The following is a 144,179-nucleotide window of genomic DNA, read 5'->3' as shown; positions in this document are numbered from 1 at the left end:
CCCCCATATAGCATAGATAGGAAGACTTAGCTATAAACTCTCCTGAGGGTGTGAGTTTCCACACCAAGGAGTCCTTAACTAGATCAAGGGGGATCATATAGGTATGAAGAAGTTCTTATAGCTCCTAAGAAATCCAAAAATCCATAGACTCGAAGTTTTAGAAAGTAACCCATTATCTTTTAGGGGTGATGAAGTTTCAATTCTGAGGGCCATACAATCTGGTGCACTTCTCCTGTAGAGATAAGAACTTAGTGTGCATCAGATGGCTATCATGAACCTATTGATCCTCTGAGAAATCAATAGAATTACCATTCCTCATTATCCAATGACACCCCTTTTTCAGGATCTTTCTAGTATTAACCACATTGTTCTAGATCCTAGAACCCTCAGGGAGATCACGTGCCCAAGGGAATTGGTGAGGAGACAATCCCCCGAGATATTTAGCCTTGATAATATTACACTAGATGCCTTGAGAGCTCACCAATTTCCAACCTATTTTGGTTAACAGGGCCTTGTTTAAGTGTCCTATTCCTCTTAATTTCAAAGAACCAAGTGCATTTGGTTGAAAGACTTTCTCCTAACTAAACAAATTCATTCTTGATATATACAAATTTACTTGTTATATACAAATCCAATACTATTACATGTGCAATTCTATCATAGGACCATTTTTTCTAAACAAAAGACTTCTATAATAACTAACATATTTTAATATTAGTGTTTTACTACAAAATAGACAAACCAACCAAAATTCATTAACAAGATAATAATACTATGCCAACAATTTAAACATCCAAGATTGATTTGACCATATAATAATATTATCCCAAAATTTTAAACATCATTGATGCTACATTTTATAAGATCCTTTTATTTATGTATGCCACTATTTTACCCTTGAATTGATTCATATATCTCATCATTTTAGTTTTTATTATTCTTTGGCCAAAATCTTAACAAATTCTTTGGTTAAGTGCATAGACTTGATTGATATTGTAACTAAATATAGGTAAGCTTAATCTACTTTGTAGAGCTTTGAATATATTTGCCTTGGCATTTTAACTTGAATAATTTTTAACACCTCCCAACTTCAACAACAACAACAAATTTGCATTCACATGGTGCAAAAAGATTCATAGAAGGAGGTTCTCATCTTATTAATATGTTTTGTGCTCCATGTGGATAAATTTTTAAAGCCTCACTATTTCTTCTTCTAGTTCCAGTAGTATGAATCCATCCAAATCCAAGTTTTCATAGAAAGTAACATAGGAGTAAGAAAAAATAGAGAGAGGAAAAACATAAAAGAAAAATGTTGCTTTGATAGGTGACACGAGACAAAAATAAAATTTTCATAGAAATGAGTTCATCAAATGTATCATGGGAGAATTGGGCAGGAGACAACAATTTTAAGTTCAAATTCAAACATAACCTTGAACCTGCATAAATGTCGAACAAATGACCATAGCTAAAACATCAAATCTTACTGTCAAATCTAGACATAGTACATAAAGGATGGCAAAGCAAGTTGTAGACATGTATGAGTATGGGACATGCATGACAATTGCATTCTCCCTTAGGTTTTAGTTTGGGTTTTAGCCATTGGCATATGAGGCATCCAATTGGCTTGACTTAACTAGCACACTCGAAGCTTTAACCACTTCAAATGGCTATCATTGTTACTCTTTCAAATTCAAACAACTCCTACCCAAAGGTACAGTGAATGCCCATGACATTTTGTTCTCCATTGAATATTTTATACTTCAAAATAAAATTGATATTCTTAAATATATCATGAAAGGTATTTACAGTCTTTCATGTTCAATAGATGAAAAAATAGAATTTTAATATGTATGAATATTGATAATTATAATGGACTGAAAAAGTTTGTGGAGGGAAATTTTTCAAATTTTATATGGTTAAAAATAAAATGGGCACAAAAATGACTATTATATTAAAGAATTTAATCCCCCAACAAATCATAAAGAAAAAAATACAACCTAAAGAAGAATGAGAGGAGAGAATACGTTTATTTTGTAACATAGGAGTGGTATAGGGAGCAACCTTTTTATGATAGTGTCAACATGATATCTACTTCATTTAAAAGGATATTTTAGAAGCAAACAATTGAAATATTCTTTTTGAAAAAAAACAACTAAACATGTGAACAAACTTCGTGACCAAAACTCACCTTAAAGAGATATTTTTTAAAATAGCTAGAAAAGATCCAATATTTTGACAATGTTTTTTTTTTTTTTTTTTGTTCCTAGGTAAGCACTACTTCTTGGTATACATAATTAAAATTTCTCATTCATTCCCACATTTTCTTAATTTAATAGAAATAGACATTAACAATCTCTTTTCAAAATACAACTAAAATTAAAATTATTAAATAAATCACCACCAACCTCAAACTGCCTTTTAAATTTCCCAAATATAGATGGATGGATAGTACGCTCATATGCTGACTACTCAAACTATCTATGCTCCCTAACCATGAAAGAGTAATCTTGCAACTTGATTCAGGGCTTCCTTCGAGATTTAAATTTGAAATGCTAGAAACATCATTTCATATAGTAGGTGTTTTTTTTTTGCACAAGAGCAACTCATGATTTTTGTTTATGTGAATGATTTATGCGGTTGGAACAATGGGAGCTTCAGAAAAGGGTGTGAACATCCATTCATTAATAATGGAAATGTCCTATTTATGTAAAATATGGGCACCAAGGCATGAGAGCTATTTATGTAAAATTATTTTTGTGAATATAAAATTCAGATTTCTTAATGTATGTACTTTTATTTCTATATTCATATGACTATCTTTACTTTACTTCTTTCTCTTATAATAATACATATAATTTTATTATTGCATTGATTGTACCAGATGTAAGTGTTTGATTCTTTAGTTCTCTTGTAGTCGTTAATAATGAGAGGAATTGTGTACTATAGAATATTAATGAATGCTTTTAAATGTTAGTTTGAAATAGCCAAAATCATAATTTAAAATAGCATTTAAAAGTCTATATTTAATCACTTCAAATTGAAAGACTAAAGGGAATCAATTAGCCAAATTTGAATTTTATATTTTACAAAGGCAAAAGTCATGTTTGTGACTACAAATACAAATTTGTGGGGTAAACTTCAATGAATAATGGATAGAAGAATGAAAGTATACATATTTGTACAAATAATATGAGGTGTGCAATGATGTATAAGGATAAGATTGGGGCCAAGTATGAAGAATTTGTATGTATTCTGATACATAAAGGCTAGGGAGTCAAGTTTAAATTTTTACAAACACAGAACTGAGTGCAATATCAAGATGAAAAAAATACTAGTAACAATAAAAAAATATTTGAAAAGAAAGTGCTAATAATGTGGATGAAAATTTATAGAAATTTATAGCTAAAATTTGGATTCCTCACACAAATATTTTTGAGTCCTATATAATTTACGTGTGTGAGAATCCCAAATACTATCAAAAATATGTAAAATCACATATTTAATATTAAAAAATCATTACTTCATCTTGAAAGTTGGCCTTTTCCCCAAAATTAAATATAATTAAAAATATTATTTGTTGATAAAATTCTAATAAGAATACAAATGTAAGTTGTTCTTCATTTGCACATTAATACCAAATTATTATTCTTACATGTAGTATATCTATACTCTTAAATATAATCATCAAGTCTTACTCCAAACTTGGTTCACATCATTCGTTATGATGTCATTATTTTAAAAAATATTAATTGTTTCATAAAGTTAAGTTATCTAAAAGATTAAAAATTATTTTTAAAATAGTCATTTGTATGATTTTTTTTTCTTAAATGTGTTTGAGATGTGTCCCTACATTATTATTTTGGTTGATCTAACATTATTTTGCTGCATACATGGTCTAATAAAATAATATTTTAATATTAAATTAGGTTTAATTATGTTCTTACAAATTTTTTTTTTGAATATGCAATTGACTTTTCTTAATGTGAACATATATTTCTATATTCATATGACTATGTTTTGGTTGAGTTGTCCCTACTATAATATGTGTACTTTTATTTTTTATTCATATGACTCTACCAATCACCTACTTTTGAATTTCTCCATTACTTATTGTATTGATTAGTTTATGAGGACAAGAGTGATAATTAGGGGAGAGGAACCCATAGTTGAGCACCCTAACTTTTCGCTTCTCAAAATCCTATGTGAAAATTTCAAATTACTCCCATTTTTTTCCAACAACTTACTTGGCAAGTCCCCTACTTATAACTAAGTTTTAAAAGCCACATCATCAAATATGATGCCACATTATCATGCCTTTTACCAATTTGTCCAAAACAACCCAAAATAAGTGAGACCAGTTGTAGTGCATTACGTACCCCCATACTTGTGATGTTGATGTGGCATCATATTTGACTAGGAACAATATTAGACTTTGGTATAGCATGAGGTCCCTCAAAATCATAGCATTCTATAGAGTTGTAGATTCTAAAACATGTAGTTGGAGTTTTAAGTACCATTGTCATTTTACATTTCACTCATCCATATCCATGTCTATCATCACAGGCTAGATGTTGTTCTGTCGATTCTTCAGTTTCCATGTAGCCTACTTGTTGAAAGTTTTAATTTATTACATGTCGTCACTGGCTAGACATTGTTCCATCTATTATTTCAACAGTGACATTAAGCTACAATCTAACTTAAGAGGATAAGATTAATGTTTTTGAATTATTTTTAATTGCAATTGTTGCTAATTTTGGACAGAATTTGTTTAACAGTAAAAGTTATTTCAATTTATTAAAGTGTATCTAAACTTTTTAAAACAAATTAGGATAGAAAATTAATTTTATAAAGTTTTAAAAGAGTAATAATTTAACTTTATTTGCTTATAAATCATGTGCACAAATTTTTTAAATAGATTTGTAGTTAAGTTTTATTTGCGACAATTTTTTTTAAATACTATGTAATCTTTGTTTAAAGTGTTTTCTAATATTATATAATCTATTTATTTTACTTTGTTAAATTAATAATTTTTAATACTTCATAATTTTTATTTTTTTGAGTATATTTCATAATATAAATATTTAAAATAAAAGTAAATTATTATATATAATAAAATAAGTAATTTGATTTATATAAAAGTATATACTCAATATTATTTAAATTTAATTAAATAATATTTTATTTTTTTTATTTTTTTTAAATGAAATATTAAATAAACTAAAGTTCTTATATAATTTTTTTAATAAAAGTGTAAAAAATGAAAATGAAAGGAAAAATTCATAATCTTATGTACTTATATTTAACTTCTACTATGAAAATTGTGCACACCTTTCATAAGAAAGATCTAGTATAATAAAAAATGTTTTAATTAATATTTCTTTTAAAACTTCATAAAATTTATTCTATCCTAAATTTTTATAAACTTTAAATATGTTTAGATTTGAAATATTTTTATATGCTAATGAATTATTTTTGGAAAAACTTGAAATAACTAAAATAACTTCAAAATAATATTAGTCAGATTGCATACAAAATTTAAGGAAGACAAAATTAATAACAATTCAACAACATAAAACCAATTCTTAGAAATTAAAATATTATTAAATTGAAATTTTTTAATAAATTTAACAAATTGAATATATATATATATATATATATAAAAACTTAATGAATTAAATTGAATAAAGCTATTGTATTATTTTTCCTATAAAATTTTAAGAAAGTAGATTGAAAAAGAAATATTCTAGAACACATATCTTATATTTCATTGTTTCCACATTTCAAAAGATAGGGTGAAATTAATGTGCCTTTTCATTGCATTGCATGGTAATACAAATTTTATTAGTATAGTACAACTCAGTGCAAACAGGCTAACGGGGGTAAATGACATTGACTATTAACCATTGCAAATTTTTAGCTATTTAGCTAGTGCCCATGGGAAATACATAATTCTCCTTCCAAGCTTAGAAGTGCTCTACATATACTATATTGTGTGTGTGTACTAATATATTCCATTTTTTTAACATATTAACTATCAATTGCACCTTTGGGTGCAAGGGTGCCTCGAAGAGTACTATTATTTTATAGATTAAAAATGGAAGCAATTTGTGGTTTCATTTAGCTGTGAAAATTTTATTATTGTCTATTAGGTGGCACCATTGAAATCATAGATAAATATGCATGGGGAAATGTATAGTATATTTATAAAAATACATAATAAGTTGTTGAGATACAATTTATATATAAAAATAAATAATAAGTTGTAGATGTGTTGTGCCTTTTACAATATTTGCATTTGTTTTTGTTCATTTACTTTGTGTTGTCTAGAGGAGTGGTGGGTTTAGGTTGGGTGTTTTTTAGTGGTGAATATTCATAATTTTGCAAATTTTAGATTTTTTTTGTTAGTAATTTGGCTAATAATTTAAGATTCTATGCAACCTAAATTGCCATGTTTTGATTAAATTTAGTTATAAAATATTTAAAATTGTTCAAGAATTTATTTTATTAAAAAATTAAACTCAAAGATTTGCCACAACATTCAATACATGATTTGGTTTGATTTACCTAAATATATATATTATCAAAGAAATTAAAATTAATTCACCAATAATTATCATAATTATTAGTGATTTTAGGGATATATTACCAATATTTAGTTTTCACTATTGATTTAAAATATAAAGAAGTTATCATCATAATTTCCATGAGATAAAACATGTTCAATTTTAATTTCTAATATTCCATGACGATTAGCGAACCTCCTATTATTATTGAGATTCACCAATATTTTCTACTCAAAAGTTATGATTCCAAAATAATCGACAACATAAATAATATTTTAAATTAAAAAATTGAGATTCATTGGTAAAAATAATTTGGTTTTTCAAAATAATGAAAGATTTGCCAATAATTTATATCTTGTTCTGGAGGTGGGATTCTTAAAGTTTACCCTAGGTTCAAGCATTTTGAACTAATAAAAGGCCTATTACAAGATTTGTATTTGGTGGAATGTACAATTGGTTTGGGTCCATGTTGATACTTGGTCTTCAACAATTATGTTGAGTCATTAGAAAGAAGGCTAAATATGTGCCTTGTGGGACCCATCTTCATACAACCTATTGGTTCCATAGGGTGTTGGAGTAGACTACAAACTGTGGTTCCATAGGGTGTTGGAGTAGGCTGCAAACTGTAGATGGTAGATACATTTGTGGTAGTGTAGGTCTTATAGACCAATAGTATTGCCTATGGCATGTGAAGCATCTTTTCAAGCCACAACTATCTTGTTCCTTGTACAAAACTAGTGTTGATATTGACATTGGTTGGAACCATATTTCACTTGGTATATGGTGTATTTCCAATTGAGTGCACATTGTAGAGGTTCATATTTGTGGGTTTTTATATGTTATTAGTTTTTTTTGTATAAGGAGCATTTGGGTTAAATTATATGTTATTAGTCTTTTTTTTTGGTATAAGGAGCATTTTTCTACTATTCCAAAAAGCATTTCTTCTTGCTAGAGGTCCATGTGTTCGAAGACGTCATTGGTCAGAAGTGTCCTTACATGTTTGAAGAAGTCACTAGTCACAAGTGTCCTTATGTGTTACATATATTTGTATAGCAAAGAAAGTAAAGCAGTTAGTTGTAGTAGAGGAAAACTGTAGCAAAATATAGTAGTATAAAAATAGAAATGTAGATTTTCATTAAAAGGGAGTATCATTGCAAAAAAATTGTGGTTGTTAGTACTCTCTATTGGTGCCCAAATTAGCAGATTGGGTTTCCTTGGAATGATGATCCAATTATGGGAGCTCTAATAACAATTTTCCAATTGACAAGTTCCACTCCAAATGAATGTGAACCTCACACCCTAGAGGCTTTTTGTAATGCCACACAAAGAAAAACCAATAAATATGAAACAAAGAACAAGAACAATAAATGCAATAATTTTTTTTTATTAAATCAACTTATTACAAGTACAAATACACATATTGAATCACTCTCAATATGAAAACCTCAAAATGAAAGATGATATCATCAAAGTACATATCCATTATAATGTGAATACATATAGAGTTCAGTACAATAATAAAGTACAATAACATTTCTAAACACCTATGTCCAACATAGGGACCCTAAATGATGTTTTCAAGAAGTAACTGCAACAATCATCTTTAGCTACTTGCTAAATGACTTGGAACACTTGGAAAACACACAGAAATACAACACAACACAAAAAGAGGGCTCAATACATACTGATTTGAAAAGCGTAATCCAACTGCATACATGTTAGAACAAACATATACATAACCATAATGCAGATATCTAATTCACTTTAACATAGTGCAGCTCCATAATTACTATGCAAGAAGTAAACATTTACTTAACAATGCAAAATTAAACTCGCACTAAGAATAACTCGTAAATGAATCATATATATACTGAGGTGTCATTGTTATGGCACTAAGATTCTGCATCCATGTATGGTATGCTCATAGTCAACACATAACGGTATTCTCTATTATACTTGTCAATGATAGAATAGAGATATGCCTTGTTCTCCATACTTAACCATATAGGTATAAGTCATAGGTAAGGCCAATTATCTCTTATATGTAATTAACCCACCCCATTCATTTTAAAGTTATTAACTGAATAGGATAAACCAAATTCAGCCACCCCAATATATGTTCATCATAGCTATTCTTAAAATACGCATCAAATAGATTTACAAAAGAATGTACATGCAACAGATCTAACATAGGTATACAACATGATACTACATCCTTTAATCCATTTGTAACACATCTTATTCTGCCAAGTTTAAAGGTAAATATAGATAATTTTAACATCAGAAATAAAACCTATAATATCAAGATCACGCAAATATAATTGAACTATTGTCTCAGCTCAACGATACTTACAGAATCTTCATACTATACATTAATTTCCTACTGACCAAACCATCTATACGTAAGTTCGAAATGACCAAGATACAAATCAAAATGCTTATGATATTCTTGTTCAATATGAAATTCTTATCAAACATATATCATTAAGAACATTCTCCAATTCAATAATGGAAAGAAAAACATCATTATAAAAATAATTTCAATTCACATTCAAATAATTTCCCATGATTGATATCTCAATCCCATTGAGCACAGTATATAATGGTATTTATTACAACCCCTGTCAACCTAAATTCATTAATAAAATATCACATTTTGCACCTTATAATAGTTTCCCACAGCATTCATTTGAACAACTGTTCAATTTAATAAAAATGTTTTCAAACAAATAAAACTGGATTATTAATGCTAAACAGTCATTTATCTTAATACCAAACTCCAAATTTTAAGTTCTACTTATTTAAATGCATAAGATATCTACAATCTCGACAACAAACAAAAATCAAAATGTAAATTCAAATCAAAGTATCCGTTCACACAGAACCTCGGCTATTCCATTGGTACAATTCAATTTGTCATTAACTATGATAGATGTAAGTTAACAAAAAGAAATTTAACTATGTATTAAGATTGTAAAAAAACTATTTAACTGAATATCTATTTTGCCAAAGAAGTAATCATCAACTATCTTATTTATAGCTATCATATAGTTTGAAATGAAACCAGATCACATGTTTAATAATTAAATGTCAGCTAATATAACTTGATCCCTTTTACCAGTTTCCATATGATAATAAGTAACTATGCTATCGTAGAGATATTACTACTTGTTTCAAGTTTCCACATAACTGTTTGACAAAATGTCATGACTGATATTACTAACAACAAATTACTAAATTTCAAATTTTCATATGATCTCTTAATACTGATGATATGTAGTTCGAACACAAAATATTTCCATGGCATTGACTATTGACAGTCATAACGAACTTGCAATAACACTACGTTGACAACTACAAATATAGCTTAATTCAAGTTTCATGCTAACTATTTTTGACAACTATTTGATCAAATGTCTATTCTCAAATTAATGTAGTTGTTCGATAGTTAAACTACATTTTAGGTTTCAACTAACTCAAATGCCATAAAAGCCACAAAATATCATTCTCGCTGCGTTCGGATTTTACTGAAGCCCACACCCAAAATATAATCACATTACCACAATACAGAACACATCTAGGCACAACACAATAATCCATAAATTCCAACATCCTCACACCCAATTCTAAATACAAACAAAACTTAACAACGAATTTCCCAAGCTTTGCATATACTTTAAAGTTTGATGTCGATGTTAACCATATATCTACTAATACACATACGAAAAACTTAAACACCCTAAACTCAGCTCTATGGAAGCTACAACCTCATAACATTACACATTTCCACAACATGAAACCAACACTCTACTACAAACTATGTTTTCAAATACCCACATCCAAGTATGGAAATATGCACAACTCGACAATTTCATTGTCAAACTCTACATACACCCACACTTGGGTGTTGATATAAATCTTCATACAAACCAAATTTTAACATTCATAAACTACAATTCCAAACACAAAAAAATTAAGGTAAGGTTTAAGAGAGGCCCCCTACCTCAAAAACTCAGTAGATGGAAAAACACTCAACTCAAAGCTCTGAAATACAGCTCGACTCCAAAGCCCCAAACTGACCACAATCTCCACAATGAAGGATAGCAATAGAATCCAAATGTCCAACCGCAATATAACTCCCAATGAGTTTTCCCTTTGCTCAATTTCATATGCAAGAATTTCCTTGCAACTGAAACCCCTCATATTTCTAAAACTCTAGCAACAACACACAAGTGTAAATTGAAATAGAGGAAAATGGCTCAATTTCTGGCCATGCACAGCAAAAATCTCATTCACACCAAATTGGCCAACCAAGGCCTTTAATGCAATAAAAGCCACATAAAGATGAAATGAATAAACCTACATCTCTCAGAATGTCATGCATATGGTTATCTCATAGCCACCACCACAATATTGGCCATGTTTTAAAACAAAAATGAACATATTACCTTAAGCATAATGTATGAGAAACCCTTTAGGGTTTTAGGTTAATAAAACTTTGTTTTTGCAAATATGATATGCTAAACACATCCATAATAACCACCATAGGTTTTTAAACCCCATTTTAAATTAGCAATTGATTTAAAACATAAAATTAATGTATATATATAGACCCTTTAACATAACAACACACACACACACACACACACACACACACACACATATAACATGCCAAAAGAGGATTAGGAAAATACCTAAAACAAGAACTCATAACTTAAACATCATTATTAAATTAATCTCAACACAAACCAATGAATAAATCAGTATTAACTCATACCTAAGTTCTGCAATTATCCTCTATACAATGTATTATCATTAATACTATTACACCAAATATAAAACATGATAATCATAAACAATATGCTGATATTCAACAAAATATGAAAGCAATAACCATAAAATCTAAGCTTAATTTAAAAGCTTTTTCAGTATTGTTTTTCAGTCATATTCTACCTAAAGACAATATACAGCAATATCATTTAAAACTAGAAACATCAGAGATTAATTCTAAATACATCATAAGTTTGTCAGATTCATAAATGTCTCTATCAAAGCTTAAAATAGAGTAATTCTGAAATAGAAAGGTTTTATCCAGCAATAGTCACATGTCCCAAAGACATTAATAAACCCAAGCTCTACAAAAATAGAAACATAATCATCCAAAAAGAACTTATAACCAAAAATTCTTAAAATGCAGTAAAACTGAAGTAGTGGGCAGGCATGACACTTTTTAGAGCAGATAACTTGGGGGACTTGGGTGTTTAGGAAATTGATTAAGAAGTTGATAAATTATATTTGTTGAACAAAGTATGAATGTGAATGTATGATGGATCAATTATCTTCATTACTTGGACATGTGTCCTTTCTACAATCAACATGAAAACTCTTAAAACATTAATCAAAAGACCAGTGCCTTAACTAGCAAGGTCTTTACCATTATTCAATAAATCATTCAAAATGTTTAAAGTAATCCTCAAAGACAGACAATAAATTCCTTAAAGACAAACCATTATCAACTTAATGATTTATGAATTGTTGAATACTTAAGTTCTTTTCAATACTAAGTCTTATTGAATTTAACTCTCCTCAAGAGCCCAACAAGATAACAATACAAATCAACTAATCAATATAATACTACTATTTTAAAAGTATTGAAATAACTTACTACATTCAATCAATTGAACATTCAACTAAAGAAAACTTAAAATTTTATCTAAGGAAACAAAATTTAGGATACATAAATGATATCACCAAGAGATCAATCAAGCACATGAAACCCTTGTATTAAACTTGAAATCTTTGACCACAAATACATGTGTTGTTATTGCATACAAATAACACAATCTAAAGGTAAAAGGATCAATCTTCCATATATATATATATATATATATATATGATGATTATTATTATTATGATATTTCATAATTTAGTCCTTATAATTATAGATAGTGAATTGGTTACAAAATGAAAAGGTGTATCCCTTTGTTTACAAAATTTATCATAATTGACCAACTAATAACTAATTGTTATTTGTCAATCAATCAAAACAAGTCTATAAGAGAAAAATATTCATTAAGATGAATTTGATGTAGATTCCTCAATAAAATCATTGCATTATCTTATATGCTCACGATACTTATCATCCTCAAGAAAGTATGCATCATTGATCACTTCACGAGCCTTAATCTCAATCTTAATCATCCGCTCAATCTACTCACAGGTTTTAGTCATTCCTTGATGCTTCCACAACTTGTCCCTACATCACATGGAAAATCCCCATGCATGTTTCCCAATCAATAGTCTTTCCATCTGCGTCATGCCAGGATAGAACTCCATGCTCTATTACGAAATCTTAAAATAACTTGAAAGTAGAAATGATTTCCTACATGTATACATTATGATCATGGATTAATTTATCTACCCCTTCAATGTCTTCCTATTGTACAAGATCATCCTTTTCTTTGACAATCTTTCTATACATCTCATTATGTTGGAATGCCAAGGGTTTGTATGCATTGTATAAATCCCAAACCTACCCTAGTTTGGTCAACAACATCCTGAAATAATTTTTTAGTATGGACCCAAATATTTCCCTTCTAATCAAGGATACATCCTATAGCATTTCATTTTCTCCTTGTAGTCTCTTCAATTCACTCTTCAAAGCATCATCATGTGATTAACTAATAGACTGGGTTGATGGCCTTTCTATTTTCAGCAAGCTCTCATACATTGCTTTCCAATTGTCTCTCTCAAATGTCACTTGCTTCATTTGTGATTGGTTAAATAGGCCCATGTCTACTTGTATAGTTGTTGATTTATTAGGGTATGTTATCCCTACTTTCAAATTCATTAGATGTCCAAAAGCTTGATCAATATCAATAATGTGTGGCCTCTTATGTGGAGGATAGAGGACCCATAATAGCATAGAGCTTTCATCTTCCACAAAACTAGAACTAATTATCACATCCTTCACACCCTACACATCCAATCTCATATCCTTCTTTCCAGATTTAATTAAGCTATCAAAGATATAGGATGCACTCAAATTCTATCTCGGAAAAACCATGACTAATGCTTGATTAATTAATTGTATGCCACTTGTTGGAGTCATTTTCTCCACTTCCCTCTTCATATCCTCCTTCAAATTGACCATCAACTCATTTTCATTTTCTGGAGTGATGTTTTGAATACTCTACCTCATCATCTTGCCTCCATAATTATACAAATAAATAAATAAAAATATTTAGATTTGACAAAGTCATCATCACTTAAAAACTTGCTAGATTCAAAGATTCTTTCATCCTTTTCAGCATCTACTCTGTAAAGTATCCAAACATCATATTTCAATGCTTGATGTGCCAGCTTGTCTAAAGTTCTAGTCAATGGAACAAGGAATCTGTAAAATTCTATATGTCATTGTTTAATTTCTCCAATTGTTGATGTCTCTTCTCTTCAAGCTCTTTTTTTTGTTCCTACAACTTCTGTTGAACTTGCAACCATTCCATATTCTTGAAATTTTCTTCATCTTCAATGCTCAGATGGACATAATCTCCCAATTTTTTTGACTTTCTATAGGTATGGATATATCCTTAAGGATCATAATAGGTCCATGCATCCATAGTGTACATATCATATTCATTTTGTAATATTCCCCCAATTTTATCTTATGACTTGGTGACACAAATTATGAAATTTCCAAAGGACAAAGTGGCAGGGAGAAAGGTTTGCTTCCTTTTCTTCCCTCTGAAATGTTGTTTTCTTGATTCTGACATTTGTGTTACAATCTTCAAATAATCAATTCTATCTGGTACTAAGATTGGTAGTCTATATGGTTTACCCTCAAGTTTGTAAACTCTAAAACATGTGAAATAATCATAAGCATACTAATCACCCCATTTTTTCTCCCAAACCATTATCCTTAGGTCTCATAAATCTTTTTATGTTAGGGCTAATGGAAGGGAAAGCTTGATGTCCAAATAGAGTATACAGGGGTTGGAAAAAATGATCTTCAAAAGTGAGATATCAAGATTCATTGTATCTATAATCCCATATTGAAGTCCACATTTGAATTGGCCTGTCCTCACCTTTTTCTTGCTCCACATTTAATTTCAAATTTTCATGCCATAAACTTCTCAATTGACCATAATACAAAACCATATGCAAGAGCAAAGAATAATTTCTAAAATTAGGGCATCTAACATCACTAAAACTAATAAAAGAAGAATGAATATTGTCGACAACATACTCAACATAAACATAGGGCCTAGGCTCAAGCATTTGAATATTACATGCTAACACAATTGGTCCAATCTCCACTAGGTCTGGAACTCCCATTCCTCCTACCTGCCTACATGATTGATATGTCATGCTGAGGTATGTCTTGAACATGTTAATATTAAATGGAGGTCCATCTATTGTAGTCAATGATTCCCTAACAACCTTTTGCAATATTAGCTTCCACTCCATGTAGGATATATCTAACCTCTTTTATTCATTTTTTAACTTAGTAAATGAAAATTTCTTTTTGAGACCATCTATGAATCTAAAAACCTTATTTAAGGAATCAATTGAAATATCCACAAATTTCTTCCCTGTATTATTATAGATACACTTATCATCAATATTATACTTACTGATAATAACCCTAAGAAATTCAACATTTACGAATACATTGGTGATAGTTAGTTTCCCTCAATTCATCTTCCATGGATGAAAAATAGGTGTTTTGTGATTTCTCATAACATAGTTGTATAGGAAGACTTCATAACCCCTTGTTCTATTCTAGACACGTCCTACCTCATTGTATTTATCTTCTAATTTGTGCAGAGAAGAAAACCTACTCCTTCTGGATTTGGTCCCAACAAAATCCATCTATTTTATCAAGTCCTCATGTAGCTTTCTTAGTAGAATTACTTTTTTTTTTTTGTGTTTCTTCTTAGGTTTACCTTTCTTCACCTTCTCAACCTTCCTTTTCTATGCCAAACTAGAACTCTCCATAGTTTTTTGAAAAAATCTTTTTGAATCAGACCACTACAAACTCAAAGTACTAACAGAAAACCTTACAACTCTATGAAATTCTCTAAATTCAAAATGGAAAATGATTATTATTTTTGTACAATTTTCCAAGTACACACACACACACACACACATACACACACACACACATATATGTATGTGTGTGTGTATATATATATATATATATATATATATATATATATGCATTTATTTCCTAGCATGAATCAATTCCATAAAGATTTTGATCATTTCAATACAACATAGACTTTCAACGATCATTTATTCTCATTACTTCCCTACCTTATAAAATATATTAAAATATTTGATCGCTAAAGGTTCTAGTGAAAAACATACATACACCTTTGATCGCTATGTCTCAAACAATGGCAATAACCCTATCACTCATCACTGTATGGGAAGTCCACTATTTGTGACCTCTAATGGATGATCTTGCTATAGGGTACAATGATCAGAAGCTTTAGTCTTCATTATGGGTTCTCATACTACTGCTATAGTACATATAAATATGTAGATGTTCATCGCTTATTGCCATGTTCATATTTCTCCATGTGTGATATGTGATCAACTTCAATCTATTGCTATAGGCAATATAGATCACTTTTGATCCAATCATATTGCTTTATCATTGTAGAACATAGCGATTAACCAATCTTATCACTAATTGCTAAAATCAAAACCTTATTTCTTTGGTTCCCAATGATTGTTAAAGCTCATAGCAATATATATCTCTTTATTGCTCTTCACTTTGTTAACAATGTGTCCTCTTCACATAGCGATAGATTTGATTGATATATGTTATAGAGATATCTCACCCAACTTTTGAAAATGACCCCTCTACCATCACTAAAGCATACAATGATACTTGATGCTTCATTGTTGTAGCTATAGAGATATATGAAAAATCACATATGTCACATAATTTCAAAAAAATCAAAACTAGGATCCATTAATAGGGATTTCCATGCGATGAGTAAGCCCTAGGAATACATTCTGGGACAAGCACCTTTGGTTTAGATGGTATATTATGATTCCCTACAAACACAAAGAAATGCAGTAAGTGATTCTTTTAGTTGATCACAATCATACAATCAACTTAGGCTATGAACAAATTTCTTCAAATGATACATAACTTGCAACATGAAAATAAATCTAACACCCTACCAAGGGACCCAAAAGAAATGACCTAAAGTTTTACTAAGTTTGTGAAAAAAAATTTTTAGGAAATGAGAAAGATAGAAACATACACATCAAACACATAGTTGTAGAAGCAATAGCATATAATCATCTGAAGCATACATAATAGGTTACATTCCTTAAGGATCCCATGATGTTGAATTACATTTAAATTTAATCTAATACTAAGTCCATCAACTATCACATCCATATGAAAGAATAATGAAAAGTCTAAAGTGCATAGTATACATTTGTTCTAAATGCCTCTTAGAAAATTAATTTAGAATGCTCAATCATCCACTGTACATGTCATAGGGTATGAAAGGCTAAAAGAATATACATATGAAGAAATAGAAATACAACATCCTCCTCAGATCCATGATACAAGTACAATAAAATAAATGAAACCAACCACCATACATTATACATCCATACATCATAAAAGATATAACATCCAACATGAAATACAACTATCCATCATAATACACATCTAACTAAGTGCACGGTTCCTCCCTACCATCAATAGAATCATTAGACCATTGTGGGCCCTAGCCATCCCTTGCACATAACATCCTAAGTCATCGATAAGATCATTAGTACTATAGTAATAGGGACATCACTACTAAACATACTACAACATAAACATAAGGAAATCTAACATGCTAATCATCAATATAAGAAAATGCATCAGTAAATAACATCACCTAAACATGATAAACAAGCATCCCAAGAAACTCTAGCCACAGTGACTATGGACAGATCTCAATGGTAAGAGTAAAAAGCACTACCACCCAACCACATGAAACCTAAATGGTCCACTACCACTACACTGAAGAGATAGTCTCAAGTCCCAAACAGGATATCAAACATAAAACATTCCTAGACCAGGAATTCCTAATAGCCAAAACTACCTCAAAGGTAACACATGCTACTCAAGAAGATAAGATAATCCAAAAAGAAAGAACACTCAATCCAATATCAACACCACATAACCAAACATCATACATGAACCAAGTATAAATCAAATACCAAGATTGAAACATATTCACCTCAAGTTGACAACCACATGTCAAAGTACATCAACCATGAATCACCAATCATCATCAATGAAAGTAAATAACCACAATAAACACATCCAACAATAGGTATACCACCAGAGGTACAAAAATTCTATAGAGAAAACTTGGGCTACATACTAGGGAGTGTCAGCACATGGTCAAACTACTTAATTTACCCTAGACTAGTCTCTCAATAGACCCCGAACCCTCAAGCGTTGAGTTACCCTAGACTGGTTACTCTGAACTCTAGTCCCTCAATGTGACACATGCAGAATTAGAAAACCCTCTCAAAAAGATGAGGCAAACCAGTTATACTATCATCCCATTCCAATCCTTAGTCTATACAAGCACTCAAGGCATGTGCGGGTCAAATATCTCTAACTTATCTGTTTAGTGTGTTTCCCCGAAAAATATTAATTACTAGATTATGGCTATGTGCAGGATCATGGTCAACCAAACTATGCTCTTAAGTGGCAATAAAAAATTAGAAAATTAAGGTTATGTCAATTTGATGTGCAATTTTATACTTGTTATTAACTTTATATCAAAAAGTTGAGAGAAAAGAATCTCTAGCAAATTGAATCTAGTTTCTAAACTACTAGGACTTATCTTTAAAAAAAAAAAAATTGGTCAAAATTTTTAATTTTAATGCAATATTACAAAAATAAGAAGTAGACATATGTTTGACTCCCTTAATCAAAATCAAATGATAATATTTTTAAATAATATTCTAGATACAAGTAGTAGACTCATGCCTAGATGTGACACATATTTTTGGGTATTTTTATTCTAAATAAATAATAAATAATTAATTTTTGACTTTAGTATTTTTCCAATAAAAACTCTTGTGTCTGACCACCTTAACTAATTCAAAACTCTGCAAAATTCAATTTTCCATATTTTTCCCTTAAAGTAGAAGAAACATAGAATGAGATGCATCTTTTGGATTTTAAAAATGTTGTACCATTTGAAAGTTATAGTTTTTTTTCAAGTAATGTTCCAGTCATCACTTTATATGTGACTCCATTAGAAAATAAGTAATAATTACTTACTAAACTCGTAATATGAAAAATCTTACATTTATGGAAAGATAAAAACATTCTTAAGAAACCCTTTTCATTTCATCAAGTTTTGGTGAAAAAAAGTCATTGGCTACATATTTGAAGTCAAAATCACATAAAAATAGGCGAAAAGCACGTTTTTAGGATTTTTTTAAGCTAACCATATAGGTTTGGTATCAAAAGATATAGTAGACCTTATAAAGATATTAATTTTTTTCATTTAGTATCAGGGTGGGTGGGGAAAAAATTACAATAGATTTTGAAATGGTTTGAGATATTTTAGAACTACAGATTTTTTAGATCACCACTCTTTGGCACACCATGATCCTACACATGCCCTTATCACTTATTACATAACTTTCAATAGGTTACCCTGGCACTGAAAACTTTAGGTCCTGGACCCCTATTACAAGCCACTCCCAAAGACATGTACCTAGACAACCTCTCCTAAGAACATAAAACATAGTTGTGTCCCATACCACAACACCCATAATGATCAAGCTTAGTTCCTTAATAGGAAACCTAAAAATAAGTTGGTTTTCCATCCAAGTACACATAAATGCTCCACAAAGTAAACCTCATAAATATAATTTTCAATTTGAATCCCAAGACACATCATGACATCCAGCCACCTAAATGATATAAAAGAAATCCCACAAAGCCTCTAGTGTACATCATAGACTGGCTAACATCTAATCAACCCCAAAAATAAATATCACACAAAAGAAAAGATAATTAATAGTATGTTTTGTTTGTAAACACATGCAGTTAAGCTATTCAGTAAAGTTTTCAGTTTCCATTTTCAGTATAAGTTTTCAAGTAGATAAGAATCCCAATTTTACCCTACATGTTAACCCTTTTGTTTCTTCGAATAAAATATTAAAAGATTTACGCTCCCATAATATTTTAAACAATTTCACCAAAATAATTAAAGGATGGTTATTTATTAAGATTATTAGAATAATACTTATTGATCTTTGAATAAAAAGCTTATAATTCTATTAAAATTAACATTATTAAAATTAAATAAATTTTAGGACTTACTTGAATGCCTTTCATGATTAATTAATCTTAATTAAATCGCATTTAATTAAATTAATTAATATTCATATTAACACCCAATTTAGGATTCTAATTTCTTTTAATAATAATCTAAATTAAAATAATAATAATATTTTAATATTATTAACAACTACATCACTTAATCATTATTTATATTAAATTATTACCGAATAATTATTAATATAATCATTAATATTAATATAATACTATTATCAACATTCAATATATTAAAATTTATTAATAATTAATAGATTCAATAACATTTAAATAAATTAATATTAATTAATTATTAATATTATAATAATCAAAATTAATTAAAAATATATATTAAAAAAATGCTAACCTTACCTCACAGCTAGTCGCTTGCATAATTAGTTGTGGACTGGACGTAGCAACCACGGATTGCTCAAGTAGACATGGTCTGCGTTAGGCAGCCACTGACTGCTTAGCAGCCGCAATCTACTTAAGTTGCAAGGCACCAATGTTAAGAGGTAAGTGAGGGGGGGGAGCTGGGGGGCGGTGGGTAAAAACTCCTCCCCATCATATATATATATATATATATATATATATATATATATATATATATATATATATATATATATATATTTTTTTTTTTTTTTTTTTTTTTTTAAATTTCTTTTTTTATTAAAAACTTTAAAGTAAACTTTCCCTAGAGTTACAAAATATATCATTTTCAAAAAAATCGATTTTTGTTAAATGAATAAACAATCCAACCCTCATTTAATTAAATCTCTACTTTATTTCAAATTCCCTTTATTATTATTATTTACATAAACGAATAATTTTTTAAATTTTTAATTAATTTTTTAAAAAAAATTTACAAATATAATCTGATAGAGAATAACATTAACCAATTGAATTTTTTTTTAAATTTCCTTTTAAATTCCAAAACCCTTTGTGGTTAATTTTTATCTTTGACTTTCAACCTTTCCTATCTAAATTTTGATTCTCCAAAAACTACAAAATGGCATTTTTCCTTTACTATATTTTGAATCTCCATGAACACACAGAGATATTAACATACATTCAGTAACCTACAATATTGAAATATTCACAAGTTCACCACAAAGAAATTTGAATCTCCAATCCACAGTCATGAAGAAGACAGGAAAGGAAAATTGCATAATTAATTAGTGATCAAAACATAAGACCCTACCTAAACCTGATGCTAATACGCAACCACTGAAAGGTTGTGGGAGAATCCGCTTCCACCAAAAACTAGATTTTCTCTCCAAAATTTGCATCCCAAATTCCTCTCTCTCAAAAATGAACCCTCTAATTGTGACAAAGAGTTCTCTCCTTAAATCAAGGCACTAATTGTGTGTTCACCTAGGAGAACTGCTTGCTCACAAACTTTAACTCACAATCAACTTTTATTAATCTTTTTTTTAATCTTTTCATGCACATCAAATGAATTATTAAATAACTTTATTTAATTTTCCACTTGACATTGTTTTTTAATTAATTTATTAACTTTAATCTCATGTGCACTTTATGCAATTAAAATATCTTTATTAAATATACTTGTTTTATCTTTTAATTAATTTCTCATATTTTAACCTTATGCATACATCATGCAAACTTGAAACTTTTAATAAATTATTATATTTTCACTTTTAAATTTATTTTTGAAACTTAATTAATAAAATATTTATTAACTTAAATAATAATAATATTTAGCATTTATTTAAAAATTAACTCTAAATATATTATTATTAAATTAACTAAATATTATCATGTTCTAAATTTAAACTTGCAACTTTTATCTTCAAATTTAATTCTTTTATTTAATTAATTTCTCAATTAATCAAGTATATTTATATATTAAAATATCACAATAATTTTATGTCAAATTAAATCATTAATTTAATCTTTTAATTAGACTTAATTAACATGAAAATCCACCAAGGACTCATAAAATCACATACAAAAACCTATCATAGCAAAACACCTACCAAATCAAACTAACGGGTTATAATCATGAATTAACATCATCTGACACATTTGAAGGGTACTTGACTCAGATACTTGTCCTAATTTTCAATTAGGATAAATGACTTGGAGGATTAGGATTTGGACTTAAGAATTTATCTCCCTTGTCTTACCATTAAGATAATGTGATAGGGTACACTCATCCTAAAAATTTAGGGAAGTCGATACCTAGTACCTACAACCTGCATAAAATCCACACATGTACAAACACAATATTCTGAGTTAAATAGGCAATGGCAAGAAGTGGTGCATCATGTAGATCTCAACTAGTAGGTGACTATGACTCCCTTCCTTAACCACATTAGAAATGCCATACATAAATAAAACAAACACACACACCATACACATACAAGTATGGGGCAAGTATCCATAAGAAAATGCATACAATAAACCATCTAACTAATCATCATCAATAACTGAAAACATTGTAATAATAATCATGCACACATGAAGTATAGAGTACCAAGTAATTTCATCATATAATCAACTAAATGTAAAACAATATCTGATAATCTTAAAACAATGCTCCTAATCATAAGCACAAAACTAGCCTAAAAGAGTTCAGTAATGAGAACAAAAATGCAAACTAGGGGTAGGCACCACAATAAATCAATGAGATCAGCTATAATCAAGGAAAATAAAAGGTGGAAAATATTTATAAAATATTGAACTCCATCACTCTTGAGTCAAGAAATTTTTACATTTTAATTGAAGTAATTTAGGCATAAAGTAGTATTCTCTAATTGAAAGAAACCTTGTCTTGTATTTTAAGTATCTTGGTTGGTGGCTTTCTTATTTTAATTAAGCATAGTCCTTTGAATTATTTGAGTTTTGTAATAATGAAGGAGATGTTTATTATCTAACTTGGTTCATTTTAGAGTTGAAAGAATATGTAGTTGGACATGTAAGTTATCTCTTGTCTTATTTTTCATTTAGTAATTAATAGTGACAAGAATTTGGATTTGAGTTTTGTTTGGAGAAATGGTGATCATCAATTTGTTTGGTTTACTCTTCTTTAATGGAAACATAGGAGGTTCCTTGATATCTTTCTATTATTCAATCTGAAGTAATTGGGGAACCTATTAGAATAAGTTATAAGAGGTATTACACTATTGTTTTATGGAGGTCTTCCACAAAGTCATTTTAGCTATTTGATGTGAGAGCACAATTCTTACAATTGAATCTCTTTGGCTAAGAGCCAAAGACTAAGAGGTATCTATTTTGTCAAATTAGGTAGGGGCACAATCCTAACAGTTTCCCCTTTTGATGTTGGAACCTTACAGTCAACAAGACATGATCTCTAGTACCTTTCAACTTCACCAATAGATGAAGATCCCATTAACATATATTATAGTATATATTTTTATAATATTTTTATATTATTACATATTTAATATAGGATTTAACATATCCTCTATATGAAGTATGACTGATATACTTGATATGTCTTGACGCATATTCATATTTTGTGTACGATGTATATTGATGTGAGAGAGAAGACAGACATGCACGTGTTTGAATTAAATAAACACGACTTCATAAAAAAAGAAAATTAGCAATTGGAAAAGTGGCACGTTTAAGCCTCGATTGGTTGCTTGGGTTGGCATTATCAAATTGACCCAAGTCTTGAAGTCCTCAGACTACTCGAGTCAATATGATGTGAGTAGAAGGAATGACAAGTGACGTATATATAGGCGGCCATAATGAGTCTTCAAGTCATTGTGTTTGAGTGTAAAAAAATAAATTATAGTGGGAAAAAGACACAACATGCACTAATTATTTCAATATAATATATATCTAGATGTTGATCCAATCACATATATAACAGAGCTAGATTATGCCCTTATTATTAAAACTTTATAGTTTCAAAAAGTAATTGAATAATAAATTGTTATGATTGGACAAACATATGGAAAAGTTTTGCTCCCTACTCTAGCAGAAAATAACCATTAAAATGTCAATAAATATGTTGTGTTGAATTATTTTTAATGGATTAAATATGAAAAATTTATAGTTCAAAAGTATTTGAATAATAAATTATTCCAATTGGATAAAAAAATTAAAAAGTTGAAGTGCATTGAATGCTATAGTTGAACTCATAATTAAGAGGCCAAAACTAATAATTAAGAAGCTAGCAATGCCAATCCTTTCCTGTAAACTAAAATATTGCATCAAAGTACATAATGTATTATATAGAGGGGGTATAGTTTCAAGTATGGTGGCAACAGCTAAAACCCAAACTAAAACGTAAGGGAGAATGTCATTTCCATGCACGTCCCATACCCATACATGTCTGTGACCTACTATGTTGTCCTTTCTATACTATGTCTAGATTTGACATTTTAGTCATGGTCATTTTTTTGGTATTTGTGCAAGTTCAAGGTTATATTTGAATTTGAACTTGAAATCATTGTCTCTCACTCGGTCTGCCCATGATACATTTGACAAGCTCAGTTCTATGAAATATTTATTTCTGTCTCATGCCACCTACCAAAGCAGTGTTCTACTTTGATGTTATTTCTCTCTCCATTATTTCTTACCATGGAAGAATACAAATAGAGAGATGCACTTGCTTCAAAAGTCATTTGAGGCTACGATAATGCTAATATAAAAAGCATTGGATATCATCACTAAAATTGCACTTCTTCAAAGAGTGAAAATGCATATTAGAAGCATACATTACATTTGGATTAATGACAGTTCTAGACTTTTTAGGAACCTTGTGCTCAAATTCCTCACAATTTTTGTATAATCAATAATTATTGAATGACTTAAAATAGTCAACTATCTCGATCATCTATTTGTAGCCTTTGTAAAGAGGCCTAGTTTATATGGATTATATATACCATCTTCATCTAGGTTCATTGTCTTCTATTAACATTTCTTTTATTTCTACTAAGTTTTTTATTTGTAATGTAAACAACTTTCTTTGTAAAATAACTCTCTCTAGCAATAATACAACTCTCTTTGTAAAATAACTCTCTCCAACAATACAACCTTCTTTGTAAAATAACCCTCTCTAGCAATAATATGAGGGATTAATGATAATTTAAATCATATCAAGCTTTTGGCTCTAGGCATTCTCTTTTTCCTAAAAGGTTTTGTTAAGTTTAACAATAATACAAATATTGGTTAAGATAGCAACCATACAAAAGAAAGTGTTTCTCTTTGAAAAAAGAGATCTTAAATTCAAGGAAGTGGGTCCTATGAATTTTAAAATAAAATCAACTTAATTTTTTAAATTTATGATACTCTTATTTTATTACAATCATAACTAAATTTTTAATTTTATAATATGCTAGTATGCATGTATATGAGTTTTTTTAGAATACTGATAATCTATTTTAAAAAAATATTTATGTTATTTGAAAGATATATTTATTTCACTTTTATCATTTTTTGTGTATTTCTTTTTGTAGCTATTTATTATATTATACATCATTAAAAAACTATATCAATTTGAAACACATTTAACTTAACAAAAACTAATATTAAATTTTACAAAACAGATTCAAATTACAATTAAATTTTAATTTCTTAATAGTTCTACATGCTTACATTATCAATATCACCATTTACAAAAGCCCTTAATGCTTCTTGAGCAACCATTGCAACTAGATCCAATGACTCATTAGTTGGCCTATTTGTCTTACTTTTTTCAAAAACATAATTACATGTGTCATCTTAATCTACCACATTTAATGTCATATTATGCAATATACAACAACAAAAAATAGTTTTTGGAAGTACTTCCAAATTTGAATACAACATTTTTAATTCTAAAATTTGCCACATTTATTTTGAGCTTGTCAAATGCACTTCTACCACAATACATATTGATGACAACTTAAAATTGAATTCTCTTTCACCAGTTGTAAGATCTCTATTGAAAGGTGTAATTAACTATGTCAACAATGGATATCCTCCATCACCAATAATGTACTCTCTCATATTCAATGAGCTAATTGACACTAGATGTCCATTTAATCTATCCCACCTTCACACATTCTATAGAAACCTAAGTTTCATAAAAGTCTGGAATCATTTATAGAGCTAAGTCCTCCTATAAAAATATTCATGAAACACATATTATTGTTGATAATTACTTTTAAAGACATGCTATAATTATGATCATGGTCAAACCAATAAGAAGAGCTCTCATTAGGTGGAAGATGAAATTGAATATGAGTTACATTTATTACTTCACAACAATTTGGAAATCCTCATTTCTGATAAAAACCTTCTTTTACATTATCAAGTGAGATTTGGTTACTAGGCCATTGGATATGATTGTGAGGCCTCGCCCCGACCCATCGTAGCATAGTGATACATTACTATTATTTTGATATTCATGACTTGAGATGTCGAGACATTATTTGATGCTTAGAACATACTTTATTATTTCATGATTGTGTGATGTTACTTTCAGATATATTTGATGATTGCCATTTAATGTTCATGTATATGTATGTTGATGAAACCAGTAAATGTAGGATTGAGACTTTGATTTAAGAGATTTAAATGGTTAAGAATTTAGTAGGATGAAGAAACGCTTATTGATGTGTGTTTTAATTTATTTGATTTCTGATATGTATACAATTATGTACATGTGATTTTTTGGGACTACTGATGTGTGCAATGAGTGTGTAGATATTTAGCCGAGAAACCCTATGGAGGAACAGAACTGATCTCCTTGTGCTAATTTTGGAAACCTTGTTGTTCATAATTCGCGTATTGTATTGTGAGATATATGTATGCATCTTCTTTGTTCAATGAATGTTAATGTTCGTAATTATTTTTGTTCAGTGTCGCTTGACACTCATAAAATGTTTATGTACTTCAGTCTGCTGTTTAGGGTTAGTTGTTTAACCTTTGGACCCAAGTTGGCTTATTTGGTGTTAGTTTGCTAATTAGGTTCTTAATTGAGGTTAGTCATCCCTAATCTGGATTAGTGCTTAATTTGCATGTTAAAGTAGTTAGAATGTCCTATTTTATTCCTAGATTTTGTTTGGCTCTAAAACCTTTTTCCTAAGACTTAAAACATGAAATTTTTATACCCAAAGGGTATGGGTATGGGTATGGGTTAGGGGTCTTTTCCAACCACTAAGCCCCTTTTTTTGGCTTTTGAGGTCACTCAAAAAGTCTCTTTTTGCCTTTGTGCAAAATTTGACCATGGTTATCTTGTGTTACCTCACCTCATCTCCATATAGGGTTTAACCATAGTGTAGGTTGAGTTAGGAGTTTCTAGAATTGCTAGTGGATGGAAATAGTTATTATTCCTTTTGGGTGGTTGAGTTGGAGGCTTATTTAGAGGCCCATCTTGGACTTGTGGAGGTGGTTACCCAATCTCTACATTTGGAGAGGAATTCTTGAAGATTGAAGGAAGGAAGTGGAAACTCAAATTTGTTCATTGCCATTACCTCTTTGTGAAGGTAGGAAATTCTCATCTCCCTTATTCATTGTTCATGGTTGTTTCATGCTCATGCTACCTTGTTGTTGTTTCAATGTTTGTATGTTTGTGGGTATGTTGGGAAGATTTGAAAACCCTGTTATTTTGTTTTTTTTCCTTTCATGTTTTTTGTTTGTAATTTTGAGTTTTTCCTTGCATGGGTGTTTTGGTATTACTCACCCTTGGAGAGGGTAGAAGTGACCAATTTTGGGAAAGGTCTATTTAGTAGGACTCCAACCAGTGTAGAGTCTCTTCTCAGGATGAGAAGAGGGAGAAAGGGTAGGGTGGAATGGGCCCCTACTCGTCAGCACAAACCTGGTATGAGTATGGCATGTTTAAATGACAGAACAGAAGTTCTTGGTTAATAGCTCTGATTGGGCATCTGATTTAGTGTTGTGCTTGACTTCTCCTAGTTGAAAGAATCCACCTTTCCCTAGTGTTGATTTATTGTAGACCTTGTTGTGAAAACCTTGTTTAAATATGCATGTTTTGAATTGTTCTTGTTCATGCTTTTGGTCACTTTATCAGATTCTGTTCCCTCCAAGGTACTAGAAATATGATGCAGAAATTGATATGAATCCCTTGATTAGGGTCATGAAGAAAATTTGATTAAATTGTTGAAATTTGGGATTGAGATCCTATTGTAAATTGTATTTTTAAACCTTGTTGTAATTGGCAACGAACCCGGGTTTTCTTCCTGATTCTTTCCCAGCTGAGCCTTTGAATGAGGTTGGAAAATAAAATTTGTGTTGAGTATAATTGTTGTCATATGATGTAGTTGTAAATTTTAAATTTAGATGGATGAATTTTAAAATTTGGATGGAATTGATGATGTTTAAATTGGTAAAAATTTCAAGGTTTTCCTTTATGTTAAAAAAATGAAAATTATACCATGGAAGTAGATTCAGTTGATTTGAGCAAAATTTTCAAATTCTTTATATGTTCATTATATGATTAAAATGAAATTCATGTTAAAGAAAGAAAAGAGGATTATAGTTAATAGTTCTATTCAGAATGTTTAGGAGATAAAATTTAATCAAGTATTTATAAGACACAAAATATTGTAGTAATGTTTAAAAGCTATTCAAAAATATATATACACACCTTAATTATATAAATTTATGCTTGCCTTGAAATTCTATACTTAGATTAAAAAAAAATTTAAAAATGAGTTGCAAGAGAGTAAAACTCTCTGCCCTTTGTATGGGAGAGGCAATCAAATAGTTTTGTGCAACAGAGAATATTCTCTATGATTCTTTATTTTTGTTATTAAATTGGAAATTATATATTAAAAGAAAGGATTATGCATGATTAAATAAACACTATGCAATATCTTAAAATATCCTAACCCAACAACAAAACTTTGTCATTAACTCAAGCTAGGAGGCAAAGCTTAAAAACATAAATTAATAATAAAATTGTAAGTCGAATCCCCAACCACCTGCCATGGCAAGTATGCATGTCAAATCGACATGGGCATTTAGGGGGGGTTGGTGTTGCATTTGTTTTAAGATTTTTGCTTACCTTTTTAACTTGCATTTTTTTACCCTCATTCCCTTTATCCTAGCACTGACCCTCATTCCCTTTATCCTAGCACTAACCCTTCTTAAATTTTCCCCACTCATGCTTTTTGGATTGGGGCAGGCCTGCGCTGACAGGCTTAGGCCAGCGATCGGCCCTTGTTGGGCAGCGCACAGGTTAAAGCGCTTTGAGAAGCGCATGTCATGGGGGTGGTAGTGTTAGGGTGTAGGGTAGTGTTAGGGTGTAGGTGTGTAGGGGGGAAAATGGTAGAGTTAGTAGGTTAGTTAGTTAGGTTAGCTTGTATGATAGTTAGTTTTGTGTTATAAATTTATTTATTAATAATTTTTAATTGTGAGTTGTTTTGAGTAGTTAGTTTAATTAGTTTAATTTTAAGTTATTTTATTTTTAGCATGTTAGTTTAGTCTAGTTTCTTTTTTTATATTGTTATTTATTAAGAGTTTTAAATTGTTAGCTTAAAATAAAGTTTTAATTTGTTATAGTGTAATTAGTTTAATTTAAATAAAGTATTAATTTGTTAAAGTGCAATTAGTTTAATTTAATAAAGTTTTAAGTTAGTATTATGTTGAAATTAATTTATAATCATTTTGTTATTTAGTTAGTTAATAATTATGTTTGTTTAATTGTGATTTATTTTTAGGTTATTTGTTTTAATTTTTTTTTTTTAATATTTATTAGTAATTGTTAGACAAATAGAAAATGTTGAATTGTTTTCTTTATCATCTAGTCAAAAGTTAAGTGTAACTTATATTGTTAATATATTTTGATATGTTTAATTCTTAAATAGCATTATGAGGTTAAATAAAAATTGAGATTTGCATAAAGTTAATTTTAGTATATACATATGAACGGGTAGACATGATATTTCTTGTAATTAGACCTTGATTAGATATTTCAATTAATTTTAACTCAAAATTATTTACATTGTTATTTAAATAACTTTAGTATTTTATTGTGAAGTTAATGTATTAATGTAACTTAAGATTGATAGCAATCTAATAACGAAAGTTTCAAAACCTTAGCGATGCAACCGTCTTCATATTTATAATCTTAAGATGTAATGTAGAGAACCTGTATTTTAATTGTTATCACAATCTTTTCAACTTAGAGCACTTTAAGTAATAATTATAATTTTTTAAAAAAAATTATGTATTTTTGCCCTGATAGTTTGGGCATGACAATGATTCCAATATCATCTTTAAAATACATTTATGAAGTTATTTACAACTCTTTCCATAGTGGACTTACTAAAACCAAATAGTTCACTAATCTTTAAAAGCATTTTCATTCTAGATGACAAACATAAAACTATACAACAGCTTGTTTCTTAACTAAAAGTACTCTACTTTTATGCTAGTAGCTAATGAACATAGATTACATCTTTCTTCAAGTCATAATTCAAATTTTGACAAAGCTTGTTAAATAAGGAAACCTAAAAATGTTGTAAAAATGTTCATCATCGCATTTAACTTGAGCAATATAGTGATTCCATAAATGTAAAGAGTGTGGCTTGACATAACACTCACCTTGAATTCTTCCTTCCCACTAAGAAATAGATAAATCACTTCCAATAATCTCACCTTCAAGCTCATAATTGATTGCATGGAAGACTATTTCAATGTCATCTAATTCCATGTTTGACAATTCTATCATTTTAGAAAAATATGCTTTATATTTTTTAAGAAACCAAAATTGGGTTTGACCCAAACTAGAAAGGAACAACTATCCAAAGATTAGTTGGCTTTACCTACCACAAGATCATCCTACCCTCTTTCAATTTTTCAAAAAAATACGCATTCCCATAAGAAAAGTAAATAGTACCATAAACATTGAAAGTTTTAACAATATACAATGTCATGGCCATCATATGAATATTGACCCTACTAATAGTCTAGAGATTAAAACTAAAAGGAGCCCAAGGGCTCAGAGTATACCTAAATATCATAATATCAAAACAAAATCTAACCACACCAAAAAAAGAGTTATCAGGGATTCCTTAGATTTCCCAGTATGAGTCAGAGCCAGTCATGCCATAACGATCATGGTTTGTTTGCATTTAGGTAAAGCATAGTGGACACTAAGTGCATGATGTGAACTAAGAAATTTTCCACCGTATTAAATCAACTTTATGTTTCTTACAATTTTTTTGTATGATTTTTGAATTCTAAGTATCATTCCAAATTTTTAATGCCAACTAGATAACATTTAATACAAAAACAAAAAGTATTTTTTTTGCTGAATTAGAATTCCTTATGTAGTATTTTACTCCATCCTACCATCAAACAAAATACAAAAAAAAGATGTTTTTAAGACTTTAAAAATCGCATAAAAAGAGTAATAACTACAATTCTAATTTGAACATAACAACAACATAATATAAATTAACCTTTTTAACAAAGATAAAGAATCCACTATAATAATAATAATACTTTTCAATTAAAACTTCAATTGTACTGCACAATCATGGATACACATTAACACAACTTTTAACTAGAAGTAGACAAATATATGATTGACTTATTAGAAGTTATTGTTGCTAAAAATATACTTCAGATTTCTCATGCCTTTCTAAAATTAATTAAAGTTCTAAGTTTAATTTAGATAATAAAATTAATGTATATCCATTCTATTTTTTATAACTAAATCACAAAATACACACCAACAGAGGTTTTATAGTTTGTCTTTATGATATATTTTCAAGAATGGTTGGCTTTTTTCATAAAATACAATTTATAATTGTCGACAGTTGTAATTATATTTTAAATATCATGTCTATGTGTAGTATATTTTTTAATGATTTTAATTTAGGCTTCCCATATTTTAAAGACCATAATTTTTTTATCCAAGACGGTGTTCAAAATATTGATCTCAAACATATCTAAACAATAAGATGTCGCAAAGGAAAATATTAATATATTTTTCCACAAAAAGAAGTGTTCATGTTTCATATAATTTGAAATGTATATTATTCATATGCTTAAAACTAGGATAAATGTAAGGCGATTTGTGTTTGACCAATTAGAATAATTGGCTAAACTATTTAGTCTACATGAAATGAAAATCATTTCATAAGGACCTTCTAGAAACAAATTGGAGATCTTCATCAAGGATGTGAGAACATTTGTAAGATGATAACACAACACACAAATGTTATATGCAAATAAGTCTCATACCAATACTCTTTTTTTAAAGAGTGAAAAGTATTTCACAGACCAAAATTTATATGTAATAAAAATACAAGAATGCAAGTGAATTTTTGGAATAATTAAATTGATGAAGATAGCAAAAGGAAACAAAAAAATATTCGTAAGATACAATAAATGATGCCCCATTACAACCAATGTCCTTCATCATTAGTGCACACTAAATACCAAAAAAAAATGTTGGAAGTCACTATGTTTAGATTCTTTTCTAGGAGCTCCTAAACTCCCATTTTGGTGTTTACATCCCCATGAATAAGGTAAAAAAAAATTGTACAACAAACAGATAACAAAAAAAAATTATACATCACTATAACTATATTGAAGTCTAAACAAAATTGTCAAGTACATCTCCTTTAAAATGATAAGAGAATTTCCAAAATGAGGGAGAAAACTAATCTCTAAGGGCTCGATTGGCAGTGGGAATACTTTTGGAATAGACATATGTTTATTCTTAAAATGTTTAAATCCTTTGTTTGGGTCCATTAGTTAGGAATTGTGAATAGTAATACAATAAGAATACCTATTCCATTTTTTCCCAAAAAAATGAGTATGTCAATTCTACTTCAATAGGTGGAATTGGAATACTTATTCCTATTCCAATTTTTCCTTTGTTAAAAACACAAAATTTTGGGTCTGTGAAAATTGTCCCGCTCATTTTTGTCAATATTGACACTCAACTTTCCGTGATGGTTGTGCAAGAGCACCTAGAAAAACGGACATAAAGATTACATATCTCATTAATGTTTGTTCTAAAATGTCAAGTTAATGTTTGTCAATATATTTGAGTCTACATGTAAGGCTATGTTAAGCCTTGGAATAAATTTGTAATAGATTGTCAAAGTTGTCTCTAAGTATTGTCAAATTATGTAAATAAACCCATGGAAGGGTAAAATATAATAAAATTTCATATATAGTCTATTTTTATATATTATTAGGAATTTCATAAAGTTAAAATTTCATTTATGAGAAAATGTAAAAGTTTTCAAATATGTAATAAAATATTGTCACAAAAATTTGGCAATATGAAAAGTTGATGTAAAGAGGAAGGTCAAGAGTCATAGGATGTATCCAATAGCTATGGAAATTGAAAAGATAATAAAATATCATGTAATGGTCATGATTTATAGATCGGAGTGGTTGGAAATCCTTTTGAGAAGACTAGAAATGAAAGGAGTTTTGTTTTTGCTAGTTTTATGTGAATTTTTTGTGTAATTTTCTAGAAACCCGACTATTGCTTCTATTGGTATAAATTCATATGAATAGATACAGACCTAAAACTCATATTTTAAAAAATTTATTTGAGTTACCTTTCTTTTTTCTTTAGTTTGGTCGAATTTCATTGTGATTTGAAGAAATTATGAGCATTTGAGTGCAGACTAGTCTGAACCTGATTTTTATGTGAGTAATTTGCAAGAAGAGTAATAACTTTTATTTTAGTTATCATTTTGAGCTATAACTTTGGAAAAATGTGTTTAACTAATATGTATGCTCTCTCATAAAAGGAATTAGTTTTATCTCTTCATTTTTAGAAGAACTTTGTCAAATGGATCATTTTCTCTTAAATTTCATTCAGCAGTTCCTAAGTCTACTGATTAGACCCATAAGAGGAGTGCTTGCTCTTCTTCTAATTCACATCGCTTGAGAAACACTTTAGGAAATTTCTATTTGTCACCTTTTGCTACTGGAACTGCATAATGAAGAGTGGTTCAGCCATCACAGTCGTGTTCTCTAAGAGGATGGGCACCACATCTTCATTTGCGAGTGGCTCAAGGAAGAACATGAATAATATTTTCTGAATGCTTTCCAAAAAATTTAATAGATAATACAAGTGTGTAGTTCTAGCTAATATAGAGCACTTAAATCTCCAAATTTTTGGAAATCCTACTATGTTCCATTACTTTTGGACATTACAAAAGGTGTACGCATTTTTTATCGCCCCTAATTCTTCTTTCAACTAATTTCTTAGATTGACTCTTAACTATCCAACTTGCAAATAAAAAAACTAGCTGAAATAAAATCTAGAATCAATTTTTCTGATATACAGGCTTCAAAACTAGTTTATGTTTATAAAATAAAATTCCAAATATAATCAGAATGTCTATAAGAAACCTCATTGCTATGTTCCCTCTAATTCTCAGTGAAGGTAGTTTTCCCAACTACAATGGCTTCCTTTATAGCACATTAAAGCTAGGCAGATCAACTAGAGCATTGAAATTATGAGCGGACTATAATTATGTGTTTGACATTATGAGTAGACTATAATCACATTGTTGAAAAAATCTGCTTCCTCAAAATAAACTTACTAGTTTGTATCGGGTGGTAATAAGGGAAAAAAATATTTAATTTAATTTTTTTTTTAAAAAGAAATAATCTTATTCCAATTCCAATTTTACACAACCAAACATGGAATAAACATATTCCCCATCAAAATCTGTGTGAACCAAACAAAGAATAGGAATACGTATTCTCGTTTTCTATTCTTAGGTTAACAAATCTAGAATGTGTATTCCTATTACTGTATTCCTATTCCTACAACCAAATGGGCCTTGAGTTAAATAAGCCTTTTTTGGATATCTAAATGATAAGTGAGTAAATATTGGAGCCAAAATTGGAAGAAAATAAATAATGACAGGTTGGTATATTGGTGTTAATGTTTAAGGAGTGTAGAAAATGCAACGCTAATCCAGAGAGAGCTTTACACATAGTTGTTGCAAAGATAAACCGTGAATAGAGGAAATCTATGCATATATGAATCCATGCTAGGTGCAAAAAGGATTTTTGCCAATCTACAAATATTTAATAAAATATTTCAATTTATAAAAAATCTATGTGATACTCATAACAAATTATTTATTTACTTATTTATGATCAATTTAAGGGTATATCTATTATGATTATATTTTAATCTCTTGAATCTAATTATTCATAATTTATGAACACCTCATGTTGTATTATTTCCAATATTTATTTATAATGGTAATGGCTAGAACAAGTAGTGATTTCATCAATAATAATATTCTATTTATCTTGTTTGTTAAACACTTGCACCAATTTCATGTTTAGAATCACTCTCTTGAGTTTTGTAAGTATATGATTGGAGTGTTTTATCTCATGATTTAGTTTTTAAGTCACCTTTTTACTCCATTTTGCCTCAAGTCTAACAAATATCCCTAGAAATCTCAAGAAAATTCTTCAATTACCTCAAATTCATTATTCTCTAGAAAGGAAAACTCAAATACATGCCACGATTCTTCTTAGTATTATAATTTGGGCTAATTATAGTGCAATTATGAGTCATTTTTAACCAATATTCTTTGTAAATGAACTATTCAATTCATAATTCAAACTTTTCCCTTTATTGGTGATTGAGTATGAGTTATTTAGTGATTTGTGTACTTACTATTATGTCATTAAAATTACATTAGATCTTGTTTTAGAGACACTCTTGCAAAAGGCTTCAATTTTACAAGTATATTATAAACATTGAATTATTTTGGATTAGGAGTATTTCCACCCAAAATTATTTTCTACATATAGATTACTATGTTATAATAGATTATTTTATGTTTATTTTCTTGTAACTATATAATTTGCTCATTTTTTATTCATATCTCCTCTCACAAATAAGTTTAGAAAGTGTATTACACATCTATACACTTTTTGTAAATTGTTTATGCTTAGAAACTATTTCAAGGCCAGGACTATGACATGCCAACTCATATGCATATAAATAATACAACCTTAATTAGTAATATTTTTAAAATTTATTTTTTCATTATCATGATGATATATTGTTGTAAGTTTTGAGTCAAAATGTGGAGAAATGATCCTATTAAAATCTCAAATATTATTATATTTCATGATTCATTCTTATTTCTTTGTATTTTTCCAAAAGCATGTATGTTTGATTATATATCTATAGGTATATTCTAAATGTTATCACACATTCTTTAAATGTATTGATAAAAGATGGTTTTATTCACAACCCTAACCCATATACGTAGAGTTATTGGTGGATGTCTATATGTGCTATATTTATGATGCATCTAATTTGACCAATTCAAAGATATTGTTTATGTTATATACTTCAACTATGAGAAACTCTTGAATATTTTAAGTTTTATGGTTTTTTATGTGAGACATGCATAATATTGTTCCCTATGCAATAGTATTTAAAATATTTATTTATGTATTAATGCCAGCTATTTCTTGTATTGCTTGTTGCTTTCTTATTTGAACTTATCTTAATTTTTATTTATTTTTAAATCTAATCTTAAAATTTCAAAAAATATACTAAAAATGATTATGCCTATCTTTAATAATTTGATTAATTTTCTATTTAATAAATTGCAAAGAAATACTCATTATTACATAAACAAAACTCTCATTTTTTTAATAAATGAATTATTTTTCTTATCTTAAAATTTTGAAAAATATAATAAACATGATTTTGACCCACTTTAATAATTTTGATTAATTTTCTAATTAACAAATTCTAAAGAAATACTCGCCATTATAGAAACAAAACTCTCACTTTATTTATAAATAAAGACCAAAATCTCTTATTGTACTTGCTATAAGCAAATACTATTGCATTCAGTTTCTTGAAAACTTAATTAATTTCTATCATTTCAACCAATAACATGCAACTAATTCTTAATAATTTAAATATGTCTAAAGTTAGATTGTTTACATTTGAGTTTTTTTATTAAACAAATTATATGATTGGTTGAGCCATTTTTGCCTTATAGAAGCCCTTTACCTGGGCTAAATTTCGAGGCTAGTATTTATTTTTATTGATTTTAATTAATGTTTATTTTACTACAAGATTACTTTTATAATTTTCCTATCATGGACATGATTTTTTTAAAATTTTATCTTTAATGAAAATCTATGCTTGATCTTTCTAAAAACTTTAATAAATTGAACAAATAAATTGATGATAATTAGAGTAATTAAAAAGTATATATTTGTAAATCTAAATTTAAAATTTAAATTCAAGTACATCAATTATGTCATAGCTTTAAAAAAATATTTTAAATTACATGACAAATATTATACTTCAAATAAAATTTTAATTTTAAAATTAAAATAAACAATTATTATCTCAAATTTTAGCTACTAACAAACAAAAATAATAATCTTATAATAAAAACTATTACTATACTTATACATTTCTATTTGTATTACAATTCACTAAAACAACAAGTAACACCACTACATGACACTTCTTATAGTATTGAATGTAAAATGTTTTTTCTACATCAAAACTTCAATCCTAGTTTATAACCAAATCCAAAGAGTCCTCTACATGTCATTTTTAAAACCATGATACTTATTTTTGAGATAATTTTATCAAATTTGTACTTAATTTATCTTCTACAAATTTACTTAATATTAGTATTTTACTACAAAATAGATAAAACAACAAAGATTCATTTAACAATACAATAATATTTTGCCAAAAATGTAAACATCCAAGATTCATTTGACCATACAATAATATTATCCCAACATTTTAAACATCATTGATGCTACATTTTATAAGATCATTTTATTTATATATGCCACTATTTTACCCTTGAATTGGTTAATATATCTCATCATTTTAGTTTTTATTATTCTTTGGCCGATCTCTTAACAATTTCTTTGGTTGAGTGCATAGATTTGATTGGTATTGTAGCTAAATATAGGTAAGCCAAAGCTTTGAATATTTTCTCCTTGGTGATTTAAATTCAATAATTTTTAAACACCTCTCAACTTTGATGAAAACAACAAAACTGCATTTACATGATGCAAAAAGATCTGCAGAAGGAGGTCCTCCATGTGGATAAGTCTATAGAGCCTCACTATTTCTTCTTGTAGTGTCGATAGTATGAATCCATCCAAATCTAGGTTTCCATATGAAGTAACATTAGATTCAACAATAGTAGAAAGAGAAAAAACATCAAAGTAGAACGATGCTTTGGCAAGTGACATGAGACAGAAATAAATATTTCATAGAACTAAGCTTGTCAAACCAAGTGGGAGACAATGACTTGAAGTTGAAATTCAAATATAACCTTGAACCTGTACAAACACCAAACAAATGACCACAACTAAAATGTCAAATCTCACTGTCAAATCTAGACATAGTACAAAAAGGATGGCAAAGAAGGGTGTAGGCATGTAGGGGTAGGTAGTGGCTATGGTGCAACTTATATCCACCTAGACTAATATTAAATAGTCTTAATTCTTTAATATACAAATTAAATATATTCAAAAGAGGTGCATATAAGTTGTACTATAGATAGTGTCATATGGGTATGGGATATGCATGGTAATGGCATTCTCCCTTATGTTTTAGTTTGAGTTTTACCCGTTGCCATATGGGGCATCTAGCCAGCCCAGCTTAACTAGCACACTCAAATCTTTGACCACTACGATGGTTGGTGTGAGCCTAGTTCCTTTCCACGTTTTTCATCATTCAAATGGCTATCATTGTTACTTGTTCAAATTCAATCAACTCCCACCTAAAGGTACAGTGAATGCCCATGAAATTTTGTTCTCCATTGGATTTGATATTTACCTTACATACATGTCTATGTTCCCTAGCCATGAAAGAGTAATCTTGCAACTCAATTTAGGGCTTCCTTGGAGATTTGATTGTGAACAAGGGTAACTCATAAATTTTGTTTACATGAATGGGTTATGTAGTTGGAACAATGGGAGCTTCAGAAAAGGGTGTGAACATCCATTAATTAATAATGGAAATACCATGTTTATGTAAAATTTGGGCACCAAGGCATAATAGTTGTTTAAAAAAATTCCCCACTGGAAATGTCATCTGGTCCAACTCGATAGTTGGATGATATGCAGGTAGAGGATTCATAAATTTTCAATCAAATTTAAATGAAAGGTTATGCAATATTTCACATCATCATTCCATCTGTGCCAAAATGTGAGCTTTAGAGCAATTCGTGGATTTACCTATAGGTTATTAAAGCAACAAAGATGAAAATTACCAATTTGAAGATATCAAGATGGAAATCTCTAGGTGCGCCTACTTTCCTGGTAGACATGTATAAAAGAATTAAGGACAAAATTAAAAAGTATATCTTACTTTCTAATTTTAATTTTTAATGTTTCTTATACATTTTAAATATATAATATTATTTCTTTTAGATTAATCAAATGAAATATGAGTATGCACTACCTTAGAAATTTATGAGTATGCTTTAGAATGCTTAAATGAAATAATAATGGATACCTCTCAAATAAGTAGCTTTAATTTTATATTTGAAGTTTTAATTATTTATGATAGTTATGATTATTGAATGTCAACTAAAAATAAAGATATTGTATTTATTAGATATATATATTACATTTAAATTCAATAATTTAATTGAATTTTTTACTTACAAAATCATTTTTATAAATACACAATTGACCTTTTTTAATGTGTACTTTTATTTATGTATTCATATGGCTATCTTTACTTTACTTCTTTCTCTTATAATAATACATATAATTTTATTATTCCATTGATTGTACCAACAGTAAGTGTTTCATTCTTTAGATCTCTTGTAGTTGTTAAGAATGAGAGGAATTGTGAACTATAGAATATTAATGAATGCTTTTAAATGTTAGTCTGAAATAGCCAAAATCATAATTCAAAAAAACCTTAAAAAGTTTGTAATTAATCACTTCAAATTGAAAAAGTAAAGGGAGTCAATTAACCAAATTTAAATTTTATATTTTAGAAAGACACCAGTCATGTGTGTGCCTACAAATACAAATTTGTGGGGCAACCTTCAATGAATAATGGATAGAAGAATGAAAGTGTACTTATTTGTACAAATAATATGAGGTGTGTGATGATGTATAGGGATAAGATTGGGGCCATGTATCAACAATTTGTATGTATTCTGATACATAAAGGTTAGGTAGTCAAGTTAAAAAATTTACAAACTTACAACTGACTGCAAGATCATGATGAAAACAAGACTAGTAATAACAAAAAATATTTGAAAAGAGAGTGTTAATAATGTGGATGAAAAATTATAGAAGTTTGTAGCTAAAATTTGGATTCCCTACACAAAAATATATTTTGAATCACATATAATTTAAGTGAGTGAGAATCCCAAATATTACCAAAAACATGAGAAATCACATATTTAATATTATCCTTAAAAAAATCATTTCTGATAAAATTCTAATAAGAATACAAATGTAAGTTTTTCTTCACTTGCACATTAATACCAAATTATTATTTAGACTCTCAGCAAGTTTTTTTTTAGAAAGATATTTAAAATTCAAACCATTTTATCATCAAGTCTTACTCCAAACTTTTTTCACATCATGAGTTATTGTCATGGACAAAATATAGGGTAAAACACACACAATTTTTTTTTTAATAATTAAAAATTAATTTTCTAGAGTTTGATATGTTTAAAATTCAAATAAGACTAGGGTACATTACAAGACGGATATAAGATCTCCTAACAATACTGTGAGACTACCACTCAGATAAAATCACCATGTAGCATAAGGTTGCTAAACTTAAAAGTTTGTTTGATAAAATCAATTAATTAATTTAAATAAATTAAATTAAATTAATTAAGAGGCCTATCACATGATTATTTATAATTAATTTAAATTATATTAACATTAATCATTAAAACTTTGATTAAGCAAATTATCAGTTAACCTATAAGATTAATTAATTCGAATGTCCATTTAAATAATATAAATCTAATCTAAACAATATTCTTTAAATCAAGGCTAATATTAAATAATTTATAGTTAATTAAAACATAATCAACAAATTCTCCATTTATTTAAATTGATTTCCTTTATCCTTATATTTAGACAAGAAAATAATAATAAAAATAATAATGCCATAAAATATAATATGTTATCCTTAATGATATTACTTAATAAATAATGCATTTAACTAAAAACTAATTCATACTCTAAGACATACAAATTAAATTTATTAACAGCTAAACTAACTAATATTCTTTCAATACCTAAACTAACTAAATTTAAACCAACATAAATTTAACTATTCTTAAATTATAACTACTTTAATTTTAAAAAAACTTATAAATAATAATAAAAACAACTAACTTAAGACACTAACTAAACATTTTAATAAAATAAAATAAAAACTAATATAAATTTAAAAACATTTACATAATAAATAGATCAAACAACAAACTAAACTAACATTAACTTAAAACTAACCTAATTTAATCCCACCCCCAAACCTAACTCTCTGATCTCCCTTTCCTTATTCTTTTTCTCCCCCATGTTGACATGTGATCCAAGGTCTGACCATGTGCAGACCTGTCCCCCCCCTTCTACCTTTACTTAAAGCAAGCTAACTAGACACTAAGGTAAGGGGGGTAATCATATTGAAAGGAAAGTTTTTAAACCATTCTCCAAGCCTGGGCACCACCTAAGGTAGCTCAGGTAGCCCAAGCAACAAGGACATAGGTTTTAAGGGATTGGGAAAGAAGGTACGCAGGTCTAAAATGAAGACATAAGGTTCTATTCAAATCACATTACAAACACTTATTTCAACCAAACTGTGTGCTGATCCCAAACTTTGACATGACTCCATGATAGTCTGGCCATGACACGTGGTCCAAAGGTTTGTTTGGTAGAGGATTTCACATGGCAAGGAACAATATTTTTAAAACAAAAATAAGAGAAACTTCATATTACCATTTATTGCTAGATGACTTCAAATTCATTAAGTTTTAAAAACAAGTGTATTTCAACCTACCCCCACATGACATTCGCATGTACCTCTGACACAAAGGATTCAGGCATGAGGGAGGCTTGATTTTCTTGGAGTAATGAAGGAAGCCCTGTCCACACTTGGGTAGGATGAGTGGGGTGTAGTAAGAACAAAGTAAAGGGTGGAGAAATAATGATTTAAAGTTTATTAGGTGAGTTCATAGAAAAAGGGGTCATTCTTAAAATATAAATATTGCTTGAAACCCAACTTTATTTATTTCTAGAAATGAGGAACTTGAATAAAGATTTTTAAAAGGGGATCAAGAGGGGAATATGCTATATTGACAATGGGATTAAATTTTGCGTCCCCATACAAACTCTAGAGAGCAAATTGCTCCTGGGGGTGAACATTTTTTTTTCTCTCAATCTTTTCTCTCTATTAATCAACCTTGTTCAAGGCTCCATTAGGAAAGAACGAGTAAAAAAATCGGACATCCTTGCCAATACATCAAAATTTAAATACATTTTTACATAATGTTACAATTCAAATGAATTCTCTTCTAGGTCCTTCACAAGAGATCCTTTCTAATATCTTCAATGCATCAAGGGGGGATCATGGAGAAGACGAGAACTAACCTGAAGGTAAAACAACATAATATGAAGAACAATACAAGCATGCATCCCCACCCCAATTTTGTACAATATGTAACACTACCAAAAACAAGCCCATACAAAAGAATCAAAGAACGAGAACAAAGAACGCAATATTTTTTTTTATTAAACAAATACCACTTAATGCAAGTACAAGTACACAGATTAATTACTCTTAATTGAAAAACCTCATAATACAAATAGACATCATCCAAATACGATTTCATAAAGATTCTAATACATAATGAGTTCAATACAATAAAGAAGTACAATATCATTCTAGAACAACTATGTCCAACATTCAGACCCTACTAGTAATTGAATACTAGTTCAAGATGATCTTCAATAAACATCCTTAGCTACTAGAAATCTTGAAGCACCTGAAAACCACACAAAATGCAACAACACACAAAAAAAAGGGGGCTCAGTATACACTGAGTTGAAAAGTGTAATCCATCTGCATACATGTTAGATTAAGCATATGCATAATCTTAATGTAGATATCTGATTCACTTAACATAGTGCAATTTCAAAATTAATATGCAAGAAGTAGACATTTACTTAACAATGCAAAATTAAACTCGCACTAAGAATAACCCACAAATGAACCATATATATACTAAGGTGCAATCGTTATGGCACTAAGATTTTGCATCCATGTATGGTAACCTCATAGTCTCACATAATGGTAAACTCTATTTTACTTGTCAATGACAGAATATAGTTATGCCTTGTTCTCCATACTTAACCATATAGGTTTAAGTCATAGGTAAGTCCAATTATCTTTTATAAGTAATTAACCCACCCAATAGATTTTATAGTTATCACTGAATTAATTTACTAAATAGGATAAACCAAATTCAGCCACCTCGATATATGTTCATCACAGCTATTCATAAAATACACATCATACAGATTTACAAAAGAACGTTCATGCAACAGATATAAATCAGTATTCAACATGATACTACATCCTTTAAACTATTTGAACCACATCTTATTCTGTCAATTGCAAAAGTAATCTAGGTTACTATAACAACAGGAACCAAACTATAGCATTAAGATCTCGTAAATATAATTTATTTAAACATATCACAATAATGACATTTTCCAAATCTTAATATTACACAATCGTACCCTACTGTCTTAATAAACTAGATTCATCTTTTACAAATGACTATGATAATAGAATAACAGTAAATATGATATTTCTATTTTATTGACTTTCATTAAACTAATATTATAAATCTAACTTTTGATTACAATAACCATTTAATACTGAATAGAATAGCATATAAGAAAATAATTCCAATGTTCATACATATGTGTTTCACAAAGAAAATATCTCTATCCCATTCCATTCTAGATTACAATAATATTCAATACAATACCCTACTAACTACAATCATCAATTTAACACAAACCAACATAAACATTTTTCTACAATATTAATTAAACTACAGTTCGATCATTTCCAATGTCCTCATATAAACATTTCTTAATCAATAATGCCAAACTATTGTTTTACCTTAAATCTAAATTCTGAATAGCAATTCTATTATAATCAGCATACAGATTGAGTGAAAAGCCTTAAAATTCAATAATACACATGATACAAATAGGACTGTAACTATGTTTTTCCCAATATCTAAAACATAGTCAAGTATTTATATTAAATGATTTCCCATTTAAATAACAAAAATACATTTTTATGCCTCCTTGTTACTCTAGTGTCTCAGGTTGTAACAGTAAAACATCATAACTATGTCGTAACCTGAAACTATTAATAGCACAGTATAAATTGGTTCCATCACAGCCTGGTATATCTTTAGATTCAGAAAAACTATACTATGCTTACGTTTCCAATCATCATGAAACAATAGTTTATAATAATTCTGATTTATAGACTTCAATAATTCCTATGTTTACAAATAGGATTCAAACTCCCATCACAAAACATTCCAACTTTTGGATAAGTCAAAACATACCTTCCAATATGACAACAATGTTTTAAAGACCATATTGTCACAAAAGAAAATTATCGAGCCATAATCATGTTTCAAGTTAAACCTATATCAAAATGTCTAAGTTTCCCATTTATCCTAATTGCAACCTGAATGAAATTGTTATTTATTCACTTAGTCATGTCGACTGCAGAATAAGAAATTTAACAATAAAAAATACACAATGCCTCAAATTATAGAAGTAAGCTTCCAACATTTCCGTCTACCACTGCATACCATCTTCCAAAACAAATGTCAATATCTACAAACATAAACAAAAAATTGATACGGCTCTATTGAGTAGTTCCTTTTTCCCATGGTTGAAACAATACATCTATAGAACACCAAATTCCATAAAAACATCAGACCACCATCGAAAACAACAAATATCTTTGTGTCATCATACAACCCACAGCTGTCGACTTTGATCTATGACAGTGTCTACAATTTTTTTAAAATTTCACTAAAAACATTCCTCATAAACTAACTCGACCACCGTTTAACAAAATGCCAATAACTCTAATATTGATGTTTAATAAATTGTTGCAATTTAAATACAAATACCCTTGTTAGAGTAACCATCGTGCCCTAACAAAACATGCAATTTAAATACTATAACGCCCAACCCAAATTCATTCAAGCATCGCGGTATTGTCTTAGAGTTGTATTATTGATAAAACATCACATAAAAATTGTATAACTAAATCACATACCCAGTAACATAAAATGCACATAACATTACACAATTCCACCACACTCAACAAAAACTAGTCTGCAAACTTAGATATCATAGCAAGTACCTAATACCCACATCCAAACTTGGGAATATACAGACCTTGACAATTTTATTGCCAAACCCTATGTACGCCCCAACCTTGGAGATCAATATGTGATACTTTCATTAAGAAAATTTAACATTCAAGATTTACAATTCAAAATAACACAAACATAATAGTAAAAGGATAGGGTTTAAGGAAGGCCCCCTACCTCTATTCACTGAAAGAGGTAGAACCCAATAAAACTTGATGCCAAAAGCTCGAAATGCCCAACTCGACAACTTGAGATAAACCTCAAACACCAAGAATAATAGAGGCTATGTGAAATTCAACCTTCTCGGCCTCATAAAATAGAGCTTTTTCCCCAAACATGTTTCCTATGCAATAGCAATGTCTCACAAATGTATTACATCACAATGCAAGCGGCCCAAAACCCAGCCAAAACTAAAAAAACATAAAACCAAATGAAATGGCCGACCCAGTCCTTGGGTACCATTAATTCCCTTATAAAAGAGCATTAATTTCAACTGCAGTGTCGAGTACAGAAGGCAGTCCAAATCCACCGCCAAACTTGGCTTACAAACAATTAACATAATTCCACATAAAAACATTCGAAACGCTCTAGGATTTTAGGGAGAATAAACCTTCATAGATATTAAGACTATGAATTCATCAAACATATGCAAAGTTAACTTGAATATCTCCCACATTAATTTATGTGAATCAATATATATGAGTGATTATTTCACATTAAAACTTATATGAATTGTGTGTGAATTTTCATTAAATATTCACATATATATACATATATATATATATACATATATATATATACATACATATATATATATATATATATATGTATGTATGTATGTATATATATATGTATATATATAGATGTATATATATATGTATATATATATATGTGTATATATATATATATATATATATATATATATATATATATATATATATATATATATGTATATATATATTCACACAGGTCTAATACATAAAAGTGAACTGAATTTCTCAAAAGTTATAAAAACATCATTATAAAGGAGAAATTCCCAATAACACCTGAATGAATATTTCATATGCACGTTTAGTTTGATTAATTTCCAGAACTCAATAAAACATCTAAGCTCATCTTAAAAGAATAAAATTAATTCTTAACATTAATCGAATTAGAAGTACTATGTTGAATACATATTATTTCAGTGCTTAAGTCAAGCAATTAATCATCAAATTAAATTCACTACCATCTAACTCAAACTTTAGTATCAGATCCGAGTTCAAACATGAACTAGGAATCAACGTACTCAAATAGATCAAAACAGCTGAATCCTCAAAACAATAAACTGACATAAACAGATAATGATCACTATAACTGTATCAGCACAGACCACATTTCAGCTAACTAAATTAACCAATAGATAAATAAAGTTTGATAGTGTCATAACAATGAAATTTGAAACCCAGCAACAACTGAAGCAATGAAGAGAAACAAGAAGAAGTAAGGTCGGGCATGACATCCTCCCCCACTAGGTCTTGACTTTCTCCTAGAAGTTAGCAAATAAGCATGGATGACCTGCTCTCATCATTTTAGTGTCTTCCTAGGTAGTAGATGTTTCATCATTGGGGTCCCATAGGACCTTTACCTACCTTATTTCTCTTCCTCTTAAACTCATAGTTCAGCCTTGCATGATCTGCACTGGTTCCAGCATGATCTGTCCATCCAAAATCTGCAAATTTTTCCAATCAAGAACGTGAGCAATATCAGGTATATACTTATGTAGGACTGAAACATGAAAAACATTATGAATGCGTGAAAGACTCAGTGGCAAGGCAAGTTTGTAGGCAATAGGTCCAATCCATCCCAGAATTTCAAACAGACCAACAAATCATGGTGCTAACTTGGACCCCTTTCCATAATGAATCAGACTCTTACACGGCCTAACCCAGAGAAACACTTTATCACCAACCAAGAATTGACGATTGATTCTATGTTTATCAACATATTTCTTCTACTTATCCTAAATAGTAATAAGATGCTCTTTGATCCTCTTAACCTGCTATTCCAAATCTTGCAACATATTAGGTCCTAACAGAGTCTTGTCTTCCAAATTATCCCAGCTAAGCGAAGTCCTACAAGGTCGACCATACAATGCCTGAAATGGTGCCATACCTATGGAACTGTGATATCCATTTTTATATGAAAACTCTACCAAATGTAGATACTCCTCCCATTTATTCTGTCTATCCATAACGTACATCCTAAGCATGTCTTCCAGAATCTGGTTGACACGTTTAGTTTTTACGTCTGTCTCTGGGTGATAAGTTGAACTGAAATTCAGCTAAGTACCTAACTCTCGCTTCATGGTTCACAAAAAGATGAAGTAAACACTGGATCCCTATCAGAAATAATCTTTTTAGGAATTCTGTGTAACTTAACTATCTGCTCCATAAAAATCTTGGCCACCGTTACTGCATTATAGGATGATCTGACAGGAATAAAGTGAGCAACCTTGGAGAATTGGTCCACTAACACCATTATAGCATCATGCCTACGAGCTGTCATAGCCAATCCAGTAATGAAATCTATCGAAATGGTGTCCCATTTCCATTTTGGAATACTATGCGGCTGTAACAATCCTGTAGGGTGCTGATGTTCAGCCTTAACTCGCTGACATTCCAAGCATCGAGCCACAAAATTAGCTATGTAACTCTTCATTCCAGGCCAATAATAATGCTGCCTGAGATCAGCATGCATTTTATTAACACCTAGATGAGCCGAATATGGTGCTCTATGGGCCTCAACCATAATCAGATTCCCCAAGTCTTCCATCTCAGGAACGTACACGCTCCCTTTATACAACAGAAAACCTTTAGAATTCACTGAATACCCCTCAAATCATCCTTCCAAGACACTGCCACTGTCGATAATAGCCTTAACATCCTGAAACCAATGATCTGCAGAAAGATTTTACAAAATCTTATCCTTAAGATCCATTGTTAGGGTCAAAGAAGATAGTTCATGTCACCTTCTGCTAAGAGCATGAGAAACTATGTTCTCTTTCCCCTGCACATATTTAATCTCGAATTCATATTCACACAAGAATTCCATCCATCTTCATTGCCTAGCATTGAGGTATGGTTGTGTGAAAAGATACTGAAGACTTTGATGATCCGAATGTAACTCAAAACGTTGACCTAGAAGAAAATGCTGCCACTTGGTCAAAGCATGCATAATTGTAGCAAGTTTGAGATCATGAGTAGGGTAATTCACCTCATGACTCTTGAGGTTTTTGGACTCATAAGCTATAACACATCCCTCTTGCATCAAAATTGCCCCTATGCCATCCAATGATGCATCAGTACAAACCACGAACTCCTTAGTTGAATTAGGAACTACTAGAATTGGTGCACTGGTCAAACATTCCTTAAGTTTCTGAAATGTTGCCTTGCACTCATCTGTCAACACAAATTTCTTCCATTTTCTCTGAAGAGATGTGATAGGATGTGCTATTTTGGAGAAATTTGACACAAATTTGCAGTAATAGCTTGTTAAACCCATGGAAATTCAAATCTCATAAACATTCGTAGGTGCTGGCCAATCAACAATAGCCTGAATTTTGGAAGGATCCATAGAAATTCCCTCACCTAAAATGATATTTCCTAAGTAACAAATTTTTGATTTGAAGAAATTGCACTTTCCAGGATTGGCATACAATCTATTCCTATGGAGGCATTCCAAAATGTGCTCTAAATGCTACTCATGCTCCTCAATAGAGTTGGAATATACCAAAATGTCAGCCAGAAATATCACCACAAACTTATCTAGGTAAGTTCTAAATACACCATTCATTAAGCTCATGAGCATCGAAGGTTCATTTGTTAACCCAACTGGTACCACTGTTAATTTGTAGTGTCCATATTTGGTGTGAAATCTATCTTATAAATATCAGCTTCCTGGATTCTAAGTTGATGATACCTAGATTTCAGATTAATCTTTGAAAAGATTCGGGCACCCTTGACCTAGTCAAACAAGTCATCAATTCGAAGCAAAGGATACCTGTTCTTAATAGTGACTTTGTTTAAGTGTCTATAATCAATACAAAGTCTTAAGGAACCATCTTTCTTCTTGACGAAGATCACTGGAGCACCCCATGGTGAAAAAATAGGACAAACCAAACCTTTCTCCAAAAACTCCTCCAATTGAGATTTCAGTTCAACCAACTTTTGAGCTATCATTCTGTATGGAGTCTTGGAAATTGGTTCCATTCCTGGCACCAAATCAATTCGAAAGTCAATTTCTCTTCTCAGAGGTATTCCAGGAATCTCTTCAACAAAGACATCTGAAAACCTCTACAAGACTGGATGATCGAGAGATGGACCCCTAACTGTGGAATCTTCTAAGTCATTTACCAAAATGGAAAATAAACTGCAACCTTTTCGAACACACCTAGCCAATTGTTTGGCAGAAATTGCCCACAAAGAGATAGGTCTCTTGATTCCCACAATAACTCTAGCTGATCCAAAATCATCCACATGTTTGATTGTCTTATTCTTGCAATCCATTATAGCTAGATGTTGAGCTAGCCAATCCATACCTAAAACTAAGTCATATGATCCTAGAGGTATGACCCTAAGGTTTTCTGAATTTTTGAAAGATTTCATATGAATCTTACAGTTAGGAGCAATAATATCAGTGTTCACCTTAGACCCTAATGCTAACTCCACTTGCCATCTATCCCTTGCCTTAACCACAGGAATACCACTATGTGCAACTAAAGCAGAAGAAATAAATGAGTCTGTAGCTCCTAAGTCAAATAAAATAGATACTTTCATACCTTGAGTATTACCTTGAGCTTCAATAACCATGTTTCGATGCTCGGCTTGCTTCTAATCCAAGGTTACAAAGATGCGATGGTTCCTGGCAGAATCACCAACTACCGCTTCAGACCTAGCTGGCTTAGGTCCAACCTTCGGCTTATCCCAATTAGGACACTAAGAGTGATAGTACCCTAACTGTCCGCAATGAAAACAATTAATAGATTTCTTGAATCCCAAGTTCTAACTCATAGGATTAGGAAATGGCTTATTACTCTGCACACTCTGAGGTGGTTGAGATGGTTTAGGTTGTTCTAAAACTTTGAAATTCTTATCAAACTTCCTCTTCTTGAATTTCCCACCTGAAAATCCTAATTTTGCACTACTCTATGGAGGCTTCTGATTCTTATTGACATCAGGAGTAGGTGGATTCATGCAAGTTTTGTAAGCAGCCCCATGATAACCAGACTTCATCTCAATTAACTTTGCTCACTCTGAGGCTTCCTACATAGAAAAAGGTCAAAAAGTTCTCACTTCCTCCCCAATTTTAGGCATAAGCCCCCTGATGAAATGTTGTATCATGGCCTTATCATTTTTATCCCACCCAAAAAGCTTCTTAAGCTCAAAGAACCTACGTTCGTAAGCTTTCACTGTAGAGTCGGACTGCATAATCTAAAAGAACTCCTCTACACGAGCCTGACGCCAATACTCAGACATAAATCTCTCCTTGAAGCGCTCAACAAAGAGCTCCCAAGTAACTATAGAGATATCAATGCCAAGCTTCTCCAACTCCTGTTCCCACCACAAGGAACTGAATCCTCTCAAATGCATCACTGTCCATCTTACCTTCACGTTACTCATGTAACAGTGTATGACAAAACATCGCTTAATATTTAGCAGCCAAGCTTCTGCTACTATACCTTGTTCTGTACCATAAAATAATGGTGCTTTCATCTTGGAAAGATCCTTGAGCTGAGCTCTTGCCACTGGATCTTCTTCTACAGGAAGGTTAACACCCTGTACAAGAGGTCTGCTATCATTCGCTCCCCCACTAGGAATCTGGTTGTTAGCCTCAATATTATCAAGACGTTCCAAAATTCTCTAAAGTACCAAAGCCTGGTCAGCTTGGTTATCCTGGTTGTTTCCAACCCCATCATTCTGATCAAATTGATCATTCCCATCATCATTCTGGTACCTAGGACCTCTACCACGGCCCTTGCCCCTACCTCTGCCTCTGCCTCTGCCAGCAAGGTTATCCTCAGGAATGCCGCATCCTCAAATTTATCTAGTAACGAGAGGCATGATAGAAACCTAAAAACAAAAACCTATTAATATGCATTGATGACGGGTTAAACCCTATAACCCAAGAGTCCTAGTTATTCTAAACCTGGCTCTGATACCAAATGTGACACTACCAAAAACAAGTGCATACAAAAGAATCAAATAACAAGAACAAAGAATGCAATATTTTTTTTATTAAACAAATACCACTTAATGCAAGTACACGTACACAGTTTGATTACTCTTAATCAAAAAACCTCATAATACAAATAGACATCATCCAAATATGATTCCATAAAGATTCTAATACATAATGAGTTTAGTACAATAAAGAAGTACAATATCATTCTAGAACAGCTATGTCCAACATTCAAACCCTACTAGTAATTGAATACTAGTTCAAGATGATCTTCAATAAACATCCTTAGCTACTAGAAATCTCAAAGCACCTGAAAACCACACAGAATGCAACAACACACAAAAAAAAGGGGTGTCAGTATACACTGAGTTGAAAAGCGTAATCCATCTGCGTACATGTTAGATTAAGCATATGCATAATCTTAATGTAGATATCTGATTCAGTTAACATAGTCCAATTTCAAAATTAATATGCAAGAAGTAGACATTTACTTAACAATGCAAAATTAAACTCGCACTAAGAATAACCCACAAATGAACAATATATATACAGAGGTGTCATCATTATGGCACTAAGATTTTGCATCCATGTATGGTATGCTCATAGTCTCACATAACGGTAAACTCTATTTTACTTGTCAATGACAGAATAGAGTTATGCCTTGTTCTTCGTACTTAACCATATAGGTTTAAGTCATAGGTAAGGCCAATTATCTTTTATAAGTAATTAACCCACCCAATAGATTTTATAGTTATCACTGAATTAATTTACTGAATAGGATAAACCAAATTCAGCCACCTCGATATATGTTCATCACAGCTATTCATAAAATACACATCATATAGATTTACAAAAGAACGTTCATGCAATAGATATAAATCAGTATTCAACATGATACTACATCCTTTAAACTATTTGAACCACATTTTATTCTGTCAATTGCAAAAGTAATCTAGGTTACTATAACAATAGGAACCAAACTATAGCATTAAGATCCCGTAAATATAATTTATTTAAACATATCACAATAATGACATTTTCCAAATCTTAATATTACACAATCGTACACTGCTATCTTAATAAACTAGATTCATCTTTTACAAATGACTATGATAATAGAATAATAGTAAATATGATATTTCTATTTTATTGACTTTCATTAAACTAATATCATAAATCTAACTTTTGATTACAATAACCATTTAATACTGAACAGAATAGCATATAAGAAAATAATTCCAATGTTCATACATATTTGTTTCACAAAGAAAATATCTCTATCCCATTCCATTCCAGATTATAATAATATTCAATACAATACCCTGCTGACTACAATCATCAATTTGACACAAACCAACATAAACAGTTTTCTACAATATTAATTAAACTACAGTTCGATCATTTCCAATGTCCTCATATAAAAATTTCTTAATCAATAATGCCAAACTATTGTTTTACCTTAAATCTAAATTATGAATAGCAATTCTATTATAATCAGCATACAGATTGAGTGAAAAGCCTTAAAATTCAATAATACACATGATACAAATAGGATTGTAACTATGTTTTTCCCAATATCTAAAACACAGTCAAGTATTTATATTAAATGATTGCCCATTTAAATAACAGAAATACCTTTTTATGCCTCCTTGTTACTTTAGTGTCTTGGGTTGTAACTGTAAAACATCATAAATATGTTGTAACCCGACACTATTAACAACACAGTATAAATTGGTTCCATCACAACCTAGTATATCTTTAGATTCAGAAAAACTATACTATACTTATGTTTCCAATCATCATTAAACAATAGTTTATAATAATTCTGATTTATAGACTTCAATAATTCCTATGTTTACAAACAGGATTCAAACTCCCATCACAAAACATTCCAACTTTTGGATAAGTCAAAACATACCTTCCAATACAACAACAATGTTTTAAAGACCATATTGTCACAAAAGAAAATTATTGAACCATAACCATGTTTCAAGTTAAACCTATATCAAAATGTCTAAGTTTCCTGTTTATCCTAACTACAACCTGAATGAAATCATTATTTATTCACTTAGTCATGTTGACTACAGAATAAGAAATTTAACAATAAACATGCACAATTCCTCAAGTTACAGAAGTAAGCTTCCAACATTTCCGTCTACCACTGCTTACCATCTTCCAAAACAAATGTCAATATCTACAAACATAAATAGAAAATTGATACGACTCTATTAACTAGTTCATTTTTCCCATGGTTGAAACAATACGTCAATAGAACACCGAATTCTATAAAAACATCAAACCACTATCGAAAACAACAAATAACTTTGTGTCGTCATACAACCTGTAGGTGTCAACTTTAATCTATGACAGTGTCTACAACTTTTTTTAAAATTTCACTAAAAACATTCCTCATAAACTAACCCGACCACCATTTAACAAAATGTCAATAACTCTAGTATTGTTGTTTAATACATTGTTGCAATTTAAATATGAATACCCTTGCTAGAGTAACCATCATGCCCTAACAAAACATGCAATTCAAATACTATAATGCCCAACCCAGATTCATTCAAGCATCGTAGTAATGTCTTAGAGCTATATGACTAATAAAACATCACATAAAAAAAGTATAACTAAATCACATACCTAGTAACATAAAACACACATAACATTACACAATTCCACCACACTCAACAAAAACTCGTCTGCAAACTTAGATATCATAGCAAGTACCCAATATCCACATCCAAACTTGGGAATATACAGACCTTGGCAATTTTATTGCCAAACCCTGCATACGCCCCAACCTTGGATATTAATATGTGATACTTTCATTAAGAAAATTTAACATTCGAGATTTACAATTCAAAATAACACAAATATAACAGTAAAAGGATAGGGTTTAAGGAAAGCCCTCTACCTTTGTTCACTAAAAGAGGTAGAACACAATAAAACTTGATGCCAAAAGCCCGAAATGCCCAAGTTGACAACTTGAGAGAAACCTTGAACACCAAGAATAACAGAGGTTGTGTGAAATTCAACCTTCTCGGCCTCATAAAACAGAGCTTTTTCCCCAAACATGTTGCCTATGCAATAGCAACGTCTCACAGATGTATTACATCACAATGCAAGCGGCCCAAAACTTGACCAAAACCAAACAAACACAAAATCAAATGAAATGGCCGACCCAGTCCTTGGGTACCATTAATTCCCTCATAAAAGAGCATTAATTTCAACTACAGTGTCGAGTACAGAAGGCAGTCCAAATCCACCGCCAAACTTGGCTTACAAACAATTAACATAATTTTACATAAAAACATTTGAAACCCTCTAGGGTTTTAGGGAGAATAAACCTTCATAGATATTAAGACTACAAATTAATCAAACATATGCAAAGTTAACTTGAATATCTCCCACATTAATTTATGTGAATCAATATATATGAGTGATTATTTCACATTAAAACTTATATGAATTGTGTGTGAATTTTCATTAAATATTCACACACACACACACACACACACACACACACACACACACACACACACACACACACACACACACACACACACACACACACACATATATCTATATTCACATAGGTCTAATACATATAAGTGAACTGAATTTCTCAAAAGTTATAAAAACATCATTAAGTGTGATTTATTTTCAGAACTCAATAAAACATCTAAGCTCATCTTAAAAGAATAAAATTAATTCTTAACATTATTCAAATTAGAAGTACTATGCTGAATACATATTATTTCAATGCTTAAGTCAAGAAATTAATCATCAAATTAAATTCACTACCATCTAACTCAAACTTTAGTATCAGATCTGAGTTCAAACATGAACTAGGAATCAACGTACTTAGACATATCAAAACAATTTGAATCCTCAAAACAATAAACTAACATAAACAGATAATGATCACTATAACTGTATTAGCATAGACCACATTTCAGCTAACTAAATTAACCAATAGATAAATAATGTTTGATAGTGTCATAACAATGAACTTTGAAACACAGCAACAACTGAAGCAACGAAGAGAAACAGGAAGAAGTAAGGTCAGGCATGACACAATAGGTTCAAAAATTGAACCAGACTAGGGGGGAGGTGGATTTTCTCAATAGGAGACGTCAATCACCATACCATAACATAGCCCTTTCAATGCAAAAAACTCAAGAACTTCAGTTCTTCCACAAGTGCCCTTTCAAGGCCAATACAATAGGGATTCTCATTTCTTCTCTTCTTCAAGAATTAAAATTTTCAAAACGTGGCATGTAATGACAAGTAGGGGCCCATAACACCCTACCCTCTTTCCCTCTTCTCATCGTGAGAAGAGACTCTACACTATTGAGGTCCAACTAAGGCCCTTCCCTCATACATGGCCACTTCTTCCCTATCCAAGGGTGAGTAATGCCAAAAAATTCTCATAAAATTCCCTCAAAATTCAAAGAAAAGCATAAGAAAGACATCTAAGAACAAGTTTAGATCCCTCCCAAGAAAACTCAACACACATACAAGCAATACAATGAACAACACAATGCCTTATGCATGAATCAAAGCATGAACAATATGAAGGACATGAACAAAAGAGTGAAGAACTCCTACTTCACAATAAGGTTATGTTAAAATGAACAAGTTGAGAAGAGCTTTTCCTTCCTTTCCGTCAATCTTGAAAAATTTCTTTCTAAAACTAAAGATTGGGTAACAACCAAAACTTCTCCAAAAATGCATCTAAATATGATCCTAACTCAACTAGACATTAGGTAAACCTCAAGGTGAGGTTTAAGTCACCAACTCATGAAGGAGACAATCAATTTTCGCAATCAACTAAAAGTAGGGTTTTTGAGTGACCCTAAAAGTCAACCAAAGAGGCTAGGGGGGTCGAAACTACTCCTAATCCGTACCCTTACCCCTAGGGTACTTAAATTTAATGTTTTTAGGCCTTAAAGACTTAATAGGAACCAATCAAAAGCTAGGAGAAAATGGTAAAACCATCTAACAACCTTTAAAAAAATAATGCAAATTAGCAAGGGGTTTAGTTCCATCTTTCCGTTAGGTTTCCTGGCTAAATATCTTGCACACTCATTACACACATCAGTAGTTCAAGAAATCACATGCATATATGTAAATTACATATTAGAAAAATCATATAAATTTAAAACATCCATCTTTCTAATAATCAGTTGTTTATCTCATTCTACTCATATTTTGACCATCAAAAATTGCATAATCAAAGTGTTAGTTCTGTATTCATTTACTTCATCATTATACATGTTCATAAAGCATTAAATGACAAAATAAAATATCTAAAAGTAAAGCATCACACATCATAAAATAGCATAATAATGTTCAGTGCATCAAATAGAGTCCCGACATATCGAGTCATGAGTATCAAAATGATAAGGTATCAACTATGCTATGATGGGTCAGGGCGAGGCCTCACAGTTATGGTGTCATTAATTTGTGATGTGAATATCAAGATTTAACTATGTGATATTCACATCAGTTAAATCCTGATATTCACATCACAATTTGACTTGCTATGGAAATTATCTCCTACTTATCAATTGATGAGCTTAAGGGGCTTTCTAATGAATGGTTCATAAGGCACAACACTTGGTGAAGGTTTTGCAAATGGGGTTGCAAAACTGTGGAGGAAACTCTGTAGTTAAGCGCGCTCAGGATGGAGTAGTACTGGTATGGGTGACCTCCCGAGAAGTCTCAGTGCTTCAACCCTGTGAGCATCACCTAGATCCAATGAGTGCTAAATTTTTGATTTATTCTCATGAGAGATGGATTCATGTTGAATCACTGCTCATGAAACATGGGTCATCGAGTTTGACTCAATATCACACAGTTAAATCCTGATATTCACATCACAATTTGACTTGCTGTGGAAATTATCTCCTACTTATCAATGTCATTAATTTTTTTTTTTAATTATTGTTTCATAAAGTTAGGTTATCTCAAAGAATAAAAATTATTTTAAAATAATCATTTGTATGATTTTTTTTTAAAATGTGTTTTAGATGTGTCCCTACATTATTCTTTTGATTGATCTAACATTATTTTGCTACATACTTGATCTAATAAAATAATATTTTTAATATTATATTATGTTTAATTTTGTACTTACAAAATCATTTTTTTGAATATACAATTGACCTTTCTTAATGTGTACTTTTATTTCTGTCTTAATGTGTACTTTTATTTTTGTATTCATATGGCTATCTTTCAGTTGAATTGTCCCTTTTTTAGAATTTGTCGAAAGGCTACATACTATTGTAATGAGTTTATCTTAACTCATTTTTAAAACTTTTTATTTCCACCAATTACTATTTCTTATTTTTCTTTTCTAATTTAAAAAAAAAATTCTAAAGTTAACATGCTTCTTTTTTAAATTATCAAATGATCAAAATCATTTATCTGAGCAATGGTTGGCTAATAAATTTCACATCTTAAACACGAATTTGACGAAACAAGCCAATATTTTAGGAGGGAGTACCCACATTAATAGAAACATATCATTTATAAAAATTATTAATATTAACAATCCATGCTATTGTATACAAATATATTTTATATTTTGGGGTTTCATCATTACTAAAGTTTTAATAAATATTTCTTAATTTTAAATTTGATATAATTGATTTTATTCACTTCTAATTGGCTCAATGAATTTTCTCTTATAGGAACCCTTTTTTCAGACAGGCCTCCATATTCATAATCTTCGACGAGATTTTAGGATTCATTAAATATTTTATTTCTCCTTAAGATTAAACATTACTATGATAATATTTTATTCATGATATCCTCAAAAACTTATTTAATTAAATTTGAAAACATATCATATTATAACTTAAAATATTTTCAAATTTATTTAAAAAATATTTTTGTAATACAATATATAATAATTTACATATTTTTTATTCTTGACATGATAATGCAGGTAGGGCTTATGGTATGGAAATCATCATAGGGAATATACAATATGAAATGGAAGTTCCAAAAAGTATATTTTACAAAAATTAATAAAAACTAAAAAAATCTCTCTATTTGATGCATGATGACTCCACGCATTAAATTTCAACATTATAACTTTCTTGTTAATTGGTAGGCATGATATGTCAATGTAAACAGGGTATGTGCAGGATCATGGTGTGCCAAAAAGTGGCGATGTGAAAAAAAAAGAGTTTGAAGACACCTAAAAGCACTTCAAAATCCGCTCTGACTTTTTTTTACCTATCTAGGAACCAAACCTGGAAGGTTAAGCCGAGCCTTATAGGATATCTGATATCGTATCGGATATCCAATTTTAAATCCAATATCCAACTAATAATTAAAATAATATAATAGTATGATATATTATTTAATATTATTAATATTGATATAAAATAATAATATTATTATTAAATAATATATCATACTATTATATTATAATAATATAATATAATATTTCATATATTATAATATATAGTAAATTAATATAATAAATATAAAATATAATATACAAATATATAAAATGTAATATATATGTTATATTATATATATTGTCATATCAGATATCCGATACCTATGCATTGGATTAAACACAAAATCACAGACCCGCAGCCCTTTTTTTACGCGAATTTGGGCCAATCAGATCATATATCAGATAGCAAATCAGATATCAGATATTAGGTATGTTCCCCCCCCCCCCCCCCCCCTGACTCGTTTTTAACCTAAATTTAATAGATTTTAACATTATTTTGTTTATTTTAGTTGAATCTACGGTTTTTTTGACAAAAATGGTTAAAATTTAGATTTTTTTTAATATATATTATGTTTTGCAATTCAATAGGAATGGCTAATCAAAATGATGACACTGAGACAGGGAATAATATTCCTCGCAACCCACCACCAAACGATCCAGTATCCCCTCAAAATTGTCCACCAAATGATCCTCTACCTCCTCAAAACCCTCCTCAAATTGAGGATTTGATAAATGAAAATCTCACTAAGTTGAGAGGTTTGCATAGAACATGCAATAATGTACCTGCACTGGCTCCTATGTTATCCACGTTAAACACCATAGTGGATAACATTGAAACCCTTACAAACCAACAAAATGTTGCTCTTTGTTGGCATGATGAAATGCACTAGATGTTTGATGATGGTTTGGATTATGATGAGGTTGCAGCCCTCAACATAACCAAAGATGATTTGGCAAGCCTTTTTGCTAACCCAAAAATGGGTATACCAATTGACCCAAAAAAAACCAAACTATCGATTAAATGGTGCACAAATGACGCCATACGTGCAAATTTTTGGGACCGTTGGTGGATGGTCTTTGATATCCCTCCACATGGCAATTTAGACATACCATTTTATTTCCTTAGAAAATTATATGCAGAATTTGTGTTGAAACATAAAGTGAACTATTGGAGCATGAAGCTCAACATGGGCTTAGGACTAGGAGCTCCTCAGGATAGACCCTCTTCCCAATGGAAGAAACTTGGCACTTTTGTCCCCCCCTAATATCTCCCCCTATCCTCGAGTGCAGCATCTAGATATTATGGTAGAGGCTAGCTCTTAGACCATTAGAGCCATTCATAGGCTGAGTAGCCTAATGATATCTCAGGCTAGGTCAAACTTGCCTCCTCGTATTGATGATGTTGGTGCCAGTTCATCATCGGCTAGCTCATCACACGTTTGTGTGCCTCACACTTGCATTACATTCAAGAATATTTTCCTGGGTCCCATAGGTGATCTTCCTGAGTATCATTTTGTATTAGACGAGGATACACCAACGCACGTGCAGAGGCTACAAACCCTGATGCGAGAGAGAAGGGGAATGCAGAGGCATGGACTCCTTCGGTGTCGGTATGTGTATACATTTTTTTGTCATGACTATGTGATTTAAAGTTAATTTTTATAATAGAGTAATTTTAATTTTTAATACATACTGACTTTTACATGGATGTGATCTTCATTCATGTTTAGTTGATGATCGAGGAGGAGCTCAGATAGATAGATGATGCTACACTCTCAGCCATTTCATTTTGCCTTGAGAAATCTACGATACATTATGTTGTGTTCACATTTATTTTTTCTATTTGATATTGTAGCATATATGGTTGCTAATCTTTCTTTTATCTTGCAAATACCACCTACCTCGGGGGGACAAAGTGCGGGGGGTGAGCCAGCATGCATTGACAAAGGAAAGGTAATTAGATGTTTTCTAATTGATTAAATATTGATGCATTCTTGTAAAATGTTTGTGGTAATCTCATTTAATTACATTATTTATTGTATATAGGAGTGGCTAATAGAGATGAGCCTATACAGATTCGGCATCCTAGATCATCAGGGATTTTCATTCGCACAGAGAGCCCCATTGTATGTATAAGTATCATTTATTTTTTATTTTTTTAATTGATGCAGAGGAAAGTATGATTGTTGTTCTATACAATTTTTTTGATTTTTTCATACCAATAATGATTCATGTCTTGCATATGTTCATTACAACTTAAATAGGCTTATATGCACCTGTCCAACCGACCAAGTTGGTTACAAAGGTTTATTTAATAAAACAAATGCCAAATTACTACTTTCCCTCCAAAACTAATATGACCATTTGAATTTGAAATTCAAATTTGAAACTATAGTTTTTATGCATTCCCTAACTTTCTAAACTATTCCATTGACTCAAAATTGGTCATATGGATTTATTAAATGCAACTAAGTAAATTTCTAGAAAATTAAAGTTTTTATTATTTTTTCTCCAAACCACCGTACACTCTGATCCCCCCCTTTCAACTGAGATCACATATGACATATATAAAGGTCTACATGATCGTTGGAACAACCATATAGGCGTTCCCAACCATAAAACAAACAAACAACCACTTTTTGCTAATACTGTTTAGACTCTAAATACCCTATTCTAAGGCCTTTTGATCCCATGGAGTCACTTGGTTTATAACCACACCAAAATGCTTGTGGGCCTTACATGTGCCTTTATTAAAAAACATAGACCAACTTGTAAAATATGGACCAAACCTTTATTCCAACTTCCTAATCTACTTGAATCCTCGCTTTCATGGAGTGGCAAGGTGTCCGGCAATAGAGATACTTGTTCCCCCCTACCACATAGGTTAGGTGCCCTGCACCACCTTTCCTCTCTCTCATTCTAAACACTAGTCCACCAAGTGAGTGATGTTCCTCTCATTCTTGCTGTTGCTACTTTTACCTTCTTATCTACCTCTATGTCTTCAAGATCAAAGTAGCTCTCAAGGGCCTCTATCCACCCTAGCACTTCTTCACTATCCATTTTAACCTGGTATATTGGAAAATCAATATGGTTCTTCCCACCATTACCTTGTACTACCTTAATGATTCTCATAAATCTCCTTTCTTCGGGATCATCTATTGTCTGATGCTCTTGCCTTGCATTACCAACCTCTTCTTCTTCATGGTTCTCTCCATGATTTCTTCCTCTAACCTCTTCTCCTCTAGGTTCTTGCCTTTCCTTCTCTAAGGATTCTATCCTTGCAATAAGCTTCAGCCTCTCTCTTCTCATCTGTCTTTCTTCCCTCACTCTAGATGCTTCAAGTTCTCTCCTCTCTCTTTTCTCTTTTGCCAACTCTTCTCTCAATTCTTCAAGTTCTCTAGCCATTTGATTTTTAGGAGGCATTTTCACAACAAGTTTTCTACCTTCCCAAGGGACAACTCACTGATTCTCTTTCTTTCCTCACCAAGAAATATCTGGACACCACTTATGTACCTTTCAACTCTGGGACACACAAGGAGGAATTAGACACACCAAGGCTTCAACAAAGGGACCAGCACACTAAGGATTTTCAAGATTATAGGTCTTGGTCACACTCCTAAACACCCAAACTTCAAAACCCTCCTTAAAATGGCTTAAAAACTAGGGCCTCCTTGTTCAAACCCCAAAACTCTATTCTAGAACGTTTTGACTTGTCTAATGACAAGATATGATCATGCCAACCTACATGAACCTATCAAATGAATCATCTACCATATGAAATTCTAAAATCCTATCTCATACCCAATTATAACTTTCTTCCACATATGAGTCCAACATTATAACTTTGTATGCTTCCATGAGCCATAATTGGTGCAATTGACTTCAAAAGATGTTCCATGACCTCTATAATGCCTTGGATCTTCAATGTTCCCCTGATGAGCATGGGATGCTCTTGCATCACTTATCTTCATAAATAAATTCAAAACTGATCTCCGTGATATTAACAACTACTATTTTGTATCTCATAGGAGACTCCTAGTGCACATGAGGTTCGACGGGATAGTTATGTAGATTTGATGATGCAGCCACTCACTCCTGAGGAGGAGCCTACAATAGTAAGTTGTAGTTTGAATTCATGATTAAATATTTTATAAATTTAGCATTCTATGAATTATAATGTTATAGTTTAAATTGTAGATTCATCTGACAAACGTATTTGAACATATACAACCCACAATCATAGAGGTACCAGCATTGTCGAGGGCATACGAGAGGACTCCTGACCGGCATAGGAGGTCGACGAGAGAGGTATTTATTATGAAATTTTGATAGTATTAATCTCCAATATGGAAAAGATCATTATGCATTTGAGTAATTCAATGTTAGATACGTAGAATCATATAAATTTAGTAGTCTAACTCTGGGTTTTCCTTTTTTGTTTATGTAGGAGGCATTCGATCCACCTAGTGCAGTGAAGAGGCTGCATTTTGATCATCCACCAGCACCCTAGGATAGTATAGTTTTTGTAGGATGCATCATGAGACATTTTGAGATGGCATATGCCACATTGTATATAGAAACATTGATATTATACACATTCTGATGGTAGGATCAGCCACATTTTGTATATGGATCTATGTATTTTGATATATATATATTTGAGTACTTTTTCTATGGATAGATGATCTTTGATATATATTTGTGTAAAATTTTGTCTATGGATACATGTATTTTGATATATATTTTTGTCATTTACATGCACAATGATATACATATTAATTTAGTATCTAGTATTGTTCAAAGTATCGTGGATCATGTGTCATGCCCTAAATTTTACTAGTAAAAACACAATTTTTTTTTTTTTTTTGTAGCTTATGAAGTCGCATAATAAATTACATATTGTAAAACAAGGTTATCATTGAATAGGAGTTCAAGACTCATGTGAATAGTGTGAAGGTGTTAACATTTTAGTCACAAGTGGTTTTCAAATAGATTGGATGACAGTCTAGTTCATGTTAGCGTCACGAGTCAAACGAGCAAGTTCAAGATACAACACTCATAAATTAGTGAGGTAATTCATATCCTAACAAGCCTCTGATACTAATATTCTATTAGGTTCTGTCAGTTGTATCATATGGACTAGGTCGTGATTCTAGCATGTAAGGGAAGGGGATCAGAATTACTTATTATCCTCATTACCAATGTACACACATTCATTAATCATTACAATATATATTAATCTGACAATTACTATATTACTATATCCTCATTATCTATCAACATTGCTTCCTCACCAAACTAGCACTCACTATAGTTTTCTAAACACAAAAATTACTATTTCAATACATAAATTAAACTCACTCTAACAAAAGACAATTACTAACTATCTAGCTGATCAACTACTAACTAATCTAGCTACATTGCCATGCTTTTACATTTACTATTTTAATTACTATAATTACTATACTATTACATTTACTTTTTACATTAAATTACATCTAACTATTCACCATAAGCTCACTTTCTCACTATCAATATTATTATCATCAAAGCATGTTAAGATTCAAAGTAATTTCATAGTATGAATTAGTAAGCACATAAAATGAGGAACTCTTAGTAAGTCTAAGGGCCAATTCAAAGTACTTAACTCAATAATAATTCACGATCTGTATTTAAACACATCCTACTACACCATTGTATTGAGTGTGTCAATTTAAATTTGTTAGATGAATTGTTTATGCGAGGATTAGGTGCAAGCGTATAAATAAGGTTTGTACATAACATACCTTGTCGTTCTGACATATATGTATCAATGTATCAATGTGCTTAATTGACTAGATAAAACTAGATTTGAGTTATTATTTTAATCCACCATCCATCCTTATCCTTGATTCTCCAATCCCATCATCCCGACAACTTACTTCATATTAAAATCCTATTATATGTACATCCAATCAATCTTGGCTTTTATTTTATTTTTGAGTTAAATATTTAAATTTGTCATATTCTCTAACATGCACACTAATATGCCTTTATTTATTTAATTACTAATTTATTATTTGAGTGTTGGATGTGACTTAGAGGTCACAAGATTGTAATGTATACCATTCTGTCACTTAGAAAATATATTAGTCTAGGACACTCATTAATCTCTATATGATATTATTATTTTTATTTTTATTGGATAGCAGTTTAGAATTTGGGAATATTCTTCAATATTTTATTGCTCTGTATTAAGGAAGGGATTTATTTTCCTTTACCATACATTTTCTAGAGAGGAAAATGCATGCCTACAACAATGTATCTCATAGATTTTATTATGTCTTCTCTTACAACAAACTTCATTTTGTTATATCATAAAATTAATTTGATGATTTTCTTGCTTAGAATTGCATTAAGCTTGGTAATTAAAATCAATTTTATCCATGCACGTGATATGAACATAAAAATTTCCTTCCAAATTATTGAGTGCACAACAAGATTGTAAGCAATCTACTAAGTTTTAAATTTATACAATCAATGGTATCACATAACATCTATGGATTGTTATTATCAACTAGTCATTTACAATACCACAAGGAGAAAACTTTCAATCACATTTTCAAATGATAACAATGATGTCAAAGCAAATCTATGACTCGTACCAATGCTTTCATAACAATATAAACTCCAAATGAAACATGCATATACAACCTTATCAATTATTTCTTCTACACGTACATTAGGTAACAATGATACAATCTCCTTCCATCACAATGGGGCAACATAAGGTACTTTTCAAAATCATAAGGAACATGGACATTGAAAGATATGGACAATGAGTAGCATGAACATTGTCCAACATGATCATTGAGAACATGAACAAGCTAGTGAATCCTCCTTCACAAATGAGGACACAATGTCAAGTTTTCTCATCCAACATCAATCTGTAAGATGATCATTCCAAGCCATTTCCATTGCTCCCTTGGACACAAAGCTCCATATGCAACACAAAAAAATAACAAGGACCATGGGTGCTTTCCACCCAACCATAGACCTCAAAGAGACCACCCCCACACTAGGGAACAAGGCTCAAACTGGGATACACATACAATCTTTCAATGCATAAACATTACATTTCAAACTTGAACAATTTCCACCCAAGACTATTTCACAATGGCTTCACAGATGGATCCATAAACATAGGGTGAAGGTGTGTTCTAAAATGGAGACTTGCCATACCAAACCATATTTGCAATAAACAATTTTCATGCCCTCTCAGGTCTATCATAATTCACCAAATTTCATGCCCTCTCAGGGCTATCATAAATGAACCATTTAATGCCCTCTTGGGGCCTCCACATTTCCTCCTCCAAACCCACTAGCATCAGCTATAACTCCTCAAACTTCCTTTCTACACCATACTTTCCTTATCACCCCCAGCAAGATATCAAATGTTATGGCATACAATGGAGCCCATACTCCAAGGTTCTCAATACATTTTTCGAACCCAACTTAAGCCCTTCACCTTGGACATCTCTTCCCTTCCCACAAGGGTGAGTGTAATTCCCACGCCCATAACAATACTCAAGCACAAAACAAAAAAACAAAACCAAGTAGAAATAAAACAAGAAATTTTCAAGAGCACATCACATTTTCACAACACAATATCAACACCCATAATACAACAAGGAAATAGACGAAATCCAAACCTCATACTCACAATACTCCACATAATACAACAAGATGCACAATGGTGTCACACTAATCTACATGGAATGAACACCATTGAAGCACTCACATGAATGCTACTCCACAATGCAATGCAATGCATACTCCATTGATAAACTCCACACTTGCATATTTGCTTAACCATGCTAAAAGAAAGAAATGGAAAAGAAGCAATTTTGAGATACCAACCTTGGTCCAAGCTAGGGTAAGGATAGTTGTAGTAGAGCTCCCCTAATCTCCCTCCAAAACCTACATGTCTCTAAAATTAGAGAGTGGGAAAACGCCACACTAGTTTGGCCAAGACCCTCTAATAAAGCCTTCCCACTAACTTATTTTAGCAAAAAAACTAAGCCGCTCCATCCTTATGAACTTGTCTCCTCTAACAGTTCATTGATAGCCCTCACGAGCTTTGAGTTATGGCCCTTGAAGGATTGACCTCAAAATGCACTTAGAGCACCTTGAATACTCCTTGGTATAGGGTGGCTGCAAATGATGGATGGTCTTTGTGGCTAGAACAAGGGTGTGACTAGGGTTCACCTTCCCATCCGGAGCTAATGGCACTAATGATTTGATGCCAAGATCAGCGGTTTCAAAGTTACGTTGTGGAGCACCTATGAACTGAGGCACACTGCAAGTTTTGGCATCGAGCAAGATCGTTGTGCTGAATCCAAATGGAATGTGATCTCTCAAAAATGAGATAGGTTATTTTAGGCCTCGGGATCATCATCCTGTAGCATTTGACAGTTCATCGATAGCCCTCACAAGCTCTGAGTTATGATCCTTGAAAGGTCGGCCTCCAAATGCACTTAGAGCACCTTGGAGACTCATCGGTACGAGGTGGCCGCAAATGATGGATGATTGTTTGAAGACTACTCCATGTGTCACTATCTTTCTTGGAAAAAAAATTGCTTTTGAACATCAAGCTCACAATATTATCAATTATTGTCAAACTTTTTCAACCAAGTCAAAACGTCAAATGCAAATATTTGTTTGCATTTTTTGCTAAGGGGAGTTTCATAAATTGACTTTGATTTTCTATGTCTCTAGTGCTTGAACATGCTTAAAATGGCTCTTTGGTCTTAGAGCTATTGGTATTTTCTAACTTCATGGTCTATGATATGCATACTAAGAATTTCTTTCACTAAATGGTTTCCTTGATCTATTGACTACACTTAAATTTGTTCACTTGTCATCTCTCTTTCTATATGTTCAATACAAAGAGCTAGAAGAGACAAATAATCTTTCTTACTTTCATCTCTCTAAGCACATGATAGAAATCAATTCTAAACTTTAGAAAAGGTTAGAGGAGAATATTGCATTCTTAAATTAATCTCCCTTAAGACCTTTACATACACACGGGGCATTCTTAAATTAATCTCTATGGAAGAAAATTTCATAAAACTAAAGATTCCATAGTGTTGAAACATAAAATCCAAGATCTCATTTATGATGGGATTGTTGATACCTCTAATGACTCATCCACTCATAGCCTTCATATCCAACTTCATATCATGTCATTATGTACACACTATCTTGCTTATTGGCTTTAATTGCTTATCCTACATGCTATCTTCTTTCATGGATTTCATGGCTTATCCCAAATGTGCTTCATACAACTTTTCAATATGAAAGTATTTCAAAACATTATACAATATTATGACTCTTTATGCTTTCAAATGCTATGATTGGTTGCAAAATGGAAGAAATCAAGTATTCTAATTGTTCATCCGTACTTTCTAGATTTTTTTTATTTGATTAGTTTGATAAAAATAGTTTTAATAATCATAATGTCAGCTTTATGTCAAATAAGGAAAAAACCAAATCTATAATAAGATATCTGCATGCAATTATCTTTCATATAGTTATAAATGCTCTTAAAATTATCATTATAGCCTTGTATCACATGCAAATATGATTTGGAAGAACTTGTTCAATATCTTCCTCTTATAATTCCTTACAAAGAACCTACCAAAATACAAAAACCATATACAAAAAACTACACATTTTACATCATAATACATCATAAATTTTAGAAATTCTCCCCAATACCACCCCCCTCTAACTCTTCATCATGTACCTACATTCCAATATCATACAAAAATTAGTAACTTATTGTATTAAAAAAGATAATCATCAATTCATTAAATCATTATGAAGAAAATAACATAAGAAGTATATATACCTAGTCGAGTATTCCAATAGGGTCCTCTCTCTATTTTAGGGTCTCCAACAAGGCTTCATGATCAGCATTAGCAATAGTAAAAAGTTCTTTTACTTTTGGTCTTCCTTGATGCTTCAATAACTTTACATTTGTTGCTATAATAAGATGTGAATATATGAGAATTACTTTGTGCTTCTGATAGTCTTCGAATGTAGGAATTCCATTCCTTCTAAGCATGTATGTCCGTAGCCATGTTCTAGCAACAACCACTAAACCAGTAGGATACGTGAATCCATCAGCATCTATGATCGGTTGTGCAAGTTTTTGTTTGCCTCTTACACAACGTGCTAACCAATAATCAGATTTCTCATCATTCCCCTATGGTGCAACCAATGCAAAGACATGTATTGGCTAAAGTAGATCTGATAGATGGTTATGCTCAAAAACTTTCCATGTCATCATTTTTGATAAAGGGTATGATAGACAATGGAGTAAGATAATGTGGAGCCCATGTGTCCACCCACTCACTTGACTCACAGTGATCCCAATCACACTAAAAACAAGTATGACAAAAACAAGCTAGTTGTCGTGTCCAAATGGTCCATGTACTAGAATTAGAGCTCTGAAATGAATGCATTTTTGATGAGTCTCTCACTATAGCACAATCTAATCTATCACCTATGGACCCTTCCTCAACCAACCAAAAGAACCTGCGTACCACTGAATTAAGAGTCCCCCCCTGTGATAATGCTAAACTACACCAATCAACAATGCTACAAGCATCAAGAAGCTCTATTGTTGAAATCTTCAGTTGCTCCTTAACTAGAGCTCTCTTCACACACGCCCCTGCTCCATCATGTTCCCGTTTTCCATGGCCGGACTCAAAAAAACTCCAAATATGAGGCACCCCTCTCTCTACGTGCATCCTACACAACCAATAAAACATGCGAGCACTCTTGAATTGACCTATATAGTTATCTAACCAAATGATATGCCTGTCCATAGCAATTGCATGCTCGTGTAAGAAATCAAAAAAATTCTCAAAATAATGTTGCAGAAACTCATGAGAGTGAGATCTATCATCACTCATATAAAAATGATACTCTCTAATAATCTTTCGATTATCTTCCGCACTATCAGGGGCATGTCTATATGTTATGTGAACAAAAATTGCAATTTGAATAGAGTTGTAATACTGAGATTGTGTCTCATTTTGAGGTTGCAATGTGTAGTTCTCAGCAAAATCAACAACTAATATAATAGTGCCAATGGGAAAAGTCTCCTTACACATTCTAAATTGTTGATCCAACCACTGAGACATATGACTATGTCTTGCATACTTGTAAAAAAGATTTTCCTTGAAATCTAAAATAAAATTAGCCAAATTGATATCTTTTCCAACCAATTCACATCTATAGCTCTCACTCCCACTCTTCAATGTGTATTTCACCATTTCATAGACCCTTTTTTTCAGTATTGTCTTTCCAAGATCTTGTTCACACCCCTCATGGAAACATGTGTCAAACTTGTATAAGCCACCACATTTTGAACACTTCTCATTTAAGAAAGCATTTTTATAAAAGGAACAACCATCAACTCTACGACATAAGAGTTGATCTAACAAGTCTCTTGATGATTTTGGAAGCCCACTAGCCCCACAATCCTCCAACATTTCTTTACTATGCAAAGTAGAATGGATGGAGCGTAATAGTTCATGGTGCATAGAAAACTCAACATGATATTTGCAACAACATGTATTTCAAATTTTGAGTGGCACACAATAAAATGGCTTCAAAGATTCAAAAGCCCTTTGTGATATATGAATACTTGGATGACTCTCTCTAAATTTTTTTAACAACATAGTTTGACTTACCTCCAAATAGTGTTTAGGATGTGGCGTGCGGTCTCTAATGCCAATTCTCAACTTTAAGACATCTTTAGCATTGGGTGATACTCGTGAGTTAGAGTGCCAAAATTGTATAATTTCTTCCTTCACATCGTCAGATAGCTTCTTATCAAAATGTGGAAGTCTCCCACCAAATGCCCATGTTTCATTTTGAAGAGGATCATCAATTTTCTCTCATCGGCTAAGTGCTCTTCTCAAAGTAGTATGATTTAGATTCAAATCAATACAAGTTTGTCTCATATATCTACCATTTCTCAAATGATGACTTACCAAAGAGGTTGTAATAACCCTTCGAGCAGCTCTATTATCCTTCTCTCTGCTATTTTTCCCAACGCTATTGAGAGCACTCAAAAGATTCTTCACAATAATGACATTTCTTTCCAACTTTTTATTGACACGAATTTTCAATTTGGAAAGCATAGGTCTCATCTTTTGCATCTTTAATAAGTGCATGAAAAGCTAACATTGCTCTACCACTGTCTTGTTGCCGAAAAACATCTGATATAGTCTTGAAGCCCATAACCGAATGGTTCTTTCTGATTTTTTTCCTTCCAAACTAGTCATAATCGTTTCATCAATTTCAAATATCCATTTTGGTGTTTTAGAAACTTCATGTTGATTATAATTAGGAGATATGTAAGGTTCTTGTGCATTAGGTTCATGTGCATTGTCATCTTCGACATGGTTAATTGTGCAATTTAGATTATGACTTGGTGGCATTTCTTCTTCAAACTTTTCAATCTCTACATTTTCAATTTTCGCATTATCATTTTCAATAGGTACATTTTCATTCCCCAACTGTACATTTTCATTATCTGACTCTATGATTTCACCTTCTATTAATTCATCGTCAACTTGATTGATATTTAGCATACCTTGTCTTTTTTTTTTACTGTTTCATTTTGTCCTTTTCCCTATATGCCGCAATGTCTTCATTGGATATCTTCCTTTTACGTTTAATCTTTCAACAAGTGTTGCTCCCCATTCAGATGACAAATTCGAACACCTAAGGTTATATTTTTGAATTCTTTTCGATTGGTTGGGCCCCAAAACGCCATTTTTTACAAATCCCATGAAAAAAGAGGTAAAAAAGTAATGTTGTCGGGTATGTAGGGACAGTCAAATATTGAAATTGATGCCAGTAAAATCGAATATCCGATATGAAATTGGATATCCCATATAGGAAAAGGACTTTTGGGAGGAAAACTTGCTAAGGTTTCCCTCCTTTGCCACAATAATATTAATATTATGAAAATATTTGGAGGCAAACGACTTTAATTTATAACTAAGTTAATAGTATATTAGTATTAGTATAAAATATCAATAATATTAATATATAATAGTATTAATATACCTATAGTATCAATATTATTATTATACCTATAATAGTATTAATATTATTAATATAGATATAATAGTGTAAATATATAGTGTTTATTTATATTACGCTACAATATATAGTATTAATATATATTATTATTATAGCTATAATAATGATATTATTATTACTATACATATAATAATATTAATATTTAGTGTTTATTTATATTATAATTATTATCCTAAAATAGTATAAATAGTATATCCTAAAATATTACGTTATATATACTAAAATATTACATTATTATATAGATATATTAATAAAATACATATTAATATAATAATATTTATAATATATGTTATATTTAATAAAAATATTACGTTGTTATATATATATATTATATTATTATACATATTAATATAATAATATATAATACAAAGAGGGTTGTTGTTTAATGTGTCAAAGAGGCCTTTGACCCATATGAACGATTCGAATATGTCCCTAGGGGTACTAGGACCCCTAAGGACATATGTCGTCATTTAATGGATCAAAGGGGGTCATAGGTCACCCTATGACCTCTTTTGACCCATATGAACGATTCAACTATGTCCCTAAGGGTCTGAGGACCCCTAGGTACATATGTCGTCGTTTAATGGGTCAACCTATGACCCTATTTGACCCATATTACCCATTCAAATATGTCCTTAGGGGTCTGAGGACCCCTAAGGACACATGTCATCATTTAATAGGTGACCTATGACCCCCTTTGACCCATATTACCCATTCAAATATGTCCCTAGGGGTCCTAGGACCCCTAATGACATATATTCTTGTTTAATGCGTCAGAGAGGGTCATAGGTCACCCTATGAACCCCTTTGACCCATATTACCCATTCGAATATGTCCCTAGGGGTCCTAGGACCTCTAGAGACATATATCGTCATTTAATGGGTCAAATATGTCCCTAGGGGTCCTAGGACCCCTAGGGACATATGTTGTTGTTTAATGGGTCAAAGGGGGTCATAGGTCACCCTATGACCCCCTTTTGACCCATATGAATGATTTGAATATGTCCCTAGGGGTCCTAGGACCCCTAGGGACATATGTCATCATTTAATGGGTCAAAGAGGGTCATAGGTCACCCTATGAACCCCTTTGACCCATATTACCCATTCGAATATGTCCCTTGGGGTCCGAGGACCCCTAGGGACATATGTCATCATTTAATGGGTCAAAGGAGGTCATAGGTCACCCTATGACCTCCTTTGACCCATATGAATGATTCGACTATATCCCTAGGTGTGCTAGGACTCTTAAGGACATATGTCATCATTTAATGGGTGACCTATGATGCCCTTTCACCCATATAAATGATTCAACTATGTCCCTAGGGGTCCTAGGACCCTTGGGGACATATGTCATCGTTTAATGGGTCAAAGGGGGTCATAGGTCACCCTATGACCTCCTTTGACCCATATGAACGATTCGACTGTCCCTAGGGGTCCTAGGACATCTAGGGACAGTCGAATCGTTCATATGGGTCAAAGGAGGTCATAGGGTGACCTATGACCTCCTTTGACCCATATGAATGATTCGACTATGTCCCTAGGGGTACTAGGACCCCTAGGGACATATGTCATCATTTAATGGGTCAAAGGGGGTCATAGGTCATCCTATGACCTCCTTTGACCCATATGAATGATTTGACTATGTCCCTAGGGGTCTTAGAACCCCTAGGGACATATGTCGTCGTTTAATGGGTCAAAGAGGGTCATAGGTCACCCTATGACCCCCTTTGACCCATATTACGTATTCAAATATGCCCCTAGGGGTCTGAGGACCCCTAGGGACATATGTCATCGTTTAATGGGTCAAAGAGGGTCATAGGTCACCCTATGACCCCCTTTGACCCATATTATCCATTAGAATATGTCCCTAGGGATCCTAGGACCCCTAGAGACATATATCATCGTTTAATGGGTTAGAGAGGGTCATAGGGTGACCTATGACCCCCTTTGACTCATATTACCCATTTGAATATGTCCTTAGGGGTCCTAGGACCCCTAGAGACATATATCGACCCACATGAATGATTCGAATATGTCCCTAGGGGTCCTAGGACCCGTAGGGACATATGTCGTCGTTTAATGGGACTTTGACCCATATGAATGATTTGAATATGTCCCTAGGGGTCCTAGGACCCCTACCGACATATGTCGTCATTTAATGGGTCAAAGAGGGTCACAGGTCACCCTATGACCCCTTTGACTCATATTACCCATTCAAATATGTCCCTAGGGGTCCTAGGACCCCTACGGACATATGGCATCATTTAATGGGTCAAAGAGGGTCATAGGTCACCCTATGACCCCTTTGACTCATATTATCCATTCGAATATGTCCCTTTGGGTCTGAGGACCCCTAGTGACATATGTCGTCATTTCATGGGTCAAAGGGGCCCCCTTTGACCCATAGGAACGATTCGACTATGTCTCTAGGGGTCCTAAGACCCCTAGCGACATATGTCATCATTTAATGGGTCAAACAGAGTCATAGGTCACCCTATGACCTCCTCTGACCCATATGAATGATTCAACTATGTCCCTAGGGGTTCTAGGACCCCTAGAGACATATGTTATCGTTAAATAGGTCAAAGAGGATCATAGGTCACCTTATGTCCCCCTTTGACCAATATTACCCATTCGAATGTCCCTTGAGGTCCTAGGACCCCTAGGGACATATGTCATCATTTAATGAGTCAAAGGGGGTCATAGGTCACCCTATGACCTCCTTTGACCCATATGAACAATTTGACTATGTCCTTAGGGGTCTTAGGACCCCTAGGGACATATGTCATCATTTAATGAGTCAAAGAAGGTCATATGTCACCCTCTGACCCCCTTTGACTCATAATACCCATTTGAATATGTCCCTAGGGGTCCTAGTACCCCTAGAGACATATATCGTCGTTTAATGGGTCAAAGAGGGTCATAAGTCACCCTATAACCCCCTTTGACTCATATGAACGATTCGAATATGTCCCTAGGGGTCTTAGGACACCTAGGAACATATGTCATCATTTAATGCATAAAAAAGGGTCATAGGTCACCCTATGACCCCATTTGACCCATATTACCCATTCGAATATGTCCCTTAGGTTCCGAAGACCCTTAGGGACATGTATCGTCATTTAATGGGTCAAAGGGGGTCATAGGTCACCCTATGACCCCCTTTCACCCATATGAACGATTTGACTATATTCCTAGGGGTCCTAGGACCCCTAGAAACATATGTCATTGTTTAATGGGTCAAAGGGGGTCATATGTCACCCTATGACCTCCTTTGACCCATATGAACGATTCAACTATGTCCCTAGGTGTCCTAGGACACCTAGGGACATATCTCATCATTTAATGGGTCAAAGAGATCCATAATACCCATTCGAATATGTCCTTAGGGGTCTTAGGACCCCTAGAGACATAGATCGTGGTTTAACGGGTCAAAGAGGGTCATAGGTCACCCTATAACCCCCTTTGGACCATATCAATGATTCGAATATGTCTCTAGGGGTCCTAGGACACCTTGGGACATATGTCGTCTAATGGGTCAAAGAGGGTCATAGGTTACGCTATGACCCCATTTGACCAATATTACCCATTCGAATATGTCCCTAGGGGTCCTAGAACCCCTAGGGACATATGTCATCGTTTAATGGGTCAAAGGGTGTCATAGGTCACCCTATGACTCCCTTTGACCCATATGAACAATTTGAATATGTCCCTAGCGGTCTTAGGACCTCTAGGGACATATGTCATCGTTTAATGGGTCAAAGAGGACCTATGACCCCCTCTGACTCATATTACCCATTTGAATATGTCTCTTAGGCTCTGAGGACCCCTAGGGACATATGTCATCATTTAAGACCTATGACCCCCTTTGACCCATATTACCCATTCGAATATGTTCCTAGGAGTCCTAGGACACCTAGAGACATATGTCATCATCTAATGGGTCAAAGGGGGTCATAGGTCACCCTATGACCCCCTTTGACCCATATGAATAATTCGAATATGTTCGTAAGGGTCCTAGGACCCCTAGGAACATATGTCATCGTTGAATGGGTCAAAGAGGGTCATAGGTTACCCTATGACCCCATTTGACCCATATTACCCATTCGAATATGTCCGAAGGGGTCGTAGGACCCCTAGGGACATATGTCGTCGTTTAATGGGTGAAAGGGGGTCATAGGTCACCCCATGACCCCCTTTGACCCATATGAACGATTCAAATATGTCTTTAGGGGTCCTAGGATGGCTAAGAACATATGTCATCATTTAATGGGTCAAAGGGGGTCATAGGTCATGCTATGACCTCTTTTGACCCATGTCAACGATTTGACTATGTCCCTAGGGGTCCTAGGACCCCTAGAGACATATGTCATTATTTAATGGGTCAAAGAGGGTCATAGGGTACCTATGACTCCCTTTGACCCATAATACCCATTCAAATATGTCCCTAGGGGTCCTAGGACCCCTGAAGATATATATCATCGTTAAATGGGTCAAGATACCTATGACCCCCTTTGACCCATATGAACGATTTGAATGTCTCTAGGGGTCCTAGAACCCCTAGGGACATATGTCATTGTTTAATGGGTCAAAGAGGGTCATAGGTTACCCTATGACCCCATTTGACCCATATTACCCATTTGGATATGTCCCTAGGGGTCCGAGGACCCCTAGGGACATATGTCATTGTTTAATGAGTCAAAGGGGGTCATAGCTCATCCTATGACCACCTTTGACCCATATGAATGATTCAAATATGTCTCGAGAGGTCCTAGGACCCCTAGGGACATATGTCATCGTTTAATGGGTCAATGGGGGTCATAGGTCACCCTATGACCCCCTTTGACCCATATGAACCATTTGAATATGTCCTTAGGGGTCCGAGGACCCCTAGGGACACATGTCGTCATTTAATGGGTCAAAGAGACCTATGACCCCCTTTGACCCATATTACCCATTCGAATATGTCTTTAGGGGTTCGAGGACCCCTAGGGACATATGTCATCATTTAATGGGTCAAGGAGGGCCATAGGTCAGCCTATGACCCCCTTTGACCCATATTACCTATTCGAATATGTCCCTAGGGGTATATCGTCGTTTAATGGGTCAAAGAGGGTCATAGGTCACCCTATGACCCCTTTTGACCCATATTACCCATTCGAATATGTCCCTAGGGGTCCTAGGACCCCTAGAGACATATATCGTCGTTTAATGGGTCAAAAAGACCTATGACCCCCTTTGACCCATTTGAACGGTTCGACTATGTCCCTAGGGGTCGTAGGACTCGTACGGACATATGTCGTTGTTTAATGGGTCAAAAGGGGTCATAGGTCACCCTATGACCCCCTTTGACCCATATGAACGATTGAAATATGTCCCTAGGGGTCCTAGGATCCCTAGGGACATATGTCGTCGTTTAATGGGTCAAAGAGGGTCATAGGTCACTCTATGACCCCCTTTGACCCATATTTCTCATTCGAATATGTTCCTAAGGGTCCTAAGACCCCTAGGGACATATGTCATCATTTTATGACCCCCTTTGACTCATATGAACGTTTCGACTATGTCCTTGGGGGTCCTAGGACCCCTAGGGACATATGTCGTCATTTAATGGGTCAAAGGGTGTCATAAGTCACCCTATGACCCCCTTTGACCCATATGAACAATTTGACTATGTCCTTAGGGGTCCTAGGTCCCCTAGGGACATATGTTATCGTTTAATGGGTCAAAGAGGGTCATAGGTCACCCTATGACCTATGACTTCTTTTGACCCATAATACCTATTTGAATATGTCCCAAGGGGTCCTAGGACCCCTAGAGACATATATCATCGTTTAATGGGTCAACTTTGACTCTTATATATTAATAATATACATATTGATATAATAATATATATATATACATATATATATTAGGTTATTATATTTAATGAAAATATTACTTTATTATACAGATATATTAATAACACACATATTGATATAATAATATATAATACGTATTATATATATATATATTACTTTATTATATTTAGTAAAAATAATAATAATATATATTATATTTATAGATTGTAATAAGATTAACATAAGATATTATTATATATTACTAGATTATATCTTGTATGTTTACGTTACATTATTATATACATATATATATATATATATATATATATATATATATATATATATAATATATTAAAATATGCCTTTACATATTAATATAAGTGAAATAATTTAAAAATAAAAAAATAGAACGTTTAAATCGAATTTCCCTCCAAATTTTGAAGATTTTTGAAATTTGACTACCGAGCCAAATCGGATATACGGTCAGGTTTGGTATTTACCAAGCCTGCTCAGTGAACCCCAAAGACGTGTTTATAGAGAGTTTTAGTGATACTTAGACTCCGGGTAGCCGTCTGACAATGTTATTTTGATCAAAATTGAATGAAATGAAATGGGTTTTTTAATATCGCTCTCTAGATTCCATCAATATAATTTCTGTCAAATTTTGAGTTCGATAAGTATTTATTAGTTAATTATCAATGAAGATTATTGTAAAGTACTGATTGACATACTGAATGAAAAATAGCTATAACTTTCAAACGGTATAACATTTTTTAAATCTAAAAGTTGCGTCACATTCTATACTTTGCCTAATATAAGAAAAAAAAAAATTGATCAAATTGTCTATTAGTTAGGGTGGTCAGACACGGGACTTATTTTAATCCGAAAAAGTTTTGGTAGAAAATTTATATTTAATTATTTATTTGGAATAAAAATATCAAAAAATATGCGTCACATGCGGGCATGAATCTAGTTTTCATATATATAATTATATTAAAAAAATATTATGATTTGATTTTGATTAAGGTGGTCAGACATACACCTACTTTTTATTTTGGCCCTGAAATTTTCTTAGTATTGCATTAAAATTCAAACTTTTGACCAATCAATTATTTTTTTCTCCTGATAAGGCCTAGTAGTTTAGAAACTACATTCAATTTTCTACAAATTACTTTCTTACAACTTTTTGATATAAAGTCCATAACCACCTCAAAATTATGTGTCAAGTTGACATAAACCTGATTTGTTGATTTTTCACTGCCACTTAAGGCCATATTTTGATACATCATGATCTTGCACATACCCAACAACTCATTATACTACTGCTTGTGATGATGTATTTTCTGGGGCATGAAACCAAAGTTGAAGGATTGAATTGTAAACAATAATGGAAGTGGGGCTTATGGGTGTAGCAATCATAATTGAGAATAAAAAATTGAAATTATAATTTTGATAAAATTATCTTAATTCAATAGAATATAAAATTTTCTTCACTTATCACAATTATTTTTTAGGAAAATTTTAACAAGCGTGAAAAATGGTTACTAATAATTCTCTCATAAATCTACATATGTAAAATTAATAAATGTGAATATGTACCAATCAACTAAAATAATTGAGCTTCATCCATATTGATATTTACTCCACATCAAAATTCATTGAGAGGAAAAATTAGTAACAAATGTTGGTTTTCATTTGAGACAATGTTAGGCATTTATAGGTATATTTGTAGTACCAAAGTTGAGTACAACTCATTATTTCAACAATTTACAATATGGTAGATAATTGAAAACTAAAAAATATTATAGTCCATTGAAGTACTTAATATAGTAGACACAAGTCACATTGATGTAACAAATTAAAATCTGAAATTTACTTTCCATAAAAACATCTTAGTAATATAATATATCACTTATTGTACTTGTCATAGGCAATACTATTGCATTCGCTTTGCGCAAATGTTCAATTAATAGTTTTTACAAAGTTTAAATTTATATTAATATGTCTTTTGAAATAAAAAATCTATTTATTTGCACTTTGATAAGTTTAAACCAATTTGTGTTATAGGGATGATTTTTTTGGACTTTCGCCATATTGCATTATTTTCGGTAAGATTTTTGATGCCTTTCTATTGTTTTCAAAAAAATTCATTACAAACATAATAATGTATTTAATTTCAAATAAAAATATATCTCGAAAAATGAAAGTATTAAGATTTGAATGACTCCAATAACAAAAAAAAATATTGTAGATAGTGTGAGGGGAATAACCTAAAACATTTGTAATTAAAATCATTAAATACTATAAACTTATAAAGTAATTTCTTTTAGGTAACTATAATTACCATCAAAACTTTCCTAGTGTAAAATTTGAGACAAATAAATTAATAACAAAAATTTGAATTATTTGATGCAGAATTTTGGAGGTGACCTTCCTTTGTATCTGACGATTTTTTAGAAATTGAGAGTCTTGAGCCTGAGGTATAATGAGCTCCATGGTCCTCTTCCTCCGTCCATGGCAAACCTCACAAATATGTAGGTGCTAGATTTATCAAACAACAACTTTGATGGAGGAATACCCACTAATCTTGGCAGTCTCCAGGGATTCAGAATGCTGGGAGATCCAAAATTGAGTGGAAACACACTATATGAGGACTTGCCCATTATAATGAAAGGGAATGAGTACAAGGTGGAATATGTACTGACATCAAATACCATACTTAATTTATCATGTAACAATCTTAGCGGCAAGATACCAAAAAGCATGGGGAATATGAATCGCCTCAGATTGTTGAATTTGTCTAGAAACCATTAGGAAGGTGAGATACTAGGTTCCCTTGGGTGGATATCAACTCTGGAGCAGCTAGATTTGTCTGATAACAGGCTAGAGGGGAGACTTCTAGAGGATCTATCTCCATTGACAAAGTTGGCCTCATTGGATCTATCTTCCAACAGGCTTTGTGGATGGATACCAAGAGGAACCCAACTATAGTCATTCAATGCAACTTCATTCAAGAAGAACCTTCCATGCTTGTGTAGGGAACCTCTAGAGGGTTGCAACCCAAAGAATAAAACCACCCCACTCCCATCGACATCGAAAGAGGGTGCACGCAAATCAATATGGCCTATAATTGATGAAAGAGTCTCCATGATTACTGTGGGGATTGACTTCAGGACCACGTTTGGTGTAGTGTTTGCCCCTGGTTCGTATTTTGTTATCATTGCTGAACTTTTTTAGAGCTAGTTTTATGTTTTTGGTTAGCAGCATTCTTTTGAGATTATCAGATATTGTGCTATGGATTCAGTTTATTATGTGATGAGATGCTATGGATTCAGTTTATTATGTGATGAGATTACTTAGATTTTGCATTTCATGTATGCATGATGATTATTTTCAGTGTTTGCAGTTATTAATGATGATTAGTAAGATGATTTATTATCATATGTGTTTTCTTATGGATGCTTACCCCATATTTGCATGTGTATGGTGTGCATGTTTGCTTTGCCTGTTTGCTTTTGTATGGCATGTCTAATGTGGTTAAGGAAGGGAGTCGTAGTCACCTGCTAGTTGGGATCTACACAATGCACCACTTCCTGCCATTGCCTGTTTAGTTTAGTAAACGTTGTGCTTGTACATGCATAGTTTTTATGCAGGTTGCAGGCACTGGGTATCGACTTCCCTGAATTGCCAGAATGAGCGTACCCTATCACATTATCTCAATGATAAGAGAGGGGAGATAAATTCTCAAGTCCAAATCCCAACCCTTTAAGTCATTTGTTCTAATTGGAAAATTAGGACAAGTATCTGAGTTGACTACCCTCTGAATGCATCAGTTGATGTAATTCGTGATATTAACCCTTGGTTTGATTTTGTATGTATTTTGGCTATGATGGATTTTCATATTTTCACGTTGTGAGTCTTTGGTGTATTTTATATTAATTAAGCCTAATTAAAATATTTAATTAATGGTTTAATTAAATGGATAATTAATATGGTATTTAATATTTATTTTATTTAATTAATTGAGAAATTAATTAAATAAAATAATTAAATGTGAAGATAAAAGTCAAAAGTTTAAATTTGGAATGTGACAATATTTATTTTAATAATAATATATATGGAGTTCATTTTTAAATAAATGACTAAATAATATTATTATTAAAGCTAATAAATATTTTAGCAAATTAAGTTTTGAAAATGAAATCTAAAAGTGGAAAATATATTTAAAATTATTAAAAGATTCTAGATTTCATGTGATTAAAATATAAATATGTTAAGATTGAAAAGTGGAATTATTAAAGTTAGTGCATGAGATTTAATAAATAAATAAATTAAATTGGAAAGAGTAAAGTAAATATTATATTAATGATTTTGTATTATTTTAATATTTTCTCACATAAGAGTTGGCAAATTCTCGAAAGTTGTCATGTAGACAACACTGGAGTTTGCACTCTAAGAATGCACAAGTTGTCTACACTTAGAAGTTAGCATTTTATTTGAGCACATGGTGTCTACAATCTTAAGACTCATCTAGAAGGTTGGAGAAGACCCATGCTTGGTTTTCATGCTTATCTTCTAGTTGTTTCTAGACATAATCTAGATGCATCTTAGAGGCCTTTAAATAGAGGCTCTCCTAGTGTGTTTGGGACAAGCTTAATGGAAGCCACAAGCTAAAACGGAAGCTTCAAAGGTTACATGCATTGGAGAAGCTCATATGCTCATATGTTTGTATATGCTTCTAAGCTTCTTCTAGCACTTCTAGTCACTTGGAGGATTTTGTTGGCTTGGATCTTGGAAGAATTGTGAATGATGGAGAAGGAAGGAATTTTTTCTATGGACTTCTGAGGCATGGTGGATTAGCATCAGTGTCCAGGTGCACTCATGATATTCACACATTCTCTTTGCACTATTTCTCTTCCTATCTTCATCATGTCTATTATGTGTCTGAATACTCTTTGTGATTGAATCTATAATTTGAAATTTGGAATCTAGATATTTTATTTAGTTGAGAAGAAAATAATAGAAAAACCCTAGTTCCAATTAAGGAGGAAATTAGATCCAAATCGGGTTTGGGTTCGAATTAGATTCGTATCGAGAAATAGATTTGGAAATGATTTCAAATTTATAGTTAATCTATTAGAACAATTTATGGGTAAAATTTAGAGAAATTTTAATCCATCGTAATGACAAAACCCTTTCTATTCTTAAAATATAGATATACTTTTATGTTACAAATTTGCACACATTCATACACACACACACACACACACACACACACACACACACACACACATATTTAAACACTGTATAATTGAATGAGTTTGAGTAAAGTATATTTATCCTTAAGTTATTCTTAGAATATTATTTTAATTACTAGAAGGATAATGCTTTCGGGGAACAAATGGGTTGACTTGTAGTTCAAATGATGAAATTTAGATAATTGAGATATACTTGCAAATGAAAAACTGAAACTCCACACATGATTCAGCTATGAGATTCTAGTAAACCAAAACATGTGTTTGCATCGTGTATTCTATATGCTTCTTGTTTTGAGTTTTTGGGTTGACTAGTGTTGACCAGTCTTAGGTTGTTACCAGAGGCTCGGGGGTTATGAAATGTGATGCCATGTTGATCTTATTTGATCTCGATCTTTATAAGCCCAACCATGGTAATGTGATCATTTTCTCTATGAAATATTTGTAATTACTAATTTTTATTGATCATCAGTCTTCATGTGTGAAGTTGAGATGTATGTGTATGAGACACTTGACTTAACTATTATTTTTGGTCATTGATCAATTATCCTTGGATTATTATTTAGTCGCCATGATGAGACTGAAATGTTGATTTATTTCTTGATGATATCATGTTGTGACATGTTTGACTCAACCATTTTAGAGTCTTCGATTAGTATGATTTTGAGATATTCTTAGTTGCTTGTTGAGAACCAGTGGATATTTTGATTTATCCTGAGATATATTTTGGTTATTGAGAACCAATGGATACTTATGATTATCAGTGATGCTTTCACTTGCCAATAGAGAACTGTTGTGGTCATGATTTTCTATGGATGCTTTTTCAGATGCTCATGGAGATTTGATGATTCTTATCTTGGAGATTTGATGATACTTATCATGGATATTTGATGCTTATATTGTGGATATTTGATAATTCTTTTTATGGATTATCTTTTGGATTTTTTTTACAGTCACTTGTACAGGATTGTGGTGATTTTACGATTCCATGAGCTTAGGGTAGGTAATCTACTCATACTGTTGGGAAGTGGCTTGCAATGGAGGCCGAGGCCCTAAGTGGCTGCCAAGATAACTCATTGTAAGTTTGGTTAATAAGTGATAACATTTACACACTAAATGGGGATTAAATGAACCTAAAAAGATAATTGTTTATGTTCTTGCCCATTCTTTGAGTGCTTGTACAGGCTAGGATGGGAGTAGTGAGAATGCATGGTTGCGACCTTGCATTCTATTGTATGCCTCGTCAGTATGAGAGGATACTAGTGGCCACATGAGATCAGTATGGACCCATGGAGTTTAGCTAACCACCAGGGTAACTTGTACATCATAAATGCGATGACACTTTCCCACTTGCAGAGTAGGTTTCCTACATGTCATTGTGTGCCTCTGGGAAGTAGATGTCAGTTTTGTGTGATGGAACCCTTGAGTTAGTATACTTTTAGAATTCTTGGGCTTATGCTATGTGATTTGGATATCTTTTTTGGGACTTGAGATTATCTCCTCAGCACGGTGGGAGTGGACCACTTCGGTTTCACGCAGTCGAGTGGTAGTGTTTAATCACTCTTATCATTTGAGATCCATCCGAGACACTGTGGTTGGAGTATTCTTGGTTGGTATTTATCTTCATTATGTTCTTGGAGCATTATGATAGATGATATACCTTATGATGGATGTATTTACTGGTATGTTCCTTACATTGATGATTTGCATATGTTAGATGATGATATCTTATGCTTTACTTTGCATGTTAGTAGGATGTTCTTAGGAGAGAGATTCTTACTATGTTAATACCGATGATCTCTTTGGTGCTTTGGAATGTTATGCACGGAAGGATGGCGAGGATCCATGATGGTCTAATGGTGCAATTTACGGTTGGGAGGAACCGTGCACTTAGTTATTTATGTTTGTGATATATTGTTATCTCTTATGATGGATGTTTATATCTTTTGTGATGATGTATCATGTACAATGTATGGTTTCATTTACTTTAATTGCATCATGGATTAATATTAGATGATGATGTACTATATTTACATGGATGCTTATTCTTTCATACCTTGTAACATGTGCAGTGGATGATTGAGCAATTCTAAAATGTAATTACTAAAAGGACACTTGTCGATGGTTTAAGAATGTTGGATGTCTCATTGTTATTTCATAAGGATGTGATGTTAGATGAATGGTTAAGATTAGTTGTGATTCAACATTAAGGGATTCATGAAGAATGTAATTTGTTATGTATGTTATGTTTACTTTCATTTGAATTATTGCTATTGCTTCCGTTACTATGTATAAGTTGTGAATGGTTTATATACTTCATGTTTTAAAAAAAAATATTGTTTGGCAAACTTAGTGAAATTCTTTGGATCCCTTGGCGGGGCATTACATTTGGTATCAGAGCTCGAGTTTCAACATTGGGAGCTCTAGGTATATTTGAATGCCACTTGTTGTTAACTAGTTTAACAAAATGAAAACTTTGAACTATCATGTGTATCTTTTTCAGACTAAAAACTTGAAACTAAGTGAACTGAAACAGAACTTAAAACTATTACTTGCATATTTTTCATATTTCAACACTTAGCTTTGAAGACTAAAAATTTTACCTAAACCTAAAAGAGGGAAAAACTGAAAATTGAAACTCATTCTAGTTGCAAAACATGTATCATTCTATCTATGTTTTAAGGTAGTATGCCTTTGATTTGTGCGCATTAAGTTGCTCTTGTTTAGAATGTATTAGGGGATCTATTTCAGTAGTTGTTAAAAGAATGATGTTGGATCGATATGGTTTTCGATTTACCATTAAACTAGAATCATATTGCTCTAAGAGTGTTGTAATATCTCCAGTGGAATCATATCCCCCTGTAGGGAGGAAAAGGGATCAATGGGACCCACATAGTGAGTATCTTAGTTTTTTCATTCTTGTAGGCTTCTAAGAGTAAACCTAATCCCGGGGGGGGAGGGGGGGGTGGATGCAGTGCCTACCCCTGGTTTGCATTTTGTTATCGTTGCTGAAATCTTTTAGAGCTAGTTTTATGTTGTTGGTTAGCATCATTCTTTTGAGATTATCAGATATTGTGCTATGGATTCAATTTATTATGTGATGAGATTACTTAGATTTTGCATTTCATCTATGCATGATGATTATTTTCAGTGTTTGCAATTATTAATGATGATTAGTAAGATGATTTATTATCATATGTGTTTTCTTATGGATACTTACCCCATACTTGCATGTGTATGGTGTGCGTGTTTGCTTTGCGTGTTTGCTTTTGTATGGCGTGTCTGATGTGGTTAACAAAGGGAGTCGTAGTCACCTGCTAGTCGGGATCTACCCGATGCACGAATTCCTACCATTGTCTATTTAGTTTAGTATATATTATGCTTGTACATGCATGATTTTTATGCAGGTTGCAGGTACCAGGTATCGACTTCTCTGAATTGCCAGGATGAGCGTACCCTATCACATTATCTCAATGATAAGAGAGGGGAGATAAATTCTCAAGTCCAAATCCCAACCCTTTAAGCCATTTGTTCTAATTGGAAAATTAGGACAAGTATCTGAGTTGAGTACCCTCTGAATGCATCAGATGATGTAATTCGTGATATTAACCCTTGATTTGATTTTGTATGTATTTTGGCTATGATGGATTTTCATATTTTCACCTTGTGAGTCTTTGGTGTATTTTCTATTAATTAAGCCTAATTAAAATATTTAATTAATAGTTTAATTAAATAGAAAATTAATATGGTATTTAATATTTATTTTATTTAATTAATTGAGAAATTAATTAAATAAAATAATTAAATGTGAAGATAAAAGTTAAAAGTTTAAATTTGGAATGTGACAATATTTATTTTAATAATAATATATTTGCAGTTCATTTTTAAATAAATGACTAAATAATATTATTATTAAAGCTAATAAATATTTTAGCAAATTAAGTTTTGAAAATGAAATCTAAAAGTGGAAAATATATTTAAAATTATTAAAAGATTCTAGATTTCATGTGATTAAAATATAAATATATTAAGATTGAAAAATGAAATTATTAAAGTTAGTGCATGAGATTTAATAAATAAATAAATTAAATTGGAAAGAGTAAAGTAAATATTATATTAATGATTGTGTATTATTTTAATATTTGCTCACATAGGAGTTGGCAAATTCTCAAAAGTTGTCATGTAGACAACACTGGAGTTTGCACTCTAAGAATGCACAAGTTGTCTACACTTAGAAGTTAGCATTTTATTTAAGCACATGGTGTCTACAACCTTAAGACTCATCTAGAAGGTTGGAGAAGACCCATGCTTGGTTGTCATGCTTATCTTCTAGTTGTTTCTAGACACATTCTAGATGCATCTTAGAGGCCTTTAAATAGAGGCTCTCTTAGTGTGTTTGGGACAAGCTTAATGGAAGCTACAAGCTACAAGCTTTAAGCTAAAATGGAAGCTTCAAAGCTTACATGCATTGGAGAAACTCATACGCTCATATGTTTCTACATGCTTCTAAGATTCTTCTAGCACTTCTAGTCACTTGGAGGATTCGGTTGGCTTGGATCTTGGAGGAATTGTGAATGATGGAGAAGGAAGAGATTTTTTTCTATGGACTTCTGAGGCATGGCAGATTAGCATCACTGTCCAGGTGCACTCGTGATATTTACACATTCTCTTTGCACTATTTCTCTTCCTGTCTTCATTGTGTCTATTATATGTGTCTGAATACTCTTTGTGATTGAATCTATAATTTGAAATTTGGAATCTAGATATTTTATTTGGTTGAGAAGAAAACAATATAAAAACCCTAGTTCCAATTAAGGCAAAAATTAGATCCAAATTGGGTTTGGGTTCGAATTAGAGTCATATCGAGAAATAGATTTGAAAATGGTTTCAAATTTATAGTCAATCTATTAGAAGAATTTATGGATAAAATTTAGAGAAATTTTAATCCATCGTAATGAAACAACCCTTTCTATTCTTGAAATATAGATATACTTTTATGTTACAAATTTGCACACATTCATATATATATATATATATATATATATCTACATTTGTATATGTATATGTGTGTATATATTTATATATATATATGTATATATGTATATATATATATATATATATATATACATATATATATATACACACATATACATATACAAATGTACATATATATATATATATATATATATAGATATATATATATATATATATACATATACACATACATATATATATACATATACATATACAAATGTACATATATATATATATATATATATATAATCGCAGTGAAAGAAATCAATTTGAAGTAATTCGAATCGCACATGCCACAAACGTTTTTGAAAAAATGTTATGGAAAAAAAAATTTAAAAATATTTAATTGCTTAAGGGAGGGGCGGGTTTACCCACCCCCAGCTTCTTTTTATTTGTCCGCAGCTCACAGTAGTGTGCGTGGACAGTCTTCATGTGTACCGCCGCACAGCCATGACAAGATCACACGACCATATGTATCGTAGCGACTATGGTCGCAGTAAGACACGACCTTTTAAGAATGTCGACTAGCAATATGTAATTGTTTATAAATTGAGATAAAAACAATAATGATATTTGCAGGGCAGGTACAACAATTTAAAAACCCGTCCTTGCATTATATTCGCATACATATTAATATTTGCAAGGTTTATGTTATGTAATTTGATTTTGAGGTGTTAAATATTGTTCATCATATATATATATATATATATATATATATATATATATATATATATATATAGATATAGATATATATATATATAGAAAATTCGACTTCTAAAGTATGATGAAGTTATTAAATATATATAATAATAATAATTATTATTATTTAAGTAATCAATTAAGTCAAGAAAATCTATAATAAGTGATAATAGAATGAGTTTTAAATACTTCAGTTATCTATTATTTTGAGGATCTCAATTGACTTATTGAAAATGATAAATGATAATTGATTAATAATAATTTGTCAATTATTATTAATAGAGAAGAGATTTTGAATTATTAATTTGTATATTGTGGGATTAGAGAATAGATGAATTTTAATATTAATTATTTAATGTATATTAAATTTTATTTAATATATATTAAATAATTAAGAGGTGGTAATTTTATATTACGTTAATAATAGTTGTTTAATTAGGATGGTTTTAAATTAAGAGACTTTAATGATGGATTAAGATTTAATTAAGTATTATTAAATTGACAAATAACATAGCTATGATTTGAATTATTGTATTGATTATAAATTATTGATATGCCTTAAAGGTTAGTTAAATATTAACTAATGGGGTTTATGGAAATATAGTTTGATGAGTTTATTATTTATTAATGGTTGTTGAATCTAACAAACTATTAATAAATAATGGTTTAAATAGTTATGAACAAATTTTATTAGAGTTAATCTAGTGGAGATTATTTATTGATTGAAGTTTTGTAAAAGATAATAATATTTGGATTTGGATTATAATTGATTTTAATCAATTGATGTTCATTGAGTTGTCAATATAATTATATGCGATGGAGTTTTAACTTGAAATAATTATCATGACGAATTTGGTCACTATAGAATTATTATTATTGAATTAATAATTATGATATGTAATAGAGATTTAATTAATATAATTCTTTTAATGAGATTGTAGAAATATTGATATCGAAGTTGATAAGTCTTATGACTTGAATTATGACTTTAGATATTATATGGTTGTCGACGATGATAACTATTAAATTAAAAGACTCAAACTGTAGTAATACTTAATTAAGTTTCTAATTGAGAACTATTAGAATAATAAAAGTCATGGAATTGTGCATCTAGGTTAATTGATTGATTTAATTGATCATTTTAATAAAGTTATAATTCTTCTTAGATTGATAATTGGCTCTCTTATAATTTAATGAATAGTGATCCTTGATTATCTCGAAAAGTTGAAGTAACATTAAAGAAGAGTTAATCAATTAGAATATGGATCATAGTTAAATAAAGAGAACAATTTAATTTAAGGTCAATGATGATCAGTTTAATGAGTAAAGTATATTTATCCTTAAATTATTCTTAGAATATTATTTTAATTACTGGAAGGATAATGCTTTCGGGGAACAAATGGGTTGACTTGTAGGTCAAATGATGAAATTTAGATACTTGAGATATACTTGCAAATGAAAAACTAAAACTCCACACATGATTCAGCTGTGAGATTCTAGTAAACCAAAACATGTGTTTGCATCGTGTATTCTATATGCTTCTTGTTTTGGGTTTTTGGGTTGACTAGTGTTGACCAATCTTAGGTTGTTACCAGAGGCTCGGAGGTTATGAGATGTGATGGCATGTTGATCTTATTTGGTCTCTACCTTTATAAGCCCAACCATGGTAATGTGATTGTTTTCTCTATGAAATGTTTGTAATTACTGATTGCTATTGATCATCAGTCTTCATGTGTGAAGCTGAGATGTATGTGTATGAGACACTTGACTTAACTATTATTCTTGGTCATCGATCAGTTATCCTTGGATTATTATTTAGTCGCCATGATGAGACTGAAATGTTGATTTATTTCTTGATGATGTCATGTTGTGACATGTTTGACTCAACCATTTTAGAGTCTTCGATTAGTATAATTTTGAGATATTCTTGGTTGCTTGTTGAGAACCAATGGATATTGTGATTTATCTTGAGATATATTTTGGTTATTGAGAACCAATGGATACTTATGATTATCAGTGATGCCTTCAGTTTCCAATAGAGAACTGGTGTGGTCATGATTTTCTATGGATGCTTTTCCAGATGCTCATGGAGATTTGATGATTCTTATCTTGGAGATTTGATGATTCTTATCATGGATATTTGATGCTTATATTGTGGATATTTGATGATTCTTTTTATAGATTATCTTTTGGATTTTCTTTACAGTTGCTTGTACAGGACTGTGGTGATTTTATGATTCCATGAGCTTAGGGTAGGTAATCTACTCGTAGTGTCGAGAAGTGGCTTGCAATGGGGGTCGGGGCCCTAAGTAATAAGTGATAACATTTACACACTGAATAAGGATTAAATGAACCTAAAAAGATAATTGTTGATGTTCTCGCCCATGCCTTGAGTGCTTGTACAGGCTAGGATGGGAGTAGTGAGAATGCATGGTTGCGACCTTGCATTCCATTGTATGCCTCATCAGAATGAGAGGATACTAGTGGTCGCATGAGATCAGTATGGACCCGTGGAGTTTAGCTAACTGCCAGGGTAACTTGTATGTCATAAATGTGATGACACTTTCCCGCTTGTAGAGTAGGTTTCCTACATGTCATTGTGTGCCTCTGGGAAGTAGATGTCAGTTTTGTGTGATGGAACCCTTGAGTTAGTATACTTTTAGGATTCCTGGGCTTATGCTATGTGATTTGGACATCCTATTTGGGACTTGAGATTATCTCCTCAGCACGGTGGGAGTGGACCACTTAGGTTTCACGCGGTCAGGTGGTAGTGTTTAATCACTCTTATCATTTAAGATTCATCCGAGACACCGTGGCTAGAGTATTTTTTGTTGGTATTTATCTTCATTATGTTCTTGGAGCATTATGATAGATGATATACCTTATGATGGATGTATTTACTGGTATGTTCCTTACATTGATGATTTGCATATGTTAGATGATGATATCTTATGCTTTACTTTGCATGTTAGTAGGATATTTTTAGGAGTGAAATTCCTACTATGTTAATACTAATGATCTCTTTAGTGCTTTGGAATGTTACGCACAGAGGGATAGCTAGGATCCATGATGGTCTAATGATGCTATTTATGGTTGGGAGAAACCGTGCAGTTAGCTATTTATGTTTGTGATATATGGTTATCTCTTATGATGGATGTTTATATCTTTTGTGATGATGTATCATGTACAATGTATGGTTTCATTTACTTTAATTGCATCATGGATTAATATTGGATGATGATGTACTATATTTACATGGATGTTTATTCTTTCATACCTTTTATAATGTACAGTGGATGATTGAGCAATTATAAAATGTAATTACTGAAAGGACACTTGTATATGGTTTAAGAATGTTGGATGTATCATTGTTATTTTGTAAGGATGTGATGTTAGATGAATGGTTAAGATTAGATGTGATTCAACATTAAGGGATTCATGAAGAATGTAATCTGTTATGTATGTTATGTTTACTTTCATTTGAATTGTTATTATTGCTTCCGTTACTATGTATAAGTTGTGAATGGTTTATATATATCATGTTTAAAAATAAAAATAAATGTTTGGAAAACTTAGTGAAATTCTTTGGATCCCTTGGCGGGGCATTACATTTGGTGGAAAAATATCACTGATTGTATGGTGGAACAATATCAAACTTTGGTATAGCTTTCTTTAGACTTGTGGATTCTAAGACATGTAGCTAGAGTTTGAAGTACCACCCACATTTTACATTTCACTCATCCACGTCCACATCTGCAGTCACTGCCTAGATAGTGTTTCATCTATTCTTCAGTTTCCATGTACCCTACTTGTTGAAAGATTTATCAATTTCCCTATTTCTTGTTACGTGATGTACTAAATAATTAAAGATAAAAGAGTACAATAAAGCATCGAAAGCACATAATTATCCTTCCAAATGTAGAAGTGCTTTATATACACTATATTATGTGTGTGTACTGATATATTCCTTTTTTTTTAACATATTAACTATCGATCACACCATGTGTGTGTACTGATATATTCCTTTTGTTTTAACATATTAATAATCGATCACACCTTTGGGTGTAATGGGTATGTCATAGTGTACCAGTATTTTAAAGATTAAAAATGCAAACCAATTGTAGTTTTATTTGGATGTGAAAATTTTATTGTTGTCTATAAGGTGGCACTATCACAATTATAGATACATTTGTATGAGGAAATATACAATGTATCTATAAAAATAGATAATAAGTTGTTGATATATAGTTTATCTATTGAAATCATAGTTTAAAAGAATTGTGATATATCAAGATAATCACATAATAAATTAAAGTTGGAATAAATCTAATCCAATATTTATGATAGTTTTTTTTATAGATTGGTCAATCTAATAAAATGCATATATATATATATATATAAGAATATGTAAATTAAGCTATTTTGAATCTATAGAAGACAAGAACAAAAAATAGAAGCAACTTTCCTTCCACCCATCAAAGTCTGTTAATGCTCTTTGCAGAAGGTAATGACTCTAGCCCAGTAGAGGCATTGTTTGCATTTGTTTGATTTCTAAATTTGGAATTGTAATTTATATAAATCCTTTTCCTTATGGAAAAATAAATCATTTCACTTATTTCTATGGAAAGTATCTACACTAAAGTGTTGTTGGATACAAATCTAGTAATATATATGCATATAGAATTTTTATTTTGTTCTTGTCTACAATGCCATGTTTAGGAGAATATCTAATCATTGTCCTAGCTATGATGCCTACTAGACTAATTCCTTCTATATATAAATGGTATATGTGATAATTCTAGGTTTATGTAGGGGAGACCTGCCAAGAGCTGATTTACATGGCTCCTAGCATCTGTTTCTGATTCTAAGATACATTCATCAATCTGAAGAAGAGATATGACATGGAAATAGACTCTTTCTGAATAAGAGTCAAAGTTATAAATGCCTAGATACAACCTAATTTGAAATAACATTCTATTAAAGATCTTTGGAGAAAATATTATTTTATCTCTATTGTCTAAATATAAATACAACTCCAAAAAAATGATGAAAATAATAGATTATGAAGTTATGTGTTGGTAGTTATGTATTATGTTAGAAATGATTGCTTTGGATATGTTTTTCTTCTACAATATGTTCGTTTCTATTAGTCTAATTTGTTATCTTGTACACAAGTATTTTATTTACATTTTTAAATTGCCACTAGATTCTCGATGTTCATGTACTTATTACTTCAATTAGGTAGTCAATTGAAATAGTCTTACTTGGATACTTCCAAGGCTTTCTCCAATGGTTGAAATAATTAAAGATCTAAAATATTTTCAGTTCTATCAATAGGTAGAACTATTGATTTATTTGACATTAAAAATGGAAATTGTAAAATATATTAGTATGTTAAACCATGACATAGATTTAGTCTTGCTCCCATAGAGGATGCTTTTGTTGGCTCTCATAATCACAATATGAGGTTCAACTGCTTGTTAGTTGACAGCATCATAAATGAGAAGCAATAAATAGTGTTATAAGAATGACAATTCTAGTGTTCATGTTATTCATTATAATTTTCTTGTGCTATACAAAGATCTTACTATAATCTTTCTTTACTTCACGTGTTATTACAGACCCTAACTGACTTATCTCTTTAAATTGGCTTATAATACTTCAAAAAACCATAATATTAACAATGTCAGGTTAGAATTTTAGCTTTGCATAGGTAGTCACTTCTATATGTCTTTCCTTGTTAACAATAAAATGAATTATGGAAACAAGTTAAAGCCTAAGAAATGTCAATTGCCAAAACTTTTAGAAACTTCAATATGCTATATGAGATTTATAAACATTAGGTTTGCATTAATACCTACATCTATGCTCCTGCATATAAATATCTATATATGCATGTGTAAAACAAGATAAAACATTGATAGTAATTGTCAAGCTCCCACCAAATTGCTACTAATTGTAGCTTACATAACAATCATTACCAACGACTCTGAAAATGTATTCGAGGGAAATAGATTTGAAGTTGTAGGAAAGGAAGATTACATTGATCAAATTAAAAAATTATTGCACAGACTTGAGGGCCCCAAAATCATTAACAAGTACCAAAACTTGTCAAAATATTTTAAAGTTAGTTCTCTTATTGGGAAAGAAAAAGTAATCTCTCGAACTATTCTACAGATTTCAGATAAAGAAAATATCCTAGGATAGAAAAATCATTTGCATAGGACAAAATAGTCTATCAAACTACTCTACAGATTTGAGATAAAGATAAATATTTTCCATAATCTATTAATAATTCTTAACCTTCTATTTGTATAAAAAAGAAGTACATCTTTCTTATTATTACTGTCACAATCATAAGAAGTCAAATTTACACTCTATGATGATTCCCCTAAATCCTCTAGTAACCTGGTTTATTTCTAAAACACAACTATAATTTGGTTTCTTCTATATTTATATTGGTTTAATTCCTCTATGAGAAGCCCCTAGTTCCTAAACAATAGAAAAGTAGTCTTATGATTTTAGATTGAGCAAGTATTTTGAATAGGTAAAACTTTGAATACCCTCTTCACACTCAAGCATTTCCTCTAGAATTTTCTTGTTTATCTCATTCATTTCACACCTTTTTCTTCTTTCAAAACCCTTAAATTTATTTTCCTTAGTTCTTCCTATGTCTAAGATTTGTAGAACACAAGAGTAGCAACAGGGTGTGCACCTAAGGTTGAGGCGAGAAGAAGAAGCTTCATATTAGCAACAACATGCAAGTATTTTGTATGCAAAATTGGTCTCATTTGGCTTCAAACAAGTCTATATGGAGGAAATTTTTGGATTGTCAAGATTATGTGGTAGTAAAAGTTACAAGTTGTAGCTCCATGAATCCTAAACTAGCAGTGGAATTCAAGAATGATGTGGCTTTTGAAAGAGGAAATAGAGGTGGGTGAGTTAGATTCCATACCTTTAGATTTATGGAGGCTTGCTCTTGAAAAAAGTGCATGGCAAATAGAAATCAGATAAAATAATGCCAAAATGCAAAACTCAAAGTTCCCTACAACAATCAAGGGAAAACATGATAAAATAACCAACAAAAGATTCCCCTTCTTCAAATTTCACAAATAACCTAAAATCTTCTTCTACAATCTCTAGATGAAAAAGAAAATGTTTTCAAATACAACATCTTAATTGATTCTCATGTATATTAAGAAAAGAACAAATTTAGTGAAAAATGAAAAAATATCAATTCTTGCATAAAAATTTGGGCGCTGATCATTAAAACTATTGCATGATTGATGTTTCCATTCCTATAAATTTTGGAATAGCAAATGCATATAAATAATTTTGCATACCTAATTTACCTGTTGTTAAAAAGAAAAAAGTTGGATTTTTAAGAGGAACCCTCAAATCCACAAGAGAAAATTGGATGAGATCATGTCACTGTGGAAGTCAAACTCTTAGCGAGACAAACACTGCCAAAATTTAAACACCCATAAGAAAATACTAATAAAAAACATAGATGAAAAAGGTCATTAAAAAATGTTTCAAGTATCACCATAAAATGTGATAATCAACAACTGAAAGCTTAAGGGAGTGAAAGAAAATATGAACTATACTCACCAATTTCTCAGCTTCCCACCCCAACAAATGTAGGTGACCCAATTTTGATAGAAGAAGACAATGATGAAAACCTAGAAAGTCCAAAAATCTCCACAGTCTACTCTAGAAACTACAAAGGCGAACTAAATCTAGTTGTAGTATTTAATCTTGGCTTTGAACATTGCATCCAGTGAAGCCAACTATAGGTTTTAATGTGGCATTGAGTACTAATAATGGAGAGACTAAATATTCAAGCATGCAAATGGGCAACTGTCATGTCCAACAATAACGAAAGAATTATAGTTGTTTTATTTTGGAAACGTGGCTGCTTTTCATTTCTTATTTTTTAATAAAGTATAAATCTATGATAAGAATGGGGTAAATATATAACTAATATATAAATAAATACAATAAGTTTTAAATTATATATATAGATTGATATAGAATTTAAAGAATGGAGTAAAATATATAACTAATATGTCCACATATATATATATATATATATATATATATATATATATATATATATATATATATATATATATATATATATATATATATATATATATATATATATATATATCCTAATATAAAACTTATTATTTTTACTTATTATATATAAATAAATACAATAAGTTTTAAATTATATAGAATGATATAGAATTTAAAACATACTGTATTTACTTATATATAATAAGGAATTATAATAATTTTTATATTATCTCTCTCTCACACACACATTTATTTATTTTTATGTAATTTTAAAATAATTATATAAAAAATTAGACTATATATTATTAAATTTTAACAAATTTAAATTTAATATTATTTTGATTGAAGAGGATTTAATTTCAATATAGTAGATATAAAAATAATTAATATATAAATTGGTATGGAAAGCTTTGATTTTCTCTATATTTTTTCATATCAATTTTTTTAAAAATCTATAATATAAATATCATTTTACATTCATTAATTAAATAAAATCATATTCTAATATTTCTATAATTGATTTAAAAATAACAAATTTCATCATTATATTTACCTCTTTAATATATGTATGTATGTATGTATGTATGTACACTAGTGCATTTCACCCCAAATCGCAACAAAAAATTGCGACCAAGTTTATGGGTTGGTTGGTTGCGTTATAAAGCCAATTTTTGTTTTTTTTTTCATAACATGCCTGTGTTGATCGCAATTGCGAAAAATTAATTACGTCAAAATTGCAACACACACGGCAGCATAAAACCAAAAAAAAATGGCAAAAATGTAATTCACATTTCATTTGGCGAAGCTGCGAGTTCGGTCTCCATCAACATTGGCGTGAGGGAAGTTGCGAGTTCAGTCTCCATCAACATTGGTGTGAGGGAAGAAAAAAAGTTTGATCTCCATCAATATTGGCGCGAGGGAAGCAAAAAAGTCTGGTCTCCATCAAAAAGGGTACAAGGGCACTTCTACTACAGATCATTAACGGGTGCATTTGATTGTAGAACATTGTAATAAAACTTTGTTCCAACTTATTGCTATGATTGTAGACTTTCATTTGTGCTTTCCCTTTTGTTTTAGCTCTTATTCTTGCCACCTCCTTCATGCTCCGATCACATGGTATTTTAAAGTTTTTTTGGGGGTTTTTTTTCCACTTTTTATGATATGCAGTGTATCATCTCATTAGATTCTTCACTCATACTATGCGACTTTCCACGAACTGCCTATTTGGATTATGTTCATGATCTCTACTATTAGGAGAAACTCTGCACACTCTGTCTTCTCTCTACTGTGTAGGGTTCTAGAATTTTGAACACTTTTGATCTCCTTAGGGCTTGAAGAGCCTTATCTTTATCAGGTCTTCTTCCTTTGAAATGGATGTCATCTGAATTGACGTGCTGAGTTTCTTATCAAATGCAATTGGCTACTTTGCATAATCCACACTAATAGAAATAGCAACACCAACTACTTGTTACTCTGCAAGGAAAAAGTGAGCATCTTCTGCACCCCTTTCACAACTTTCATGCAATCTTTTGTGTCTGTTACAAAGTGCACTCCACATTTAATGATTTGTCTTGATAGAAGTCCTCTCCTTGGAAAATAACAAGCTTTTTCATTATTGAATAGGGCTTGACTACTATTCTATTTATCCTAGGAATGCCATGTAAAACTCTCTGCCATATATTGACATATTCAGGCTGTATTGTGTTTTTTAATGGACACTTTTAATGGATTTCTACCAAGCCACTACTTTAAGAATATGCTCTCTTTCATCAAGATTACTTTCTAGGATAGTTACTAAACTTTTTATGTCAATATTACAGTTACAAATATGCTTTCTTGTTCAACAACACAAAATCTGCCTTGTCTTCATAATTTTGTAAAGTTATATGATGCTCATCTTGCAAAATCAACCTTGACATTTTTAAAAATTCATTGAAGCATAGTGCATATTCCTTGTTTCTTGTATCATATTTCATTATTCCACAAAGTTTTTCTCATGATCAATTCATACAATTACATAGCCTGACAGTTCCTTAAATCAAATTAGCATACATATAGAAAAAATGCCCGGAGATGGCAGGTTGTGAAAGCAATCATATAGGGATGCAACGTTCCCGGCCTGTATTAATCCTTGAAACCTACCATGTGTATGAGGGCTTCGCACTACTAACAGTTGGCTAAACACATGGAGCGCATTCTTTAATTCAGATAATGCTTGACGAACCTTATCAGTAGTACATTTTTGCTTTTGAAGTGTTGAAGTTGAAAACTTCTGCATGGCAACACCAACATCAAAGCGTAACATGTAATTTGAGGGTGCCAAATGTACTACTCTTAATAATGTTCTTTTACAATCTTGCCACTGTTCTGATTCATAATGTGATCGAGCTAAATTGTAGTGCCTGCCCTGGTTCGCATTTTGTTATCGTTGCTGAACTCTTTTGGAGCTAGTTTTATGTTGTTGGTTAGCAGCATTCTTTTGAGATTATCAGATATTGTGCTATGGATTTAGTTTATTATGTAATGAGATTACTTAGACTTTACATTTGATGTATGTATGATGATTATTTTTAGTGTTCACAATTATTGATGATGATTATTACATTGCTTTCAGTTATTGATGATGATTAGTTAGATGGTTTATTATCATATGTGTTTTCTTATGGATACTTATCTCATACTTGCATGTGTATGGTGTGCATGTTTGCTTTGCGTGTTTGCTTTTGTATGGCATGTCTAGTGTGGTTAAGGAAGGGAGTCGTAGTCACCTGTTAGTTGGGATCTACACGATGCACCACTTCTTGCCATTGCCTGTTTAGTTTAGTATATATTGTGCTTGTACATGCGTGGTTTTTATGTAGGTTGTAGGTACTGGGTATCGACTTCCCTGAATTGCCAGGATGAGCATACCCTATCACATTATCTCAATGATAAGAGAGGGGAGATAAATTCTCAAGTCCAAATCCCAACCCTTTAAGCCATTTGTTCTAATTGAAAAAATTAGGACAAGTATCTGAGTTGAGTACCCTTTGAATATGTCGGATGACATAATTCGTGATATTAACACTTGGTTTGATTTTGTATGTATTTTGGCTATGATGGGTTTCCATATTTAACCTTGTGAGTCTTTGATGTATTTTCTATTAATTAAGCCTAATTAAAAGATTTAATTAATGGTTTAATTAAATGGAAAATTAATATGGTATTTTAATATTTATTTTATTTAATTAATTGAAAAATTAATTAAATAAAATAATTAAATTTGAAAATAAAAATTAAAAGTTTAAATTTGGAATGTGACAATATTTATTTTAATAATAATATATTTAGAGTTCATTTTTAAATAAATGACTAAATAATAATATTATTAAAGCTAATAAATATTTTAGCAATTAAATTTTGGAAAATGAAATTTAAAAGTGAAAAATATATTTAAATTATTAAAAGATTCTAAATCTCATATGATTAAAATATAAATATATTAAGATTGAAAAGTGGAATTATTAAAGTTAGTGCATGAGATTTAATAAATTAATAAATTAAATTGGAAAGAGTAAAATAAATATTATATTAATGATTGTGCATTATTTTAATATTTAAGAGTTTGCAAATTTTCGAGAATTTTCATGTAGACAACACAGGGGTTTGCACTCTAAGAATGCCCTAGTTGTCTACACTTAGAAGTTAGTATTTTATTTGAGCACATGGTGTCTACAACTTTAAGACTTATCTAGAAGGTTGGAGAAGACCCATGCTTGGTTGTCATGCTTATCTTCTAGTTGTTTCTAGAGACACTCTACATGCATCTTAGAGGCCTTTAAATAGAGGCTCTCTTAGTGTGTTTGGAGCAAGCTAAAAGCTTAAATGAAAGCTTAAATGGAAGCTACAAGCTACAAGCTAAAATGAAAGCTTCAAAGCTTACCTGCATTGGAAAAGCTCATATGCTCATATATTTTCTACATGTTTCTATGCTTCTTCTAGCTCTTCTAGTCACTTGGAGATTTTCGATTGGCTTGGATCTTAGAGAAATTGCGAATGATAGAGAAGGAAGGGATTTTCTATGGACTTTTGAGGCATGGCAGATTAGCATCAGTGTCCAAGTGCACTCGTGATAATCTCATATCCTATTTGCACTATTTCTCTTCCTATCTTCATCATATCTCTTATATGTGTCTGAATACTTCTTGTGAATGAATCTATAATTAAATTAGAATTTAGATATATAGAGTTGCAAAGAAAACAATAGAGAACTCATTAGAAAACCCTAGATCCAATTAAGGAAGAAATTAGATCTAAACAGGTTTGGGTTCGAATTAGAATCAAATTGAAATAGATTTGAAAATGGTTTCAAGATTTATGGCCAAATCTATTAGTGAAATTATTGGATAAATTTAGAGAACAACTACCTTTTAAGAGGAAATTCTTAATTCATCACAAATTGTCATGTCGCTGGCCCTTGGATAGACCCGAACTCTGTCATTCATAACTTTTTATCATGATCAAATTTATTCGATCGCTCCGGTCAGAAGTGGCGCAACTTGGCCCTCTCCAACATATTTCAATTTCAGCCCGATCCAACGGTTCATTAGGGAGATATGGCCCTCATACTGGAACTATTTTATTTAAAGACAGATATTTCTCCATTTTTCATAACCAAGAGTTCTTTATGCTTAAACTTCACAAAAATAATATATATCAAAGTATGGAATGAATTAAAGATATTATTGCAATGTTCCCTTAGTAGAATCTTATTTTTATGCATTAGTTTTATATGGTTTATTATCTAATCTAATTAAATCAAATTTAATTAAGATTAGGTAATTAATTATTAGTCAATCTAAGTAAATGGATTTTTAAACGAGGAAAAATTAAAAGAAAAGAGATTTTAATATAGTTTATATAGTGGACTTTTAATATTATTTAATGTATATTAAATACTATTTAATATATATTACATAATTAAGGGGTGGTAAAGATATTTAATGATGATTATTATGATGATTTTTAATTAAGAGACTTTAACGATATTGGTTAAGATCTATTGACTAGAGGTCATGGTTACATTATAACATTGTTATAACATTACTACGATTTGAGTTATTATGTTATTATAATACATGATGTATTATTAAACAAACTATTGAAATACCTTAATGGTGATTAGAGTTAACCAATGAAGTCTATGTAAAGTTCTCTAAATCGATTATTTATAGTTTTGATGAGTTTATTATTTATTAATGTTTGTTGGGTCTAACAAACTATTAATAAATAATAGTATAAATGGTTTAAATAGTTGTAATTAATTAGATTAGGGTTAACCTAGTAGAGATTATTTTATTGAAGTTTGTAAAAGATATTAGTTTTGGATTTGGAGTATAGTTGTGTGATAGAGTCTTATTAGAAATGACTATCGATAATACAAATTTGTTAAGGAAATAATTTGTATTCTTGGATAGAATGATGAATGTGGTCATTATAGAATTACTATTAAGATTTCCAATATATCTTGTTATTAAATATTAACTAGTCATTATTATTGATCTATGAATATGAATATTTGTGTATGACTTTTAACGTACAAATTATAGTTAGTTATTAGCCAACTGATATTCATTAGGTTGATGGTATGGTTGTGTAATTATTAATTAAATCAATTAACTAGAGTTAATTGAATTTAATTAATAACTATGTAATAGAGATTTAGTTGATATAATTCTTTTAACAAGATTGTAAAAAAAAAAATTGATATCAAAGTTGGTAGGTCTTATTCTAATGACTTAAATAATGACCTTTTATGTTTTAATAGTGAGGCTTAGTAATATTTAATTGAAAACTTTTTTATAATGTTTAAAGGTCATGGATTGTGTACCTATGTTAGTTGATTGATTTAATTGATCGTTTTAATAAAGTTATAATCTTCTTATTCGAAGGTTGATAATTGATTCTCTTATAATTTAACGAGTAATGATCCTTTGATTATCTCAAAAAGTTGTAGTAACATTAGAGAAGAGTTAATCAATTAGAATATGGATCATAGTTAAATAAAGAAAATAATTTAATTAAGGATCAATGATTATCAATTTAATGAGTAAATATTAATCCTTAAGTTATTCTTAGAATGTAATTCTTAATAATGGAAGGATAATGCTATCAAGGAATCAATTGAGTTGACTTGTAGGTCAAATGATGAAACTTAAGACACTTGAAAGTATACTTGCAAACAGAAAACTGGAAACCCCTACACATTATTCAACTATGTGAATTTAAAAAACTAAAACATGTGTTTGCATTGTGTATTCTATATGCTTCTTGTTTTGGGTTTTGGGTTAACTAGTGTTGACCAGTCCTAGGTTGTTACCAGAGGCTCGGGGGTTATGAGATGTGATGGCATGTTGATTTTATTTGGTCTCAATCTTTATAAGCCCAACCATGGTAATGTGATCATATGCTCTATGAAATGTTTGTATTTACTGATTGTTATTGTTCATCAGTCTTCATGTGTGAAGATGAGATGCATGTGTATGAGACACTTGAGCTAATCATTTTTGAGTCATCGATCAGTTATCCTTGGATTATTTTCTAATCGCCATGATGAGACTGAAATGTGGATTTATATCTTGATGATGTCATGTTGTGACATATTTCACTCAACCATTTTGGAGTCTTCGATCAGTATGATTTTGAGATATTCTTGGTTGCTTGTTGAGAACCAATGGATATTGTGATTTGTTTGAAATATATTTTGGTTATTGAGAACCAATCATTATTATGATTATCAGTGATGCCTTCAGTTGCCAATAGAGAACTGTTGTGGTCATGATTTTTTATGGATTCTTTTTCAGATGCTCATGGAGATTTGATGATTCTTATCTTGGAGATTTGATGATTCTTATTATGGATATTTGGTGCTTATATTGTGGATATTTGATGATTCTTTTTTATGGATTATCTTTTGGATTTTTTTTACAGTCGCTTGTACAGGACTGTGGTGATTTATGATTCCATGAGCTTAGGGTAGGTAATCTACTTGTAGTGTCAAGAAGTGGCTTACAATGGGGGTTGGGGCCCTAAGTGGCTGCCAGGGTAACTCATTGTAAGTTTGGTTAATAAGTGATAACATTTACACACTAAATGAGGATTAAATGAACCTAAAAAAATAAATTTTTTTTATGTTCTCGCCCATGCCTTGAGCGCTTGTACAGGCTAGGATGGGAGTAGTGAGAACACATGGTTGCGACCGTGCATTTTGTAGTATGCCTCATCAATATGAGAGGATACTAGTAGCCGCATGAGATCAGTATGGACTCGTGGGGTTTAGCTAACTGCCAGGGTAACTTGTACGTGATAAATGCGATGACACTTTTCCGCTTGCATAGTAGGTTTCCTACATGTCATTGTTGTGCCTCTGGGAATTAGATGTCGATTTTGTGTGTGTTGGAACCTTTGAGTAGTATACTTTTAGGATTCTTGGACTATTAAAAAAAATTTCTTTGTGGTTTTGATAGCCTATTTAGGACTTGAGATTATCTCCTCAGCACGGTGGGAGTGGACCACGTAGGTTCCATGTGGTCGGGTGGTAGTGTTTTTCCACTCTTATCATTTGAGATCCATCTAAGACACCGTGGCTGAAGTATTTTTGGTTGGTATTTATCTTCTTTTTTATCGTGGAGCATTATAATAGATGATATACCTTATGATGGATGTATTTATTGGTATGTTTCTTATATTGATGATTTTCATATGTTAGATGATGATATCCTATGCTTTACTTTGCATGTTAGTAGGATGTTTTAGGAGTGACATTTCTACTATGTTAATACCGATGATCTCTTCGGTGCTTTGGAATGTTATGCATGGAGGGATGGCTAGGATCCACGATGGTCTAATGATGCTATTTATGGTTGGGAGGAACCATGCACTTAGTTAATTATGTTTGTGATATATGGTTATCTTTTATGATGGATGTTTATATCTTTATGATGATTATGTATCATGTATGATATGTGGTTTCATTTACTTTAATTGCATCATGGATTAATATTGGATGATGATGAACTTTATTTACATGGATGATTACTCTTTTATACCTTTTAACATGTGCAGTGGATGATTAAGCTAAACTAAAATATAAATTCTAAAAGGACACTTGTATATTGGTTAGGAACATTGGATGTATCATTGTTATTTCATAAGGATGTGATGTTAGATGAATAGTTAATTTAGATGTGATACAACGTTAAGGGATCCTTAAAGAATGTAATCTGTTATGTATCTATGTTATGTTACTTTCATTCAGCTTGTTTCTATTGCTTCCGCAAGTGTTATGAATAGTTTTACTTTCATGTTTTAAAAAAAAATTGTTTGGCAAACTTAGTGAAATTCTTTGGATCCCTTGGCGGGGTATTACATAAATATAATAAAATTTGGGTGTCAGTGCCAAAATAGAATTTTCTCAAACAATTTTGATACATTTTCACTGCAAGCCCAAACTGTCCTTGTGCAAAGAAAACATGTGCTAGATATACCCACACATCAGGCATCTAAACAAAGATGTTTCCTGCTGCAGCTTCTTGAACCTATGTGAAAATTTCCTTTGCAATATCAAAATGACCCCTTTCGGCTAGCACAATGCCTGCCCCATTTGCAACATAGACATTTCCAGGTCTTTGAGCCAACACTTTATAATACAGTTCCCTAGCCTTATCAAGATGTATTCCCTCCGCATTTGGATCCTTCTTCTCATTGTGTGAAGCTGCAAAATAATTCTAGTTTCCAAGAGAAATGTCAGCATAAGCATCCTTACCATCTGATACATTTTGTGCAGTTTTAATTGTTTCTTTTACTTTAAGCCAGTCATCTGCTTTCAGTTCCAGGTTGCCAAGCATGGTAATCACATTTACTCAGGTTTTGTCCACCTTAAGTGCCTCCCCAATCAATTCTAGGCTTAGTTGGATCTCATTTCAAGCCTAGGCCATGGCTGCAAATCATAGATATGCATCCACATAATCAAGAAACTTGAACAATATTAGCCTGTACAAAAATTTGCTTTTTCAATGTCATGTAGCTATTCAAATAGGCTGGCAAGATTAAATAGTATGGTATATGAAATATTTTACATATTCAACAATGGATGATCTATATTCCAAGGGATCTTTTGTAGTCAAAATAGAAGTTTGAAAATTGTTGAAAATCTAGTATAAGTTTATGTTGAAAATGGTTCTAATCTTTTAAATTGAATTCACCAAATATAGTTATTTGAGAAGATGTTCTGTAGTCAATATAGAAGTTTGAAACATACAAAATGTTTTTTTTTTTTTATTTGTTTCGTAGAAAGATTTTGAAGTCAACAAAAGGAAAATCAAGTGATGAAATTTTGTTCCTCTTATGTTCAATGATATAGTTCTATTATCTTTTATTTTTTTATTTTTTTATTGAACATATATCTTAAAATTATTTTAAATAAATCTTAGGTTCAAATTTATTCAATATTTGATTTATTTTTCAAAAATAAGAAATTGTAACCCACTTGAAGATTTTTGTGACATATGACTTCTAAATGATCCATGAGAATTTAACTTATATCTTGAAAATATTCCAGATTGATTTGATTTACATTTTACATATATACATATATGTTTCTAGAGATATTTAGTTTATTTAAATATGTTGTTGCTTCTAATCTATCTACTGTATAGGTAAAATACTAAAGGTTTACCACACAAAGAATCTTTTTGATGAAATGATGTATTCACCAAATAAGAAGTATTACCAATGTAGGATGGAATGAATTATTTATTATATCATCCCCAAAATACCTCAACAGGAGACAAGAGGTAGTTGAATCATGAGCTTTCCATTGAGTTCGAAGATATTTTTAGAAAAAAAAAATTTATTTTTGGAGAATGGTTAACACTATAAAAGACAAGTTATCTAAATAGATTATTGAATTTTTTGTTAGAAAATATCAACTAGGATAAGATTATAAATCAAGGATAACAACATGATTTGGTATCCTATTTCCAAGATAAAATAGGCTACAAAGAAAGAAAAGTGGTTCACTCATAATATTCTAAAATGCTAATTTGGGTATAAATTGTGTCTTGTTGTCTTTATGGGCTTCATTTGGCTAGTCATTAGCTGAAAAACTAGGAATATATAAAGATCAAATAAATAGGGATAATCATTTATAGTTTTTGTATGAACACATTTTAGACTATTTTAAATTAAATATATTGATTTTCCTTTGCATTGAGTTGCCATAATAATTTTGTTTGCTTCAAATCCACATAGTAGATTAAATAAAATGTCTCATTATTTCTATATTCACCACTACTTATAGGTGAAAAAAGAACATTCAAGCATTCAAGCACTATTGTAATATTTTTTATGCAAGCTCACAATGTCCAATAGACTTTCAAACAACCAAAATGCTTCATCCCATGTATGAAAGTTTTCATTTATAAAATAGTTATTCTGTGGTAAATGAAATATTTTATATATTCAACAATGAACGATCTATGATTCTCTTGTAACATTTAGCAAATAGTTTGAATACTTGACTTTCTATAATATTTAGTTACTTGTATGCACATTTTTGGGGAGCCAAATGACAAAGATGAGCTTGAAATATTTGAATACATTCCTTTTCATATGAGTGATTATGAACATATGTCAAGATAGATTGAAATATACATATATATTTTTATCACACACTTATGTAGTGCACACATTTAGATATGTGTAGTTACTTTTAAACATGTTAATCTAGTGTAACTTATAAAATGTCTAATATAAGTCTAGGTTGAAAAAGGTTATAATTTTTTAATGGAATTTGTCAAATAAAGTTATTTCAGTAGATTTTTTTTAGTCAACATAGAAGTTTGAAACATAGAAAATGTTAGTTATTATTTTATTTGCTTCGTAGAAAGATCATGAAGTCAACAAAAGGAAAATTAGGTGATAAAATTTTGTTCCTGGGTAGTGCCACAATAATGGTTCCCACTTTCCATAATGAAGAAATTAGATGGAAAGTGGGGAAGCTAAATTTTAGGGGCTTCAAATGAAGCCAAATCTTTGAATGAAGGTCCCAAGGGGCTTCACTCGAAGCCCCTATGTCGATATTGGTGTGGGGGTTTTGAATGAATCTTAGGGCTTCATTCGAATCTGACATGCAGACCTCGTTCATACTCCTAATAACCGATCAAAAAAGCTTTTAAATCCAACATTTTTTCTTGTTTGTCCCATGGTTTCATGTATGAGTTGGTGGACTAGGGTGCTAAGAGGGAAGTCAGTAACATCATACCTTGCATCAGCATCTCTTTCTATGATGCAGGAGCACCTATTCATTGGATTTCTCATGGATAAATTCATATTTTAAATTATATTTAAATGGTATTCAAAAAGCAACTCAATTTAAATAGTGTTGTTACTTTATCCCATGGCAACTCAAGTGAAAAACCTTCTTCTTCTAGTTGATGGAAGAATTCCATGTCCTTTAAACACAAGAAAAACTTCAAAATTGATACTGGGGCTTTTATTGATGAATTCAACCCAAACACCATTTCCTAATGCCTCCATGAAAGTTTTTTGAGCCAACTCTAGTTCATCATGCTCAAAATGAAGAACCCCAGTGTTGTTCAACAATTCAATGGGTACATCTTCTCTACTCTTCTTCAGAAGAGACTTTGTTGTGTTAAGAGAATCTAAGGCTGCACCGGGGTCTGCTGAAATCAATAACTCACCCATCTTAATAAGGAATGAGCATCACGTGGATCTATGTGAGTTTCCTTTCTTAGAATTTCCAAAGCCTTCTCTCACTACCCTTGTTGAGCATATATATGGCCTATAGCTTTCAAGCTCTCACAATTCTTAGGGTGAACCTCCAGAACCTTTTCAAAATTTGAGAGAGAACTCTTAAGATCTCCCAATTTCATTTAACCTGTCCCAACCCAAAGTATGGCAACACAAAATCTTGTGGCTTCTGGCTTTCCTTGTCTGATGCCATGTAGTAGCGACCACCAATTTCATAATCACCTTTTCTATGATAAGATCGTGCAAGATTATAATATGAATGAGATTTCATGAGAGGGTGGTCTGTTGAAACAAGAGCTATCTCAGTCAACTATTCATTTGGATCTCCACATTGCTAATCACTTGGATCAATGCTTTTCTCTTTCTTCACAAAATAGGTTTGGTCCCAGAGTTTAGCAAGTCAAGAAATTGAACCATCTAGGTTAGTGTCTCCCCTCCCAAATGATTTCCTCAAAATCAATATAGATGGGTTTTCAAGGAGTAATCCACGTCCAATGGGAATGGGTGGTACTAGTAGTGGAACTTTAAGCCCTGTTTAAGTTTTCCTTTTCTACTTCCTTAAGTACTCATTCTAAAAATTAGATGGAAGCTTGGGATATTCTCTATACTCTTGAGAAAGCCTATGTATCGATCTGGAAAATGTTTTTTGCAAGATGGACTATGATTCTTGTCACCCTTCTGAATAGTGGAAATTTTTTAGATTGCTTTTGGAGGCTAGCCCTGGTGGCTATGCTAATGTAAAATTTAATATGTTTGAGAATGAATATGAACCTTTTTGTTAGTATTATTCTAGATGTTAAGTAGTTAGCTATAGATGCACCCTTATGTGTGATCTTTTTTCTTAAATCAATATAAAAAGGTGTGGCCCCTCAGGCTACAATTTACGTGGAAATGAAAAATGTAAAATAAACATAGATATGAGATAAGAAAAATAATAAACAATGGAATAATAACAAAAGCAATAGCCATTGCTAAATTCTACCCTTCTCATACTTTGTCACTTGCATAAGCTCAAAAGAAGAGATGCTATAAGCCCTAGAAAATACATAGCTATTGAACCTATGAATTCTCATAAAACTTTTCAATGTGGAAATCGTTTCTCATGATGCATCTGAAAAAGAAGTCTTGCCATAGATTTTTCTTAAAATCACAGTCAATGAATTTAAGGCTATAAGAACAAACATGCCTACCAAATATGACACTTTGGGTTTCAATGTTGAAACTAAAAAGCATCAACCTACGTTGGACAAAACAATTTAAACAAATTGAAATGGATTACCCAAATCAAGAATTGCTAAATGTCTTAATCAACTAGTTTTTACGCTCTATAGTAACGACCTAGTATTTATACCAATTATGCTAATTTTTGTGGAATATGTATCATAAATATTGTCTCAAATCCTTAGCCTACCCTATGGGCCCAAAACCTGTCCAGTTTGCAAGTACTAACTAGAATTCAAAAATAATATCTTGATGTGTTTGATAGATCATTGTTAATTGTCTGATTTCTCTTTATTATCGTTTCTTGAAGGATTGATGGATGGATGCTTAACCAATTGATGCCTTAATTATAAATATTTAAATGATTGGATGCTAGAATGGTTGATACTCGAATAGTTGATATTTGCCTGTATAAGTGACTGATTATTTGCTTGTTGGTCTGATTGTTTGGTTATTTTGATATTTGATTCCCAATTGATGATTGGTGGACAATTGAATGGTTTACTTTGATGGATTCAAGATTAATGATTTAAAAAATATTGATAGTGATGATTGAATGAATGCTGCTTTGATATATTGGTGTGTAATGATTTCATAAATTGATTCTTGAATGGATTTCTGATTTTGTATCTAGTTGAATGAAATAACATTTGATGGTGAGTTTCTATTGATCTTCCCTTTATATTTTATTTATAAAAGAATTGCCACCCTTCAAAAGGAATTGAGTCGCCACCCTTCATTTTTGCCTCACGGAATAATAATTTATTTCCAAATGATTGTTTGCTTCCTTCATGTTCTCTTCTCATAGAATGGTCTCTCCTTTATATCTTAATCCTTCAATACTCATAACTCTTTATTGCATTCATTTTGATCTTTCACTAAACTTAATTAAATTATAATTATATTACATGTTATTTTAATTTTTTATATTTTTACTTTTTATTTTTATTATTGAATGTCATGTCAAAAAGGGGACATTATAGCGAGATGCATTACAATATAGCAAAATAACAAGAACATTATTGAAACAAACTTATACAACATTCAAATTATAAAATCAGACTGCTGCAACAACACAAATTAACCTAACAGAAAGCATAGAATACCATTCCCACAATGATCAAACATTTACCCACTGAACTACACCTCTTCTAAATAATGTAAGATACTGATAACACCTTGATATTGCCATCACACATGTCAAATTAGACTGATACACACTAAAAGCCACCCCAATCAATTGTAGCTAACATTTGGATGCACACTTATAATTGATGTCAATCAGAATATTGAAGGTCTGAAATAGGGCATAGTGGTTGCTGATACAATAGGTACAAACTTGTAGAAAGCTCACCAGATTCACCAAAGTCTACATAACTAATACTTAGCATCAAAGGTTCTCCCTAGGCTCCTCGAAACCACCAAATATTGGCCCTAAAATAGGAGCCCTTCATCTTCAAGCTCTCACATACTTGCTCCGCTTGGTACAACACCCCATAGAGGTCATCTATTCACTTTCAACTTGGATAGCCTACAATATGGTCTTTGTATACAATTCATTTTTTCTTGTTTCAGTATATGGTTTGAACAAGTGTGGAAAAAAATCAGATTTTTATTATGAATTTTCTATTCACCAATCTATGTCAAACTAATTAGCAAGGTCACTTTCCTAATACTTTATGAACTGGATGCTATTCGCAAGGTTAGTTTCCTAATACTCACTATAGTACTTGCTATTCAATTGAGATAGACACATCTCATTAGTTTGTTTGTATTCTCTTTGGATTTTGTTAAAGAAGATAGCTGAATGGTATATGATGAACTAAAAGTTCTGTGGTGTCAACAAGCTTGTGCATCTCTTGAGCCAAATTACTAGCCACAGTCATATTTTTTGTTGTTCAAAAGTGGCACCATACTAGACTATTTGCAAACAACCATGTAGATAGGCATTCTATAGATAGACTTGGGAACATCTTGCCAAGTCTTCAGTACATAATAAAGCAACTGAATTTCATAAATTGTTTTTTTGATAGTTGATTTGTTTAAATATTGCCCATCAAAAATTACTGATTACATCTCATCTTTTTTCTGCATAGGAGCTTATAGTTCTAAAGAATCTGATAGTGAAGAATTTGAAGAAGATATTGTAGCAAAGGTATATTTGGTGTTCTTTTTAAAGTGAAAATGTGATTGGAAATTTTGTATATTGTCATATTTCACTTGCAGAAAGGTCAAATTGTAAATAGAGGTGAAGTTGTATGGATTTAAGTTTCTTCTTCATTATTTATAATGCTCTCGATTCCTCCTTTGTAGCTATAAAAATACTTGTTTATTTTCACCTTTCCAGATACCCTTTACTAGGTTCTTCAAGATTCTAAAATATCTTGGGCTGACCTCACTCCAACATGTCCTAACTCCTACTTGGTTTAGAGACCTAACTCCTTTTTATATGTGTCTTCCTCTTACTACTCCATCTACAGGTTGCAAACAAATCATCCTTCTTCCACCAACAAGTCATTACATTCAAGAAAGACCATGTTTGATGATATCAATGCACAAAAAAATAGGGAGACAATTGCTAGACTATGGTCTAACTTAAAAAGAAAAGGTGATGGAAAATTTTATTGTCCTTGCAAAATGTGTAAGGGCTAAAAGACTTGAAGATATCTAATCAAAACAGCTGAGCAACATTGTAGGCAACATGGTCACATTGAAGGGGGAAATGAGTATCGCACATTGGTATGTATTTTAATAGTTTATAAATTACATAAGACATGATTTGATGATTACATCATGGTCATGGTTAATATAAGGTCATCATTTTCATATAGGTCAACATCCCTTAGTTTCATGTTATGGACCATGACAATTTGGAGAATGCGGATTTACAAATGAGGGAACATGGAGGTGTGAATATTGAAGTAGAAGGTAATCATACCATGGAAGAAGATTAGGATGATGAAGATCATGACGATCAAAATGATCACGATGATCAAGATGATAATGATGATAATGATGTTGGTGATAATGATGCAGAGTTTGATGTACCTTTACTTGAGAAGGCACACTAGTCCCTATATGAAGGCTCCAAAAAAACTCTTCTTGCCACTGTATTGCTATTGGTGAACTTGAAGGTTATGAATGGTTTATCCAATGTAGCAATGACACGTATGTTAAGGTATGCCATCTTCTTTCATTATTTTACTCATAGTTCCCTTACAATTAACATTGGGTTCGTGTAGCAATTAATATTCTTTAAATTAAGAAATTATATTTTTGGTTGTAGGTTGATAGGTGAGTGTTTGTTACCACCATCAAACATTCTACCTTGCTCATACCAAGAATTATCTGCCATCATGAAAGATATTGGAATGGAGTATCAAACAATAGATGCATGTCCGAACGATCATATTATATATCGTAAAAAGCATGAATTTGCAACACAATGCCCTACTTGTCATATCAGCAGATATCAATAAGATCGATTAACAAAAAAGGTACCTCACAAGGTTCTTTGGCATATTCCCATTATTCCACGTCTGCAACGATTATTCAAGTGCAATATCTTGGCACAATTTATGGATTACCATGCACGCAATAGAAGTCAAGATGACATTATGTGAATTCCTGCAGATGGTTCAGCATTTAAGGAATTATAGGAAAAATGGCTACACTTTAAAGAAGAACCTCATAATCTCAAGCTTTCATTGGCAGCAGACGGTGTCAATCCTTATGGAGAGATGAGATCTACTTACTCAGTGTGGCCTATTTTTGTTATCAACAATAAAATACCTCCTTGGTTGTCCATAAAGAGAGAGCACATAATGTTGACACTGATTATTCCAGGTATTTTTTGATTTAGTGGTCATCTAAATTAATTTATTATTACTAATCCATCAAATGGTACATTTTTTAGTTTCAAAACAGTAGCAATAGAACCCTGGTAGAGTTTGACTAATTTTAGACATTTTAAATTTTTTTCCAATCTTCTTTTTTGGTCAATTTTGGTCAAGTTGATCCTCCAACCTTGAAATAGATCACTAAAAAGATGAAATGTATCTCATTTTATGTATTTTTTATTCACTATAAAAAGTATTCTTCTCATGATTCATTTTAATGGTTCTTACTATTAATTATCCCATGACATTTTTTTGCAGGAAACGATACATTTTATAGGAGGCTTTATGACCTCACGTTGTGAAGATTCAGGCCCACCATACATAAAAGGTGGAACATCATAACTAAACTAATTTTATCCCTTTTTTTTTTCATATCATTAATTGGTGCAACATGTTTCCTTTCATTCGGGTCTTTTCTTATACTAGCTATATCTAACAATTTTGTGTTTTTTCTTAAAAGGTGGAACTACCAAGATCAAAAATTAAAAGATGAGCTCATCAAAGATATAGAGCATGAGTTTGGTAGTAATATTTTTGATCCGAAGAAAGTGTTACAAAAAGCTTCCAGACATCTTAAGGTTGTGAGGGACACATATAGAAAGAGCCTCGTCCTAAACTCGAAGTATGAGTGTCCTCCCTTTGTTTTAGTGAGTGACTGGAATGAGTTCATTTTGGATGCAAAGGAGAAAAGGGAACATCCAAAAGAAAGTACACCAAAAAATCCAAAAGAAAGTACACAAGCAAATCCAAAAAGGTATGCAATAGTATTAACTACTAGTACATTAATGAGAAAATTTAGGGTTCAACTTCAGTATCAACAATTTCAACTAGCTCAATTTAATCTATCTATTGATGAAAGGTATGTAATTCATATGCTGACACAATTTCTTATAAATATCAATCTCAATCTCAATTTGGGCATAAATCTTACATAAGATATAACTAACACAACTGCTTATAAATCGTAAATTCATATGTTGACACAATTGCTTATAAATCTCAATCTCAATGCTAACACAACTGTATATATCTCAATCTGGGCATAAATCCTACATAAGATATAAATAGTGCACTTATAACTTCACATATAGCTATATTATCTCTTGAAAATATAGTAATTCTCAACCAGATGTACCATAGTTGTATGTGTTAGCAATATAGGTGATAAATGATATTCAGTAATTGTAATGACAAGTACAATTTTTTTGAAAAACTTTGCAAGAATTTTGCTAATGGTCAGTCTCCTAAAAGTAATAAGCATCACGTTCAATGCCAAAAACACAAGTTAAAGACAACAATCACATTCCTATCTTTGAGGACTGACAACAACACTTTTAGATTTATATTTAATGGTATTGTGGAGAGATGATCTAGCCTACACTAGGTAAGACAAACTATTCGAGACTTCATTTGGATGACATTATGTATGTTACCTATAGACCATGGCTAGGCATAGAGCCATAAGATGATGTCTTCTCCTAGCTAGGATTCATGTTGGTATCTTAGCCACTGAATGGCCATTCTTCATTGAAGATAGAGAGATTTCCGCTAACCCATGTCTAGAGATAGTTCAACTATCAATATAGTATACCACAGGAGTACTGTAGTTACACCTGCTTCACCAAGGAGGTAAAGAAAGGTTGTTCTCCTAAATTGGACACAATTAGATGTATGGAAGATGTTAGTGGCCTTACCATTTATAGGTGGGACTACTTTCTAGATGTAGTGAATGATGGTGTCACTCCCTAGTACATAGAGCATTTGGCCACACATTCATTTCCTCATATAACTGATCCTATAGGGGTAGTTAGTCAGGCACCACACCTTGATGTTCAGCAACCACAAGAACATCCTTTGAGGGAGGAGATACCATTATAATGGTCACTGGTAGTTCTTGTGACAATTGTTTCTCATACTAATTTTCTTAATTTCTACAGTAAAAGTGTTAAAGTTGACTTCTTATTTTTTTCTATCCTTAATTCTTCTTTTACTATGTGACTTTTAAGAATAGTTGAAGCTTATCTAAATAGTTTTCTATCCAAGTGTCAGTTTTTAAATAATTTATTGTGGATGTAGACTATACGAAACATCCTCCAAACTATGATGTAATGTTTCTGATCTTCTCAAACATTCTGAATGGTGCTCCACTGCTAGAAGCAATCAAAATTAACATAGATTAAGACAAGTCTTAAGTCGTGAGTCTTTTGTTGGAACAATGCTAGGTAGTCCCTATTAGTTGCTAGTTATCTTAGCAAATCAGTGGGGATTTTGTTTCAGTTACAACCACCATTTATAAAATTAGTTCCATGCAGTGTGGAGGCTAAAGAAGCACTTTATGCACAAAGGTGATGTATTTTGAATTGAAAAGAAAAAAATACTTACTTTTCAGCTACGGGTAAAAAGGAATGCTACTAAAACAATCTTAAATCTGACATCCGCCCTCAAGTTTATACCTATTCCAGCCTTGGGGATAAAAACACTTTGAGTGTGGAATGTAGGGATAAAAATTTAATCTATAAAATCTACTATCTATTTCAACTTTTAGCTTATCGTTTACTTTGTGTGACAATGGATAATATAGACTGTCAAAATTGATGTGTAATTTTATGGAGAGGCATGTTAGAATATGGATAAATACTTAGCATGAACTCGATGGATAAATAGCATGATTACACATATCAATTAAAGGTATGATGCTATAATTTCTTCTCTTTTTTCATATTTTTGGTGGAACATGCTACTTTATGCTAAAACCTTCATACCGTATAATAATCCACCATTTAGTACTGATCTTTATATCTATATCATCTAACATATTTAAAACTTTTCATAGATTGCAAGACACATCAAAGGCAACAAAGGTGAGGCTAGAAAAGGTTGGGCAGCATAGACTTGGCTCTAGGGGATATTCAAAAATTAAAGCACGCATTGTAAGTAGCAATAAATGAATTGCAAAGAAAAATTATTTATAAAATGGAAATAATTTTGTTAATTAATAAAAAAATGCAGGGTGCTGATTTTAATCTGGAGGCCACAGAAGAACACAAAAAAATTGCCTTCAAGCAAGGCTATGTAGCAATGGCTGAATGCCTACGGCAAACTTCCATTGCCCCAACCAAATAGTCTCTTGCATCAAGTGCATAGGTAAATATGCCAACATATATATTATAAATTGAATACGTGAGCAACAATTTATTTGATAATAATGTGCATGACATTGCAATGAAGCCTATTAATCGTGACATAGATCATATGCAACATCTTGAAGCCCCTGATGTGCATTGTACTATCGATGGAGGTGCTCATTTGTTATTTAAAACTAATTATATAATTATTAATACAATTTAACATCTTTAATTGAACTTGGTGTAACCTTTTTGTGTTGAGGATATAGAATCATGTCGTGCTGAATGAGTGCTGAAGGATGTTCAGACTGATCATTAGGTAGATCATGTCTCACATTCAAGTAAAGAAAATCTATGTTTTGTTCTTTTAAATTAATTTATTGATTTATAGTTCTTTTACTTAAATAAAAACTCGTAATTCACTAATATAAAATGGTGTGAATTTAACTCATGGAGTACTTGTTATTGCAGCGGACCCCCCTTTGTTGCAATGGCCTCATGATGTTCTTGAACGGATGAGGAGGAGACATGTGTTAGAACCAGTACAGGAGAGCGATGACGAGGACATTGATATTCCTCTTAGAAATTTTATGAAAAAAATAAATGGCAAGAGAGAAAAAAAGAAATGATTATTCATGAATGACTTACTCTTGAATATTGTTAATGAATATTGTGTTAATGAATACTATTCATTAATGTTGGGTGTTAATGAATTATTTAGGAATGACTTACTCTTGAATGTTGCATGTTAATGAATTATTCACGAATGTTGTGTGTTTATGAATTTTATGTGTTAATGAATTTTATCATGTGATTATAATGATTGAATGCTATATTTCAAAAATGGATGAATTGAATGTTATTAAATGTTAATGGGGATGATGAGGACATTGATATTCCTCTTTAAAAAATTATGAAAAAAGATACGGCAAGAAAGCAAAAAAGATATGATTATTCATGAATGACTTACTCTTGAATATTGTTAATGAATATTGTGTTAATGAATATTATTCATTAATATTGGGTGTTAATGAATATTGTGTTAATGAATTATTCATGAATGACTTACTTTTGAATTATTCATGAATGTTGTGTGTCTATGAATTTTATGTGTTAATGAATGTTATCATGTGATTATAATGATTGAATGTTATATTTCAAAAATGGATGAATTGAATGTTATTAAATGTTCATAGGGAATTTAGAGTGATGTTAGTGGGGGCGGGGGGGGGGGGGGCAAATGAGCTTCCACCTTCACGTGGTTGGCCCTGTTAAGTAGAGAATATTTAACTATTCTCGAAACCAAGTGAAGCTCAAACTTTAATCCGAAAGCTTATAGTTAATAGTGACAACCAATTAGCAAGTCGAAATGAAGTTCTTTGTTATAGGTACCTTTTTAGTTTTTAAAGCACAATATCATGTTTTAATATTGTATAGTTTTTTTTCTTAAGTTAAAGTATTCTTTTACTATAACAACATAATTTATGACCATTTTAGTAACTATTCTAACATCGCTTTATGACAAATCTTGTTTTGGCAAAGATGGCGATACGTGGTACTATCTATTCCTTGGGAGATTGGATTGCACAGGTCAGTATCTCAACATCAACATGGCAAATGGTGTGAAATTGCACTTTCCTTAGTTGTGGTTGCATACCTACTACACTCTTTTGTTTGAAAAATGAATAGAAATACCATATCTAGTAGCTTCTCTATATTGTATTCATTTATTGGTAATGATTCAATGTCATGCCATTTGATGGTATCTTCTAGAGTTTCATTTAGTTGTAAGGTGTGTCTTATCTTTTCAAGTTTGTATACTACATTTGGTAGTTTGGTATTAATTGATGATGTCTAGGATCTTCAACCTTCACTGTAGTCTTCATCATCATCCAACTTGTTGTTTGGTATTTTTCATGTTATCCTCTATTTCCATGGTCTTCAGCATGGCTGTGTATTTTATCTATCTAGTTCAAAGACTCTATGCGCCTAAGGTGGAAGCCATTTAGAACTAACAGTTGGAGAGATCGTGTTTCCCCTTGTAAAACTAGAAAATGTCATGAGTTTAAGGTCAAGAAGGAAGAAGTCATAACATTTTGAGTAGCAAAATATGCTTAAAATTACATATTTAGTTGATTCTTTGGTAAAGTTTCTTATTTCAATTCAATTGATTTTGGTTGTCAACCAAATTCCTAACTCCAATGTATATTGTATTTCAATGCTACATTTTCATAGGGATCTAAGTAAAATGACAGTTGACTATTATTTATATTTGAGAATTTGTGTTGTGCCTTACTATGATCCTCTGATAATAGAGGACAAATCAATCTGAATTTGTTTCTCATGTCCCATGTTCAATGCTTCTTCTTGTGTAACTAACCACTTTTGATGTGGGTTATGAACTCTGATGCTAGTATGCTATTACACTGCCATTTATTATAGAGTAAATATAATAATTATCTCTGAATATACTGTAAGGGTCTCTAAACATGAGTAAAGTAGTATTACATAACATAGATCTAAACTCAAAATTCATGATGTTTTCCACTCTAGAGAAAGAGGGGAACTTAATATACTCATAACACACCCCATCAGAAGAGATCCATTGGATGGTTTTTGTTGGGGTTTGACTCTCCTGGTGTAGCGCTAAGCTACACTTCTAGGTGCTAGGATATTTTCTCTTGTTGGTGGTTCTAAACCCGCTGAATGCTTTAGATAATTGTCTGTCAAATTTTGGTTGAAGGAGCTATGCTTGGGCTATCAAGTCTTATGCAAATTTTTTCCTATTTTGTGGTGATAACATGAACTTTTATCAGTGCATAAGTATGGTCTATAAATTCTTAGTCTTTAGTGCCTCTAAGATTTACACCATTGGGTGACTAATTCTTTGAAGTCCCTAATGTTTGGTGACATTGAGCTATACCTATGTGAGTTATGTTTGGGTTTTCCTTCCTCATCTTCATTTCACTTTTGTGAGTTGTTTTGCCCAAGACCATTGGAAATTCCCTTTGCTAGTTCCAAAAATTGGATGGATCTAGTACAATTTTGGGCTATTCTATGTTTGTATTCTAGTTGAAATAGAGATCTCTCCACTTCAATCGTGGTTGATGAGAGGCCACGGGTGAAGCATTGAATATGAGGGTTTTCCATTTTGTTGTAGAGATTGCATCTCTATAGGATACATGCCTAATGACTGGCATTTTGTGTTGGATAGGTGTTGTCACTTGATGGAGGGCCATGGAAAATGACCATTTCCAATTAGAGCTTTTGATTATGTTTTATATTTTCCTTTTGAGGACTTGTTTTCTAATGAAGAAGAAACTTTCTTTGATTATATTGATGCTTCTCATGCTATTGGTCTGAGCTAGACTTCTATCGCTTCCATTCTTGTCACAATTTTTAATGTTAGACCGTATTTTAGGTGTGATACCCACTAGCCTTGTGGCCTATGTTGTTGAAGTTACTACTCCCACTTCTATTTTGAACAAAATTCTACTGATAATGCTGACTCTTAAATAATCAATCTTGGGCCTTTTTGATAGGTTGTAGTGGGGTTTCCTTTGTTGCAATCCTAACAATAACGTTTCTTAGACTTTTGTCCAAGTGCATAGGAAAAGGTTTATTTTGTTGTGTTGTTGATGCCCTATGTTTATGCTTTCATCCCTTGTTTGTGTAAAGGTTAACAACCCCTTGTTTTGGCTATTATAGAAAAACAACATATCAATATCATCCTTTTAGATTGAACAATACTAGACGAGTAATGATACTATCTTGAAAAATACAAGAAGCCAAGACTACAATATACACTCGTTTGATGAAGAAAATAAAATCCTTCCAACAATAATTAGTCAGAACTATCAAAGTGAATTTTTAGGATTGTATAAATACAATTGGAAAATGGATCAAGAAGATTTCATGTCTTTCTCATGGGTGGCAACTTTGGTTATTATGTGTAAAACTAGCCTCATTCTTTTAACAATTATTTTCATGTTATCCATAGAATTATTTGTTATCATTTAAGTTTCTTGTTCTTGCAAGATGAACTACAAGATGCAGTGTTATTGGTGTTTACAAATAAGTAGGATATTCCCAATGCAATGAATGTTGCAGAGATCATGATAAACTTGGGTTGCATTCTCTTAGGCAACGACACTTGTAAGGATTAAATTCTTTATAATTTTCAGTATTAAAAATTCTAGATACTAATCATCTATTATGTTGCACTATTTCTACTTTGCATATAGTTTATCATCACTCTAGTAAATGAGAAAAAAATTGGAATGTTTAGTGTTGCTTGTGAAACAACTTGTATCATGTCCTAAGGTATATACAAAGCATATGTGATTTTTTGTTAGAAATAAATCCTTTTATTTTAGTTCTTATGGATTTTGTTTTATTTTGTAGGTTTGAAAGATTACAGTCGAATAGGGTTCAAGAATTTTGTATTACAAAAACATCTTATTTCTTTATTGATACAGATAGATTGAGGAGGTAAAAATTCAGTTTTGATGCATACTCATATGTAGGATGCAAACTTATTTTGATGTGACATTATGTGTGTTCTCTTTCACATTTTACTATCAATTTTCTATCCAATTTAATGACCCAAAACTACTGAGAAAAATTGTGAAGCTACTGATCATGCCATTTTTGTAGTGCTTATTGAGAGTAAGCTAGTTTATATCAGCATTAGCTATAATCTCCCTGGCATTCCACACCATACGTTCTGTGATGAGCCTATTCCATTATGGCTCACTCCCAAGTGGGCTTTTTTCCTCCTTTTAGGTAAATTAGTTTCTTCTACATGGACTTTTTGATTTGATTCTACTTTTTTTAGCATCATTATTTAGAATCTTGCATTGCTCATTGCATTTGAAGCCACTTGTTACTTTTTTTTTTAATAGTTTTTTTGGCTAGCATGAACTATAGGCTAAGAAATCCAAGAAGTTTGGAAGTAGTTGTGGAAACAACTATAGAGTTCCTAAATGCAACAGTTAAGAAAGTGTTGGTTAGGGGTCCAAAGCTAAGGGTTGTTAAGGAAAAAGATGCATTTACGGAATTGAAAAATTCTTTAGGTTATGTTGTGACCGCAATGCCATCGACTAAGGGTACAGTTTCAGAGACTCTTCCACATTTCATAAGAACTTACTTGGGTGTAGTCGATACTGCATTTTGTGCTGAAATAGTTGAGTCTATAGATGCTTACTTATTTGCAGGGCCCATTTTTAATGAATATAGCTCAATGGGATATTCATTACTCTTGAACAAGGAGAAAGTTATAATTGTGCAGCCTAATCTAGTAACTATCACAAATGGACCTACTTTTGGGTGTATATTAATGAAAGACTTCTTAGAAGCCATCGCAAAGAAGTTGAAGCACAATACAATGGCCTTCGATAATTATTAGCATATATTTGTGCCTCACGGTGTTCTCTTGAAAGGTGCTCCAAAGGAGGCTCTTAGAGTCAAATTGTTATTCAAACACATCTAGGTAAAATTATTGAGAATCACTATATATCATAAAATGACTTATGTTCAGTTGGTACTTCAATCCTTGGTTTTGTTTTTATTCCTATAGATTAATGAGTAAACACTTCTTATTTGTAGGCCATGCTATCAAATGAGACAGTTGTCATTGTAGAAACTGGTGACTCTTGGTTCAACTTCCATAAGCTTAAACTCTCAGAGAAATGCAGGTAATGCAAAATCTTTTGCAAAAGTTTATATAATTAAATTTCTGACTCATTTATTTTGATGATGGATCATAGTGTATGATTTAAAATGTTGACCTAACCAAGAAACTATTGAACAACAAAATTTTGAACAACAAAGTTCATAAAATTATAATACATGATTTGTCTAACTGACTAGCTTGTTACCTATAAGTCGCAAATTTGCACTAAAATAGTTCCTACAATTTATTGCAATTATTTATGCCCCTATTTGGAATTGGTTATCAGGTTTAGTTTGAAGAATCAGTAATTTGTGACATTATTTTTCTTAAGGCTTGTGTCAATGTTGAATGATTCATTCTAATATTGATTTTGTAGGTATGAGTTTCAGATGCAGTATGGATCAATTGGTTGGTTTGTTGGAGCTACACTGGGATATGCTCAAGCATTGTACAGGATGAGTTTAAGGCCCAATCCCATCACCTTGAGAGGATTGTAAGGCTGTTATTCCATCATCATTGATATTCCCCAAAACCATTTGTATCTCTACTAGGATACTTCCTTCATTGCAATAGTCTTTGAATATCCATTCTTGCTATTACAATCAATGCTAGGAAAGCTTTAACACACAAATCCACTCAGAGTTTCAAAAGAGAACTAAGGTTAGATTGAAGGATGTGGAATTTCTTTCTCTCTCCAGACCATGTGGCAACAATTTTAGCAATTTTGTAGTACCACCTAGAATACTTAAATGATGCCCTAATTCTTTGTCATTGCTTATTCCACAAAGTGCCCATAACGTAGAACTTTGTATAACATAGTGCCCCTCATAACCAGTCTATGTTGCACTACTATTAACTACGTACATAATTCCTCCCTACTACCCTCAACCCTTAAGCATACTCAGATTTCTCAATGGTTGCATAGTACTTTCACTTAAATCAGTTTTATTAAGTGTCTATTGATTGCACATCTTTTCTTGTGTTTTTCTACAAACACAATATTTTAGAATAATTTCTAAATCCATTTGCAATCCCTAAATGATACATGATGTCCAAGTTTCAGCTATTTAATTGCAATTATTGAGTTTCTAAAGGATCCATGTAATTCATCATTTTATGAAAGGTTCAGTTAGTTTACTAAATCTTTCTTTCTAGTTCCAAAAAAATGCAATAACTATATGCAAGAATAATGAACTAAAAAGTGATCCAAACTAAACTGAATCAAATATCAACACACCTAACAAGACAAATGGCATGCATTAGCACTAAATTTTTCATCCAGTAAAATAATAAAATAAACACAATTGCTATTAAAATCTTGTACTACCTTTTTATGTTTATCACTTACCTATCTGCAACTCCATAATTGATATTGACAGTCTCTTGCCCTCACCATGCAATTGAAGTACTTTAGTTTTATTGATGCAACTGAACTACGAGTGTCTTTTGTGTTGTTGACAAATCGTAAGCTTTCAACTTTTGTGAAGCCATTATGGATGCAAATGAACAACTGGTGAGGTGTCAATTTTAAGGCAATTTTTTGTTTCTATAATGTATAGTTCAATTGCTAGAAATATTTCATCTAGATTGTTAATTGATAGATTGTTAAATTTTCATGTCATTTTCTACTTTGGTTGGGTAGTTTTGCTTGCATTTGTAAATCGTAAATCTTGCTGCAGTCTTTAGCCTAATGACAGTTTGGTATTACATCCAAGGCGATAACATAGTTGACTTAATACTTTGCATCAAAGAAAACATCAAAGGATAATATTTGAATTGTGGATATTTGTAAATTATGTTGGTTTTAGACACAGTTATAGTTATATATGCGCTCTTATGATGATGTGATTGGGACTGTAAGTTTTTTTGTCATGTTTATCTGTTTGAAAAATAGATGAAATTATTGGCTTTCATTCCTAATAAATAATTCTTTCCTAATTTTATTCTTCCCTACATGAACCAAAATTTAGAGGTGTTGTTCCAATTATTACAAAGGCTTTGCTCTCATAGGAGCCTTTTAAACTGCACAAAATTTGAGTTGTAAAGCATAATTGCTCGGTGGAGACTCAGGATATCGTGCACATTTCTTCCTCCTTCCCATTGTTTTGTATGAAATAAATCATGTGACAAACCAAACAATGGTGTGGATATAGAAATGTGCATGATACCCTGACTCTCATGCACCAAGCAATTATGCTTTAGAATCAAGTTTTGTGCAGTTTAGAAGGCTCCTATTAGAGCAAAGCTTTTAGAATAAATGGGATAGCTCATTGAAATTTCTACATATCTTCGTCTCAATTTCGACACAAATGCAATATTTTGGTCAAAATTTTGATGAAAATTGGTTCGCTTTGGCTTCGCGAGTATGGCACCGGCAGAAAAATGTAAAACGCTTTCGTCACAATTTCGGCGAAAATGCAATATTTTGGTCAAAATTTCGACGCAAAACTGGACCACTTTGGTGTCGCGTATATGCCACCAAAGGAGAAATGTGAATTGGATTCATCGCAATTTTGATGCACCACTATGAAGGTTTACGTCAAAATTTTGACGAGCACTGCTGGCAAATGAGGTAATATCAGTTCAGCTTGGACCAGTGAACGCGACAAAATTTGTGTCAATAAGTCGACCTTTATGTTGTCAAAATTTTGATGCGAAATGTATGTGGCAAAAAACTAACCAAAAAAGACCGACAACAAGCTTGGTCGCCTTATCGACCTACTCTTGTCAAAAGTTTGACCTTTTTGCATCGAAATTCAAGCCCAAATTTACTAGTGGTATGTATATATGTATGTATATATGTATGTATGTATGTATGTATGTATGTATGTATGTATGTATATATGTATATGTATATATGTATATATATGTATATGTATATGTATATATGTATATATATGTATATGTATATGTATATATATGTATATATATATACACATATACATACACATATGTACATATGTAAATATATACACACACACACGCACATATATATATATATATATATATATATATATATATATATATATATATACATGTGTGTGTGTGTGTGTGTGTATAAATGTATACATACATACATATATATATATATATATATATATATATATATATATATGTATGTATGTATGTATGTATGTATGTATGTATGTATGTATGTATGTATGTATACACACACAGACACACATGTATATATTTAATTATTTGTTTATTTTGGATGATATATTATTAGATTTTGATAAATTTAAATTTTTTTTTTTTTCATGTAAGAGAACTTAATTGAGTATAGTGGATATAAAAATAATTAATATATGAATTGTCATGGAAAGTTTTTATTTTCTCTATATTTTTTTATATCATTTATTTATTTTATTTATTTTCTATAATCTAAATATCATTTTACATTCATTAATTAAATAAAATAATCTTTTAATAATTTTTTCATTGATTTATAAATATCAAATTTCATCATTATATTTACCTTTAAAAAAAATTATAATTAAATATCCTTTATTAAATATTATTTATTATACAATATAAAGAATTAGATTTTCTATAATTATCTTAATCTTAAATTAATAAAAAAATATTTGATAAACCAAGAGAATGCATGAGAAAAAGGTAAGTAAAAAAAGAACTAAGTGTTGAAAGAAGTTTGAAATAAAAATACTATTTTAACAAAGATGCAATGCATCTAGTTCCTACCTATAGTAGTTTAGTAGTTTTGATTTGTGTTGTGGATAGTAGTTTTGAGTTTTGTTGAGTTTAATGGAAATAAGTAATATCAATGCAAAGTGTTGTTTAATAATTATGATAAATGTTATAGTTTTTTTTAGAAAAAATAAAATACTTTTAGAATTTCTCATTATCTTGAAGGTACCAAATATTGAGGATAGATTTATTTTATGAACATGCTAGGTAAATAGGCAAAAGTCTATGATGCAATGGTAACTTGTGAGCCTCTCATGTGGGAGGTCATGGGTTTGAATCTACCCTAGCTTAACAAATAATAATTAATCTAGGCTTCAACCATTTATAGATCAAAAAAAAAAAAACATGCTAGATAAATAATTTCTTCTAGATTATAAAAAAATCAACATAAATTAAAATTGCAAATAAAATGTTAAAAATTTGAATAAAAAGTCTACAGTTATAATTAAATTGTATAACAAAACAACCAATCAAATTGTCAATAAATATATTTTTGTGAATTATTTCAATTATAATATATATTAAAATGTTATAGTTCCAAAAAGTAATTGAATAATAAACTATTCTGATTGGACAAACATATGTAAAAGTTGCACTCTCTACTGTAGCAGAAAACAACGAATCAAATTATCAATAAATATATTGTGTTGAATTATTTTTAATGCATTAAATATGCAAACTTTATAGTTCAAAACTATTTGAATAATAAATTGTTCTAATTGGACAAACCAATTAAAAAGTTGAAGTGCATTGAATGCTATATTTTCTTGCCTACTATAGAAAATAATATTTAAGAGGTGGGGACTAATAATTAAGAAGCTGACAATGTTAGTCCTTTCCTATACACTAAGATACTGCATCAAAGTGCATAATGCATTGTGTGGAGGGGGCATGGGTTCATGGAATGTATGGAGCAGAAATGGCTAAAACCCAAACTAAAATGTAAGGGAGAATGTCATTGCCATGCATGTCCCATACCCATACATGTCTATGGCATGCTCTGTCATCCTTTCTGTACTATGTCTAGAGTTGACAACAAGATTTGATATTTTAGCCATGGTCATTTGTTCGACATTTGTGCAAGTTCAAGGTTATATTTAAATTTCAACCTCAAATCATTGTCTCCTGCCTGATCTACCCACAATACATTTGACGAGCTCAGTTGTATGAAATATTTATTTCTATCTCGCATCACCTACTAAAGAAATGTTCTACTTTGATGTTATTTCTCTCTCTATTAGTGGTTATTATGGAGGCATACAAATAGAGAGACACATTTATTGGATAATGTTGTCCTTGATGTCACACAAAAGTCATATCAATGTTGGCATTATGATACATATTTGTCATTAGTTACAACACTTATTGGATTCTGAATGCTTACCGAGCTCTCACCGGACATTCCTTTGTAAGCCAAGCTTTACCTAGTTCTCAGTGTTTACCGAGTGATCGAGGTGAACAAAGAAGTCAATGTTTACCGAGTGATCGAGGTGAACAAAGCAGCCAGTGTTTACCGAGTGTTCGAGGTAAAGAAAGGAATCAATTTTGATCGAGTGAAGATGTACTTAGTATTGACCGAGAACTTCGTGATAACCGAGCTCCTAAGGTTATCAAGGAAATTAATTTTACCGAGCTTAGACGGTTATCAAGGAAACTAACTATCACCAAGTCACAAGGTTCTATCGAGTGTTTCCTTTGATCACCGAGCTACAGTTCAGATAGAAGTGTTCATCGAGTGACATCTCTTCTACCGAGTCTCCAGTGGTTACCGAGTTCAGAACTACTCGAAGTGTTTAGTATGGACCGTGCCTTCACTTCTACCGAGTGCATGATGATGCTGAGTAATGTAGTGGACGCCGAGTATCGAAGGACACCAAGTCAGTTCAGTGAACCCGAGTTTTTACCTTGGGCTGACTTTGTATAAGAGATTTGTACTTGTTGTTTTGGCCGACCTTGCATGTATTGTTTATTTGGATGGTATATATATGCAATGTATTGTATCATTCAAATGTAATAGTAATGAATGAAAATGTGAAAGTGTGAAAGAAATACATGTGTGCGAAAGTATGTGTGCTGAGTTGTGAAGGTATTCAGCAAGGTCAAGTTTTGGAGCAGAAAAGTTTTATCTATCACATCAAGGTGAATCAGAGCATAGCGGATCTTATCAGCAATCAGTTGTAATCAGATCCACTATTTCATTCTAATAGGTGAATCAATTTTTGTAAATCCTTTAAACAAGGTAGACTTAACAGTCTTTTGTAAATCTCCTAACAGAGCGCATACTTTATTGTATGTTTGTAAATCCTCTAACAAGGTGGATCTAGCAATCCTTTGTGCTCCTAATAGGGTAGATCACCAGAAGTGGTCATTGTAAGCCTTAACCGGCCAACTTCATACTGCAGTAATGAAGCTTTGTGGGTTTCATCCCCACCCCGGTTTTACTTTCTATTTGGAAGGTTTCTGGGTCACTAAATCTGTGTGTTCAAGTGTTGCAAATGATTTTGTTTCATGCTTACAGTAGGTTACTTGGATGAATGGTGAATATATCAGTATGCAGTTTTATTGTTTGAAATTTTAAAAGTTACTGATTCACCCCTCCCCTCTCAGTAACTTGTCATATCTTGAATATTTCCAACAATTGGTATCAGAGCAATAAGGTTCTCAAGATAAAAGTTTCACAGCTTGAGCAAAGATCAAGGACAATGGAGATATTCAGACTTGACAAAACTATTGAGAATGAAAAGCTAGATCTGAAAATGGCCATGGCTCAACTCAATGAAGCAAAAGAGCATCTTTCACAATCCTTGAAAAGAAGAAAAGAACTTGCAAGGCAAATGAATGATCATCAGTATGTTGAAGAAAAGATTGAAGATCTCTCACCATCAAGTAGTTCAGATGAAGCTGACAAAGCAATTAAAGAACTTTTAGAAAAGAATGGATCTCTATAGGAAGAAGTAAGAAAGCTCAAAAGGGAACAAGAAATCCAGTCCATCAGGCTATGTGAAATCTTGGAGCAAAGGAACAAGGTAGCTGAAGACTTAGAGGTAAGGAATAATCAATCCTCTCAGCTTGAAAATCTTGTAACTCAATTATCTAATGCAAATGAAGAAATTATGAATCTAAGATCTGAGAATGAGAATTTGAGAAATGACTTAATTACTGAAAGGCAAATCAATGCAAGCTTACAAAGTGATCTAATCTCTAAAAAACAAGTCAATGAGAGAATGGTAAAATCTCAAAAGGACATGGATCAATTGAATCTGCAAAATGAAGAAAACTTTCATAAACAAAATGGTAAAGCAGGCCTTGGATACAAGGAAGAAGGTGAATCCTCCAAATAGGGTACTCAAAAGAATCAAAGACCTACTTGTAGCCACTGTGGTAAGTTAGGTCATACATCTAACAGATGTTGGAGCAATGGAAAAGGAAAATTTAATGGAAAGTGCTACAATTGCAATCAGCATGGACACAAAGCCAATGAATGCAAAGAGAAACCGAAATTTGAAGGTAAATGTCACAAATGCCAAAAGCAAGGTCATAAGGCATCACAATGCAAATCCAAATCATTTAATCCAGCTGAACAACTTGTCAAAGCAATATTTGGTTGGGACTACAACACTTGGTGCAGATGTCATTATTGTGGAGAATATGGTCATACTGGCATAAACTGTGCAAGGCATCACCTAAGAAAAAGGGATACCACTGTAAGATGTTATACACATACAGAACTTGGTCATATATCTAAAAACTGCATGAACATAAAGAAAGTCGAGGATGAGAAGAAAATCAAAGTAGACAATATTCGGAAGCAAATGAAGCAGCAATGGATTCCTAAGTCTACCGAGCCAGATAATTCAAGTGATGGAATGGTCACTCAAGAAGTGAGTGACTCTACCATTTCCAATTAAGACTCATTAGGATAAGACCAGGACTGTATCTATAAAGCAATATCCTAAGCAGTCCTAGAATGAAAATATGATCAAATCAATATTTCAGATACATCAGGATCATGGTCGGTACATGACCTTACCAAGCTCAGTCAGGTGCAATAAGGCTTCTTTCACCAAGTTGTACTTACCGAGCATGGTTGGTTCTTCTCTTACCGAGTTAAGGTCGGTTTAACCTATTTTCTTTTGGTCACCAAGTTGCGAAGTTTAAGCCAAGCTAGTGGAAGCAGTTAAACAAGAACATGGATAGTATAAGGACATCGAAGAATAACCGAGTGTATCACCATTTTTGGCCAGTACTCAAATTTTTGACCCTGTACATACTCCTATTGGCACTCAACCCTCAAGCATCCCAATTTTTACTGCTAGTCCTTCTGTCTCTATTCTTGTGTCTATTCCAAAGGTCAAACCAGTCATCTCAGAAGTCAAACAAAAGCAACCATTAAGACTTATGATCACTGGAAAGGAAATTCCTGAAGACATTGACTTGGACACAGAGATAGTAATTCCAAAGATTGACTTTGATAATGCTACCATTGAAGAAATGAGGTTTCAACATTAAAACTGGTGTCTCTTGTGTTCTTAATTGCTAAATTACTTTGTGCATGATATCATATCAGTTCTTAATATTTATCATTTGTTGCATTATCAAGTTTCAACATTTTATTAATCAGATCAAAGGTATATTCAAACATCTTAGGGACTATGGAAGTTTTTGTAGTAACTGATTTGCCCCCTCCCCCTCTCAGTTACTCTATTCTCATTTTCAACAATTGGTATCAGAGCTTTTGGTGCTTGCAAGAAAAGATTTCAAGGATCTAAGCCTAAGATCAAGATGTCTTACAAAAGAGAAATTCTAAAACTCAACAAAGATGACTTCTCCACATGGCAAGGATTGATGAGACTTCATCTAGCTACTGTTGGTGATACTGGACTAAAATACCTTGAAGAAAAATATGAAGAACCTCCTGGCACATTGTCTGTCAATGACATTGCTGAAAAGAAAACTCACAACAATATGATGATAGACATAGCATCCACTCTCAGTTATGAAGAATTTGATGATATTAAGGACTGCACAACTACCTTTGAGATGTGGAACAAGCTAAAAGAGATCTATGGAGGAGATGATAATGTAAGAAGAGAAAAAGCAGAAAGTCTAAGAGGACAATTTGATCAAATGAGGATGAAAGAGGATGAAAACATTGCAAAATATGTTGAAAGAGTTAAAGAATGTGTGAGTGCAATCAGAGCATCCGGAGGTGATTTCAAAGTAGAAACAGTTATAAGAAAAGTTCTCATAACCTTGCTTCATGTTTATGCAATCAAACTTTTTGCAATTTAGGAAAGAAGGTGTGAAGTAAATCATCAGATAAATCTTGAGGCCATAGTTGGAAGACTAACTGCATTTGAACTAGATAACTTTGACAACTATGTTCCAACCTCCAAAAACATTGAATCAGCATTTCAAGACAAGCTCTCACTCAAAGGGAAAAACAAAAAGGAGAAGGAATATCAGTCAGAAAGTGAAGATGAATCAAGCCAAAGTTCAGACAGTGATCTCGAAGTGATTGAAGCTCTCCTAGCAAGATAATACTCTAGAAGCAGAGGAAAATACAAAGGTAAATTTCCTCTAATCTATTTTTCTTGTGAAGACATTGGTCATATTGCAGCAAGGTGCCCAAACAAGAAAAATGATGATGAAAAGAAAGATTACAAATGGAATGGCAAGAAAGACTTCAAAACATCCAAGAACAAAGGTAAGAAATCATGCTTCATGGCTGAAAATTCTAAAGATTCTGATAATAGTGAGGACGAAATTGTTTATATTGCCATTAAAGATGATTCTGACAGTGATGAGGAAGATAAAATGGCACTTGTCTCTCATGTAAGTAAGAATGATACATGGATTATAGACAGTGGTTGCTCACATCATATGACTGGTGATAAAACTAAGTTTGATCAATTTGAAGACTATGATGGTGGCAGTGTAAGGTTTGGTAATAATGAACCTTGTTTCATAAAAGGAAGAGGAAGAATTTTTCTAACCAAAGAACTTATATGTAATAATTCCTATTGGGTTGAAGGTCTTAAACATAATTTTCTAAGTGTGGCACAGTTACTCAATATTGGATTCAAGGTGGAATTCATGCATGGAAAACCAAGACTGTTGAATGAGCAAGGAAAGCTGATAGGATCTGGCACCCAAGCTAAAGGTAACTTGTTCTATCTAGAACTTAGTGAATGCTCATGTTTTATTGCTCAAATTGAAGAAAGTTGGTTATGGCATAAAAGGTTGTGTCATGTCAATTTTGATAACCTGATAAAAATAAGCAAATTCAAAAAGGTAAGAGGCATTCCTAACATTAAGAAACCTGAGGTTGGACTATGTAAGAATTGTCAGATTGGTAAAATGGGAAAGACTAGTTTTAAAAGTAAGAACTATTAGTCTGAAGATATATTGGAAATTATGCATACTGATTTATGTGGACCCATTGGAATAGAAAGCTATACTGGAGAAAAGTTTTTCATTCTTTTTGTTGATAACAACTCAAGAATGGTGACTGTCATGTATCTAAGGAACAAATCAGAAGCATTTGAAAAATTCAAATGGTATTTAGCAAGAGTAGAAAAAGAAATAGGAAAAAGACTAAAATTCTTAAGGTCAGATAGAGGTGGTGAATTCATCTCACATGAATTCAACAACTTCTACATTGAAAAGGTATTAAAATATAGGTCTCAACGCCAGGAACTCCTAAACAAAATGGAATAGCTGAAAGAAGAAACAGATCCATTATGGATTGTGCAAGAACCTTGATGATAGAAAAGAAGGTTGCTATCAAATACTGGAAGGAAGCCATCAGCACTACAGTTCATACCTTAAACTGAGTACAGTTGAAGAAGGACTCATTCAAAACTCCCTATGAATTATGGTATGGCTACAAACCCAATGTAAGTTATCTAAAAGTATTTGGAAGCAAATGTTATATTTTGAAAGAATTAAGAAAAGAAAAATTTGATGTAAAAGGTGATGAAGGAATATTTTTAGAATATTCTTGCAAAATCAAAGCATATAGATTTTTAAATCTATCCACTCACAAAGTTATAGAAAGTGCACATGTGAAAGCTGATGAGTTTGCAGACAAATCTGAAAAAGAAAACAAAAGGGTACTTGAAAATTATAGAAGATTTGTTTACATTGAACCAGATACTATACCAAGCATATCATTCACTCAAGAATCCTCAACTCCCGAGTCATCAGTAACCGAGCTGCAAAAAGTTCAAACCAAGCCACAGCAACATTCAGACACTACCGAGCAAGTATCTACCGAGTCTGAAGCACTTGAGCCAATTCTTACCGAACCAGAACAGCCTGAACATGATATTGAAGCACAAGGAGATAGCAATGAAACTCATTTAAGAGGGAAAGAACCTATATTAGCTAAATATGTCAGAAGGCATCATGCACCAGATCAGATCATTGGAGACAAGTCTGAAGGAAATTTGACAAGAAGCAAACTGAAAAATACTTGTTTACTTGCTGATTTTGAACCTAGAAGCATTAAAGATGCATTAACAAATGATAGTTGGATTGAGGCAATGAACGAGGAAATAGAATAGATAGAGAAGAACAAGACATGGACTCTAGTACCCAGGCCTAAAAATAAGAATGTAATTGGAACCAAGTGGGTATTCAGAAACAAGTTGACTGAAGATGGTAAAGTATCCAAAATCAAAGCCTGATTGGTATGCAAAGGATACTCTCAAGAAGAAGCCATAGATTATGGAGAAACCTTTGCTCCTATTGCAATATTGGAAGGAGTCAGAACTTTACTTGCATATGCTACTCACAAAAGATTCACAGTTTATCAGATGGATGTCAAGTCAGCATTCCTCAATGGAATATTGGATGAAGAGGTTTACATTGAACAACCTGAAGGCTTTGTTGATCCAAATAAAAGGGACGTGGCCTGCAAATTACACAAGGCACTGTATGGTCTAAAACAAGCCCCTAGAGCATGCTATGAAAGATTGCATAACTATCTTATTCATATTGGTTTTCAAAGAACTAATGATAATAGTAGCTTGTATATAAAGGAAGGACCAGATAATAAGATTGTCTTGACAGAAATATTTGTAGATGATACTGTTTTCACAGGGCATGATGATCTTTGGAAAGAATTTTTAGAACAAATGAAAAAAAAATTTGAAATGTCTATGTTTGGTGAAATAAAATTCTTTTTTGGTCTTCAAATTCAACAAAATAAGAATGGCATCTACATCACTCAATCAAAACATATCAAGGAGATATTGAAAAAGTTTGGTATGGAGGACTGTAAACTTGTTGGAACTCCAATGTGTACTGGATTGAAACTTACCAAAGATGATGAAACCAAAGAGGTAGATCAAACATTGTATAGATCTATGATTGGAAAATTGCAATACGTATTTCATACCAGGCCAAATATTGCCCTTGCAGTTGGTATTGTTGCAAGATTTTCAGCAAAGCCAAGAGAAACTCAATGATGGCAATCAAAAGAACAATGAGATATTTGAAAGGAACTACAAATTATGGCTTATGGTACAAATTTGGAGGTAATTTTGATTTGAAAGTGTTTACTGATGTTGATTGGGCAAGAAACCTTGATGATAGAAAAAGCACAAGTGGAGGAGCATTCTTTCTTGGAAAAAGATTGGTTTCCTGGACAAGCAAAAAGTAGAATTGTACATCCCAATCTACAGTAGAGGCAGAGTATATTGCTGGAGGAGTAAACTATTCAAATATTGTTTGGTTTAAGCAGTTATTGCAAGGAATAAAGATGGAAATCAAAGAACCAATTGTCATGTTCTGTGACAATACTAGTGCAATCAACATATCTAAGAATCCAGTGATGCATTCCAAGACCAAGCATATTGCAATAAAATATCATTTTGTCAAAGAGTTGGTACAAGACAAGGAGATCAGATTGGAATATGTCCATACAAAAGAACAAATTGCTGACATATTCACAAAGCCTTTACCTAAGGATGCATTTTTGTATCTCAGAGGTAAGTTAGGGGTCATTCCCCTATCTGAAATCCACTAGAAATAAGTTCTAGTAATGCATCAATGTATACACGATTGAAGATCTATCTATTGATGCAGTTTCATTAGAAATCATTGCATATGAATCAGTACTAAAGGTACATTATAAATCACTTAACTTCTATTGTCTTTGGCATGTGTTGTCAAAGAGGGAGAGATTTTACTGTCATATCCTTCTAAAATTTGTGAAGTTTTGAAAAGTTTTCCATGAAGTCCCTTAATAGAGGGAGATTATTGAAAGAGGGAGAAGTCTGTTATCTTGTTGAACTTATTTTCAAAATTTTATTTTTGTTATGACATGTTGTGTTGCCATCAATTCCAAAGAGGGAGATTGTTGGATAATGTTGTCTTTGATGTCACACAAAAGTCATATCAGTCATTAGTCTCAAGTTCACCGAGCTCAGACAATCTGCAATGCAATTGACAGTACCAACTGAGCTCACTAGGTCATCAAAGGAAATGTGGAAGACAGTATTAACTGAGCTAACTCGGTCAACAAAAGAAATGTGAAAAGCCAGTGTTAACCGAGCTTCACTCGGTCTCCAAAGGTTAGTTTCCACCGAGCTCACTCGGTCATCAAATGAATTATGGAAAAGTTAGTGTTAACCGAGCTTCACTCGGTCTCCAAAGGTTAGTTTCCACCGAGCTCACTTGGTTATCTCAGGAAACTCAGTAATTATCGAGTTCTCCCAACGATTGATGGTTTGCCACGAAGTTCACTGTATCAACCGAGCTCAGTCGGTTAACACAGGAATTATTTTCTGAACAAAGTTCACCGTGCTGGGTCGGCCAGTATAGGGATTTTCTAATTAATTACTTTTAGCCGACTATTGTAATTTTTTGTTTTAGTCAGTGATTTGAGCCGACTAAGATAATCTAAAAGGTATATATGGTCATTCAAGTTATGAATTAAAGTGTGTGATTATGAAAAAGTTATGAATGCAAATTATAGTATGAAGAGGCGAATGTTGAGAAAAGTCTGATTGAGGATCAGATGTGTTAAAGGAGCTGCAAAGTTGTATTTGATCAATAAGGATCCAGTCAAGCATAACAGAGATCTGCAATCAGCAAAGATAAGTTGCATATTATATCAGGTCATTTCATTGTTGCTTTCTAACCATTGTAATAGTGTATTCAAAATCTCTTAACGGAGTTGGTTTAATAGCCATTCAATAAATCCTCTAACAAGGTGACAGCTCAGTTGAATTGTTCTAAAGACCTCTAGCAAGGCCACTCCTAACAGGGTGATTAAATCATTTAACAGGGTCACACCTAACAGTGTGTTTTTGTAACCTTTAACAGGGTTGGCTCCTAATAGGGCTCACTTCAGAAGAGTGAAAAAAGTTACATTGGTGGTTTTTCCCATATTGGGTTTCAATGTTGAAACTGGTGTCTCTTGTGTTCTTAATTGCTAAATTACTTTGTATATGAGTTTCTTTAGAATACTAATAATTTATTTTAAAATTTATTTACATTATTTGAAAGTTATACATATTTCACTTTTATCAATTTTTGTGTATTTATTTTTGTACCTTTTTATTATATTATACATCATAAAAAAAACTATATCAATTTGCAACACATTCAAGTTGACAAAAACTAATATTAAATTTTACAAAATAGATTCAAATTACCATTAAATTTTTATTTCTTAATAGCTCTACATGCTTACATTATTAATGTCACCATTTACAAAAGTCATTAATGCTTATTGAGGAATCATTGCAACTAGATCCAATGACTCATTAGTTGGCATATTTTTCTTTCTTTTGTAAAAAACATAATCACATGTATCATCTTCATCTAGCACATTTAATGTCATATTATGCAATATACAACAAAAAAAAATAGTTTTTGGAACTACATCCAAATTTGGATACCACATTCAAAAATTTGCCACATTTTTTTAGCCTACCAAATGCACTTCTACCATAATATGTATTGATGACAACTTAAAATTGAATTCTCTTTGACTAGTTTTTAGACCTCTACTGAAAGGTGTAATTAACCATGTCAACAATGGATATCCTCTATTGCCAATAATGTACTCTCTTACATTCAATGAGCCAATTGACACTAGATGCCCATTTAATCTCTCCCACCTTTACACATTCTATGGAAACCGAAGTTTCATAAAAGTCTAGAATCACTAATAGAGCCAAGCCCTCTTGTAAAATATCTATGCATATAAAGAAGTAGTATGCATATAAATAATACAACCTTGAAATAGTAATATTTTTAAAATTTATTTTTTCATTATCATGATGATATATTGTTGTAAGTTTTGAGTTAAAATGTGGAGAAATGATCCCACAAAAATCTCAAATATTATATTTCATGATGCATTCTTATTTCTTTGCATTTTTCCAAAAGCATATATTTTTTATTATATATCTATAAGTATAGTCTAAATGTTATCAGACATTATTTAAACATGTTGATAAAAGATGGTTTTATTCCTAACCCTCACCCATATACATAGAGTTAACAATGTATGTCTATATGTGCTACATTTATGATGCATCTAATTTGACCCATTCAAAGATATCAGTTATGTTATATATTTCAACTATGAGAAACTCTTGAATATTTTGTATTTTAAGCTTTTGTATGTGAGACATGCATAATATTGTTCCCTATACAATAGTATTTAAAATATTTATTAATTAATGCGAACTATTTCTTGTATTGCTTGTTTCTTTCTCATTTGAACTTATCTTAACTTTTTGTTAAACACTTATCTTAAAACTCAAAAAAAAATACTAAACATGATTATGCCCCTCTTTAATAGTTTGATTAATTTTTTATTTTACAAATTGTAAATAAATACTCATCTTTACACAAACAAAACTCTCATTTTATTTATAAATGAATTTTTGTTCTTATCTTAAAATTCAGAAAAATATAGTAAGCATGATTTTGACCCACTTTAATAATTTTAATTAATTTTTTATTTTACAAATTCTAAAGAAATACACACCATTATAGAGACAAAACTCTCTTTTTATTTATTAAATAAAGACCAAACTCTCTTATTGTACTTGTCATAGGCAAATACTATTGCATCTAGTTTCCTGAAAACTTAATTTCTATCATTTCAACCAATAACATGCAACTAGCTTTTTTAATAATTCAAATATGTCTAAAGTTATATTATTTATATTTGATTTTTTTTTATTAAACAAATTATATGATTGGTTGAGTCATTTTTGTGTTATAGGAGCCCTTTTTCTGGAAGGATTTCCATATTGTATTTTTTTATGCTAAATTTTTGGGCTAGTATTTATTTTTATAGATTTTCATTATTGTTTATTTTACTACAAGATTAATTTTATTTAATTTTCCTAGCATGAACATGATTTTTTTAAAAATTTCAACTTTAATGAAAATCTATTCTTTATATTTCTAAAGCTTTTAATAAATTGAACAAATAAATTGATGATAATTAGATTAATTAAAATAGGATATATTTATAAATCTAAATTCAAGTACATTAATCATCTCACGACTTAACAAAACTATTTTGAATTACATGAGCAAATATTATACTTCAAATAAAATTTTAGTTTTAAAATTAAAATAAACAATTATTACCTTAAATTTTAGCTACTAACAAACAAAAATAATAATCTTATAATAAAAACTATTACTATGCTTATACACTTCTATTTGTATTACAAATCACTAAAATGACAAGTAATGCAACTACATGACACTTGTTATAGTTTTGAATGTACACTAATTTTTCTACATCAAAACTTCAACCCTAGTTTATAACCAAATTTAAAGAGTCCCCTAAATGTCATTTTTGGAACCGTGATACTTTTTTTTGAGATAATCTTATGAAATTTGTACTTAATGTATTTTCCACAAATTTACTTGTTATATACAAATCCAATAATATTAAATGTGAAATTTTATCATAGGATCATTTTTAAAAACAAAAGACTTATATAATATCTAACATATTTTAATATTATTTTTTTACTGCAAAATAAACAAAAACAACCAAGATTCATTTAACAATACAATAATACTATTGCAACAATTTAAACATCCAAGCTTCGTTTGATCATATAGTGCTATTATCCCAATATTTTAAACATCATTGATGCTACATTTTATAAGATCTTTTTATTTATGTACACTACTATTTTACCCTTGAATTGGTTCATATATCTCATCACTTTAGTTTTTATTATTCTTTGGCCAACATCTTAACAAATTCTTTGGTTGAGTGCATAGATTTGATTAATATTGTAACTAAATATAGGTAAGCTTAATCTACTTTGCAGATTTTTGAATATCTTCTCCTTGGTGATTTAACTTCAATACTTTTTTAACACCTCCCAACTTTGATGAAAATAAAATATCTTCATTTAAGTGGTGCAAAAAGTTTCATAGAAGGAGGTCCTCATCTTATTAATATGTTTTGTGCTCCATGTGGACAAGTCCATAGAGCCTCACTATTTCTTCTTCTAGTGCATGTAGTATGAATCCATCCAAATCCTCGTTTTCATATGAAGTAACATCAAAGTAAGAAGCAATAGAGAGTGAAGAGAACATCAAAGCAAAATGCTACTTTGGTAGGTGATGCAAGACAAAAATAAATATTTCATAGAACTGAGCTTGTCGAATGTATTATGGGTGGATTAGGCAGGAGATAGTGATTTAAAGTTCAAATTCAAATATAACCTTGAACCTATACAAATGTTGAACAAATGACCATGACTAAAATGTCAAATTTTGCTGTCAAATCTAGACATGGTATAGAAAGGATGATAGAGTAGGACACAAACATGTATGGGTATGGGACGTGCATGTCAATGGCATTCTCCCTTATGTTTTAGTTTGGGTTTTAGCCATTGCCCCATTCGAGTTGGATGAGATGCATGGGGTCCATCATGAAGGTGGTCATCCCCCATGCCTTAGGCATAGTACATTGTAGTCACCTCCAGTCTTTTCATTAAACACTACTATAGTTCCTTGAGCCTATAGTCCAATCTTTATGTGTAGGTGATACCAAACAATTATGGCATTATGATTTGATATTTTCAAAATGGCCTAGGAAGGTTGCAATTCACTAAAAATGGAGGGAGAAAGCTTGATCAATAAATTTCTCAATTTTTTCTAGTAGGTGAGAGAGGGTAGAGTGTTGGAGTCAAACAAAGTGTTGGAATGGGTTGGAAGAGGATAGAGTGTTGGAAGAGGGAGGACTGAGTGCTAGAAGAGGTAGGTAGTCTTTAGACATTTTTTTAGTTATGCATTTTTATGTATTATCGAACATTATCAAAATAATTTTTTTTGGTTTGTGAATGGGAAAAATGAGGGCCTCGGTGTTAATATATTTGTAATAAAAGTAAACATTGGTATTTTTAGATCTAAGATGTTATTATTGTTTACTAAAGATTTGTTAAGATCATTGTTTATTGTTTATTTTCTAAGTTTAAGATCAACATTATTGTTTATTGTTTAAGAAATATATTTTTACATCATTGTTTAAGATGTTATTATTGTTTATTGTTTACGAAAGATTTTTTCAGTTTGTAAATGGAAAAAATGAGGGCCTGGGTGTTAATATATTTGTAATTTACATAATACTATATACATTTGTTTTAAATATTTTTATAGTTGCAATAGATTCAATATAGCCTAAAATGACCTTTCTATATATCTTTGTTAGATTCTACCATTCCAACAAAGATTTAGAAGATAAATTTATATTAGTAGTTACAAAAATTAAATATTAAACATTTGAAATAATTTAGAAACAATAAAGCTAGACAAGAATGAATGAATACATACATACATACTGTCATGCCCAAACTACGAGGGCAAAAACACACAAACTATTATTATGACTTTTTTATTTTTTCTAATTTTCATAATTATTATAATACTCACATTTGATAAGTTTTGCGATCATAGTTTAAGTAAAGGTTCTCTACGTTACATCTTAAGATTTTAAACATGAAGACGATAACATCGTTAAAATTTTGAAACTTTCATTATTAGATTAATATCGATAAAATTATGATATTACATTAACTTATAATGATATGCAATAAAAATTACTTAAATAAAAATGTACATGAATTCGAATTTAAAATTACTTGCAATATCAAATTAATCAAACCTACATTAAAACTTATTTAAATAGCCAATTAATTGATAAATTTATTCTACTTAATGGTAAAATAAAACAATTAGATTAAATTTAAATTAAAACTAACTAAATTAGTATTTACAAAATTAAACATAACTATGTAACTAAAAATTATTAACAATTAACAATAGAAGTCCTTAACGAAACATAAAATAACCTGAAAACTTTATTAAATTAAACTAATTATACTTTAACAATATATAGAAAAAACTAGACTAAACTAACATGCTAAAAAATTAAATAACTTAAAACTAAAGATAAACTATACTAATTAAAATTAACTCTAAACTAAACTAAGCCATATTTTAAATTACTAACTACATTGAATCTAAAATTACATTTAGATTTAATACTACTCTCAACAAACTAAACTAACATAATATCCTAACACAACTATATAACTACTAACTAAACCTACCTACTAACTAACACCTAACCCCTAGAAAACACATACACCAACTACTCCTCACATCCTACCCTACTCCTATGTCAAATCGACCCCAAAATGGAGCGCTTACCTAAGACCAAGGGAGAATAACATAGCAAAGTTAAACACCATGTACTTTAAACTTTCCTGCCAAAAAAATTGACGCCAACCCATCACCCTAAACATTCTTACCGCAAGTACATGAGTTCTTCAAAGCGCTTCCCAAGTACATTAACCTGCATCAGTGATAGTCCCCTCCCCCACACTCACATGTCTTGGGTGAAAACCAAGATGGCCGCCCAAGGAGAAAAGAAAACTTGCTTTAAAAACTTAACAAATTTAAACACTAAACTCAATACCAAAGTCAGTGGGAGTTATGAAAGGGTAGGGTTGAATAACATCATCCTCATGATGACAAAAGACTTTGATAAATTAAACCCCCCCCTCCTTTCTATCAAATCTCAAACTAACGCCCAAGGGGAAAGCTAGACATTGATGAGATAAAGTTTCTTAGGTAAGTTAGGATATTTGTTATATTGGAATTTTCTTTTTCTTAAATTTCTTTGTTTCTTCCATTACTATATTTAGTTTAAAACAAACAATATTCACAAAACAATAAGATAATAAGAGAATCTAATAGATTCTTTGTCTCAAGGGGCAGCATTTAAATTGCTCCCCATACAAAATCCAGAGAGTTTTTTGCTCTCTTGGCACTTTTTTTTTTTTTGTCTTATATTTTTCTAAGTAAGAATTTTGAAGTTGATTATTAACTAGGAGGGGGTTATATATATATATATATATATATATATATATATATATATATATATATATATATATATATATATATTTTAAGGTAAATCTATGAAGACTACTTACACATTAATAAATCAAGAGATTTAATTATCCATATAAACCACAATGCAGGAATTGATCTAATTCCAATAATCACAAAAATTGAACTTTCCTTCTTAATACACTTTCTTATCACATCTAAAATAGATTAACCAAGGACTAAACTTATCATTCAATTCACACCAAATTTCAAGTAGGAACATTCACAGATCATACTTTGATCAATATCCTTCCATCACTTATACAAGGGAGTAGAATTGAATGGATTTAAACATGGTGTTAATAATCTTGTCACAATAATACTTGATTAGTTTGATATTCTAAATAACTTGGATTAAACTAAATCAACCTTAACCATTATCCTTTCCCCAACATAGTTTTTCACATATATCATAGAAGGAATACTAGAAAGAATTGCTTAATTAAAATCATATCATCATAATTCCATCCTATTTTGATATGCATCCATTCAATTTAAAATTTATGATTAAATCACATGACAATCAATTATACTTAACACCAATTTTATTGGCCAACCTGATTCAAAGGCTCAGCCAGGAAAGAATCAAGAAGAAAACCCGACTTTGTTGCCAATCCAACAAAGTTTTGAGATACAACTTACATAGGATTCAATCCTGAATTACAACACTTAAATGAAATTTCCTTCATGAGCCTCAACAAGGGTTCCACATCCAATTTTGCAATACATTTCTAGAACCATGGAGGAAACAAAATCTGATTGGGTGACAACCAAGCATAACCAAGAGACAATCAAACAAGCATAATCATACATGGTTTACACAATAGGATTCACAATGAATCAAAACTAGGAAAAGGTGGATTCTTCCAACCAAGAGAAGTCAAGCACAACACCAAACATATGCCCAATCAAGGCTATATACCAAGAACTTCCGTTCTTCCATTTCAACATACCAGAATCATACGAAGTTTTTGCTGATAGGTAGGGGCCCATAACACCCTACCCTTTCTCCCTCTTCTCATCCTGAGAAGAGACTCTACACTGGATGGAGTCTGACTAAATAGACCTTTCCCAAAATTGGTCACTTCTGCCCTCTCCAAGGGTGAGTAATACCAAAACACCCATGCAAGAAAAATCTCAAAATTGCAACATAAACATGAAAGGAAATCAACCAAAAATAACATGGTTTCCAAAGCTTCCCAACATACCCACAAACATACAAACATTGAAACAACAGCAAGGTAGCATAAGCATGAAACAAGAATGAAATTTGAACAAGGGAGATGAGAACTCCAACCTTCACAAAGAGGTAATGGAAATGAACAAGTTTGAGTAGAGTTTCCACTTCCTTCCTTCAACCTTCAAAAGCTTCTCTCT

The 144,179-nt window shown here is 31.5% G+C and overlaps 1 pseudogene; it reads left to right on the top strand.

Moving 5' to 3' along the window:
- The first annotated feature begins 55,579 nt into the window (after positions 1 to 55,579).
- On the top strand, positions 55,580 to 123,133 carry LOC149542550 (pyruvate decarboxylase 1-like; annotated as a pseudogene).
- Positions 123,134 to 144,179: the final 21,046 nt, after the last annotated feature.

Source organism: Cupressus sempervirens, chromosome 8 (genome assembly GCF_028749045.1).
Source record: "Cupressus sempervirens isolate cs-2001-9-10 chromosome 8, ASM2874904v1, whole genome shotgun sequence".
In the NCBI taxonomy this organism is placed as follows: Eukaryota; Viridiplantae; Streptophyta; class Pinopsida; order Cupressales; family Cupressaceae; genus Cupressus; species Cupressus sempervirens.
This window is presented reverse-complemented; position numbering and strand designations above follow the sequence as displayed.